At 32.8% G+C, this 144,179-nt stretch overlaps 1 protein-coding gene across 4 annotated transcripts; it reads right to left on the minus strand.

Moving 5' to 3' along the window:
- Positions 1-4,615: 4,615 nt before the first annotated feature.
- On the minus strand, positions 4,616-108,742 carry LOC106710058 (putative polypeptide N-acetylgalactosaminyltransferase 9). Of its 4 annotated transcripts, XM_045680538.1 has the most exons (12): positions 108,502-108,741; positions 21,469-21,496; positions 10,940-11,571; positions 10,148-10,195; positions 9,255-9,447; positions 8,917-9,086; positions 8,543-8,707; positions 7,968-8,431; positions 7,711-7,893; positions 7,314-7,421; positions 5,293-5,421; positions 4,616-4,941 (listed from the first exon to the last, which is right to left on the minus strand). In XM_045680538.1, exons 3-12 carry the CDS (start codon positions 11,172-11,174, stop codon positions 4,780-4,782), a joined length of 1,857 nt encoding a protein of 618 aa, XP_045536494.1. In that variant the 5' UTR covers positions 11,175-11,571; positions 21,469-21,496; positions 108,502-108,741; the 3' UTR covers positions 4,616-4,779. The 4 variants fall into 4 exon arrangements, with proteins under 4 accessions (XP_045536494.1, XP_014357657.2, XP_014357652.2 ...); XM_014502171.2 differs by lacking the exons at positions 7,314-7,421; positions 21,469-21,496 and adding an exon at positions 6,663-6,767 and having other exon boundaries at positions 108,502-108,742; XM_014502166.2 differs by lacking the exon at positions 21,469-21,496.
- Between the last annotated feature and the right edge of the window lie 35,437 nt (positions 108,743-144,179).

Below are 144,179 nucleotides of genomic sequence, written 5' to 3' on the forward strand. Positions count from 1 at the left end.
AAATAGTGTTTAATTGTTTTTGGGGTAATACAGTTTATTTTTCGAAGATAGGAGAAACAGTGGCATGGATTATTAAATTAAAAATATTAAAATATTTAATTTTTAAAGATACGGACGGATAAATAAAAGTGTTTTGCTATAAAAGATGTGTAAGGAAAATCTCTTGAATAAAGTATACGCTTGTTCCAACTAAGACAGTATGATTTATTTGAGAAAACTCTAAGTAACATTGTGAGCGTCTAAAGCTGCTAGAAATTCTACTTGCTTTAGGATCCTTAATGCTTGTTGTTTTATATCGAAACATAAAAACTCTTTAGTAGAAATAAAACCATAAAATAAAAAATAAACCTAGAAGAAAAATAGCCGGGATAGATGGCTAATTATTTTGTCATTTAGAAATAAAAAATAAAGCTTTATTTAACAAATTTAATATTAAATTTTATAAAGTAAATTTACAAAACCTGATAATTTTCAAGATGGCGGGGCAAATATGTTGATTTGACATGTATAGTATATATGTAATATTAACGAATAGATAACTCGCGTCGTCGATTCAATGATGTTGTGTGTACGGAGCACGCAACGCGACACTCCTGACGCAAGGCTACAAAATAAGTCTGGAAAATTTACGTTGTCTTGTGTACTAAGAGGCTATTTTAAAAAATAAAATTAAAGAAAAACGAACAATTTCATGAGACAAAATGAAAAACTAAAAATATTACAGTTAGGTTTATTGTTTTTTGTTTGTTACAACATTAGATTAACAGATTCAAAGACTTTTAGAAGACACAAACTTTACCTAAACTCCGCGTGACTTCCAAATTTTGTTGAATGTATAAGTAAATTTGTTTATTCTAGCGGAAGGCGTACCTGGGACTGTAGGAAACTGTAGGCGACTTTAGGTGCTTCCTTGACAAACTTGTGCACCGTAATTACTTTAGCCGTAATGTATTCAGGCGGGCAGACGAGTTTAGAGTTTACTAGTATCGAATTTCGTGATAGTTTTGTCTACGGTGCATTTATATTCAAGATAAGATCTTAACTAAGACATGAATTGCATTAGAATTGTTTTTGAATCACATTTTATATTAGTTTAAGACGAAACAAGAACGTACAAAGGGTGATAAAACGCGCGCTTTTATCAAATCCGATGGTAAAAGAATAGAGATTATGGTAAAATAATTATTACATCATGTCATACATATTATACGGACCCAGTGAAACATTTGTAAGTAGAAGAAACTATCTTTAAGAAGAACTTAATTTTGTGGCTTATTAACTCACAATTCGCCTCATTAAAATCCGTAAGGCCTATTCTATAAATAAGTGTAAAAAAAAATATCATGATGGATTAAATAATTTGCATACAAATAGAGATAGATATTGTTAATACAAATTATAGAGGATTACGTAAGTTGTTTTATATTATCAGTAACTCTCGGCCGTTGGAAATGGTAATTAATCTGAGCAAGGATAAATTACAGTGACCGACGCTTCCGACGAACATTAATGTATCTTCACATTGTATCGTATAAATTACGCTCACTGAATGATATCGTTATGGTATAAATATATATGACTACAGAATACTAGTGTGATTTGTTTATGCTTCAGCAGTTCATAATTGACCCAGTCCTGGACTTGGACCTCCCTTAGGTTTTTATTCATCTCGTTTATCCAACGATATTTGAGACTGGCCGCAGGATTTAGAAAAGGATTCCCTTTTTACAATCTTATTGAGGCCCACTTCGGGTCATTAGGATACTCTAGTAAGTTCAGAATTGAAGTTCATGTCGACCAGTACCATTCGCCTCTACGTCGCGATGTCTGTGACTTCGTGTGCGCTAATCTTAGAAATGGCTAAACCGATTGCGGTTCAGTTTAAACTAATACTTTGCCATCAGTATCACATAACTGTTGTTATAATTTTTATACCATAAGGTGTTAAAATGTGAACTAGAAATTATAGACTGTACATCGAGGATCGAAAAAATATTGAAGCATTCACGAGCATTTTTATTTTAAACAAGTTTATTTGGTGCAAAACACATTTGTATGTACTTGATCTAATTTCGAACAAGGAATATCTTCGGAGCTATTTCATGTTACAATATTGGATTGCAGTATCGTATGCAGTAGCCGTAACTTCTGATATAATTTGATTACTCGTCTTTTCCCGGCGAAAGCTAATATTATATTGATTCATAAAATGTAGAACAAAATTGCATCCGTATACAGACAGTATGAATGTCATATTACGCTTTATACATAACATACTTTAAATTTTTGTTCATTTAATGATTAACGAAATTTTAATTTAATGAACCGGTGAACTGGAACTCGGAATTAATGTATATTATAAATTAATACTGTATCATGATAATAGCGAATAACTATAACTCAATATGTCGTAATGTTTCTTAAAAAAATGCTTAGTTATATCCAATAGAATTAAATCTTTAATTTTATGATACATTTTGTAATAGCGCCTCTATTGGGCGGTTAGTACATCTAGTATTCAGTATTAATAAATACTTTAATCAGATTAATAAAGTTTATTATAAGGCGAGGCGTTCAGGTTCAGGCGTTCTTCAATCTTTTAACAAACATCCATCCATCCATACATACGTCCAAACATTAGAATTTATAACAGTAATATTTTCCAGTCGCGTTGTTGTTGTCGTGTCGTTTACAGTGTGAAAAGAAAATGCCAAAGAGATATATACAATAAAACAAATCATTACAAATCAAACATAATGCTTTATTTTACAAAGACTATTGTATCGCCATCTAGTTATTATTTCTAACTATAATATTATACACTAGAGACATTGCATTATATACAGATATTCAACATTCAAATATTACGTAAAGATATAAGGCACATTAAATTTTTTCATTTCCTATCTGAATACGAATTACAACTATATTTTTAATTTTCTTTAACGTTGATTCATTTTGAAAATAGAACGCAATCGGATCTCCATAATAACTTTAATAAGTTACCGAACACGTGAGTTTAAACATATTGTTTTTTTTCGAGAATAATAGGGTTGACAGTATTTTTTAATTTTCGATAGTAACAACTCTTAGTTAACTAGCTATTAATAAAGATATAACAAAAATTTCTATCACCGATTGCGTTTTATTTTTAATAACGCTAATATTAATAATATATAATATGAATAGGATGACATTGAATCTAAACAGAAATGGAATTCAAAATATATTTACAATCAGAAATAAATCAATAGCAACATTTTGTTGCAAGTTTATTGGAAAATCACAAAAATATTGTTGATTTCCAACATAGTTTGGAAATAAATATCTATTTAAATGTTATTTTAGGTACATATAATTACATACGAAAATTTATTCTAGTCAATTATATACGAAAATATATACAGATAATACAAAAAAATATGCATTCCTAAACCTCTGAATTAACACATTTTTTGAACGTCAATGACGATTTAAAAAAAAAAACATTTGATTGAAATGAAGTTATTAAGAAAATACTAGATGGGAAGACTAAATGGCAGTATATGGTAGTTAATAAAAAAATATAAATACTGGCACTTCTGCAACTTGTCAAATAGACATCTATAGAAAAAAAAATCTACCTAAGAAATTAAAACACTAAAGAAATAAAATTTACACGTATAATTTTTGCCTTTCCAATTATTTTTTTTTTCATAATCCAAGTGATAACATGTCTTTGAACTTTATATAAGCATTCAGTCAATAAAAAATATAAATAGATTCGTTACGCCGAGAGCTATACAAAAATACTCATTTCGAAGTTTTCACAGCATCAAAACAAAAATGAATACAGATTACGCTGACATTGATTTTTAAATAACAATCCGTAACATCGAAATACATCCCATGTCAACCTAACCTAACTACATAAATATTTAGCTATCCTCCACTAAGACATAAGTTACGACTATCATTTATTACATGATAAAAATCACAATAACATTTACATTACAAAGAAGCCAAGTCATCAGAAAATCAGAAATTTTCTGGTAAAAGTTATTTTCTATATATTTCAATACATTACAATTATGCGATATTTTAATATGTTTAAAGATATGTACACAGTAAAGAGAAGACTAATTCCTATTAGATAAATTTAATACTCGAAGAAGAATACCAAAGAATACTATATTTAGCGCCATCTTTTTTTGAATAGCACACTTTTTCTGCCATCAATGTAAACGTAGAATTCTCCAGTGACACTTGTATTAACACATATTGTTATCTTTGTTTTTTATAGGAGAATGTGATATAAGAGAGATATAAGAGAATGAGATGTAAATATGTATCAATATGAGTGTTGCTATTGGAAATAAAACAGAATTAATAAATAATCGGAGAGAATATTTTTTTACTCAATTAGTGAATAGAAAAATATTGATAATAAATATTATGAAGTTAACGCAGTCATTAAAAGGTTAACGACTCAATTAACATATTTTCCAATAGTTTTTAATGTACAATTTACAGTGACACCAAATATAAAACAAGAAAATTTAATTTTAAATAGAATTATTCAGAAATAAAAAAGGACAATGACTTTACGAACAATTTCGTAATATCAATAGCGTTCTAAAATACAAATTATAACACACTTTAAAATATGGTAGTTAACCTCCAAATCAAATGAAATCACTTACATAAAGTACAATGCATTCAACAACAAGTGAATTCTGAGCACAAAAGTCTAAACAATTTCTCAGTCATTTATATGAAAAGCACGTCATAAGATGACAGCTAATCGGCTGTCAGTTCTGGACTTAGTCGATCTGCGTTGAAGTTCTCCATTACCCACATCTGTCTTGGTTCCGCGTCACTACACGGCTCCATGACAATCTTGTCTTTGTTGCGCGATATCGTCATGCATTTCTCACTTGAACCGTGCTTTAATAACTTCGTCTGTAATACGTTTTAAATGATTAACTTTGTACATTGCTAACTGCCTCAGTCAAATCTTTTAATGGTCAATAAAGCGCCCCTTAATGTATATTCTGTATAAGAAATATGCTAGAGAACTCTGCGTATGGTGTTTTTTTTTTTGGGATTACTATACGAGACTAGAGAAGTCAGTATCAATATTTAAATATAATTTAAATATAGAATCGAAAATTTACTTTTCTGTTTCATGAAACGTAGCAAAGAAAAAAGCTCCAATCTTCCAGCCAGTAGTAGTAAAAACATAATTACTTATATTATTTTAATGACCTTTTACTTTATGTACAAAGCTTAAATAACAACGAATACACTTACGCTCGGATCATACAGCCAAAGTTGGTTACCCTTGGCGCCGTGGCAAGGGTACAGAACGACATCGTGACCCGAGTAATCGAGGCAAGTCTCATCACGACGGATCTCACCGTTTTTGGAATACATCCAGTACTGAAATCGTATGATATAAAATTATTACAAGATCCATGTATTAAAATACCTCTACTTAACCACTGAAGGGAGAGGTATTTAAATATTTAAGGGTATCGCTCATTACACGTATTTAATAAAATTTCACTTGTTCGCTCAATCAATAGCCGGATGTTTATCTATCGTCGGTGGACCTGTCAAATAGGTGTAATGAGCGATAACCTTTAAACTCATGCCTATATCAATGAGCTACAGGCATGAGTTTATTTCAATGTCCACCACCTTCAAATGTGATTTAAAAAGTTTATTGAATATTTTATGCATTGATCGATTACATTTGTAATTTAATACTTGAAACTTTTAATTTGGATTTTAAAAATGGAATCATCATTAATCCTGTTTCCCAGTCATGCTATTTTCCTATTCCCAAGGATGGAAAAAAGCGAAGCTTAAGAAACTTTAAAAGAAGAATTAAAGAAAACCTATTAATTTTACAAGTATAATCGAAGTATTCATATAATTAATTATATAATCAAATTATAATAAACATTATACATTATGTAGTAACTAGAAACACTAATAACCAAAACCCAATTTAAATATAATTTAAATAAAAATCAATCTACATAATATATACTTATCTCTACGTAAATAATACTCATTTTGTAAAATATTCACAAAATAATATTATTAGTAAATAAAATACATAGGTGTTATGTAAATTAATAGTTAACTACACTTAGCTAATTATTTAAACCTAGCGGCAGTACCAATGTTGAAGAACTGAAAGGTCGTTCGTGTAATGTCACGTAAAATTTATACATGTATTTATTATTCAATAATTTGGAAAATAAATTGAATAAACTAATCCTGCAAAATGACTGTAAAGTGTTAGTATGTACATATAAGAGACCATTCATTATTTACTTAAAGATCTTATTCAACCAACATATCCCCAATTTATGAATACATATGAACTATACAATGAGTTTTACCCTCTCCCTCATAAGGGCATGTAGAGAATTGTTGACCTTCTCTCTCCTTCGATAGTTTCACGTACTTAATGAATGGCCCTATGACAATTAAAATGTATACACAGAAATAAGTTAAGTGCTTAAGTGTAATAAAAAGTAGCTTAGTGGACAATATTAGTATTCTATCAGCACACTCAACTAAATTACCCAGATAAACCAACCAACAACCAACTACAATGCAGCAAAGCACTAAATAAATGCTAAACATGATGGCCGCCTCGGACAAACCTGATTGCCGTACTCCCCGTGGCAAGGCCAGATGTTGACTGGCTTCTTCATTTCCTCAGGCCCGGCACCAGAGTCGATGCACATTTCCGTAGAAGGATTCGCGATCTAATGCCATCGATAAGTTTAAAAAGGCGTGCCAAAGCAAGCGTTCTTGTAACCTCATCACTTCGGGTCGAGTGATGAAATTACAGTGCAAATGGATGATAAACTAAATAAACTACCTGCTTATTCTTTATATTCGAATAAGTTGAATATAGCATGACATAGTATCCCGATTAATATCAAACTAAACTCCAAAACAACTAAAACAAGACCCGGCCATTGTACTGTGATACCTGATTACCACCGTTGTGATGGCATTTGTGGATCATTAGCGGTCCGGTCGCGCCCTCGGTCTCCTCTAAAGTTTCACCGTCGAGACAGAAATCACTATCGAACGCTCGGTTGCGTATCTAGCATGCAGCGTTACAAAAAATATCAACAAAATAAATCATTCCGTGCTGTAAGTGTAATACGCCAACGTGTCCAGAAATGTGCTCAGGATGGGAGAGTGCAATAGCGAAAAAATAGAATGAGACGAAACGATGTCCCGCTAACACTTCTAAAACGATGGTACTGCCGCAGTTTTGCGAATTTTGAACGACTAAAGACCTGATTTCCTCCCTGCCGGTGACACGGGTATAGTCCGACGGGCTTATGGTGGTCGGACTTGCGCGTTGGAGAATCCAAACAAGTCTTTTGGAAGGCGACATTTCTGATCTGCGTAAGCAACAATTCGGAAGTACACGTATTATTTTTTGGACTCGATATGAACTCAATATGCGTTATTATGTTGTGTAACATTCTATTATAATATTTTTTTTTGATCCACAATAATTTTTACAATTTCTTAGGATTCTGGATTCACATTATTAGCATTTCTTCTGACGAATTCAAAATCGAATCAAATTTTGAATATTACTAGAATTTCTTTTACTGAATCAAAACAAATTATTTTGCTGCGTCATTTGATAAAAAAAGTTAAATAAATAACTACTAGTGTACATACCTCGCCGTGTGCGACGGATTCTCCAGGAATAAATAGTTCAGGGTAAATGTTCTTTAAGTACCATTCAAAGGATTTGCAACCGAGATTGTCTCTAAGTTGCTTTCTGCTTGTAATATCTCCATAATCACCTTTATCATTACCAACTCTTTGGTAATAGTATTTAGCGTAGTCATCCAACCACACCTGAAATATTTCAATAGTCACAGTCAACATAAAATATTTTATTTAAAAAATACTCTTAGCGCAACTAACAGTACCTCTGCTAAACGAACTGAATTCTTCTTCAGTACATTGACACCAGTTCGCCATTTGTACGGTGACCGTTTCCTAAATATGTGACCGACGTGAGAACACGGAACGATTTCTAACGTTCCACCGCACATCCAAGTTTTGAATGACAGTTCCAAATTCTCTCCGCCCCAGATATCGAAGCCGCTGTCGTAAGTTCCAAGTCTTTCGAAAAATTCTTTATCGATAGCAAAAAGTCCACCAGCCATGGTAGGCGAATACACTGGCTCTGCAGTATGTTGGTGGCGTGCTCTTTCCCTTGCCGGCACGGGATGCCAATTGAACTGGAGATTCCAGTCGAAACCGCCAACATTGACTGAAGATGAATCCCTGTAGTGATACTCCAAAGTGTTATCATCAATGACATCGATAACGGGACAGACTACTGTCGTTTTGTTTCTTGCGATCCTATCTAGTAATGGTTCCAACCATCCTGAAAAAAAAATATGATTTATATTTTAGCTATCAGAAAATCACCAGAAAAACAGCAGGCTAAACTACAAATGTCCTTCTTGATTTAAAACTTAGCCTTTTCCTTGTTTACCTTCTGTACACTCGCAGTGGCTGTCCAGGTAAGTAAGGACGGGAGCGGTGACATATCGAGCACCGAGCAGTCTCGCTCTGATGAGTCCCTCGCGCCGCGTCGCTCGAACTATCCTAACTTTAGGCAGCGAAGACATGTAGTCGTCCAACTGTTGCATCAAATGTGCTGTAAGAGAAATACAAGGTGTTGAAGAATCCTAAATTATAGAACTAAGCTGCTTTCTTTTAATCTTTTATTATAATAATTTTAAATTATCCCACTTTCCATGCGATTGCAATACTAAAATGCTACAGTTAAAGTACTTGCTAATCGTATTATGATCACTGCAATGATTTCTATATTATGAAATAACATGGCGCTGATTAATAACTTACGCATATCTGAGAAATCATCGACGAGCACAATCTCCTTTATTAAATGAGGAGGTGATCTATCTATCACTGAATGTACTGTTCGAAGAAGCACCGACCACGCCTCATTGTGGAAACATATGACCACCGAAGTTTGTGGCAAATCTTCTAAATAGCGGCCGGGTTTTTTACACCTGTAAATAAAATAAGAGTTCTATTGTACACAAATAAAACTTATTTATTTCCATTGGTATTGCATTCATTAAAAATACAGTCGAATTGATAACCGCCTTCTTTTTGAAGTCGGCTAAAAAAATAAGCTACATAATACACTAAAGTTAAATAAGTTATAAAATTCTCACCATTCATCTCTAGGATCAGGTAATTTCCTTCTTATTGATATGAGATCGCTAACATATTGATTGAAGGCATTCTTCTTCCATCCTTCTGATACAGCTAATTTGGCTTCTTCGCTCATATTCTTAGGCAATACAACTGGCTGGCCAAGTTCACCTGGCGCATTGTCCGAACCCGGAGCTGCAATCACTCCTAAACCTATAGGATGTGATCGATTAACAACTCGTAAAGACCAATGTAACTTGACACATCATGTTAACGTTACCTGCTTCTAGTTATAGCTTAGTAAAAGTTCTAAATACTTCATTTCATCTTAACAATATTATTAGTGAATTAAAAAAAATAAGCAGACATGTTTAAATATTGTTCCTTGTGCAAGCTGACCTATCCATAAGCAAGTCAACGTATGGTTATTAACCTTTTAACTCCCAAAATACTAAGAAATATACAATGATACTTTTCTACAAATCATTCTTTATTAATGTCATCTTTATACTACATACCGTTAATACTAAAATATATTAAATTATTGTAAATATGCTATAACGTTTTATTGAGTCGACTAATTATTAATTATTATTGGAACTAAAATTCTTTTTTTCCTCCCTATTCTCTTATTGTACTTTTTGTACTTAAATGAAGTTCTATTTGCTATAAAATGAAAAAAAATTATTCAATAACAGTATTAACAAAAATGACTTTTTTGGTTTTTAATGTTTAAACTTTAACAAGTAATTTTTTTCACCTACTATTACTACATAAAGCACTAAATATGCGAAGCCGAAAATGAAAATAAACAAGTCATGCGACGAAAGGAGTTACATACAGAGATCCCATAAGATACGTGACTCTTTTCGTCACAGGATTCGAAAATGATTTTAAATGAAGCAGTTATTACCTTCAGGGACGCCAGCGATCCGACCAAGCCAATCGATCCGCGTCCGCACTGTTATAAATAAATGCTTAATATCATGCAAATTGTTAAAACGATATAAACAGCTGTGCCTTAACAAGCGAGCATGCAACATATCCTAAGTCACAAGGATAACGCGTATGAGAAACAGAGAAACATTGTTCTAAAGAAAAAAGAGATCTTCATTCGGTATTCATTCAAGTATACTTAACGTTTACCCTCATTATCATTTCTATTGCCTTGCTATTCGAAAGACAATCGTCTTCTATAGGAATGTAGATAATGCTGGGTAAGGGGAGCTTGTGATTTATTAAGCATAAAAGAATCGCGTGACGATACAAAAGTGGATAACAAAAGGCAAATTATTTTTCTTACGACAAATGATGGATATACTAAAACAAATGATAGAAAAGAAAAGATATTATTAAAATAGGCAAAAATAAAAAAGATATTCAAAAAAAAAATAAAAACTTCTCATACTCAAAGAATTTAAGTTTTCTTAAACTACTAGTTAATTTAGTAATTCATCAATTATTCAAACATCATTTCAAATACCTTAACCGTTTCTAAGTAGAAAAGAAAAAAATAGAGAAGTACGACTTAGGTATCAAGAATCAATATATCTGAAAATAATTAAAGCAATTCTGTCTGCCATAATACAACCTTTTTCCGTGTATAACTAAAGTGCATTAAATTTTAAAGTATGTAACTAAAAATAATTTAAAAATTACACTCCTACACCAGAAAGCCATGCTTCTTCTTAATACAAAAGCTTACCATCTGACAAATTATTTCCATAGGATTCGCTTTTCTTCTTTCCAGACGTTGGTTTCGCCATCTTTAGTGGTTTCGCTTCGGCGTCTTCGTATTCTATCGGCGGTGCGACAATTGAATTCCTAGATCCGCCATTTGTCGTCAGCAAAGCGACCATGAACCACAGAGCTGTCAGTATCAACACCGCTTTCAATATTAACGTCCGCCTCCGCAGGAAAAACATGCTATAGTACTTCATCTTTATAGATATTTGATATGTATCTAACAAATTTTGTATTACTAAAGTTATACGTCGATATGCATCTATTTTTTTCTAATATTACTTCTATATCTACAGGAGTTATTTTAATAGATTTTTGAGCAATAGCGTTTTAAACTACAATCACAAACGGTGACTAGTATTTATATAGATATGTTTTAGATTTTCTTTCACAACTTTGCTGAGATATGCTTTCTCGATATGACAGTATAATCCCTTCCGCTGTCCTCTTCACATTACACGGACTCGTGAGCGGGTAGGCTATAAATTCGCCAGATCGCGCCAGAAGTTGACAGTTTTCTTTCTAGTTCTTTGATTCATCTCTGATATTTCCAGGCACGCGTGAAGGGAACATCCATGTTCTTGATAAAGGAACCTGTAAGAGAAAAACGGCAAAAATAAGTCAAGCAATTTTAAAAACCTACATAAAATGCATAAAAAAAGACGTTGATTTTCCACCGATTTGATTATGTTATAGAAGAAAATAAAAAGGAACCAATATGAAAGGTTTAAACATTTAAACATTGTACTAACATTATTATATTTTTTAAAACCTAATTGGGGCAATTTCAATGGTATTTTTTGGTCTTCATTTCAGTCGACTAAAACTTGGCTACTTTGACCGCTCTAAAAACATCGAGTAGCGAAATCTTTCAGGTACTAATGGCAGAACTTGTTCGCAAGGAGCCTTTTGTAAGGGGTGAGAGGGCTTCCGGCGCGCGACTGATGGATTGCTCCGCTTCCAACATTATCGGAGTCGGCTGTCGCTGCCATTTCTCAAGAACCTCGCGATTTGTACGCAAAAGGCATTTGTTAACGAAACTAAAAGAGTACTACGAAATAGCGCCACTTAACATTGTAGGATTTTATTTTATAAGACAGATTTATTTAGTAAGGATAGTTTAAATTCTACTACTATTACTTTCTTTATGTGCTTGAAAATAGTTTTTTTATAATTTTAACTTTATCATCATTTGTATCTATTTTTCCTATAGTTATAATAAGTCACAAGGGCTGATATTTTTAATCTAACCAACATTACGTAACCTACTTTCGTTGAAAAATTAAATTAACATAGTGGTCAGCAAGCTGCCACTTTTTTATTCCATTTAAAGTCATTAGGGCTGCGGTTTTACTTAAATAAGTAATGGATACAAAAAACAACAAATGCTTGTAGGTTTCAGTAAAAAAAAAAAAAAATATGTAATCGATTTGGTATTTAAGGAAGGAGATCGTAAGGAATTCGTCTAAGCATTTACTAGGATATTTCATTGTAAAAAAAAAATAACAATAGGTTTATTTTGGCGGTGTAAAGAGATATTATATTCATTCGACACACATTAAGAAACAATAGTTAACAACACTATGTAGCTCGTAAATAACGTAGAGCAGCGAAGGTTGTTCGCTACCGTAAATAGATCACTAATTTTCCTGAATTAAACTGCAAAAAATTGAGTGCACAACGACCGTCGGGGAAATAATTAAGGGAATATAAAAATCCTTAGCGCCGTAAAAAGGAAGTAGGCGATAATGGAAAATAGAAAATAAAAACACGTAATTGCGGAGGCGGCCACGGTGCAATGTATAGAGTTAATACCTCGCAAATGTCATTAGTGGAACTCTCGAGAGGGGGCGCTGCGAGCGCGGGTCGATGACTCCCGGTTAGAACACGTTATATGTCCTGGACCGCATATAGTCCGACTATTATTCTAGCTAACCCTTTGACATTATCAATATTTTTAAGAACTAGCTGTTACCTAGTCAACTATTCGACTGATCAAGCAACGCAACAACCAAGTATTTATTTTTAGGCGATGAATTTTCAAATCCTTTCTTAAACATTAATTCTACATAATTAGGTGTAGTGATTTTCGAAGTGCATTGGTAAGTCAGTTTGGTTATCAGATATTAGAACAGTAAAATAAAATATTAAAAAAAAAACTGAAATTATTTATTTTTAAGGGAATTTTTATTAAACTTTGTAAAATACATAGTCGGAAGTGAAATGTACGTACATGTTACAAAGGTAATTAACCAAATGTTTCAATTAAAAATGCTAATGAAAACAAAAAAATAAAATTATTTCACATTTAAATAGCCGCTTTGTTTCTGCGGATGAATGTGACAGATCACTTCCGCGCTACATAAAAAAAGAAAGTTAAAATTTAGATACATTTTTACATCATTTATGGCATAAAACGGATTTACATTTCTTTAGCCACCGCCTTCGAGTTCAAAGGCCTCGTCCACGGCTATAAGTAGAGAAGTCAAACATGTTTTCTTTGACCTTTCCATCCAGTTGTATAGTAAAGTCCATAACACGGGATAGAAATGGTCTTGGTATCATCAATTTATGGAAATTAAAAGAAAAAAAGATAGAATTCTTTATTGCCAATATTTTTTATTGACCGGTTTTAAACTTGTGTCCTAGAAATGAGAGAACATTTATAACACAGAAAATAATATTTTTATATCGTTCGGAACCTGAGTTTATCAGACGTCGTGGCCATAATTACTTTCCCATGGTAATAGAGTATTTTTATAAGAAACAATATTTATTGTGTAAAAATATTCTATGGTATAAAAAGTATTAAAAATATAAAAAAGTATTGTGTAAACAAGAGGATTATGTGTTAACTAAAGTAAATCTCATTGAACTCTATATAGAACAAGACTTGTGGTAGAACTTAATATTCTAAGAAAACGGTTTTTATTATTAAAGTTCTACAGTTTGAATATTTAGCTTTATAAAATTATGTACAATATTTATTTAGTTAATACAATAAAGGCAGACAAAATATTGACCAAAATTAAACTTTAACTTTAAATGTAATTACCTCTTAAAATTAATATTTTAATATTCGAATAAATGTATAATACTGGAAATTAATATTGAAGCGCCAATAGCCTAATGGTCAAGGGTACGGATTTATAATCAATTGATGGGGGCTTCAAATCCCGCTATTTGACTTATTATTACGAGAGTAAACCATATCCTATCTTAATTTTTGAAATATTTCTCCCAAGTAGGGTTGGCGACAGGCAGGCGGCCGGCCGTAAAAACATAAGCTAAAACTTTAAGGTTTATAAAACCTGATGATGGAAATGATGAGTAAACCATATCCTAAAACAAAAAAAAACTATATTAAATAAAATAAATAATCCAATAATAAAGTTAACTAAATAAGAACGGCTACACTCTCATACACCTCATCCGGTGTGGGCACCGACTAGCTGGGTAAAAAATGAACCGTGACCCCGAAATAATACCAGTCCCATTCACCGTAAAAGAGAGTCCCCGATAGTCTCAAAACTAGTCGGTGCCGACACCAGACGAAGTGTACGTGAATGTAGCCGTTTTTATTAAATAAATAATGGTTCTCCAAAATTTAAACATTTTAATTATAGATTTATATGTCATTTTGCATATATCATCTTTATTTGCTATGCATTGAACATGTAATTACAAAAGAACACATACAAAAATGTCATAAAGAACTAAAATAAGATCTTAATTTTCGCCTAGGCACTGTTATTTCTGAACGAAACAGTCACAACAGGTTTCTCAGTAACCAATAAGCAAAAACTAACATACTCAATACACACATGTTTAGAAGACATTCCATGCGAGGGCGCAATCTCGGCCTCATAGCTAATATATTCTCAATTAAGGTATTAGCTTGGCAACCAGCTGCTTGTGACATGACTTAAATTGCTTTCTTTCCAGCTCTTTTCATTTACGCCCCGTCATACTGCACGGATATGCATACAACAAAAAGCGCGCTCTAGCGGGAGAGTATAGCTTAATTCGTTTTTTACGAGCGTTATGTTTTGTTTCGCAAATGAGTTTCGTACGTGGCTCAGGCGCTGATGTTGCTTTGATTGAAATGTTTCTGACATTAAATCTAGATAACGTATACGGATATTATCTTCGTTTTGAATTGAAACGTCATATATATTAAATTATCTACGAGTATAATGGAATATTATGGCATTGAACCTAACCTAATACAGACTTATACGGGAAATGTATTCCAAAATTCAAAACAAATTTTTAAACAATATTTAGTAGACAAAAATATAGATATTTTATTTCGATTGCATGCATTAATTTATTTTGCAAGAGAATTACTAATACCTACAAACAAAAAATAAAAATCCAATACGTAAATACCCAAACGGCAAGTAATCGGTTATACCATGAACAATTCCCTTTTACTATAAAGGCCATTTTAATTAAATTTTATGCAACAAAAAAGCATCACCACACTAGCGGGTATACGTGCAATAAAGGCCAGGGGACGGCGAGGCGCGAACGAACGCCCTTGACATAAACGACGAGTTAGCTGTGCTAAAAGAATTTGCACTGCAACGTATTTACGTATTATCAGCGACGATGCTGCAATGTTTGTTGCAACTTCGATCTTTGACATTTGCATTTGTGTGTGAAAACAAAAAAAAACAAAACAATGTGATGATTCACAATTTACAGTTATAATAATTTGCTATCCGTTTTTTTATTACTTCTGAATAATCTCCACAAATGACATCAACATTTATATTTGGCTTTTAATGTAGATTCGAATGTGAAATAAATTTTAGAACAAAATCATATTCTATTGTAATTGGCAAAAGTTCGCTTTTTATTAAAACAATGTACCCATTATTTCGGCCAGATAAATGTAAATAACAAAAAAAAAGATATCCTCGGAATAGCATTCAAAATTCAGTCGCAATTTGGTCGGCGGTGGGTACGGACGTTTAGCGAGAACCGCAACGTCGCCTCGACGGATCGCTGTCGCTCCGAGCGGTCGGCTAATTGAGCCGCTCCCAACCGCCAACAGTAAACACTCGGGACAAAGCAAACAACTCCGGGACTTAGCTAAATATCACATGCCCAAGCTCTTCACATTTAGCACTAATACAAATAATATATAGTGTAATTCAACGACGCATGAATTTATTTAATACATTATTCTTAACAGATGTGGAAATTTCTATAGTAGTTTAAACTATTTATCACTATGTCTTAATCTAACAACGTTGGCGTGAAGTACTGCAGAAAATAATTTTCAATGGAAATCTAAATTGCCTTATCTGCTACATAGTGACGCTAACAAACTAATTAGTAATTTTATAAAGCGGAGTTAAGCATTCAAGAAATACATCATCACTAATAGTAATAATTAATACGAATAATGTACAAATGATAACCGAAACGCAAAATCAACATAAGAGCTGTTAGCGTTATTAATTACTTCCCACGACACTGCTGTTCAGTAAACAGACAGTGAGACAATAATAATTATGCTCATTCTTATTCATTTACTCTACATTTCAGCATTAAACAATAAAAGGCATCAGATAAAACAAAATCTTACGATCATGCTTCCTTTTCTCAAAGGAATATCAATAATAATTTCATTTATCTTATGGCAGCTCCTACTTTGGTTTGTGTTGACCCGATGTATAATAGAGTTTGCATGGTGTTTTGGTCTACAACCTTAACATCAATGTCTTCTGGTCAGACTGGGTGGTCACAGATAATCGACCATCAGAGCATGTCTACGACATGAATCTTTACCTACGGTTAAGTTCAGTAAATACGCTACTGTCTTTTAATTTGAAAACACTTTCTCGGTGCAGCGTGAAATATTAAACGTTGCGTATAAATTGTTGAGCCAACGTCGTAAATTCTATTCACGATGCGGACCCACCTTTATCCATTTTATTTCACGACGTACGGCCGTTTCATGAATTTGATCTTGTATTCTGAAAGGGCAGCTATAAAACCCCCGTTAAATTTATTGCGTCAATTCATATTACATGAACAGTTTAACATTGCGATAAATTTTGGGTTCTCCTATGCTGATTGGATTGTTTTTTTTTTCTATAATTCGTTTTTTTAATTAGCTGCTCATGTATATATGATGATTCTATACGCTACAGCCACATGTCACCAACTTTTTTTTTTTACTTTTTATGTAACAACATAAAAATGTCACAGTGTTGAAAAACAGCATCTCTGATCAGATAGAAGCATAATTTTTCTCTAGAGAGTTCTAAAGCACGATATAGTCGCAATTCTAAGTAAATACGAAATGAGCAGTGTCTGATTTATGTTTTTAAATTTTGCTTCATAGCGATAATAAATCACATCGAAAACTGAGTATATCTGAACTGATTTCTTCCAATATTTTAACAATTGTATAGTTTGTTATAAATTGATGTGGTTGGTTAACTGTTCTAAAACTTTTACTATGAACGATATCGATAGAAAAAGTTTGTTAAAAGCTCATAAGATACATGTATGTACCTTAGAGTAAACCCCTAAACTACGAATGTTGTCGCCCTAATTTCTGGAGTATCAAAAATGTTTGGGCATTGCAGAATAACCAATGAATACGGTTGCTTTATTGACCTTGTTTACATAAACAGATGTTAGAATGGATGTCACACACTTAGATTTTTGATATGTATAGTGACAACACCACTCTTGCAGATGGTTATGTTGCGATATTAAATTATAGTCCGGTATACTATATTGTATAGATTAAAGTCAAATTATTACTACTAGTCACTAGTTACAGTAAATATACGAGTGTGAACAATAATGCTACAAGAATGAGTAGTAACAAATTACTTCTCCTCTACACATCTTAACTATCTCTTTTGCAATTCTATAACGTACAGTAACTTGGTAAATGCATACAACCATTATGCTTGACGTATTATATAGAATTCACCGTCTTTAGTTTCAAATACTTGCTACAAATGATCAAATCACTTTCACTCAGGTGCAACCTGCGATCTAAACGTATTTATAAGTCGACCTTCGTTCAGTTCATGGTGACTAAATGGAGGTCAGTTTCTAGTGGTCACGGCAAACGTATTCTTTAGATATTGTTCTTTTTTTTCTAGAATATACTGTAGTTTTTTTCAGATATTCTACTAAATGTAACTGTAGATTAGAGATCGGTTAGTTAAGTAGAGTTTAAACGGTTTTTTGTCTAATAGAAAATTGTTTGACTTAACCTAGTTAAAAATGGATTATAATTTAAAATAAAATTAAAACAGTTTCGTGGAAAACTACTCTGATGATTCGTGATGCACCTTTACATAATTAAAAAGTCAAGGTTCAATGTCTATGCGATAAATATCAAGGCTCTATAAATGTAACAAAATAAATTTGACAACATTTTAATTTATAGGTGCAATATACTCATATATCTTTATTAATTTTTCAAGGTACTAAAAGTTGTGATGAAATATTTTTAGTTTAAAGTTTCAATACCTAATTTCGAGTTAACATCTGACTAAATATTTTATGCTAGGCGTTGGCAAAGAATATTGCTTTATGATGATCCTAGCACATCTCTCTCTAAAATTGCGTACTCAAGACCAAAACGTCTGTCTGTCTGTCTGCAAATCTGTGTTTGTTCCGGGTAATCTCTGAAACGACTGGATAGATTTTGACGTTACTTTTACTGGAAGGTAGCTGATGAGTGCGGGTGTAACTTAGTATATTCGTCTCAACAAAGTCCCTACTATAGGAAAAACCTTAATAACTTGTTTCACTTGACTTGAAAAAATTAATAAAATCACGTTTTCACAATAATTACATGCCGTCATCTCTAAATCGTGCTTACTTATAAAAAGCCTGACCATCAGAGATAATCGTGATGGGTTCCGGTTACACTGGTATCGTGTGGGTATAAGACCTCCCTTTCACAAAACATCGACTATTATCTTTTATATCATTAATAAATACAATACGCTGCATTTGAGTTGGCACGTCGAGCAGAAGAGTAAAACACCAAAGATCGGCTGGATTCGGTTTTGTAGAGCTCTCTCTCTCTGTCACATGGTGTAAGAATGAATTTTAACTGTCAAAACACATGTGCATCAGGTCATCTCTCTCTTTACCTCTGTTAATCAAAGAAAATGAGAAGGATAGCCATATTTTTCTAATATTGGTCTTACGACAGTGGAGAAGATTTAGTACTGTTAAAAAAGATTGTGTGACTTTAATGTCAGATACGGTCCCCATGCAAAAAGAAGTGATTTTAATAACTTTAAGTCTATCTAAAATGTCTACGCTCTCAGTCGATTGAGATGCACATTACGTTATAGCGATAGACATTGACTTTGTCGCTTTACGAAACTGAATTCTCGCTCTTTTCCCCAACGTGCCAACTCAAATGTCGCGAACTGATAACGATTACAAACTTGATATGCAAGATACGTTCCAGTAAAAGCAATTATTGATCCCCTATCAAATAATTCAAAGCTTCTGTTTCTCGTATAATGATCAATTTACTATCATTGTTTTATGATACTGAAAAAAGTTAAATTACGACGGTGACCAAGTTTTAGGGAAAATTAAGAAAGAGGTCAGGAACACCGAGTTTATTATAGACTTGCAACAATTTTACATGAATAAAAGACGTGTCAGGAAAAAACTCATCCTTTTGTAATCCAATCCTTTGTAATAGAATGAGTGAGCATGACTTCGCAGTAAATTTCAAATTGTACGGAATTTGTTTTACAACCCTTTATAAAATTCTTCTTATAATCATTTTGTATACTTGTGATGTGTCAAGAACTATTCTATTTTTATAAATTTATTTAGAAATGGTACCTTTAACCGTGTCTAACACAGCCTATAATTATTTGCAATAATTAAAAAAAAAATGTCCACCGTGCGAAACCGGGATGGACTTCTGCTTGCTTATAAAAATGCAACACATTATAGTAAAACAAGATGCTAGCAAACCAGACCAGTAGACCAGTGTAACCACAACGGTGCCGTGGCCATCGTCAACTAACCTGTCACATTGAGTGCAACCACATTATGCTTTCCTAGTAACGACAATAACAGCTTTTTTACTTCTTTTATGATGATACAGTTGACTTGCAAAAAATCTGTTGGACAAAATGCGAACTATAGAATATACAACACTATAGGGATAGCAGAAAATCTTCATTATACAGTTTTTGTATTAAAATAGAAAGCTTAATGAAACCTTGACGTCTAGCAGACAAAGGTATTTCAACTTCAACTCTCACCAGGTTAAACAGTAAATATTTGTTTCTATGGTCAACCAAATATAGAAGTACAAAGATAGCCAGAATAGATAATACAGTTTAATATCTTTTAAATGACTAGTGGCCATCCGCGGCCACCGTCAGGGCAAAACTAAAAAAGTAGCCTATAATATTGACAATATGCACACATTAGTTACCATCCAGTGATGGTCCCGTCGATCTAGCCGTTTCGGAGATTACCCGGAACAAACGGCTTACGGACAAACGACACGAATAAAAAAAAGTTTTTGGATATCACCAAATCTATCGCCTATTCGACATTTGATTTTTCTTTTTAGTATATACATACTGACACTCCATAAAAAATAAAAACTGTATTAGATCACGTCTAAAGCGAGACATATCTTTTGTGACAAAAGTTAACAGTCACTTCATACGGTTACCAAAAATAACCATTGGTCTGATTGGTGTATAAAAAATTTGATTAAATAAAGCGATATGTTTCAACGAGGTAACCGCTATCTTCCTGTTACAATGTGGGTCGGCGACCTTGTGCTGCAAGAGGACATTTCGTACAATTCGTTTTCAGCATCGCTTACGCAATCGACAAGGGTTTGGCGATACATTAATACGTTTCATTTACCTTTGAGAATACTCAAGGTCCCCCCTAATCTCCTATTTATGGGTATTAAATTCTCCCATAAAATATTTACAGTTCGATTAAAATTGAGATGTACCCATTTCTTTCCTACAGACTTGTTTTCCAACATAAAATATGTATAATATGTTCCAAACGTCATTTAATTTGGTAGCAACTGACTATATTTTGTCATAAAAAGTATCTACTCCTAGCAGTTACTTCGAGTTACGATATTAAAATAATCATAAACGAATAATCCCTTTAAATCAATCTGCGTACATCGAACGGGTTTTCCATTAGACACAATACGTTCGGTAATGATGTTAGTCGTAACAAATGATTCGGCTCCGGAGTTCGAACCCTCACTTTTCAAGCGGAGCCACGGTCCGGGTCAATTGATTGAATCCGCGTCCGATCGGCCCGTGTCACTCACGATAGCTGAATTAATAGCCAAAAGAAATGACACAGACCGCCCTTTATTGAAAATGTTTAATGGTTTTTTCTTCCCTCGCGTTTCGCTTTTGCCGCTTTCCATTAGTACGGTAACATATTTCCTTGTCTGTTTGTGAGAGCTATAAAGCTTACCTCTTGTTTAATTTGCTCCGCTGCGTAACTGTCGACAAAATTATTTATCAATCAATCGAAATATAATTATTCAGTGTAAACATTATTGAAGGGGACTGTTTGAGTGGTAAAATTACTAGAAATTTCGTTTCACAAATAAAAGCGTTAAAAAACATTTTACTTATTAACAATTCTATTTAATTTTTTAATAGTTTTTTAAGTTGCTAAATAAAATTAAACTTACATAAAATCTCAACGAAAATTTGCGTTTGTGAAAATGAAGCATTAATATTAATGAGTTTCAACAATATTTATCCAAGCCTATTAGATTTCAAAGCGTAGATCGAAGAATGCTTAAGGTTGGCAGCCCTGAATCGGTGCGATCTCTAGGGCTCTCGAGACCCCTCGTTACGGGGCCCATTAGGCCGCGGGCGACCGCGCACCGATTTTAGTTTCCGACCCGACGCGCCCCTGAGCACTTATATCCGCATGTATCCGCTATATCCGCCTTTAATAAGGGACTCGACGCCTAATTGACTTAACATTGGATTAATAAAGGTTTACGAGTAAAATATGGTTAGTAATGAAGCCATCACTTTATTTTATTTCATAGCTTTTTATGGAACATATTGTAAATATGTTCCATAAAAAGATCTTCTTTCTTTCTATCTTTCTAAATATATTAACTACATCTATGACTTTATGTGACTATATTTTGAGAAAAATTCTAATAAAGGTTTCCACCACTAATAATGATATTTGTTGTTCCGACAGGTATCTCCACATTATTAAATAAAAAAACTCTTGACAAATATACCCAATTCAAGGAATTTTATTTCGCGTCGCAATATGTTCTCGTACACACATTACTATAATTTCTAATGCGAATAAACCTAATTAAAGCAATTGGGTATTACGTACTGTATTAATTACCTTTGAAACAAAACACCGGGTTAGATAATTTAAATATATTTTTATTAAAATGAAAATACTCGTTAACATGCTTCTCCAATCATCTACAACTTTGCGAATCTTTCAAATATATATATATGTCACAACTTCTTTCATATTTTTTTTATTAATATATTAATAAGATTTACTAGTCCGACGGGGATATATTATGTAGAAAAAGGTTTGTACTAATACATGACCGTTTTTATAATTCCATGTTCGGTAAAATATGATAACATTCTGACCCAAGGACATACTCGGAAAATTTAATTATATTCGGTAAAAGGAAATAATGGAAGTACCGTTAACATTTTTAATATAAAGAAGCTTTTTTTCGTTTAAGACCACCGACTAAAGCACTGCGAATTCACTGTACTAAGTAAAAATCGAAGTGACATAAAAGGTGTTTAATGAAAACAATAAAAATTAAACAGATCCTACAAAAATATTTAAAGATAACTAAAAATTTCAATTGAAGAGTCAAGGGAATTCCTATTTGAATCCGTATAATTCTTATCTCAGAAGCATTGATTGCAAATTTTAATAAAGCCAAGAGTTAAAATTAATTCTAGACAAAAGTCCTCATAAGTTGATGCGGATGCCAAGTTTTAATTGATCGTCAGGTATTGAATGGGCCGAGAACTTTGCTGAAAGGCTTCCGAGTGTCACCTGAACTACGAACAGTCGTTAACTTGCACGCCATTACTTTTGTTGGCAAGGCAAGGGATGCCAACTATCGCGATGCTCTTCCGAGCTCGTTAAACTTTATTTTGTTCTTAATTTTCTTCCTAATTGATATAGTTACCGGCTGTGGTTGCAATTACATAGTTTCATTAGCTGGGAAGAGATTTTCTTTTCGATGTTGATTTTTATTTTACTGCTAGCGGTCGACAGCGACTTCGTCAACGTAAAATAAAAAAATAAAAAACTTATAATATGCCCGCATGCATCAGCTACCTTCACGATATAGTACCGTCAAATTCGGTCCATCCGTTCTGCAGATTACATGGAGCAAACGTGGCCTTGCGAACAGACGTACAGACAGCAAAATACATCACGTTTACGAAATACGTTTACGATACTTAATCCATTAAGATTCACATATAAGCTGAACTATCTGGTAACGATCAACAAAGGAGTGTTAGGGATATTTAGACAGGAGAGTATATAACAAAATTGTACAATTTTAAACAAGAACTAATAAAGTCAAAAACATTTTAAAGGATATTCAACCATTAAAACGTGTTTCCTTGCAAGAGCATTAAATTTCTAGTTATTGTATTAAAGTCATACAATGTATTAATATTACACAGAACATTTTGAAGCATCCAGAGGCAAGAGAGCTTAATGTATCAAACAGCTCCCCGGTCTAAGCCCACCTTTCCATTCAGCCTCCTAATATCCTCTCCAAGGATCATCAATTAAAACTTTCTGCTTTCACTGGAATAATTCCAAGTTATCTTAGCAACGCTTAGCGCTCCAACTTGCTCCCTCCACTCACCTGGATACAATTTATGTTACCTTTATTTATTGGATTTCTTATCTATGCAATTAATAGAATCCGAGTATCTTTATGTAATATCGAAAAAAAAACAATTTCATGTATTGTAACACATGATTTACTTCGGTTACTTTTAATGGCGGCTACATATTACCACCGCGAAGCTCCGTAAACGGTGGATAGTTTTCGGGGGGTTCGCGTGTGTTCGCGCTCGTTCACGCATTGTTCTCCAATCAGAGATCGTAACGCAACACCAATTTTTAATCCAATATTTGTCTATTGTGTGTCTGTCCGCAAACCCACGTTCATTTCGGATAATCTTCGAAATTGCTGGACCTATTTTGATGAGACTTTTATTTGAAGATAGCTTATATAAGCTAAGTAACTAAGGCTAATTTTTTACATCCGCGCTGACGAAGTCAAGGACAGCCGTTAGAATAGTAATCAGATACAGTTTATAGAATTGTGTGTCTATATGTTATATGGAAAAAAATATATTTACGCGTTACTTATAACGAAAAATATTTTTTTGTGTCTGTCAGAGGTAACTGAATGGTTCCTAACACGATTAGAACATGTAGATATAGTGACTGTGAAAGGTCAGTACAAATTTGCTATAACGTACAAAGCACGGACACTATTCGCACATACTGTATTGTAGCACTTTCATTTCGTATCATTTTTTTCTATTTACGCTTCACGCCTCATTACGATAAAAGCTTCCATACATTAGCCAGTCTTACCAACGCCGTGTCATCTCATCGGAAAAACATTTACCTTCTAATCCTTGAGCACGATGCCGTCATTCGCTCGTTTTTTTCATCACAAACTGATTATGGAGAGAACGCTAGAGTCACGAGTTCCTCATTATTTTGCTTCCGTATGATGCAGGAATTGAGATTGCTTATTTACCTAAACCTGAACCCTATAGTCGATCTCAAACCATTACTGCTTATCTAAGATTATTGCTTATTTACATTTCTGATCCATTTACATAAAATTAAACCAAATTAAGAATCGCAATAGCAAACGAAGAACTTTTAAACGATCGAACCGATATTATATAGTTAATCAAACTTTAAAAGTTTAATTTTCTATATTAGTTAGTTAATTACTTATAACTAAGGTTTATAAACTAAATGATAAAGCTTTTTAAACAAAAAATATTTATGTTAGAATTGTTTTAGAAGAAATCGGTTAGCATTGTATAGCACTTACGTCAGAAAAAAACATAGCATAAAAAGTATTACATTAGCATTACTGGAGCACGTTAGCATATTTCATATCGTACACTTATAAGTACATTATGTAAATGGAAGCAATGACGTAGCGATATATCAAGATGTTACACGTGACGTTTTTCTTTTTGAATCTCGCCTTTCTCATTAAACGTTCGGGCTCCGAGGGTTAGCGCTCTCATATCGTCACACCTTTACATTTCCACCTAGGATATTGGAGCTTAACTTGATGCTACGAAGAAATTACTTCTCAGCTAGTCTTGTATTTGAAATCTCATGTTTTAAAAGAGTAGACAGTTATTAATTTAGTTTTTTAGGCAAGAGAATAAGGCCAAAATATTCTTACTATCAACAGTCAAACTTATTTTAGAATTAAGATTTATAATCAACAATTGGACTTATCAAATGGCCAGTATTTAACTTAAATACGGACAATTTACTAAACGCAATAGTAATGTACTAAAGCTGAGAAAGTAATTATTTAAACTGTAGGTAAACAGTTAAACGTTGCTCCACTCGGTACTTAATTACCCTTCTTCTTCGACATTAGGTATATTTAGAGCATGGCTCATTAAACTACTAAATTAGACTAACGACAGCGAAGGGTCCGACGCATAAACAGAAGCCATGACAGTTTAAGTGCAAGCCCAAGAGATTACCTAAATGTCGACTATTACAAATGGTAGTTATTTGAAACCTTAGCAATAATTCGCACACGCATCGCGTTAAAACGCGTTCAAATAGAACAAATGCATTTCCTAACAGTATCTGCTCATATGGCAACTCTTTAAGACTGCACGATAAAGAACGGGACGCTTTTTTATCGTTTAACGACGTGTTTTAACCCGGCGTAAAAAAGCGCCTGTACGAATGTTGGCTTACCCTTGTTTGGATCAATGTAATTTTAAAATAGTTTTGCATGACATTCATAGGATGTTTATTAAAAACTTCAACCATTCCAAGTACTGTACCTTTATTCATAGTAAGAAAGTCTGGCTATATAACAAACTAGGTATCGCCCGCAACTCCATCCGCGCGGGATTAAAAAAATCTTTAAAATTAGCCTGTGTGTTCTTCCAGACTATGTTCTACATCTGTGCCAAATGTTATCAAGATCCATTGAGCCGTTCCGAATATACCTTCAAACAAACATCCATCCATCTAAACATACGCATTTATAATATTAGTAAGAAGTAAGATTTATGTATTCAACATTCATCGCTTGTTATCATCACGAGGCGAATGTGACATCTTTTTAAAATCTAATTCCGATTCCAACGCTTACCTTTCATTTGCTGCGACAAGGCGGGTAATATGTAAGTCGGTATGAAGCTCACGTACGACCAAATGCAATTTTTAAAATGAAACAGGAAAAGTGGGAAATTCTCATTTGCGCCACAATTACCGCAAATATTCCCGCAGGATAAGTTAAAATACGTTTCAAAGTTACAATAGCTGTAAAGTTAAATACTAGGAAAACGTAGCTATAATATTCCAAATATATTTATTCGAAATAATACAATTTCAAATGAAACGTGATTTTTATCAGCGTTATCCCTTTATTACATTTAATTTGCGATAAGATATTAAAGATTATAAAAACCATTTCTTGAAATTGAAAACATTATAATCTGAGAAGTCTTTAGTCATAGAAATATTTATACTCTGTATTACGACGAACGATAACAACTGAAACTCAGATATTTCAAAAATGGGTTATCTAAATATTTTATTCATTAATTTTATCTTTTTCCTTATTAGATGAATACGAAATTATCAAAAAGTTTATTAAAACTTTTAACATGTTTTCATCGTTAAAATCTATCTAATTTTGATAAAAATAGGAATTCTAGTTCCACAATGAACTTAATATCCAACAATCATTGTTTGTAAAATGTAATAAAAACAGCGCTGAACAAAGAAAAATAATACTCTTGTAGACAGTAAGTAGTTCCTTTCAATTTTCATAAAGCGAAATTGTTAAAGCAAAAGATTCCGAAGCAGTTCGAGCCAGCGAAAAGGGGGAGCCAATAAATCAAGACGACGCCGAGTAAGCGCTTTCATCTTTTGACCGGGCTGCGCGATTTTAACTTCCAACCGAGAGCTGTACACGTCAAGCCTTAATAGATATTACTTTAAGATCAATAGTTATTGCATTTAAACTTCCAACACTCACAGGAAATTGTATAAATTGTAACTCTTCTTAATTTAATCATTAAATACACTTGTAAAGTATTGTCAAATAAATAAATGAATAACTAAAATTATTTCATATATGAATATAATTTACACTTCATACAAAATTTAAATTTTAAGCAAATTGACGTGGATTTTTGAGCATAAAATCCCCGTTAAAACATTATCTCTGTTTTGTCAAAGACAGGAATGACTATATGTTTTATACAGATATATTGGTCTCAGAAACCAACGGTTAGTTATGTATGGGTAAATTGAAAGAAGAAAGAAAGAAAAAAGTATAAGAAGGAATAGCTACACCATTTAAAATAGGAAAAGGATCAGAGCCATGATAATAATTTTATATTATTATTTAAAAAATATATAAATAAACTAGCTGTCGCCCGCGACTCCGTCCGCGCGCAGTTAAAAAAAATAACACTAAACTTGAGATTTAAACTATCCTATCTCTCAAGTTGGATCGAACTGCACATGGTGTGCGAATTTTATTATAATCGGTTAAGTGGTTTAGGAGTCCATTGAGGACAAACATTGTGACACGAGATTTATATATATTAAGATTAACAATTTCATTTCGCCCAAGTGAATGAAAGAAAGAGCTCAAACTACAAATTTTATTCGACTTTTATCCTTTAGAAGGAGCACCGCAGAAAACTTTCTTTGCTGATACAACAAGTATCTTGTACACGAAAGCAAATTGGAATTCTGTTACTTGGTTGTTAGATAAAGATTTCTACAAACAAACGTCGGAACTTCAAGTAGATAAATTAGTTTTGCAATCATGTCTTTGCAATTCGATAATTGATAACATTCTTTTCTTAAAATAGAAACTTTATATCGTTAAAAGTAAAAAGCTTTCGACTTTTTAACAAGTAAAAGATTTATGAGAGCGACTGAAAAATATTGAAACCGAAAAGCAATCCACTCAACAGCACATGTCAAATTTCGTCACACTCCAAAAAGACTAGAACCGCTCCGCATGCTTGCCTCGAATTCGAATCAAGATTTATCGGACAAACCAATAGTGTTCTATTAAAAATTCGATTTCGATCCGGATCGACGATTTACGTACACCCCCGACACCGCCGTTTACCTGATGCCGGATTGAAAACTGCAATGTATTGAATCCGAACTGGGCATTTCTCTAGCACGTGTGACATTCCAGAAAATTGCATTCGCGACTTGAATACTTTACGCTCCTGACGTAGAAATATACATTTTCGTAAACAAATACGAATTCAATAATAACATTCCTTGTGTATTATATTCCAAAAGTTTTAAACTCAAACTTTGTTTGCATTAGATTACATGTTCTTAGTTAGTTATTTGTTTTAATAAAAAATAACTACGTACAAGTATAAATCTTACTAATATTATAAATGCGAATATTTGGATACGTGCATGGATGTGTGTTAGAAGGTAACTCCAGAACAGCTGCATGGTTCTCGCTGAAATTTGTCGTAAATGTAGAATATAGTCTGGAAGAACTACTTGTTAAGTGTTTTAAATTCCGCGCAAACGGAGTCGCGATCTAGTACAAGATGATAAAATATAAGTATATGGAAAAAAAACCGAAATACGTAGAAAAGATTAAAAATATGAGACAATCATCAGAATACTTTAATCCGTAAGCTAATAATAATATAAAAGAGTTTCGGTAATGACATCAAAAACACAAAAACGATTCTGTTTATTCCATTAGTATAAGTATTAAAGGCTTATTGTGCTGAGTAAATAGGGTAATGGAATCCGAATGAGTGGAATACAATAAAAGTAGTTTGGAGGAATCTCACAAAAAGGCAGACAGCGATATAATGCCCATGTAAAAACCCTCATGTCAAGAAATATAAATCATAAAAGCGTTTAGAAAAGTGACATTAGATTCTCGTATAATCGTGTATTGTATGTTAAAACCATTTATATTTACTGTTACTTAAGATGGCTTAAAAATATTTAGAAAACATCTTCCTAAGGAAATACTGCTTGAACAAAGACAAATATTATACAAATATATTGTAACATATAAACTGGTATGTACTTATATAAACATATAAGTACATACCAGTGTGTTGTATACTTCATTTTAATTATTTAACGATAGCTTTGAGGAAACCTTTTTCATTAAGATGTAGGAACGATCTAGAACTTTTACAGTAATGAAAACGAAATAACTACTTGAGTAAAAGCTTCTTAGGAACCCCTCAAGTTGTTACTTTTCAAAAGTTCAGACTTAGCGTCTTCTACGAACAGTCGCTTAAAGTATTTTAATCTTACAGTGACATCTCTGTACAAACGAAAAATTTTAGCAGTTGGTAATTTGGATTACTGACTTATTCGTCCATCAAAAACAAAGTTTTCATGTCTATACGAGATGTTTTATACATCATAGATACAGAGTATATTGTAAAGGGAACAGACACATCAAAATGTTAGTGTGGACAGTAACGGGCCCACTCGCCGAGCGATCGGCCATAAGGTGGGGGCGAGAGCATGGCAAAATGAAAATACTACGGTTACGGTTACATACGACGGTTACTACAGTTTCATGTTTTGTTAAAGCTTGTTTGCGTTTAAACGTCCATATTTTGGATACACACCGTGTTGGGTCCGTAATGGACTAATATCGTAACTTTCAACGATCGCATTTGTTACCGCACTGTACCATCGAACACATTTTTGTTCGTTTTTAATATTTCAACTTTTTTACGGGAGTTTACCTTATGATAAGCGACCCATAGAAAGTAAAGATACGTTCATAACAGTCTTTAAATAGGAGCTTTTCTAGCTTAGTTTGTAGCAGTTTTTGGTTTTCTATAAATGTAATAGTCCATTTAAATTAGTAAAAAGAAATAAAGTCCCTTTCCTGCGATCAGTTGTTAAATTACCATGTTCAAAATGAACATTGCATAAGTATGATAACACAACACGATGATTGAATGAATTCCGCTTTACATTGTTGTGTATTTTAGTAACTAATAAAACAAAAGTGTACCCACGATTCCATTAGCCGTGAGACTACGCGGACATCGCAGTTCACAAGGTGGAACAAGCGCGGTCTAAGCGAACTAAGATTGAAATGTGGAGCGCAAAGCGACTAAATCTATGATTACGTTGGCATCGCAAGTTATATAACATTTACTCATCTTCTTATCTTTATGTATTCCTATTTTTATTCTGAATTTAGTAGAATAACGCTTTCGAATCCACTAGCTAAAATGTTGCAGCTATTTGTTGCATAATTCAAAGATTTTCAAATAACAAAATTTTGATTGACAATTGTAAACATCAGTACCGCAACTGTGTATATTTCACGTAAATCCCATCCTATTCTAGAATTATATGTATTAAATTCTTAGTCACCATCCGACATAAAGGCAGACAAGCGAATAAAAACGAGAAATATCGCGTGACGGCATAAATCATCGTTGAGCATATCCCACTCGACGACGGGCGCAGTTCAGATATGTTTCATTGTTGGCTTTGCGATTACGGAAGCCGAGAAAAAAGAACGACTTTTAGTGTCCGCGTTACACAAATGTGTTGTGCTTACACGAAGCTTTGTTGTGCTTAATCAAAGCTCACGCGAAGCTTTTCAACTCGCGCAAGAAAAATATGACACCGATGCTTTCTAAAAGGTCTAATTTAAAGTCTCTTTAAACACTTAGTGTTTAAAAAAATCTTATAATGATTTTAAGTTACTAATAAATTGATAGAAAATATAATTAATCATCATCAGCTCACTATACGTCCCCACTGAGGTGCTCGGAGCCTACCCTAAGTTAGGGGTGTCTAGGCTTTAGCAAATCACGGCGGCCCAATACGGTCGACTTTTTCTGAGAATTTCTTCGCAGATATGTGTAGGTTGCATCACGATTTTTACCTTCACCGTAAGAATGTTGAGTAAATGTATATATGTAAATCGAAAAACACATTGGTACATGGTGGGATTCGAAGCCAGAACCTGCACATTACAAGTCAAGTGCTTAACCCCTGAGACACCGACGCTCCCTAGACGACGAAAAGATAAGACTAATTAACAATACATAGATAAATTCACATATATCGCATTATTTTATTATGGAGAGGAAGCAGTAATAGTTTTGGTTTGAAATTTCGTTGCTTTAATACACTAATCAAAATTTCTATTTTCAGTCTTCCTTCACTTATTCACAAAATTCCTCATCATCTTGTACACTGTTATATTTGTACAGCTAAATGCTATTAGCAGATTTAATAATGCGTTAGTCAAAGCGCTGTACGATGTAGGTCAAGGCTGGCAGTCTGCTTATTACTTCAGACAAAGTGCCGGCTCCTAGGCAATAAAAGGCTGTAATGAAAGTGGATAAAAGCTGACGGACATCGTGTTATCTTACAATAGCTATTAGCTGGGAACATATTGACATTTATAAAAGGTCACTTATATATCATCGAATAGGCAAAGTATTCTCATCAAAGTTATTCGTATAATAAGTTTTCGATTTAAATAAAAATCAATATGAGTTATCGTGGGTTTCCGAGACCAAAATCTCCATTTAAAAAATTCTATTATCTCTGTTTTGTCAAATATAATGATAGACAATATGATTCATGTAGAGAATTTGGTCTCAGAAATAAACTTTTAATATTTTGAGTCAAATAGTGAATTAATAACAGAATAATTAATCATATTATGATAATACATTAGTAATTACATTGTATAAAAATTGCCTAGTCTAGAGAATATGACAATCAATACTCCTTTGTGCGAGACTCCTTTGTTATCACAACATGGAGTCTTAGTTATACTCATATCGTTCAATTAAATGTTGGTTCATACTTAACGTTTTTATTTAAAATGTAATTTCTAAAGACACAATGAATGTTGCATTTATCATTAAAATAATAACCCATTATAGTAGCTTTTATTATTATACGGTTATGAATCATTTTCTTATTAGCAAAACCTGTGACACCGCATTCGTCTGCAATGGCGATAGTCCTTGGAACGTTTACTTTGCCATGACGTCACATTCACATCGCACGTCGCACGTTACACGTCGCACCACATCATATCAGAACCGCCGACGGAGTAATACACTCAAAGAAGTGTCGACTCAAAGAGAAATATTGAAGTCGCGGCCCGCAACTACTCCCGTCACGTTTACGCTAATTTCACTCGAAGCCAGTTAAGCAGAATAGTAAACATTGTAGCACATAAGCTGTCAAAACAGTATCGAGCCCGTAGACAATCTCACATTGAGTTGATCGAAAAGGCAAAAAATTATAGAAGTTACAATAACTCTCTATATAAGTTACATACTTGTCAGATGTTTATTCCAAACAGTTTGACATACTTTGACGTTTTTACTAGCTATGAAAATATAATCGAATGTTCGTCTATCCACGAGAGTTGTTCTGTCTAGACGTTGTGCGTTTAAAAGTAGTACTGAACTGTTCACTACTCTGCATTTCTGTTTTACCCTCGTGTGAAACCAGTATTACAGTCGTCTAAAAGTTTTTTTTTTTTAGCTCGAATCGCGTTTGACTCGTTGCTGTATGAGAAACCTCTTTGTACATTCACTTGTCTCATTAGTCTTTATTACGCGGAGTTAAAAAAAAGTTGAAATAGTTTTCATTTTTACACTAAAAGCTTATTAGAAATGAAAGATTAGTTTGTGTTCTGTAGATTGTTTGATGTCAATTAAAAAAAATGCGGGAATTTGTTGTAAATGTGTATTATTTTATTTGTTTTAATTATTCTACTTCCTACTTAGGAATGAAGTAATTTCATTTCATTTAGAACCACAAGCACGCATTTCTGTTACAGCGTAAGGATAGATAAAAGGAGAAACAAAACAAAATACAAATAAGAATATACTGCGGTTTATATTGCCGTGGGGACAAAGGGAACTGCTTTAGCCGAGACACACCTGGCTCTTGAAGAGCTCATAAATAAAGGGAAACGGTGAAACTTGCGGAAACGTCGCGGGAGGATCTTGAACACGCCTTTTCAAAGGCAGCGTCGCGCACAAGAAAACGTGACAGCGATTTGTTAGTATTATGTTGGAACCGCCCCACAAATATGATCTTATAATACTACAAACTTATTTGACCCGTTGAACAAAAATTAATATAACGAGCAATAAGTCATTGACGCCCATTATCAATGTCAACTAATGCCACAAAATCCTTGTCCTGTCTCCTCTCGTTATTGGTATCATTTTATGCCTAAGTAGGTTTTTCATTTCTTTTGTCAGAATTAACCGTGAAAACAGTGCCACTCATATCGGGTCAAATAAGAGTGACTCACTATACTAACCATCAGACAGTTGGTATTCGTCATTTTTATACATTGGATAAGAACCTATAGGTTCTTAACGCCTCTTATTTGGCACCTACAGAAGAAGGTTAAATTATAAAGTTAATTTTACTGTTAGCATAAACTATAACAAAGCCTTGTAGTACACAGTATTCACTGAATTGTAACCCCTGAGTAATTTTATAAACTTCAACGTTCATTTCTTACCGGAATTCACGGTAAAGGTGAGATAAGGTTATACAACTATATTATGTAACTAGAGATTATCTGGCGTGTTTTCAGTCGTCTAAAGAATAAACTTAGACCTAGATGTAGTCAGAGTGCGCTCGAGTAATAAATACTGGCTATCACGAGCACGCATCCTCGTCTGCGGCTACATACTTATATCTAAATAATCTTCGCGCCAACTAATAAATCAAGCTCCCACATGCTTTGCTACACTTTAAGTTTCATAAAATATATGTTTATGAAATGTCTTAAAACAAGACAAAGATACGTAAGCAATAGATTATTAAAACCTGTGGGTAACGTAGATGTATTAAATATAGACACATTGGGATGTAAATCTTTGAAATATGAATGTATGTTTGATGCCTCCATGGTTCCAATCATGGAGGCATCAAAGGGTTAACTCCTGTCATCTAACGAAGGAAGGAGTTAACCCATGTTTTAACTCATTTTCATAATTTGATAAAATTAATTTAAAAATGTTGTCATCTTCCATTACTACGTACAAAGTCTCTGCTTAAATAAAACCCGTTGTTTCTCAAAACCCTTCCTAATTTTATTCTATTATACAAAGTACTAATTCTGTCACCCCCAAATCTCTTAGGAGCTATTGTTTAAGAAAAGCCCAAATTACTTCTATTTTAGAACAAAATTCATGCATACAAATTATTCAATAGCATCCCCGAGATGCGAAACTAAAGTAAAATACGGCGACTTTTTCTCGTGGTAAAAAATACATTTTCCATCGCCGGCTCTCGTGCGAGTGTCGTCGGAGTGTCGTTTAAATGCCGCGATGGAACTTAATCTCTTCTGCCCGATCGCTTCTTTCACAGTTAATGGTGCGAGAGCGTACCCAGTGCGAACAGATATTGCTGAAACCACTCACGTTCACACCAACGCCCCCATGCGGCTCGTCCTCGTAATGTAACTAGTTTTGTGTGTTTATTAATTTTAAAATAAAACATTTATAGTTTGTCTACCACATTTGATTTACGAGATATAAACATACCTAGAGATGTACTCGAAAGCCTACAGATATTCTAAGTGTATGGTGCGTGCGTGTGCGTAAATATTGACCAAAATATATAAAAGTAAAAAAAAAATGTCATAGAAGAACGGTTAAGTCACTTCCACTGCTAAATGACAAACAGCAATATCTTATTCGCCGTCTCTGACAAAAGGTTTCCCGACAAAATTTCAAGCGGAAACAATTAATTGCAACACGGCAACGACGGTATCTCAAACTAACAAAGTTGTTTATGAACGTCTTTGTAACGTGGCTTCTGGAAAATCAAGCAACTCCGTAGCAAGAACAAAGAACAAAAAATAAGATAGATGGTTCAGTTAAGGATGTTATATTCCCGCAACAAGAAGCCGGGACGCTGCAAGCCGCAAGCGACAAATTAAATAAATTACATTTAAGAACAAAGTTATAGTGTTCTAATAAAAAAGTTAACTCCTTAAGCTTAGGAAGTAAATTGTCACTAGTTCTTGGTAGGACGGAACACCGTAGAATTTGCTACTGTAAAATATTTTAAGTGTACTTTACATATATGTATAAGTACATTACAGTTTAAAATAAAAAGATTAAAATCATACTTGATAATAACTTTTATTGGTAATAATGTATTTTTGAACAATAAAAAAAAATATCTATGCGACTTACCAATTTAAACCATAAAAGTTTGTTAAGCATTAAGATGTTTCTTTTTAACCCTATTTAAATATAAAAAAGCTTCTATTTGTATTAGGTAGAAGCTTGGTAACATTAAATGTAAGCCGTTTCCCTGCAATAGACATGCTCCGATGCGCCTCTGGTCGAGATTTCATCAAGACGTAAACTTCTCAGCTTTACGAGAAAACTTTTACAACAATCTCTACTGTGCTTTATGTTGCTACATTTATAATGTATTTAACGCTGCAGGGGATAGCATAAACTTTTCAACGAATTTTAATTAATGAAAAAGAATAGACTTTAATTACTATGTAAAACTGGAGATTACAAGTTTAATACATTGAAGAAATTCTACGAATCCAAGGTCAAAATTAACACTGGAGATTTTGAAAATGTAATTTTTTAATATTTAATAGTTATCTACCAAGATTGATTATTTTTATTAACTAATGTTTTTTTTCTAGAGCCAAAGGGTGGTATGTTGATGGTAAACGCAAATAGAAATTATGTTGCTCTAAATTGTGGAATCCGCCAAATTAGAACATTAATTCCACCGATCATCAATTTACGTTAATTAGGATACGAAATAGGTCGAAATAATACGTAATATTGTGAGCCCAACACTAACTACCTCTTTCAACTGAAATAAATCAATCGGAAGCTATTTATAGCCTTCTACCAGCGGTCTCTGATTCAAAAGGTCATAGGGACTTGAAAGGAGCACCAATTGAAACGGAAGCTATATACCTCGACACTGACTTCATTATGTCCTTCTTACCTTTCCAACTTATACAAATATAATTATTTGCTCATTAGAATTCTATACAGGAAAAAGAAGAAAAATATAATTGAATACTCAGAAAAAGTCGTTTTAGGATCAAATGAACTGTTCTATTAACAACTTCGAACCACAACAAAATATTGACAAATTCCATAAGATTCATGTTACTAATCGTTGGTTTCCGAGACAAAAATCTCTGTATAAAACATATCGTCATTGACAAAACAGAGATAACAATATATTTTAAACCGAGATTTTGGTCTCAGAAACCAGAAGAAATTAGTAAGTATAACTAATAGTAAGTCAGCAAAACGTCACTTACTTTTGAGAAAAACATTCGTTAAACTTTAGAATATGAAACAAAGTCTTTATTTTTACAAAAAAAAAACATTAGCTTTAACAATTACAAAACGCTATACACAATAAAAAAAGTTAAATCAGTTTCAACTTCAAGGCAAAAGCTGCTCGAGTACACTGCCAAAACAATCAGGAACAAACCGATAGAATCGATATTTGCACAATTGAAAAAGTTAAACAGTTCCAAACGAAAGGGGGAACAAATTAATTTCTCAAAATTATAATACAGATACCTAAGCAATAGAGCCCGTATTTCCATATCGTTCAATTAAGCAATTGAAGCTTTGAACTGAGCAGTAATTCATCTCCGTTTTGAATTTTACACAAACATGATCAAATTCGAAAATTGTGTAATGTTTATACAAAACCATTTAATTTATTACGAGTCTCTAGTTATTCTTTCAGTATAATTTTGGTACATTTTAGCGACCTGTTAGTAATAAACTGACAGTGATTTGACATAGCTTCCAAAAATCGGTGTAACACGCTCATTAAACAATGTTGTCAATATATGCAATACCAGTGCGTGTGCGTGCCGGAAGCCTAATTTTAGTCCCCTGTTTCTTCCCACCCTTTTCTTACAAGGAAAGGATGTGAAGGGGAAGTGGATTTGACAGAAGGCGACGCATATGAATGGAAAATACCATCTTTACGTGAGTCCCCTCCTCCGACGATCAAATTCTTCAATTGAGGACGTGTATGAGCAGCGGTCGCTTCGTTATTTCGGCGAATTCAGGTGACCGCTTGCTGGTTTGCCACCTTATGATATTAAAAAAAAGAAATTTTGAAAACCGAGTTTTCCTGGGTAACTGGGGTAATTACATTTTTCGCATACGCTGGTATACGTTAAATTGCCACCGAGCTCCATCGGCAAACAATTCGACCGTGTAGCGCGAGTTGCCGATATACGGTCGGGAAATAAAAAAAAAACCAGTAGCGCCAGACAACGAAGCGGTTCCCACTTTAGGGCCGAAATAAATTTTCGGTGCACGTGTGACATTAACGATCGAAGAATGTATCATTTATTTTATTACTTTTTTGACGGATTCTTCTAACGGTTTTATATCTCAATTGTGGTCATTAATTTATTCATTAATGGAAATCGAAAGTTTTATATAAATCATTTCTTTTAGCAAATAAAAACTGACTAAACTTGACTAAATATAGTAATAAAGTATGAGCTAAGATATAGAAAGTAATAGATTAGTTAATCAAATAGCGATTTCAAACCTTTCAATAAAGATTAGTGTAAACAAAACCTTTTTTCCAAACAAATGTTATCAACATAAACAAATTTTACACCTTGAAATAAAATGAAAGAGTCAAATATGAAAGATACGGTTTTATGTTTTAAAGTACAAATAGCGTAGGAGGAAGTCAAGTCTTATTTTGAGATAAAAATGATAAAGCTAAAGGCTGCGAGAAGACGAGAGCTTCCAACGAAATAAACGTAGATCACTCAGAATTAACAACCAAGCAGAAAATGTAATCCTTTGTAGTAAAGTAACATTATAAATATACAGGACACGCGGAGATTTTGTTCAATAGATCTGGTTTCTTAAGTAGCAAAGTATTTTTTTTAAAAAGAAAGTAAAAAAAAAAATCCGCTAAAAACGTTGAACGATGACATGAAAGAAACGCTTTTCCTTAAGAAAATCTGATTTATCAAACAACAGAATCAACGCCTATAGCACAGCGAAAGAGGACAGCAACCGAAGCTATCCCACTCCATTTAGTATTTATACGTAACTCTGCGTTTAATTTTCGCTTCGTTTTTATGTTTTTAGCGTCATAGGTACATATTTCACTCCTTGAAAACAATCTAATCATATTACTGGCTGCTTAATAGACTCGAGAGCGTCCTTTGACATTTTGCGGTTTCTCAAGAACGTGAGTCTTCCATTAACTATTAACGCTTCAATGAACCGAGTTATGTTTCATTACAACAATGTACCTGCGACCTTACTGAGTTATATTCGATTCCACCAATCGAATGTATGTCTCTCATATTTAGAATTGTAATTTCATTAATCTACGATAAATTAATTAACAGTGTGTCGTATCCCGCTAAACAATACAAGAATGAAACCGGTTACATAACCAATTTAATTGGATCAATGAGTAAATTTTAATTAATACTTCAATATATTTACTACGATTCGTAGTACACGGAAATGTCATCAGAAATACAGATCAAGTACATTAGAAACTAAAGCTTATTTTTGTTTTCAAAAACATTCGTAACAGACGAATCCTTACAAAAAAAAAAACAAAGCGATATACCTGCTATCACGTTTTTTTTACACAATTACATTTGTAATCTAATAAAATCCGATGATTAACTTACTTTCTTACTATCCAATAAAAGAGCTTAAATCACATTAAAGACGTATCTACCATCTAATAAAGACGTAAACTATTTCACTTAGATAAGATTAACCAATTTTAAAAGTGACCTCTTTGATCCTCACGAATTCGCCAACCCAACTAAACTCTGGTTTAACTTCTGGGCGCAGATTTTCATCCAAAATACTCGTACTATCGTAAGCTTATATAATCGAATATCTGTTGCGAGAGATCTTCTACGAAACTCATTTCCTTTAGTGTGTAAACAAAATGCACTGAGCAATGCTGTGTTATGGAAGACGTAATAATAGAAGTAAACAGAGCTTTAATAAAAATATGACTTTTTAAAATATAAAAAATAATTAATATAATTTAATCTAAAATGTTTCTATTACACAACAATTATTAGACTAGACAATGCATATTATATTATATATCATAGCTTGTTAAAATTAGCAAAACCTGATAATATCTTGCTATTTATTTTCCATTACTCATTTATATAGTTTCCTATGTGAGCTGTTTCGTTGTTCTCAATGAAGTCTGTTTCTTGGATGAGCGCGTTTGCTCCTCAGAAATTAATATTCCCTCGTATGCATGCTAGAGCATTGGTATTCGAAACTTAATATTATATCATTACGAAATTTCCTACATTAAAGCAAACCAAACTGCCTCGAAACATTACTTGGTACATTAACAACTCGTTGCAAACATCAGATAGCACTTATAAAGGAAGTTGGGTGTAGAAATATTACCACTAAAACGGGGATAAATCCAGTAGATTCTTCCTTGTTTAACCGATTAAGACACACACAAATAAATCTATATGTATATAAAAGAAAGTCGTGTTAGTTACACTATAACTTAAGAACGGCTGAATCGATTTGACTTAAAATTGGTGGGCAGGTAGCTTAGAACCAGGAAACGGACATAGGATAATTTTTACCCCGTTTTCTATTTTTTATTCCGCGCGGACGGAGTCGCGGGTAAAAGCTAGTCAATAATAAAGAGTATATTATTCGAAAGATGTCTTTGCAAACCGTAGAGCCGTGTCAAACTAGACTTGATCAAGTACTAAAAAAATATATTTCATTACAGATCGGTTCGTGTTGTCCCGTCTGTTTATATATAGAATGTAGAATGTCTTTGACAAATAATATTAAACGGATAACTTTAGATATTGCAATAGCGACAAGACTAACTGTGGGTTTTTGGGACCAAAATCTTTTTAAAACATATTATCTATGTTTTGTCAAAGATGACAGGGAAGACGATATGTTTTATATAGAAATTTTGGTCCCAGAAACTAACGGTAAGTACCCTTAAAAAGTAATAAAATTTTCTTAATTAATTATAAAATATAATTTAATTTAAATTGGACTAATGTAAATCCATTTTGATTAAATTGTTAGAACTGAAGCCGAAAGTGTACCCTTGGGAGATGTTGGGAGCAATTTCGCTTCGATGTTATTTAAATACTCAAGTAATTTATTTATTTAAATCGAGCATATTTCTTATTATTTGATATTTTTCTAGGGATTTCTCGAACAATCTTTAAACTTTAAATGATCGTTGTATTGAAAGAACACATCCGCCTTGTGTACTGTCTTATAAGGCGTAAAAAAAAAATGTATTGACTCATCAACAGATATACGAGTAGTTTTACTTTTTTTTTATATCATAAGGTGGCAAAAGAGCTAGCGGTGACCTGAGTCCGCCTAAAAATAGCGAAGCGACCGCTGCCCATAGACATCTGCAATTGCAGATGCGGTCTCTACCTTTAATCGACAGAGGAAGAGATGCATAGAAAGAGAATATATCTTCTTCCTAAGCATCTCCTCCTCTGTCAAATCCACTTCCCCTTCCCATCCTTTCATTATAAGAAAAGGGTGGGTTGGGAACATGGACTTTATTCGGGTAGCTGCGTCCGCATCCCTATACGCTCAGTGTGTATAGGGCCTTATATTAAGCATGCTCAAGTACATGTAAGAAACGTGACATTATAACTATGTAACGTGACCTCTGCGTCACGTAGTATATAAGATACCTTCTACATAACTTAAAAGTAGTGTTGGTTTCAAATAACACTCGGTTAGCCGCTAACAATCTTAAAAATAACAAGTCTACTTCATTTAAAATACGTCTTACGTAATGTTATAGTGGCATTCAACGTGTTAAATCAAACTTAAATATACATCGCTAAACGAAAACATTCTCAACAAAAATTCTTAAAAAGAATGAAGTTGTGAAAATCTACTATTCTAGGTTTTATAAAAAGGAAACTAGGTCAAAACGCCTACATTTAATAAATTTAGACGTAATATCCCTTTCTTTCCCTCTAACTTACTGTTGCCGTTTTTAATATTAAATTCATGCTATGCTATATTTTTCTTTGAAAAAACTGTAATTTACATTTGCGCCGATAAGTACGCTTGAATGAAAGCGAACGAATAATTAATTAAGAAGAAATTTCTACGTAAATCGTTACTACTAGATCGCTCGCTAAAAATGATATAAACCTATAAGTGTGTCTTCTATATATTAATAAAAAATCTTATGTAATGTCACAAAAATTATATGTGTATGTACAAAGTTTAAATAAATAAAATAAAAAAAATCAAAAGCTGTCAAAACTTGAGGAATGCAGCGCTATTAGTCTAATGGTTAAAGACACTGAATTCGGCAACAGGTAAAAAAAGAAAAAAGAGTAAAAAAAAAAACTATTAAGCTTATCTTTAAAAAAATTAAAGAAAGGAAAAGTTAATCATATACTTGTTTATTTATTTAGAGAAAGGTGTTGTAGATATTCTTCATCTTAGGCGGTAAAAAAGCGTATTTTACAACAAATTTTATCATACCAACACGAAAAAAAGACGGAAATTTTTGAAGGCAAAATGGCTCGTTTTGTTCTTTTCTCGATACTTTATTATTAAATTAGGTAAATGTATATTGAACTATGAATATTTCATGTTAATATCGATTCTTTCAATATTATCAGTAAAAGTTTTAACGTAGAGTTTACATTTGTGAATAAGAAATGATTACGGATAATATTATAAAATAATATTTTTATTATAAGCTTTCGGTAGAGAAAAGCGAATTCGTTAATTTAATCTATTAAAAAAACAAGAACAACAATATGTTTCTTAAAGGTGTGAAAAACAGTGACGATGGATTATCAAAAACAAACAAATATTAGAAAAGGCGACAACTATTAAAGGCGTTGTCTTTTAAAATCCTACTAATATTATAAATGCGAATGTTTGGATGGATGGCTGGACGTTTGTTTAAAAGCAGAACAGCACAACGGATCGTGGTGAAATTTGGCACATTTGTAGAACATAGTCTGGAAGAACACAGGCTACTTGTAAAGTTTTCAGCTAGTAAACCATAAGATATAAAAAATAAGTAATACAATTAAATCATCATACAATTAAATATAGAGATAAATAAATTCCATTCGTAATCAGTAAATAAAAGTCCAACATTCGACTTGACCCTTCCACGCAGTCTCTAAATGAATAAAATTACAACGAGCCGCCGGTCAAAGCTCGTACGGAAATCATGTTTCCGTTTATTGGTTCAAATAAAATTCATTGATCTTTTTGTTTTTACTGATGCGACCAACATGATATATACACGCTTGAATAATTTAAAAATATGAATATATTCATTTCAAAACGCACCGTAATTGGTCAATAAATAAACTGTAAATTGACTACGTAGAGACCAGATAAGTTCGAGCAAATTAATTTGAACTAGCCCTGTTATACGTGTTAATATTGACATATAATTTCTGTTGTGTATACTTACGATAACTGCAAGCGTCATCGTAACTTCGATTATTACCTGTAAAAAGAGACAATGTCGCCATATAAAAACTGAATACCATATTTTTTAAATACGTTCCAAAATAGACTTCAAAACGCCAAAGTCAACAAAAATACTGTTGACCATATCGATGAATTCAATATCATTTATGTAGTCATCTGTATTACCTACATAATCATGCTACCAAATAAATTAAAAGGCAAAAAAACATATTAAGTGCCGCATAAATTAGAGCACGGCATCGTCAAATTCCACGCCTGCTGACTTGCTCTTTTTGATTTCAATTATTTTTTAATTCGTATTTTGTTTTTTCAATTTCTATGAAACTCTTTTGTGAAAATATCTGTATCGGGGCATTACTTGTGTAAACAAATTATTTTGACATCGTCTTAAGATCTATTTTGATTATCTTTGCCCTTCTCCCAACCGAGGGTTGGCACATTGTGTACTTCTCTTCCATACATCTGTATCATCTGTCATATTCATTCTATTATTATGTATATCATCTTTCACAAAATCAAGAAAATAGACCTTCGCACGTTGTACTTTTTTTGCATTTCATATAAGTTTACCCTTAAAATATATAACTCGCTTTCAAATCTTCTGATCTTAACAGACACACACACAATCAAAATAAAATAATAAAGTATTGTATTACATAGATTGACTGAATTAATCGAATGACAATGAGTTGAGTCATTCATGACTAAACCTATCTCAACAGATTCCGAACTATACATAGGTACAACCTAAAGCCAAAACCATACGACCAACACAATTGTTAATAATAATTATGGCATAATGTTATCATTATTTCTCAAAGTAAATAAAAAGCAGAGGATAATTCAATTACTTTAATATTAAATGTGAGGTGATTGTTTTATCAGATATGACAAAACTTCGGCATAACCAGGTGTAATCCTAGTTTCACAGGACGAAGCAGAACAAAAGAAAGCACCATCTGCCTCATTGTTTTGCCCTTGTGTGAAACTAGCATTACGTTGTTGTTTATCAGAAAGGACAAAACTTAGGAGTTTCCATGTGTTGCGAGCCCTGCGTTTTATAGCCGGGGCATGTGTCAAAGTTTCGCACAGAATATCTACAGAGAGCCACGCAGACAATACGCGGCGCCAACGGTGGAAAATTTGCCAATTTCGCGCAAAATTAGTTACCCTCCCTTCGTTATTTATTACAGGGATATAGTAATTTTGTCGACACTTGACGAGACTACAACCAATTTGTGGAACGAATACACAAATATTAGGTCCTTATATATGAAATTGGCGTTTTGTATGGGAGGAACAAAAAGTCGAATATTTTTTTAATATAATATATTTAACTAGCTTTTACCCGCGACTCCGTCCGCGCGGAATAAAAAATAGAAAACGGAGTAAAAATTATCCTATGTCCTTTTCCTGGTTCTAAGCTACCTGCCCACCAATTTTCACTCAAATCGATTCAGCCGTTCTTGAGTTATAAATAGTGTAACTAACACGACTTTCTTTTATATATATAGATTAATCAAAGTATGAACCATTATTTTCTATGCACTTTTGCCATCTCATAGGTAGTTCATTGATCCCTTTACTAAAAAAACCAGTCGGACGGGAATCAATAAAATCTTTGAAGGCGATTTGGACTGCCCCATCGGAGTTGAATTTTTTCCCTTGCAAGAAGTTATCCAAATTTCGAAAAAAATGGTAATCTGTTGGAGCAAGGTCTGGGGAGTACGGAGGATGTCTTAGACTTTCCAATTGAAGCTCTTCTAATTTAGTAGCCGTCTGTTGCGCAGTGTGTGGTCTAGCGTTGTCGTGAAGCAGCAGTGGCGTGGAGCGATTGACCAGCCTAGGTTGTTTAGCCGCTAGCTTTTCCATCATGGTTTGCAATTGCTGACAATAGACATCAGCCGTAATAGTCTGGCCAGATTTGAGAAAACTGTAATGAACAATACCGGCACTAGTCCACCAAACGCTTACAAGTAACTTTTTTGGGGTTAATTTTCGCTTGGGGCAGGATTTGGCTGGCTGGCCAGGATCCAACCATTGCGCTGAGCGCTTCCGATTATCGTAAAGAACCCATTTTTCATCACAGGTAATGATTCGGTTTAAAATACCTTCATTATTGTGCCGGTTTAGTAATGTAACGTAACAGTCGACGCGCGTTTGCCGGTTTGCTTCAGTCAATTCGTGAGGTACCCACCTTTCAAGCTTTTTAATCTTCCCAATTTGCTTCAAATGAATTAAAACAGTTTTATCACTAACATCGCAGCCTGCAGCTAACTCGGACGTGGTTTGCGATGGATCCGCTTCCACAATAGCCTTCAACTCTTCATTATCAACTTGAGTCTCAGGCCGTCCACGGGGCTTGTTCTGCAGATCGAAATTTCCAGAACGAAAACGTTGGAACCAAAAACGAACTGTGTTTTCTTTTGCAACACGACCGCCATACACATCATTCACCCTTCGAGTCGTTTCCGCAGCACTAGTGCCACGGCGGAACTCGTACTCGTAAATAATGCGATATTTTAAGTTTTCCATTTTGTAAAAAGAGTGACGCAAACAGAAAAAAACAGAAGAAAAAAACAAATGAATGACGGTCATCGAACCACAAATACATGAGTCTATAGCTGTACAAATTTGAATTTGGAATTCCTGACCAAAGAGGAGAAATTCGTGATTAAAGTGGCCAGTACGAAAAACGCCAATTTCATATGTAAGGACCTAATATATTCAACGAGAAAAAAACATCAAGTAATAAAGAAAGCTTTTAACTTAATGAAGTTTAACGTTGGTCAAGCATTTTATTGTTCATCACAGATGAGGCCCTGTAATGTAATTACGGATGCTGCTCAGTTTTCAATTGTAAAATATTACAGTTTCGTATATTTAAGAGGTGAATAAACAACGTATATAATATTTGATTACGTCTACTTAACTACGTCAAAACGTTCCTTCTCAAATACTAAAACTATACAACAGACCAGCAAACATACTGCGGTAGTAACAATATCACCAGACGTATGAACCAGCACGTCCGACAAATAAAAAGAAATTATCCAGAGACCATCTGTTGTATACAGATGGCCCAAGATCCCTTCAAATTAAGTTAAAGAACGTGGCCTCTAGAGACGTCTGTAAATTTTACCTTGTTGATATACGTCTATATGCATCAGTGATCAGTGTCATGTTTCTACGAGGTAATATAACAACGTATCAACTAAGGTGCAAAATATCTAATATCAAAGTCTGTCAATTCACTGGACTACGCTCGGAGGGATAAAGAGTTTTGTGCATGTGAATTTAAAAATGTGCATAAACCCACGCCATAATGTGTCGTCGCAACTCTCAAATCGAATCCTATGTGTTTTGTGGAAATAGAATTAATAAAAAAATTAACATAACTCTTTGTACATTTATAAATAAGGTTTCGAGTGTGTTACATTTCTTCAATAAATAATTTAGACGCGTCAAATATATGGAAAAGGGCAAGTAACTCGTTAAAAAGGGATTACAAGTTCTGTGAAGTTCTCGATCGATTCAGACGCGTGACGGATACGAGGCCTCCAAGATATAACTTTATATAACTGCGGTTAAGTACGTACCTATATAACAAATATCTACAACTACATTTGAAATAATTTACTATATTTATATGTACCTACTTTAGACTTTTTATATACATATATATTTGCTCTAATGCTACCTATAACTATGTGTGATTTTGATCATAAAAATTAAACATCTTAGTAAACGATAATTTGATAGAAATATAAAGTTACCCCAAATTTTATGGTACGTATGAGGAAGAATTTTGTAAAATTGAAGGAAATCTATCTTACCAATATTATAAAAGCGAATATTTAGATGGATGGATGGATGGATGGATGTTTGAAGGTATCTCTGGAACGGATTCGATGAAATTTGGCACAGATGTAGAACATAATCTGGAAGAAAACATAGGCTACTATTGAGATTTTTTTTTAATTTCACGCGGACGGAGTTGAGGACGAAAGCTAGGTATTTTAAAAGATTACATTGTGTTGTAAATCCATCCCTTTTATAAGATGGTCTTTGATCTTGGTGAGGCGGTCGCTTGGCAACAATCCAAACTGCTTTGTACAATAAGGAAGGGTAGTGGTGTTTTTAAGCTGCATTATTTATATTATTTAGAGCTGGAAACTTAAGAAAAGAAGTTTTTACACACAAAAACGTAACTTGACTCATCTTACTAACGTTAGTGTTAGTCATAATTAAGCATTATAAAAAACAAAAACTTTACCAACATAATTCCCAAAAGAAATGTATTGAATGGGGCGACAGAGTATTCACAATATAGTATTAAAAATATTAAAGCGTCTGGCGATCACAGTAGCTTGCTAGTTATGGCGATAGATAATTTTAAGTATAATATACCAACATAATAATGACTAGTAATCTTTACCAAATAAATACCGTAAATTTTGTTTATTTTCTCACATTAATTTCCACGAAACTAGCAGTTCCTGGCAACTTCATTCACGCGGAATTAAAAAAAAATCTAGTAGTCAATATAGGCTGTCATTCCGGGGATAGTATAGCTTCCTGACAGTGATAGAATATTTCAAATCACTTCAATAGATTCATAGCCTATTCGATGCAAACAAAAAAGCAATCAAAGATTTCCTATTTATATTGTATATGAAACTTATATCTTAACAGTTAACTTTCGTCCTTGATACATATGAATTTGTTCCTAATCTACTTACTGAAACTTCGGGAAGTCGACTACTAAACAGTGTTGCCGAAAGTTCGATCAAGTGCGTCTAATTTAGAGCTAAGATTTTCTCCACCAATTAGTTCATCGTATAGAGTTTCCCACCGACAACTTTCAAACTAAACCTGCACCAAACAACTTCAATTTATTTGGCATTAAAGTTTGTTCGGAACACACCGCACGAATTGTGCTGCATTTACGCTTACCCTAACAAGAACCCAACTTGAATTAGATTATAATGTTTAGAACTCGATTATAATGCTCTATTTTATAATAAATTGAAACTGCACTTTATAAAGCTTTATTGAAACCATAAAAAATATTTTATTAAAATAAACCAAAAATAAACCTTTTATATCCATTGTAGATTAGGATTATAAAAACCTCTATAATAAAAATACATAATGTGCATTCTACGTTACATAGCTCTTCTTTAACTTTCAATAAGATTATCTTAATTCTAAAACTGCTATATACAATATTTTCTTTTCCAATATTAATTTTTAACGCTATCTTACATTATACATAGATGGATTTATATGAAAATTTAAACAGAGACTAACAGAATCAGAACTTTCAATCTTTACGAGAAAACTTTTCAATTTCTTACCAAAGCTTTTTATGACGCCAGAAAAATGATTAAATTAACGCCCAGTCGGGTGTTAGCGAAGTTTTAATAGTTTGAATACGTATTCCGGAATAGTTGGGCGATAGAGCGAATTAATTATTCTTCAGAATAAGAACTTTGAAATTTTGATTTCACATTTTAATTTAAAAAATTAGTTTGAAATAATTGGTTAAAATAATTAACTTAATTTCAAAGTTTAACTCATCCTACTTAACATCTATCGTATTGTATAAACAAGTGAAAAATACGGAAAATTTTAAAACGACAAAAAAGGCAACGCTCCACACAGGCCATAATGAGCCAACTCATTCACTGGCCACAAAAACGCCATAAATTAATATAAGTATAATACGGCAGTATTTTCATGAACCAAGATATATTATGTATAATACCATTAATTGATTAATTCAATCGTATCGTGTACCGACCGATGTTCATATCTGATTAATCAATTACCTGACATTTATATCCATTCCCCCTTACCTCCTCCGCGCGTGTGAGCGGCCCCTAATCAAAGGTTGCGGCGGCACGGAAAGAATATCAGGCCTTTGTCTCTTTGATCGGAAACAACTTGTATTATTACTGAAATAATACATACAACTATGATATAATACAGTATTGAAAAAAACTTGTGTACTTTAAAATTTACACAGAAAAAAAAGACGAACAACTCATTTTAAGCAGTAAAAAGAATCAATTACTGTAGAGTTACTATGAGAAATCTGCATTAAGTGTTTCTGTGCTAATATTAACTTACGTTGGTTTCTGAGACCAAAATCTCTGTATAAAACATATCCTCATCCCTGAAAACAGAGATTAACGGTATGTTTTCAAATGAGATTTTCGACTCAGAAACCGACGGTGAAAAAAAGAAATGACTGATAATTCTTCTTAAAAAATTCTTTCCTCACATATTACAATCATACCATAGTTCTCCAGCACTTATTTTCATAAGTACATATTTTTGATTTAAAGTGAATAAATACGTATCAGCAGTATATTATAACGCATAGCAAATCGAAAAATAGACAGGGTCAGTAAAATATAATAGCTGGTATTGGACATACCTTAGAATAGCAATGAAATCGAAAGAGCATAGATATCAAAAAGTATAGCATATTATATGCATCCGTTAACAAGTTCAAATAAAATACCCAAGCTTCACGAGACACGGATGCGACCGCTATATACGACCGGCAATTTTCTATATCGGCATACTCGGCTATATAAGCCATATAAAAATGCAATAAAGCTATTAATATAGCATCAATAGAGGAGAAAATCTTTTTTCAATAAATATTGCAAACTGGCTACCTTTTCGCATTGCCAGGGTCGTTTCATGATTACGGAGAAAGTTATCGATTCATCTAATATATAATTTATAAAATTGGCATGTCTGTATGTAATAACGAAAAATCTATTTTTAAAATTATGTATGTCTGTTTGTCAAGGCCGCATTTCTTCTAGATAATCTCCGGAACGGCTTTAGCGATTTTGACGGGAAGGTAGCTGATGCACGCGGGAATATTATAGGTTACTTTTTTTTAATTCACCGCTGTCGATGTCGTCGACGATTAATTTAGTATTAATTTAATAACAAAATTAAAAGACAAGGACTATTACTGTAGTTAGCTTAAATACCTACAAAAATGTTTAAGAATTAACCCGTCTGCTCTGTATTCATACGTGTATATTACTACGTGAAGATCTGTTTAGCGACATGTGAATGGCTGTGAATTATTTCATATTGAACCTCAAACTCATTTACGTTTCGTTACACTCTTGATCTATGTCACTGCTTTCAGACTCCAGTGTTGGATAGAAAAAAAAAATGGCAAAAGCTATCGATTCTCGATTCGTAGGTGTTACGTCCTCGTATCTATCGTGCATCACTGCATTGCGACAGACACGTTTATCTTTAACTTGTACGCGTAGGTTTTTATTGATAACATACATTTCCTATCTCATTGTTTCTCATAAATTGTCTTAAATCCAAAGCTAAACAAATAAAGGTGTTTTATATTTTTGATTTTATTTTCTATTGTAAAATAACATTCTTAAGACATCATGTTTATTTCTTAAAATAGCGAAATGAAAGGAAACATACCTGATGTTGCATATTCAATTTATGTAGTTGTAATAGTCGATTTTTTGTTTCAAATAAATTTTCCTGAGTTGACAATAATAATAAAATATATTACCTGAAACAAAAAAAAAAAATCTTTAATAATAATTCAATCACACATTGAGGAAGGCTTATAATTTTAGAATTAAAAAAAACGTATTCTTTATACCTTATCATTCTAGATTCTAGATATCTTCATAACTTTCTTGAGAATACTAAATTATAAAAGACAACAGAACTGCTGAGAAAGACAAGTGCTATCAAGGAAGTATAATTTGAGTCCTTCCAACAAAATGGCTGACTTAGCTTGCTCGGTAAAATCTTTGCTAAACTTTAATTTACTGAAGCGAAAGCGAAATATCCTTTGACTTTATACTATTTGAGACAAAACTTGCGCTCATTCATCTTACAGCTTTCTTCATTGACTTCTTTATCAATTCAAGCAGATTTAAAATAAAATAATTTATACACAGAATAGAATAAATCCTACAAAAATCTAGTAGTAGTAGGGATAAAGCCTACGCATATTCGACTCTATGTGGCGAATAGTCGGTTTATGTCGTTCTTGCACCGGCTAAAACCCCACGTTGGTCTTCAACGGCGCTAACAAGAGGAGGCGGAATCACTGAAGGCTGAAGGCCTAGCACTGAAACTTTCAAGAAAATGTTCGTAGCGTCATCGACAAAATTGGTTTTAGATTTGTACAGCGACAAATCTTGTACAAATTTTGGCAAATTTTATCGATGACGTTACGAATACTTTCTCGCAAATTTTCATGCTAGGTGATCTAATCACTAGACGAAGTAACTGACGCTCGTATCTCTAAGAATACAGTATAAATAATACTACTACTTTAGTAGAAAAATATTTTTTTAATACTGTTAAAATAAATCGGCTAGAATGGAAAATATTTCACATGCCAGCGAACATATCGCGGGTCGTTTTAATGTTACGACTGCAATTTGTAAATAGGTCGAAGAGGGTCTAAACACCAAGACTTTATCACAAGGTGTTAAAGATCAAATTTGCTTGCTACAGGTTCGTTGGCGTACGTCACGCTTCGCTATAAATTACACATACTCATCGCGGAACGATCTAAAATGTAAACTGCATAAACAAAAGTAATCAATATATGTACAAAAATAACGTATATATAATTGTAGTATATACAGTCGAACCTGAATTAAGGAGAGTCGAAGGGACCGCAATATTTTTGTCGCTTATCGACGTAGAGGTTTTTGTTCTAACCCGAGTTTCTCGCTTTTGAAAGGAATTCTTCGGGTCTGGACAGAGACTCGCTAATAATGTTTCCTAGCTTATCCAGGTAGGACTTATGTACAAGATTAACAATGCTTTGAATAAGTATCTCTGAGTTTCCACTGCAGCAACACTTATGTTATCACATACTCGTATTGCAGCCTTAGTTTTTTTCTAAAAGAATGAAAGCCATAACAATATGTGATACAATTTTTTTTTGTCTACGGAACTAATGGGAAGCGGAGTTTTTTACGGAACCTAGAGTTTATTTATTCTAGGCACTAGACCTAAAATAATCAAACCCCGATGTATTTGTCTCTTTACCTGCCTTCTCTTGTATCTAGGAACACCCCCCCCCCCCGGAAGGCTTTGCGGAGCTACTAGCTACTTTGAGATCCGCTGACCTCGAGTATACTATTAAATAATAAGAAAAATAAGAGAGATAAAACCGATTCCCTAAAAACATTAAATGCAACTGACAACATCTAAATGCCTACATTTAGTCAATCGAATATAGTTCAACCGTTAACCTGCTTTGATTATTCTTTACTAAATTAAGGAATCATTCCATCATTTACACGTTGACAAATGACCCGTCTATTTAATATTATTAATGCTACAACGACAATATTTACTTAAATTACACTAATGCTCAAATAATCTAAAAATAGAAAAGAATAAGATGTTACTTATTTTCAACTAGCTGTCACCCGCGACTCTGTCTGAGATAGACAGATAGATAGATAGATCTAGTAAACATCCATCTAGTAGGTCTAGTAGGTAGGCGTTTACGTATCTGTACTTTTGTTCAAATAAATCCTTTTAATTATTTAAAAAAAAAAATGGGACCCATCTGCAAGCACTTCCTTTCGATTGAATTTTTTTTTTATCAAATTCGGACCACCAGAAACGGAGATTCGCAGTAACACACATAAAAAAATACAGTCGAATTGATAACCTCCTTCTTTTTGAAGTCGGCTAAAAAGTAGATAAGTTTGGAGTTAGATACAGCCAGTACTGAAACTATTTTATACCTTAAACTCGATACTAACTAGACGATAGTAAGAGTTCTTCGGTTTCTAGGAAATCTCATTTTCTTGAGTACGCTCACGGAAACAGAATATTGTGTTAAGTAAAGTGGAAGCGACGTAAATCAAACAGGCGCATGTTACGAGGAGAATTACTTATGAATGGATACATTAGTGTGTAATGTTCAACGTAAAATGAGAATGCATTTAGCTTACGACAAGGAAATTATCGCACATACGAGTACTAACAGAATTTATGTAAATAGATTTAACCCTCATTCGCACCGGCGCTTTTTAATCGAGCGTTAAAAAAAGCGTTCCAATAAAACAAATGCATTTCCATGGAACCAGTAATACGGTAGCGCGTTTTAAACGCGACGCTTTTTTATCGCGCAGTGTTGCTTTTTTATTGCGAACGGAAAAACAGAACGGAAAAGCACCCATGTGAACGAGGGCTTACTCGTAGGTCATGGGGATTTACAAATCAATCATTTACCGTGCATTTCTTAGACTAAAATCTCTGTATATAGAATATTGTCATTCCTGTCATTCTTCTGAAAAAATAGAGAAAACAATACGTTTTAAACGGGGATTTTGGTCTCAGAGACGCACGATTAGATTCAAAATTCAAATTCAAAATTCACTAAACAAAAGGATGACTTTTATTTACTATCTAATTTTTTTAACTACAAAATAATAACTCATGTTCCTAAAAAAGAAAATTAGGAAAGAAGAAATTTAGAAAAACTAAATTTCATTTTAATTTAAAATCTTGTGTGGAAAGGAACAAAAGCAATTTAGAAATGAAGCATAATTTCAATAGATTGAATAGAACATTATATTTATGAAGCCAGCGCAATAATGCAATGAATAGAAAATTATACGAGGAAAACAAAGACTATACTATGAAAAGATATAAAATTTCCACACGAATAAGTTTGAATATGTGTAATTAAAATAAATTCAAATGGCGTACGATTAAATTAGCAGGAAACCCTGCGAAATCTTACCCCGAGGGGATTTACTGAGCTAATCTCGTTTTGAGATTATAGACATACGCAAGAAAATTATGTACGTAACACAAACCGCAAATTAAATTAGGAGTGGGACAACATATTCGTATGGTTCAATGCATTTATTATTATTTTTTGACTAAATAGATTCACTATCACTTCGATTTTATCAATCTGATAATGTGAACAACTTGACCAAACTAACCTAACCAAACCTTATAACTCCTACGAAATAAAATGAGGCAGATATCTTACTAATATTACAAATGTGAAAGTTTAGATTAACGGATGGATAGATGTTTGTTAGAAGGTATCTCCAGAACGGCTTTACGGATCTCGATGATATTTGGCATAGGTGACATAGACGTCTGGAACAACAAATAGGTTACTCGTTAAGTTTTCTTTTAAATTCCGCGCGGACGGAATAGCTGAAAAAGGCTAGTCAATATATAACGAATCAATTGAAGTTTGAATTTATTGAACAGTCACAAAAATACACGCAAATTAATGTAACATATTTTGACAATACATAAATTTTTAATGTTATAATCGACTAGATAAAGTAAATTAATCTTCCTTCAAAGCTCGTATTAGAACTACAAGTTACTTGAGCGTCAAATTGAACGCCTATCCCGTTTTCTTTTCTTGACAAATAAAATACACTACGTATTAAGTGACTGTAACGAAAATGTTATTTTACCCCAACATGAGTACAATACATTGATACTTCGCTACAAATAGAAAGAACGTTTGATAAGAATAACAAACAGTATTTGGGTTTGACACATACAAGACAGCTACAGAACGACAAGGATCTTATGACACTTTTTTCCATTAACAGAGTGGCGCTAGTGGACTACCAAAATTTATTTTGAATTATACCCACCGGGTAAGATAACATTGACGGTCTATAAACTAAAAAGTGCGAAGCCGTGACAGTTATTGACACATATTGCTGTCTATGTTCTTCCAAAGAGAATATGTGGGATGACCCTATGATTTCGTATAAGTACTTTTTCAGTCTAAAAACTCAATAATAGTTATTTGATTGTATTGGCCATGTAAAAACAATGGAACTTGTTAAATGTTAGAGGAAAGAAAATGTCACCAAATAGAACGTGGAAAAATATTGCCCATACACTCGTGTTAGCAAAAATATTTGAGGGACATCTAAAATGTCAGTGTTATGTTTATCGTGGCAGAATTAAATCATACTGTTTCTGTTGCGTCTTTAATATTTTAAAATTAATAAAATTACAGTATCTGTGTGTATCGAAAAAAAAAATACATTTCGTATTTGCTTAGCTGATATCATAAAACCATTTTTTTTTATTTTAGTTTGTCTGTCTGTATGCTTGTTTACAAGACCACGTTTGTTCCGGATAATTTCCGGAACGGCTCGACCGATTTTAACTGGACTTTAACGGGAAGGTATTTGGTACACGTGGGCATATTATAGGCTACTTTCTTTTCTGCACTGACGAAGTGGCTGGCTACCGCAGGTATGAAATAATTGAGTTCCTCAAATCTCCTGCACTTTCCTAAATCGTATTAATTTAACGTATTCTCTCATTACCATTATTCGATAAGACATTCATGATCCCGTCATAAAGAATCTCATTTTTGATCAAAGATGTCCAAAGCGATAATACTTTCAGATCTATTTCAAAAATCTCATGACAAAACTTTATATATTTGTTAGGAACATTGGAAAGAAATTAATAATACTTAGAGTAAATTCACTATAGAAGTACGTAAACTTTTTAAGCACAATACTTTTAATGTTATGAGCAACAAGTGAAATAAAAATGGACATTTACAGAATCCATTCATACAGAAATATAAAAATTTATAGTCATCCATTACAGGTGCGTTACCATATGAATACCCATTAAACTTCTAATGGCTAAGGACTCTAACACACTCCGCCGAAAGCGTAGCAGAACCAAAGCGAATTCAAATTTGCTACGAGTCTGTTTTTTAGTAAGCCATTTAACATACATTTAACATTAATGGAGTAAACTCCGAGTTACATTTCGTCGTGTAGCGAGCGTAAGTTTTACATCGCTTCCGTTTCGCTTTGGAGTCTGTGGGCTGCAAGGCTATATATTACGGTGATCCGATGGAATTCGATGCGTCTCATAAAATAAAATAGGAACAAGTGAGTTCATATCGTAAGGGAAGTTTGAACGACGCTATCAAAAGAATTTTACGGGAAACCTTATTATGATTATGGGCTATTGGAAAAGTAACCTGTTCGATGGAGTTTCCGTTTAAATTGACGTTGGCTTTCTCAATGGTAATTTTATTCTTTTTTCTTTTCGTCTAAGTATGTAAATAAATAGTAACGATTTTATTTTAGATCCTTGACGCAAAGAAAAGGGAAATGTAAAACTGATAAGCGATACAAATTGATAAATGACTTAGCATTGATTCTCAATTTAGCATTAAACTAAGAGGACAAATTCATTGAAATTAACAACTTTTTTCGGTTGTATTGAATTTTTATACCATTTTTAGTAAATTCTTAGTTTTATCGCACTAATATTATAAATGCGAATGTTTAGATGAATGGATGGATGGATAAGTTTTTTTTTTAATACGTGCAATGGAGTCGCGGGCGACAGCTAGTACATTTGTAAACCTTAACACATACTATTTGCATCTTTATTTGATAATAATAGAGCAAATCGTACTAATGTTATCCTAATATTATAAATGCGTATGTTTGGATGTATGGATGGATGGATAGAAGTTTGTTAGAAGGTATCTGAAGAACGGTTCAATGGATCTCGTTATAATTTAGCAAAGATGTAGGATATAGTCTGGAAGAACACATAGACTAGTAATCAAGTTTATTTTTAATTCCGCGCAGACGGAGTAACGGGTGACAGCTAGTTATAATCTAAAATATGAACTATTGAAATATTAATGTCATGGCCGGGTGGAATCGCAAAGCCTACAAAATGTAGTCCCTTATGAAACAGATCCCCCGCAAAATCATTCTTTGAATACAAATATTCACAGACGACTGGGACAACGGGTTTAATCCCTTTGGAGTAACCGTAATGCGTACCTCAGTTCGTATTAATGCTCTGACATTCCATTACAACTGAATGAAGACCTCTACAAATGTTGTAAATATGAAGATGTATATAAACATTATACTATATGCATAGTTCTAATAAAAATGTTCACACGTTTATAATTAGACGCACCGTGTACTGTATGCGTTTTTAATTAAATTTATATTCAAACAATCAAAACATATTATATTTTTAATGTTAAAATATCAATACACCAATAATTTTTATTGTTGGTTTATTTTAAGAAGTAATTTTGAATTATTTAGTTTATATTACATTTATTTTTAAGATATTCTTCCCAAGTAGGGTTGATGACAGGCAGACGGCCGGCCGTAAAAAAATAATCTAAAACTTTAAGGTTTATAAAACCTTGTATGTCGGCCCCACGTTAGTGGAGAAGGCAAGGAAGATAATGAATATGTTAAGATATCTACAAATATATCCTAAAAATCAAACATTTAAAAAGAAAGCCCAACTAGATTAACAATCAAATTCGAAATAAGCTAGCGATATTAAATAGCTACGTTTCAAAAAACGTAACAGGGTTTCGCAAGATCGATAAATAACAAATAAGACGGGCTCCGTAACCTAACTTGAAACGGACGAATAAAAATCGTATCGTGGTCCAATACTGTCGAATCCATTATGCTAAACAGATAACAGGGTGGTATATAGGTGTCGGATATACCGGATAAAATCGGTTAGAACCGGCTAAAACCAGCTACGGCTGGTTACGACCGGCTCCAGTCAGCCACTCGGAGATGACACCGGCTTTACGACCGCTCGTTCACAATCTAACTAGATTCTGGCCACATATGCAGCTTTTGAGGGTTATCGATGTTGTTTTATAGTAGACTGTTTATGTGTTCACGACTGAGGCTGATGTAGTAGAAAGTTTCCATTCGAATTATATGAAACGAAATTAGCAAATAACATTTATATTTAAAAACACCCCTTTATCTCCTTACTCTTTGACTTTCCTCATAAACGAAATTCGGAAACCGAATATAAATGATACAAAAGTAGTAGACCTAATCCGATCGAAATTTTCGTAGACAAAATAAAAGTACAGTAAACGCAGTCACGTAATTTCGTCGACGCGTATCTACTCTAAAATTCCAATTGCACATTTCCAGGTAGAGGTCGCAATTCGGTTAGGGAGCGACGCTCGTGTCCACTCCATACAGCCGTGGCCGCGGCTGACCGGTACCTAATCCTATATTTGAACTCTATTTGAAGTCGGAATATAGCTCAGTGCGCTTTTTCTATAGTAACACGATTTTGCATGGATCACGTCAGTCGATTTTAGTTCGACATGGAGTGATACAAACGTTTGCAATATTTATACAGGACTAGTTGCTTCCCGTGACTACGTTCGTTGTTATTTCGTTGCGGAGTTTATGTAAAAAACTAAAACAAATCCATCCCATGGACACACATGTATTCGTTGTTCCAGACTACTATTAATGTCTATTTCAAATTTCATTAAACTACGTTCAGTCATTCCAAAGATATTGACAACAAGCATACAAACTCTCGCAATTATATGTAAGAAATAAGATAATGCGAAAATTTGAAACACGTGGCCAGTATGTATTCATCCAAAAATTTAACGTTAGATCTTTGAAGAGAAGAGTATATTAGATAATGCTAAACATAATAAGGTACTTAACATCGGTGCTAAAGACATTCGCGTCGTGCGAAAATATTTTTTTTTTCGACATAATTATGTAAATAGCAATACATTAAGCACTTAGGACGAATTGAAGTGATTGTAAGTATACGGTAATGTTATACTCGAAACTATTGGTTGATCTATTGACAGTGCATCGGACGCTTTGGTATTTAACCTCTTTATCCATGACTGTGATATTAAATTGTACGTAAAAAAATAACATTTGGTTCATGATTTAAAAAAAGGAAATTGTTACGCACACTCATCGAATAAAAAATATTATTATTGAAAAGTATTGAATAAAAATGTCTATAGCTTTGTCATTACATAACAAAAGCGATACTCTCAAAAGTAAAAAAAAAAAACAAATTGAAACATATTTATAAGAAAGGCCCCATAGGCGTCGCAGAACCAATATTGGAAATTGTTTATATTGTACATCGTTCTATTTACGAAATGCCTTCGAATAACGAATACAGTCTCCAACGCTCACGTAATGTAAACGTATAGATGAAGTTATTCGCTCCCGGAATGTTTTAAGTCACGTCCCATCGAATAGGGCGACACATACGAATTTTCCGCCTTCAATGTTTTGATCGTCAAGACGTCTTTTTTAAATAGGCGAATATATCCATCCATGGGTACATTAGGTGAATATATCCATCGGTATGAATGTAAATGGACATTAACGTGACGTTTTAGCCGCACGCGATCCGTTCGTACGTATTTACTCATTCATAATGTTTAATATACAATGTTATAACGTCGAGTGTGATAGCACACGTCATGTGACGTGTCCTTAACTAGGTTAAAGTGTTAGATAAATTAGTATTTACTATTGATTGCTGGTAAACGTACAACAATATAAACATAAACATAAAAACTTGAGAGGTGTCAAGGGACACCCGGATGGAACGAAGTTCCTTTCGATTAATTAGTGAAGAAACCAATGTTTGTCCAACCAAATTGTCACGTCGTTGCCATGGTGAAGTAGCGAAAAGTGTCGTGACAACTTTTCGTAAGAATTTTTTCCGTCTAGCCCCCTTTCACAACGCGCGATAAGGAACTTCGTTCCAATATGGCAAAATCAAAACAAGTATATTTGTTATAAATTTATATCATAACAAAATTATCATCCAAAAGTTTATATACGTAAGTAACCAAGTTACCAAGTAAAGATCACACAAGCATTTAATTAGCGTTACAAACTACGGGCACAGTCAATGTACGACGAAACATCTTCGCTGACATATATTATTATTCAAAACTAATAAGTTTACTGTTTGAGGTCGAACCAACATCGAATACGCTTCGGCTTTGACTTAATGTTGTTCCAAAGTTACACGAACAACACTTAAGGAGATATCGCAAGTTTACTACGTACATTATGTATACATAACGAATGTGATTACTGTAATTATTATCCTGAAAGTTATAGTAAACATATTTGTACACTGGATGTCATAAAGGTTATATGAACAAAAAATAGCGTGTCTTATCAATAATTTGAAAGTAGAATCAAATGCAAACACAAACTTCTAAAGAAATTCTGCTAATTCCCTCAAACTGATACAAAGTTTAAATAATTATATTCACGAGTCATTCGTATCCATTATACCAATATATTCAAAAGAGCTAAGAGCTAATTGATAGATTAATATCTTCTTCCTTGTATAACACCACTCAAAGTTTATGGTGGTTCAGAATATTATACGAAAGGCAACACAGAACACAATATTAGGTATCGACGGGAGATAAGGAATTCAGTGATCACACATCCGTACGCGCTTCCTCAATCCGCAACGGGTCCACCTGTTACCCTAGCCTAGTGACATGTCTAGGTTAATCACGAGCCATCATAAAGTTTGAATCTTATAATACCATTAAAAATTTAATATGATAACGTTGGCATTATAAGAAAAGGATTGTATATTTGAAAATAAATATATTTTAGATAAATTTTAAGTAATGTGTTGGTCTCGAATAAAAAACTACTTAACATAAATGCCAATTATTAAATTTAAATGCCGACTAATTCATTTATCGTAAATTAATCATTATATTAATTATTTACAAATATTTTATCGAATGACGTCTTCAAAGATTTTAATATATTTGATGTTTTAAAACAAAATTTGCATTTTAATTAGTTAGAAACATTATGTTTTTATCCAGTTTTGTAAGACTGTATATTTTCCTTGACACACTAAAACTAACGGTAAATCTTACCAAAGTTAATTAAGTATCCGTAACTTATGACTTTGTATATCGAATTATTCAAGAAACCCAAACAAACGTCACGTTTACGATGACACAAACGTACAGTCAGCTTCATAAATATAGTGGCAGTCAAGATATCCAAATATATAGGAACACCTAAAGTGATCAATTATATAAGTACAACCAAAGTCATCAAATTAATTGAAGCATCCACTCTGCTCAAAAAGATCGAAGCGTTCACATCGTCATATATATGAGTACATTCAAAGTGCCCATAATTATAGTAACAGACATAGCGTCAATAGTAACGAAGCATCGAAAGTATGCAAAAATACCGTAACATTAGACAAAATTGAACTCTGTCTCTATTCACTTAAGATACAATTTGAAATATACTACTTCTGTTAAATTCATTTGACATTTTATAATCAAAACATTTTTTTGCTATTTACTACAAGTTTACGTCCCGCATGACAGATACTAGATAGATAAGCAATATCAAATTTTAATTTGTCACCATATATGCCAGTTTGGCCTTACGGCTTAACTGTTCGCTGTTATTACAGCGAACAGTTAAGCCGCAGCGCAGTTTTGGCGATTCGAATCCCAAACTTTTTTTTAAATTTTTTAAGGTTTTCAATTTTATTATCAAAGCGTTATATAAAATTGAACTTTATCGCAACAATTATTGGTTACAATAGTAGTCGAACGACTCATACACATCGAACACGACATCTTTAAAAATTAAGGAACCACAATATTTCTTGTCCCTTTTTTTAACCGAGTCTTCGTCCGAGAATGTTTTTTTATTGTTCACGTTTGTTATTGTAAGTTTCGTCATTTAATTCCGCGCGGACTATGTCACTGGCGACATCGAATACGTGTAATAAATCTATGCTTGGAAAATTCTACTGCAACCGGACTGAAGATACCTAATAGTAAGAGAAAAATATTTTGATACAAATTGTCAATTAATTTAACAGAATTTGTATACTTTCAAAGTGTATTTCAAGAATATGGATATACGAGTAGAATTCAATTTCAATGACCGCAATGACAAGTGAAAACACTCTCCGCCCACTCGCTTTATTCCGAGATGGCCGAACCGAATCGTTATTAATTTTATATAAATATTTAATACCCCAAAAACAAAAATTTAAAATTGTTTTTGTTAAGTAAAAAACATATTCTAAGTACATTACCTGATTTTTCCTTTTCATTAAAAAAAACAAGCTCTATATGTGATTGATAATATTGAAAAATAAAAACCTTGTAAGCCTGGGATTCGAACCATTAAACTTACGTACTGCGGCGAAAATAGTAAAACACTGAAACTAGCACATATTGTGACAGAGTAAAATTTGATATTACTTACTAGCTTTTACCCGCGACTTCGTCCGCGCGGAATAAAAAAAATGCTCACAAGATAAAAAGTTCCTATGTCCGTCTCCTAGTTCTAAGCTATGTCCCCATCAATTTTCAGCTAAATCAGTTTGACCGATCTTGAGTTATAAACAGTGTAACTAACACGACTTTCTTTTGTATATATATAGATTAGGTATCTGTCATGTATCGTCAATTTATAAATTTTAAACTTTATAATAATAAGAAGAAAAATGTTGGGTTGTCCGATAAGTTCGTGCCCATTTTTAAGGGAAGTTTTAAAGGCCCTTAAGTTTTGGAATACGTCTTTTAAATTATATTTGTTCGATTTTATTGCAAAACGTCTTATGTATTTCGGCAAAAATTAAGTGAATCAGTTTTTATAAAACTGATAGAAAAGAACGAATCGTGTCCTACCATTTGTCAAAATATGGCTGAAGTTACCCTTTTTTAGTATGTACTAGCTCGATCCAGCCGTTCTTGAGTTATAAATAGTGTAACTAACACGACTTTCTTTTATATACATAGATGTGTTATCTAAACATGTCATATGTTTTCAATAATTGTAATATATTCGGGTCTATTCTAAGCTACCTATTAAAAATCGGAACGAACTTATTAGACAACCTATTATGTTGATACAAAGCGTCAAATGAATTTAACAGAAGTAGTATATTTCAAAGTGTATCTTAAGTGAATAGAGATAGAGTTCAATTTTGTCTAATGTTACGATATTTTTGCATACTTTCGATGCTTCGTTACTATTGACGCTCTGTCTGTTACTATAATTATGGGCACTTTGAATGTACTCATATATATGACGATGTGAACGCTTCGATCTTTTTGAGCAGAGTGGATGCTTCAATTAATTTGATGACTTTGGTTGTTCTTATATAATTGATCACTTTAGGTGTTCCTATATATTTGGATATCTTGACTGCCACTATATTTATGAAGCTGACTGTACACAAGTATCTTTACTAATGTTTCGAAAAGATTCATTTATTTCGAATAAAAAGCACCGATTTGTAGTATTTTACAATTTCCATCAACGAGTAGTCTAGGCTACAATCATACTAATGTCATAAATTTAAATGTTTAGATAGATGGATGTTTGAAGGTATCTCGCGAACGGCTCAACGGATCTCAATCAAAGGCATACATATAGAACATGTCTGGAAGCACGCAAAGGCTTCTTAATAAGTTTTTTTTTAATTCCGCACGGACGGAGTCGCAGGTGACAGCTAATATTTTATAACTATGAATTGTGACCTGTTTTGCTGGCTCGCATTATCTTATTTATCCGAAATGATAGTTACAATAACAGTGTCGTCGTAATTTTCGAACATTGCAATCTTTAGAAGGTATAGTCAAACAAGGATATCTGGCCCGATAAAAGGCATTGCTTTAACTTGTGGGGGCGCTAGGGGGTTATCATGATTTAGTTTAACTTATTCCCAACGAGACAGTTATCCTTGTCGGTCTATTTACAAATTGAAATAAAAATTATCAAACTGATGTTAACATAAGAAAAAATTTTCCACATGACCAGCTGCCATATTAGATAATAATATTAAAATATGTAAGACATCTCTGCAGTAATTGGGTTCGTTTGCGACATTTGGGTTAAAGATTAACACAGAACTAAAAAAACTACGAACACGTATAATGAATTATTACATAAGGCGTTACAATACGTCGTCGTGGGAGAATGCTCGCGCGAAACATTGCTTATTATTTTCTATGCCCACCGTTTATCATATACCTACCTACCGTAATTATATTCATATCATCTCTTACAAGATTACTTTATGTTGTCACATGTTAAATTGATTTCAAAACTGGTTATTCCTAGTAACCAATCCTAGATCGGTCGTAAATCAGGAAAAAATTACACTTCACTATTTGAATTAACTGCTACACTCAAGAATCGATTGACGGTCGATCAAGCAGTCTCTCAGCGAAGATTTCTCTCTAACTCTAACCATTTATTATCATTTAAAGTGTTTAGGAGTCAGTCAGACGAAAAGCGCATTAGACATGGCAAAGTTGACTGACTGACAATGAGGTAAAAATCTTTGATAATAAATTAACATTTTAAACAATCTCATTAAAACGTAACAAACGTTCGGTATCGGTTGAATGGTGATTAGGATCGCAGAGCAGGCGTTAATGGGCACATATTGATTGCACCGACCGTGCATTCCTTGCCCAACGACATTATTATGGCATGTGCTCTCGACAGGCGCGTTATTGGTCGCTCGCCAAAACGCCTCGGGGAAACGTTACAGCCGTTTCAAACAAAATTTATATACATGTAATTGCTTTTACTACAATTGTTAAAGTTAAAATAAGTGAACATTTCATCGTAAATGGATTTTAAAATCAAATATATTTTTTATTTGCCGATATAAAATACCATTTGAATTAAGCAAAATGCAATTTCTTACACCAAAATCCCTGTTTAAAACATTTTGTTACCTCATTTTTGTCAAAGATAATGATAGGGATGACGATATCTTTTATACAGATAATTTGGTCTCTGAAACCAACGGTCAGATAAGAATTAAACACTTAAATTGCCAACAATCCATTAAAAAAAACTCAGTTAAAACAAAGATCCTCAATTTTTTTACTTGAATGAAGGATTTAAAACTGTATAAAAAGAAAGGAAAAAAGAGGTGGCATATTAAAATAGATTGGTGACACATACATTGAAGAAAAGTGGCATTAACTTCAAACAAAACAAATCAAGAAAGTAATCGTAAATGAATGTAAGACAACCAAATGTATTAAGCCTAGATTATAATGCATACTAACTATACTCCAAGGCGTGAGTAATTATCTTCAATAGATGAATAGTTGCAACTGTTTGTAATTTCAATAGCTTTAGTGGCTACAAATTAATATCAGGATTACATAAAGCAATGTAATATTACACACCTAATTCACACAGCTTCAGATCAGAATCAGAGCGTAGAAACGCATTCAGTCTACAAAGCTTTGAGGTAGAAACAATAGGTAAATTAGCAAATTTCTTAGATGATATCTTTGACTATATAGAAACGGACTAAGCAAAGAACCGCCGTTGTACTAAATAAATTCTACCACGTCTTCGGTAGGGGTTAGATGAGATAAAGGTGACAATGACACTGAAGATAAAAGTTTTGATTAAAATTTTTATGAACGCATACGGACTAAAACATTTACTCAAACAAAACGATAACCGAATCATTTGTAATACTTATTGTTCATCTTAATTTAACAGAGGATAATGCGCCATCTTGTCAGGTCCTCTCATTAAAAGTCAAAGGAAAATATTATAGTGCTGAGATTAATTTTTGAATCTAAAAGATAACTGCACAAAGGTGCCGCATACGGGTCGACTTAATTTTGGAATCTATCCAAATCTCCTCGTAATTTCGGAGGCTGGTAATTTATGTCTGTATTCATATTACTAACTCGGCTCCGCCTCTCTACTGTGAGTAAGAATTTCATTATTGGCCCCTTCCTATTTTACGTTGCAAATTTTCATCATTTGAATATCTTTTTCCGGCATTACCTGAAAAAGAAACGATTGCACTATTAGTCTTTGTCTGAATTGAAATTTAAACACTTTAACTAAAAAGAAAAGAAATTATAACTCATTGTTGATAGACCGGGTTGACCATGAACATGTGTCTGCTATATAAGTTTTTTTTTTCAGTATCATTATCACTATAAAAAAATAAAATTAAAAACTTATCCATGCATTTAATTTACACTTGTTCACAAAAAATTAGGACTACTCCTAAGTAGTACAGTTAAAAGCTCAAAGTCTTATTGCATTGATAGAGCAAGTATTTCTTCAAAGAATATTAACGAAGTGTAAACCGAAAAGAACTTCTTACACAATAACAATAGATGAAAAACTATTGTTTACAAACTAGACTTAGAATTAAATACAAATAGGAAGATCACAATCGAAGCGTTGGAAAAAAACATTTTGTTAAACAAACCGTGCACGGGATGTGTTTATCTCTTCACGCCCACTAGCTGTGATAATGTGCCGCTTGAATTAGAATTGCCACAACACTACATTAAAGTGATCGCAACAAACGCCGTCATCCTTATTAAAACCAAATACAGTCACCCACATAAATGTCACGTTCGCTTTCGTGATTATATCATTGAGTGCCAAACAAAATAACACGTAAATACATTCGAGCAGAAAATTGACAACAGTCATATTATGAACTAACGTTGTTTTGTAACTCACATAATACTTTATGTTTTCGAGACAATAGTATCTGGGAGAGCATTTTTTTTTTGTTTTTATTAAAGAAATTTGAGGCAATTGAAACTTCGGTAGGACAATTTAGACTATTGTCCTTTCGGGTTTTTTTATATATAAAAGGGTGGCAAACGAGCAAACGGGCACCTGAATTCGCCGAAATAGCGAGGCCACCGTTCACCATAGAAATCCGCAAATACCTGTATACAAATATATGTAATAGGCGTTGCCTACCTTTAATCAACGGAGAAGGGGACACACCGAAAGAAGATATTTCCTATTCCTATGCGTCCCCTCTTCCGCCAAATCTTATTCCCCTTGCCATCCTTTCCTAATAAGAAAAGGGTGGGAAGGGAAATAGGACTCAAATTAGGCCTCCGGCACCACACTCATGAGACGAAACGCGGAATTGCTTCCACTTCACGTCTGTCTTCTGCGTGGTCGTGGTAGTGCTCCGATCGACCCAGCCCATTCGTGCACCCGACAAATATTACTTATCTTAAATGATTTTAAAATCACCAAAATATCCATTAATGGATCCAAAAAAGCATTTAAATAAAAAAAAAATATCTGGAATTAAAACATTTTCATCGTTATAATCTTCATACTATTTTGAAATATAATAAAGGTAGATTCGACTATCTGGTTAAAGAAGTTCCGTGGTCCGTGACTAGATTTTGATGAAACTAATCCAATAAATATGATCAATCCATAGATCACAGGAGTGATGTGGAATGGAATGAGCTAAGACTTACGTCTAATTCACCAAACAATCAATCACTAGACGAGCACCCTAATCTCGTGTCTAAGGTATAATATAGGATAGTGCGGGTGCATAGGTCTCGAGCTATCCGACTAATCCAATGCACAATTAACTATTACGTAATTGGATATCAATGTTATCGATGATATGTATTGTTATTTCTTAATTAAAGACAAAAGAAAGTTTAATAAAGACAATGAAAAATATTGACAACTAGTCTTTACCCGCGACTCCGTCCGCGCGGAATAAAAAAATAATAATAGAAAACGGGGTAAAAATTATCCTATGTCCTATTCCTGGTTCTAAGCTACCTGCCCACCAATTTTCAGTCAAATCGATTCAGCCGTTCTTGAGTTATAAATGGTGTAACTAACACTACTTTCTTTTATATATATAGATAGATTAAAACCTTAATTTTACCAAACGGACTTATGTTCATCAGTGTACCAACCAATATTTAGTTTATCTTTTCAGTACATCATTCAATATTGAAGGAATTGAAAGATTCTTATCTTATCACATACCAGAATATACCAATATGAGTCATTTACACTTTCGCTGTTTAAAATATATTGAGCACAACACCATTGTCAAGCAGTACACTGCATATAATAACATAAATCCCATTGTCACAAACGGCTATGGATATTCAATACAAGATTCTCCATTGTTGAGCTGGCATACATACACCGTTCATAATACTAGAATTGATAACGTAGTATTCAGTTATGATTTAAAATAAAATAAAGTCAGTTCATACGCGACCAAGTCTACCCTATAAAACACACTAATAACACACATTAAATAATTACTGTGAACGAACCTGAACCTATAGATAACAAGTTCAACACTTAACCACTGCGCCGATGAACAGTAATCTATATGCGCCGTGTATTGCTTAAATTATAACAACTATGAGCCAACTTGTACGGGCAAATGTGTGTACCATGAATATTAATAACGAGCCGACTGGTGACACCGGTGCAGTCGTAAGATGTTCCATGAATTAGTAGAAATTACGTTAATTACGTCACATGCAAGTTTTACACGTCTTCGGGTACAACTTGCTTTGTACAGTCGAAGAGGTTAATTTACTACCCATTTATTTTGTGGAAAACTTATTATAACAACATACACAACATACATACAACATACATATATGCACTAAATTATACCTCCTACTACATTGCGGTATACGACGCTACAAAAGCGAATTTTTACTTTCACAGTATTAGTTTCTTTCTAGTTAGAATAATTGTATAACGTATCACATCATTACAATAACGAGAATACGACAAATAAAATCATATTTCCTCGACATTTTAACGCATGTAAATCCGTGACTATAAAATATTGTCGATATCAAAAATTCCGCAAATGTGACAAGGCAGGTCGCTGACAAAACAAATTTACATAAATCCCGAGGAATCCGTAAAAATGAGGCGCGATGGCGACGGGCGAGCCGATAAGCTTCGGATATCATTAGCCGGGGACACGCCGGAGTGATCGCTCACTTGCGCGACCTCCGAGGGACCGTTCGGGAAAAAATCAGAAATATCAATCTTCCCTTCCCTATTCTCCTTACGATCAATTCTAAATTGAAACGCCCGAGAGACGTATTATTGATACGGAAGTGACATTTTGCCCGAAAACTGCCATCCCCATAGATAAGGAAAAAATAAATTCAATTAAACGTATATGAGATTAATTTTAGACTTTAGTGAAGATATTACGGAATATACAGTAATAAGTATTTTGTTTAATATTGTCTTAGAATCTTCTATTCAGTGAAACAGTTATTTTTTTATGTATTTCTTGCATGGAATAATAAACAAAGATGATGTGCGGAAACTAAACAATAGACGCATTTCATATCCGCATGAGCGCATAGTCAACATCCGATTTTACTTTCACATAATCGATGACTGTATCAACAAGTTTATCATAAAAATTATTTAAAACGACCTTTAAAAATAACTCAATAACAAACATGAAAAAAAAACAAACACATATTAAATCAATACAAAAAAAATCTTAGTATACATTGATCTAAGCCTCAAAAATTACAAAAAAAATATCTTTGGCAAGCAAACGAAAGAATATCGTTATAATACTCTATGTCATTCTTTTCAATGGACTTCAAAATACACATTTACCGTGGGTTTATGACACCAAAATCTCTATATAAAACATATCGTCATAGCTGTCATTATTTTTGACAAAACAGAGATAACCTGGACCGATGTTGGCTTCAGAAACCAACGGTAAAAACATTAATTTAATTAACTCAACAGTTATTTTAATATTTTTTAATTTAGTAGACAAGTAAAAAAACCTAAGAGAAATCAACTGGCGATACACAACTGACGTATTAAAAAAATCTTTTGTCGAGCTATTTTGTTTCATTTACTGCTTAAAAAATTGTTACGGATGTATCTCTAATTTCATAAAAATCCATTATAATCATGTACAATCATAAGCACAAGACGATAAGGCTCATAAATTTTATTCAGTGAAAGCAAAAACTTTCAAGTCTTTGGTTTTTTTATTAGACGCAAATGTTACGTTCATATTCCAACTACAAAATGTGAATTATTCTTAAAGGTCAAATGAATAGTGATGGGTAGTCGTCGCCGGCGAATCTCAAATTTGAAAGTATAATAGGCATTCGAAGGCAATATTATGATGTAAGATTTATGAGTAATAGGAATTTAGTACTCTTACGCCGATTTACAACGAATATTTATTTAAATATATCACATCAAGGTAAATTAAAGTTGTTAAAACCATGTTACATTACGTTACAAACAAAAAAAATTTGATCCGTCACGGGACGCCTGGCAGATGTGAAACATCGTGTGTGTACAAGTAATATGCATAAAAGGTAATATTATTAAAATAATGTTTATTCTATGAATAAAAACTTAAATCTTCACAAGAAGTACATTTATTTTCTACAAATTTTCGTTATCTCTTGTCACGTCGTTGCTATGGTGAAGTCGCGCTCATTCGTCGTTAACATACTCCCCCCCTTGAAACTTGTGGTTTCAAGAAGCTAATAGGAATCCTTTGTAGGCAGATAGCAGACCCTGTTCAGGGCTCTCTTGATGACGCCCTTGGATGTTGTTACATCAACGACTCGGCATATTCCGTCTGGTCCATTGTGCAGTGCGTGAATACGTCCCAGTATCCACTTCATCGGTGGTTGCTCGTCCTTCACCATCACCATGTCGCCAATCTTTATATCTGTTCTACTGTATTGTTTCCATTTGACCCTCTGCTGAAGCTCGGATAAGAATTCTCTGTACCACCTTGACCAGAAATGTTGTCTCAAGCGCTCCAGCTGCTGGTACCGATTAATAGACATCTTGGTTGTTATTGGAGATGGTAAAGATGACAAAGGACGTCCGATAAGGAAGTGGCCAGGTGTTAGAGCAGTAAAATCGTTAGGATCCGCAGACAGAGGTGTCAGCGGTCTTGAGTTTAATATGGCCTCAATTTGAGAGAAAAGGGTACTCAACTCTTCAAAAGTTAAGCTAATCCCTGGTCCTAACGTACGTTTTAAATGAAATTTTGCCGACTTTACGCCAGCCTCTCAGATACCGCCAAAGTGAGGTGCATACGCGGGACTGAATTTAAACTCTATGCCCTCACCGGCACCGAAGTCAGTGACAGACCCGTTAGCGGCTTTAAGCATTCGACCTAGCTCGTTATTCGCTCCTACAAAATTCGTGCCGTTGTCACAGTGTATCGTTCGTGGTTTTCCGCGTCTAGATATGAATCGGCGTAAACATAGAATGAATGAATTTGTACTCAATTCACTCACAACCTTGGCAAGCAATCGCGCACCTAATAGAGCACCCTTTAACTCCAGCCTAGGTATAGTCAATTCAGGTTTTAATGTGGCTACCTTTGTTTTGGCGCAAAACAGATGGACTGCAGTCCTGCCTAATCTGTCAGTGGACTTGAGGTACAAACACACTGCGTAAGCCATTTGCGAAGCATCCGTGAAGCAATGTAATTCCATAAAATTTGGAGCCTGACAAGCGACGTGCCTAGGAACATCAAAGGTGGATAAAGCGTGTAAATTCCTAAAAAAATCCTGCCATTCTTTCGCGATTTTATTTGGAATAGGATCGTCCTAGCCGTTTTTTAGCTGACAACAACCAAGAGGATCAAATAGTTTTGACGATGTTGAAAGAATATTACGTTTAGTAAAAATTGGATCAACGTCGCTCGTAGTTAAAAGAACATATATTACATTACATATTTAAGACCTAGAACCGTAGACTCTTTACAGAAATCCTGACCGTCATTGGTTGTAGGGATATCATTGAAAATATCAGGTACATTCGTACGGAACTTCCGCAATGGCAAACAAGCTTCTGATAGTTTATTAATTACTTGTTTGACGTTACGTTGTAATTCTTTATTAATTACGAAAGGGAAGTCTCGATATTGCGTGTAAAATGACAAGCCTTATTAAGGGGTCCAAAACCTACACCGGTTGGTCCAGATATCAACCACCCCAACTCGGATTCCTGAAGAGTGGGCTTGTTTCGCCCGAGTCTTATTTGTTGATCGCGTACGATCTCCCAAAACACGTCCGCTCCCAGTAGCACATCGATGTCGGAGGGACTAAAGAAGCTCGGGTCAGCTAGCTCAATGTTCGCTGGTAAGTTGAACGTCGATATATCATTTCTACACATGGTAGTCTTGTAGTTATTTGCGGTATAATATGACAAGCTACGTTTACATGGAAATTATTAATACGAGCTTTAATTTGTAATGTATATTGCTGAGAAACAGTACTTATATTATTATTAATGCCAGATATTTTAATCGGATAGTTGGTTTCAGAGATGGATAAATTTATTTTCCTTTGCAGATTTTGTGAAATAAACGACGACTGGCTGCAATTATCTAAAAGCGCCTTAACAGAAAAATATTTATTCGAGATTGGGTCTAAAACGTCGACTTGCGCAGTACATAATAACACTGGGCCGGGCATCACGGCGGACAACGAAACTTCGGTATTATTATCGTCGCCGTGAACGCTGCCGGGTGAGTGAGGTAGTTCATTGTCTTTGCCTGGAGAATGAGATAGAACATTATCTTTAATTAATTTAGTATTACCTACCTCTTCCATATGCAACAACGTATTGTGTTTTATGTTACATAGACGACAGCATTGACGAAAACATCGAGAGGGACGATGGCCCGGTCGCAGACAGTTGGCGCAAAGATTAAGTCTGGCAACTTCACTCAACCGAGTTTCCACTCTCATGTTTCTAAACTGATCGCAATTATGTAATAAATGATTCCCTTTGCAAACAACACAAGATTTATTATTTATTGTTATTACAACGTTTATTGGTTATTACAAAGGATCTTGTTACTTTTGGATCATATCTATGAGAACCTTTTTCGTATTTAAAATTATCAGATTTGTTAAATTGTAGTGTTTCTAAAATATCAGCTCGATTACGAAGAAATATATAAAAATCGTCCAGGCAGGGAGAGTCCGGTAAAGAACTTCTATATTCCTCCCATTTACAACTAGTGACGCCATCTAGTTTGGTCATCATCATAAATATAATTAATGTATCCCAAGAATCGGTCGGTTCATTTAAAACATTAAGTGATCGTAAATTTTTGGTAAAATAATCAATCATATAACGTAATGATTGGTGAGATTCCTTAGTAAGAGGTTGAAAGGAAAATAATGATTTCAAGTGATTATTCACTAACAGCCTAGTATTATCGTACCTATTACAAAGCATCTCCCATGCTAATTTATAATTTCCAGCCGTAAAAGCAATTGAGTTTATGACGACAATAGCGCCATCTCTTAGCGAGGAACGTAAATAGTGAAACTTATTAATCTCCGGAATTTGGTCATTTTCATTTACTAATGAATTAAACGTATCGCGAAATTCTAACCTTTTTAATGAATTTCCATCAAAGTGAGGCAAATCTTTAGTCGGCAATTTGATATTAAATGATTTGGAGTGTTTGGATGAATGTGAATTAACTACCAAATCATTTTCGCCATTATTGTGAAAGTTATGAAACCCTTCAATATATTTTTTCACTTGACAGATTAATGAACCAAAATTATCTTCCATAACATGCCTTTCATTTATCTGTTCTTCAGAATCAGAAGACAACATTTCGATCTTTCCTTGAATTTCATCAAATTGCGACATTAATGATTGGAACCGATCTCGTTTAAATTGAAGTTCATCAATTTGTATTTCAGTAATAGTTTTATAGTCATTCGTTTTGACATTATTAAAATGTTTGGTGAATATAGTAATTCTCGATTTTATGGTACTACGAGCACGGACCAGTGCCTTTAAGTCTTCGGCCATTGTTAAAATCAAGATAAATTAAAAATACGTACGAGCGAATAACGTGTTAAGTAAAGCGAAATAAACAAAGCCAAACCGCGCAGACTATTGCTAAAAGAGCAAAACGGCCAGTCAGCTGATCCCGATGCGGACACCGCGGTGGCGCGGTGATCGGTGACAGCGAGGCTCGGCGCACTCGGCTGACCGGCAGAACTACGGACAGCAGCACGCAGGATCTGGAGGCTGGTGCAGCGGCGGCAGCTGGAGTAGTCGGCATACACCGATATACTAACTGCGATTTACAAAGTATAATGTAGCTATGATTTCTTTAATAAGAACGCCACATACTTATTTTTTGGATGTATAGGCGTACATAAGTGTGCGAAATCAATTTTTATTTCGATTCTAAACGAAATTAAGCAAATGGAGGCAAATTAAACTGGAAAAAGTCAAATTAGAATTTACGTTTTTAACTAAAATTGTTACTTCCTTCGTCGTTTGTCAAAGTCCAATGCAGCAATCCTTTATCGTAATAACTGTTCTTAATGATTTGTTCTTGACGTCCATCCACGTCGAAGCCTGGCGTAGGGAAACGGTCTACTTCCACAACGGGAGTCGTCGGGTACGAGTAAACCACGTTGTCCCCTCAGCCTTTATTCTCCAACGTTCCCAGGTAGCGTCGGTTCGTTGCCGTGATGTATATTCTTCGACGATTATTTTAATAAATAATCGGACCTTTACATCACGTCGGCAGGGTCACCAATGTTTATTCTATGAATAAAAACTTAAATCTTCACAAGAAGTACATTTATTTTCTACAAATTTTCGTTATCTCTTGTCACGTCGTTGCTATGGTGAAGTCGCGCTCATTCGTCGTTAGCAATATATATATTGATGTTTCACATCAATTTGATTTAAGTTCTAAAACACGATATTGAAGTTTTTCTAGTAGCTTAATATATATGCAAAGCAACGATTTAAAATGTTCGAGGTTCCGATCAGTTCAATTATCGGGATTACATGCTGAACCTTTATGGTTCCTTCATCCTGTGGAAAGTCCCCGGAGACAGGACGGAAAGCATCATATTATGGTGGATTCAGGCCGGGTTCGGTATGTATGTATACTTTTGTATAGCTTGGCGACCCGTCGCCACGGCAAGCGTCGCCAACTCAACGATTCGGTTTACAAGTGATCCTATAGATGTTTCACATCAAAATTACAGACTTAATATATCTTACGACTTCTTATGACTGTCGATTTTGCAACTTAACATAAAATCTTATGACATTTAACGCATTTTGTAAATATATTATTACAGATAATAAAAGCAGATTTTTGATGTTACCATATTTGTAATAATGCAAACAAACTTTAAAGAAGTCTAAAAAGTGAGAAAACATTAAATTTGTTCACGACACGACAGAGCGACATTGATTTATAAATTAATCTAAACATTTTTAGATAAAAAACGATTAAATCACACAGAGCTCTTATCAAATAACTATAGTATCAAGGAACAAAATAAACAAAAAAATAGTTATGAAAATTAATTCCGTGAAAAGGAATGTTCTGGAAAATTATTGGATTAAAACCGTATATAAATACATTGCGTTATAAAACATTAAACTGGTTTCATTGAAAACGAGTCACTCGATGCACTTCATTACATATTCAAGAAGCACGGCTATGATACGGTTATGTGTAGATCCCGATTTACCGCTTTTATTCGGTGGCGTGAGTTCCTTTTGTACTGCGCATCGCTATTTGTTGTTCGAGAACATTCCTATTGTTGTACCTACGTTCGAGGTTATCCTGGAAAAAAAAATTATTTCCTTTTTGAATGTTTATATTTTTCATGTTCTTTTTCTCTTTCGTATACATAGTACATATTTTTTTTAATTGAACCACATATGTGAGTCCTTAATAAGTTTCTTTTTTTTTCTTTTTCGATCTTATTTGAAAGGGAATCATTGCTATTTAGTATGATTTAAGTAGCAGGCGTATATTTAATATTTGTACTAGAATAACATCATGACCTCTGTTTAAAACTACATCTTGCAACACGAAAAACTTTGTTTCTAAACAAACATTAAAACTTTTTTAATACTCGAACAATGTTGTTGCTATTTTGACCGAATTTCTGTTATTCTAGGAACAAGACTTAACCGAGCATAAGAGTTTCTCTTCACAAAAATAAAATTTTATGAAAGTTTGCGCTTTACAAAAATTATTTATGAAATTCTACGGAAAATTTTGTTATCAAAATATGTGAATAGGATACAATATTTACAACAGAAAATATTCATGGATCGTTCACTTTTTCTTTATATCTGATAATAGCTCCATCATCGCGGAATTAAAAAAAAAAAACTTAGCTACGCCTATGTGTTCTTCCAAACTATGTTCTACTTCTGTACCAAATTTCATCAAGATCCGTCGAGCCGTACTGTTCTAACAAACATCCATCGATCCATCCACACTTTCGCATTTATAACATTAACAAGATATAGTGTATTGTTTTAAGAGTTTCTCGGGAATTCTTACAATTTATACAAAATTATGACCATAACCAACTTAAAGATTCTTATACTTGATGTCATTTTAAAAAAAAATTGCAATGATCAAATTCTTTACCTAGCAACTTTTCAGTTACTTCTTTCTTTTGCATGTGCGAAATCGAATCTGCTACGTAATCGCCTATCAATTGCCTACCATCTATTGTCGAATTAAATGGAAAGAACAAATTTAAGCAAACCTACCTAAACAATTTTACCTTTATAAGGCTGTAATCACAGACTTATTCAAAACAGATCGTCAATTTAAGCACTGAAACATTCCATAATAAATTCATAGACAACGACATTGTTAGCCAGTGAAATGTGTATAATATAATTTGTCATTTCCAATGTATTCGATTAAACATATAAATAGTACGTTTAGAAATAATAAAAAAATTACACCTTACTCAATCGCCAACGACCTTCCTAATACGTTTTATTGTGATGTTCCTACAGACGGATGCACCGTTACGACCTCGTACATGAGTTATTTTTTGCCAATTACATCTATTGTTTTCTTTAAATACCAGGCGCACACGTCCGCTATGATTCACTAATTTACTATAATTCCGGAATCAATCTATTCGACATAATCTACTTTATTATAAAAATTAATATGTTAAGTGATATAAAACTTCGATTTGATGAACAGATATCTTGAAAGTAAACTATAAGTTTTCATCGTTCATTCCGGAGAAACTAAAATTACAAGGCAGATTATAAAAATACTTACAATAGAAAACACATATTATATTTCATCAGCAAATAAAGTGGTTCATTATTTTTTGATTTATTTTTCCAACTGTCAAAACCAACAAAGCTGATAATCGAACGAATCCGAAGCGATCTGTTAGATTTAAGTAGAAAGATTTGTATTCAAATAAAACATTTGGTCAATGATTCCAACGTTGAGGACAAAATATATACATCAAGTCTGCATATATCGGCCATGAATTTTACTGTTGTGAATGCAACTAAAGATAGAATACGTTGAGATGAAGCAAAATTATTTGAATATGGCTAAAGGTCATCGCATTTGTATCTCACAGAGATGGCATACTAGCGCTGAGCGACCTTTCCCCTTCTAGAACCCCGGTTTCCAATGAGGTCGCATTACGGATTCTTGCTGACGATACTTATGTTGCAATCAACAGCGCCGATTTTGTTACCTATTCATTATACCATAATTCTATTAAAATTTTAAATGTCTCTACATCACACGGCTAACATTAGATGTTTTTTATAAAATTACAAGATGACCAAAATGACTTCTTCCGCGTGGAATTATTGTGAAAACTAAGTGAGTCTATATGGTATTCTAATCTTTGTCCCAATTATATATATAATAAAGTTACGTGGTTACAAACTTTGCCTTTATAATTATAATAAATTGAAGCTAGAATTGACTTAACTGAACTTTGAAAAATGCATTTTATCAAAAAATAAAAACCAATAATTAATTCAAGTTGTAATTGATAAGTCGAGCAAAACGAATATTACCTGAATTTACTTCGCTAGCCATCTTTACATCAATTAGTTTGAATTATAAATAACTTGATTTAAAATCGTAGAAACCTTAAAGTATAACTCTATTGGAATTACACTTGTAATAATACATATGGTCGTTGCATTAATTTTCTTTAAGAAAGCGGAGACAAATACTACAATTTTCACGGCAGTGGAATCCTATGGTTATTAACATTAAAAGCTAAATCAAAAACTTTTAAGAGCTACAACATTTACAAATAATTCGTGTGTGTCAATGAATAATGGCAACCTTGTGGGCTAAGACTTCGGAAGCACGAACCAATCTCTCGTAGCTTCGAGACTTGGATAACTCGTTACGAATAGTTTAAGCATAAAAATAATGTTTAACCTTTGCACAATAGCTTTAGTATCAATGAAATTTAAACTGTATAATGTACTCGATAAAATTCTATTTTATTTGTTTAATGAGGCCCTGTTCTCATCAATATTGCGTTGTAGCGTAAAGTACACACAACACGGAACAAATTATAAACAATACTAGCTTATGCCCGCGACTCCGTCCGAAGAATTTAGATCACCCTTCGTTTCTTCTTCCTCTATACAGGTGTCGCTTAATATTGGTATTATTTTGTCTGTCTTTAGTCTGATCTGATATTAACATTATTCTGACCAGAGGTAAACTTATTAATAGTGGCTTTCTGAGACCAAAATCCCTGTATAAAATATAACATCATCCATCTCATTATATTTGACAAAACTGAGATGTACAATGGGTTTTATAAAGGAATTTCGGTCTCAGTAACCGACGATGAATCCAAAAAACTTAATTCACATAAATAACATCAACATACTAGTAGATAGTACTATAGTAGAAGGGGTATAATGTCGGCAATGCAGCCAGAATGTAAGGTCAACACGATCGCAAGTTCAAGTTAAACAACATGGCGCGGAATGAAATTTGCAACGACAAATGAGTCAAGAGCAAGTTAAGTGCTGCCATCCATTTATAATAAAGAATTCACGTTTTAATGAGACTGTATTCTTTAACGTTGACAAATATTTCGCAATGCAAATTGAAATTCGATTGCTCGAATTTAAACTGACTAAACAACGATAAAATTAAATGCTTGAAAACATCAAAAAAAATATTAAAATTAAAAACAAACAGAAAGAATAAATTAAATATTCTAAATTTACAATCATGGCAACAATAAAGATCTAGTTTAAGGCAATTAATATTAAAAAGATCTAAAGGTATACTCATTAAGTTTTCTCGATCTCCTTATCTTCAATATGGTAAAACAATATAATGCGAGCAAAGTAAACGGTTTGTTTAGAAAGTGTCCTCACACATGCGTTAAGATGAGCCAACACGTCATCGGTTCAAACGGTCGACTCTAGTCTTACACAAGCCGTTGCATAAAACCTTTCACTACGAGATTAGTCTTCAAATAAATCCAGACAAGTATTAGAAATAAATTGTATATACCGGAATTTATTTTATTGACACATTGAAAGGTCTTTATTTTGTTTATCATCAAGTTAACGTACAGGTTCACGTAAAAAATAAATCCTGTAAAAAGATTACCAAAAGAACCTGAATTAGGCTTATAGCTGACGAAACTCGAAACGCTGTATGTCGCGCCTGTTTTCATAAGATTGTAATATTTCATAGGTGAAACCGACCCACGCTGTAACACATATGGACTCTGCCAAACAAAACGCTGTCACCAAAAAAACATGAAAATTAAAAAAATTAAAAGATTTCAGTGCAATACGTCATTCATTCATTATACATCGTCTTTACAGAATCTCATTTCAACAAGAGTACGTCTAAAATTCCTATAAAGTCAAAACAGTGGCAATAAACTCGGTTTAATTAGATTTCTCCCATACGATCGTGTCGTACGAAATTTAATTAGAATTAGAATTTAATACATATACTTATTTATAAATTAGATTCAAGTTGAAACAATAATCTTCTTTCTTTAAAAAAAACGTATACAGACGTATTGAGAACCTCCTTCTCTTTGAAGTCAGTTAAACATATTAAACAGAATAAAGACATACATGTATGATACAAATATTTATTCTAAATAAAGAAAATGTACAGATTTATTTCATTAGCGTTGGTAAAGGGACGATTGAATTCCGTTTGATGTGATGTTTTATGGGACGTTATAAAGAGCATCGTATAAAACCTCACTTTACTTGAGTGATATTGATATAATAATAAAAACGGATCTCCTAGACTTTAACCGTCGCCTTGGAGACGTAAAATGTTACATTATCCAGTTGAGCGTCTTGTTTCTTTTAATGCCAATAAGATTCGGAATTCATATAAAGAGTAAGACGCTCGTTCTTTTAGTGCGAATAAAATTGTACCGAAGAAAGTCGTTTCGCTTCGTTTCGGGTTATAGCATTTGGTGATTATAATTCTATCTACGAAATGCAGCTAAATTAACGTACTAAAAATTTGAACACTGATCATTTATTTTGTATATTTGAATATGAAATGTTGTTTTCGTTGATAAGGGTTTTGATATCTTCCCCTTGATTTTTTATACCACGTCCAATCAAATAGAATATTGGTTACATGATCTAATGCTGCGTTATTGTGCATAAAATTAAAGGAAATAGTACCATTTATCTTAGATCCTATGGTCTAGAATTACTAGTAAACACTTCGTACAACCAACAGATTACTCTAGCAATGTACCAGATTATTCGAAGTTCTCGAAGAGATATCTGAATGGATTCAGACAAAACAATCAGTCTGAGTAAAGACATTTACAGAAATGACATCATCGTGGTAATTTGTAATGGCTAGAGCTTAATGACCGTTATAACGATGTCTGTTCGAAGTACGGGATTCATTTTGAAATTGAGTTTCGAACAAGATCTCGCAGACGAGTTTTAGCAAACAGAGAATTCTGAGTAGGGACATTTATCAAAATCACTTTTCCTTTTAATAGAAATAATAACGACTAATAGTCGTACGTAAGAAAAGAAAGAGTCTTTACTATGTATCCAAGACAAAAAGAAAAACTTATTTCATATTACCACGTTTCAAAAACTGTCTTTATTTATACAGACTGAATGAAAAATAACATAACACACATGTTATGAGATAGAATTCTGTGGATTGTTTTTAAAACTACCGTGTACAGTAAATAGGGGAAAGGATAGAATAGAATACGTGTAAAAGAAACAATGAATGAATGAAGACAGATATAATTAATAACACGGACGTAAATTTATCATAACATTATTGTGGGTTTCCACTGCAGAAACAACTGTAGATAAACATATTGTTGTTTCTTTCTTTCAAGGAGAAAGATCAGGATGACATTTGTTTTATCCCCGTAAAATTATCCCTTTCAAAAAAAATCTGCAACGTTTAATTAAAGCATTAATTCGATTTAAAATCAGAACTATACCAGATAACATCCGAGAATAATATATCAAGAGATATGCTAATTAATAATTTTAAACGATCCCGATATTCGGTAATCCTGTTTATGAAACAACGGTCGAGTCGCGTTATCAATTTCGCTACGACAAAACTATTTAGTGCTTATAAACTAATTGGTTGCAAGATACAGTATAGCTACAAATTTCCAATTGCAGCGACGATGTAGTTATTATTTGGCATTATTAATTTAAAGAAACATTTCCCTTTTTCTAGCTGTCTAGTTGTACATTGCTCTATGTTGTACATTGCGGTATCCACTCCTGCTGAATCCATCATCATAAAGCAAACATTCATTCCAATCTGCTGAAGACTGTTTAATTTTGATTGCATACAAAAAAACAAAGTTAAATTACCTTTGAAATATTGAATAAAAGCCTCGTAAATATTACCTGAAACAAAAAACATTATTATTAAGATTTTCAAATATATCAATAGAAAAGAAAAACGCTTTATTCAAAACTATATAAACAATAGACACAACAATAAATGTGCGAATATTGCACAAAAATCTATGCTACATGCTAACAATACTTCACTGGTACTCTGACACTCGACCGAGTTAAAACATGTCACACGCAATATTTACTTCGTACCCAAGATCGGTAAACAAATGTAAGATACAAATGTGCGCAACTTACACAAAATATATTCCATGTCATTGTCATACTCCAACTATCAAGAGAATAGTATCAAGATTGCTTTCCACGAAACTCATCAAAAATATTTACACTACTGTGACAAAACAAAAGAACAACAGAAAAAAAGAAATATTTTCGAAGCGTATTATGTAGGTCAAGTGTAGGTTAGGCGTCAAAAACTATTGATACAGCAAATAGCGCCGTATTCCGCTGTGTCAGGCACGTTAACCCTAATATTACGCTCGTTTAGGTCCAATATGTAAATACGTAACAGGTTTAGGCTTTTGTGTACTGAAAGTTGTGAGTTTCTTTTATACGCCACACGTAAAATACCAATACTTATGACCAAAAAGGTAAGGCTTATCTTACTTGTAACCTTGAAATTCTCAATAGTTTTTAAGTCCTAGTAATTTGATACTAAAGAACAATACCCGATTTTATTTGATATAACTTTGTTGGACATTTCCCCAAAATTGCAACACTTCAATTACAAACTCAACCTTATTCGACGATGATCACAATTGCCAAAAGAGTATTAACTGGATTGGATTAAAAAGAATCAAATTGATTCCATCTTTACAAAGTCAAAGCACTCAATAATTTTTTGTCCATACAATTGGAACATAACAGACGAGATACAAAAGACGAAGACAGCTTTCGTCTAGGGTATTGTCAATATAAAGCGGCGTCATCATGACCTATTGACGTCGGTCACTGTAGTCAAAGGTCATAGAAAGCGTCGATATAATGCCGCGATGGCCCACTAAGTTTCCCTACTCTTAATACACAGGTATTCACTGATACCACTCATTATAATACCCATAAATTTATACCATTAACATTTTCTAAATTTTGACACTCATAAAAAGGGGTTTTTATCTTTAATTTAAATTTAATCTGTCTTGCATTTATAGACCATGATAAAGCGTCTTTTAAAAGAAATAAGAAAGTGAATACAGAATAGTATTTCGGAAATAAATAACGTCAAATCTGTCAACTACTTTAAAGCCAAAAATAGTCAATGACTGCTATTTAGAGGTAGATCTGATGACAAATTTTTCGATGGAAATAAAAAATAGTGTAACGGCTGCTATGTATGTTGTTTGACGTTTCTCTGTTTACAAGATTTAAGCTTTGATTTGGAATAGGACATACGTATACATATCGTCTTCAACAATTTACTTAACACTCGGAATTTTAAGAAAGCTGCTGTTGTATTACAAAATCATAATATTATCTTATATGAGAGACTTATTCTAAATTGTAATATTCGTCACCTCAAAGGTAAAGAAGTTGCCTGTTGAATAAAGCGCTCGCTTTGTTCAATTGTGGATTTCTCCAAAGGAAAAATTCACCGCCGTGAATGACGTATTCATATAAGAAAGAGGTGGAAAAATTTGTACTCTTTATTTGCAGTAGACATGAATTATTCTGTTTTGATCTTGGTACGTTAAACAACAAATTTAAATAAAAGAAATGAAAATGAATGTGTTTTTTATCAAGAAACTAACTGATTATTATCTTTCTTATTAATCATGTTTAAAACATATTTATTCCCAATTTAAAAAAGTAGTAAAAGTTAAAAAAGATTAATATTGCTTGTTGCTTATTATGTTTTTACCTTTTAAAACATAATTAACATAAATGAAGGATGTAATTAATTTATTTAGTTTATAATTTAAAACTTCTTTCACGATACGTCCGTTTACATTTTCATTTTAAATTTTGTTAATAAACATGCTACTTTACAATTCACGCTGTATTCTTTTAGACAATATTAAGTTGGTGCCGTCAACGGACGATTACACGTGAGTTAAGCCGTTCTTAATTAATTAATTATTACGTAAGTTTAAATAATTTAATATTAAGTTTGACAATCAAAGATATTTGTATTCGTAAATCAAATAAATGTAAATACTGGCAACATTTGTAATAATAATAAACATAATTCTAATTTTATTTCACTGTATTCGACATTGAATTGACTTTTCATAAATTTGTTAACACGAATTAAATATATTGGATTACCAATCAGATTAAAATTTGACCGCTACTGCTTTCAAATAATTATATCGTATAAATGAGTTCAATTCAGTGAAGCAAAAGTTGTATCAACACATACCCAGGGGGAACAATAGAACGTGTTACGTAACATCGCCAATCATTTTACCGAACAAAAGATCCAATGTAACACAATGAATGTATTTATCGTAAATTCATAATTCAACCACTTTGATCATAGAGAAATGGACTAGTAGAGAGCTTGTTTTACTAAATAAATTTAGCCACATTTCATAGGAAATAAGATAAAGATGACAATCACATGTGCAATATTATGCTGAGACTTGCGTATTCATGAACGCACACTATGTCAAAAATTTGCACAAACAAACAATCAAGTGACACGAGTCCCTACTGTTCGTTTTTACTTGATAGGTCCTGTCATTAATAGTCGAAGTTCAACCACAATCAGAGCATCCCGACTATTCGTTGTTCGATTACTCAATTGTACCTATATTGCAAAAATGTATGTCCGTACAGAAACATACGTATTATCGTAATATTTTCCTTACTTAAAGTAAAACATCTTATCTATAAGAATTAATATTTGTATATTTGCATTCCATGTATTGATTAGAGTGTGATGAAACTTTGTATTATGAAATTTTCCTGTAGAAACAAGTGTGAAACTCTTTGCTTACACTGTGCTTGGAAATTATTTCAATTGATTTTACTTTATACGACAATGAACTAATAACACCACACTGCAAGTAATTCAGCTAATCTTACTAATATTATAAGTTCGAAAGTTTAAATGGATGGATGGATTCTAGTTTGAAGTTATCTCCAGAACGACTCAACAGATCTTGCTGAAATGATATATAACATAGTTTGGAAGAACACATAGACTACTAATTAAGTTTTTTACTAATTACACGCCTTCGGAGTCGCAGGCGACATCTAGTGTGAAATAAAATAATTAAACAAATTACATATAATAAATGCATGGTCATTTCAACTGTATAAGAAGATATTATCTCTGTATTTATCAAAGATAATGAAAGGAACAGCAATATTATAATACAGATTTTACGACAGTGGAAACGCGACATAACAAAGTTTTCTATCACAAAAAAAAAACATCGATACGTCCAGTCATTGACCGTAAATACTAATTCAATAAAAGCAACATCATAGTCGCCATCTGAACGGTAACGGTACAAACATTTGACAGGTTTCCTAATGCGGCAGGTTGCGGCGCGTGTTAAAAGAAACGATTCTTTATCCATTAGCTAACGTTATTTAGAATTCAATTGTACACTTTCTTTAACATAAAATTAATACAGTTGGTATTTTTTAAATGATCTGCAGAAATCTAATCAGTTCTTTCTCTAATAAAGTTCAAGCACAAACAAGTGTAACATTAGCACTTATATTTTGAAATAAACAAAAATATCTGTTTGACGTCTTACACACCATAGAACAAAAACAGTTTTGGATATGTACACCAAGTAGAGTACCGTCCAAACGCTCGAATTAACTATTGTTAGGTTACCTTTCTACTTGTGTATATTTTGGCTGTGCAATATTACTATAGTAATTTAGTCACTAAATATGTCTGCCAGCCTTCAACATAGTATAGAAAATTAACGATATAATATCTAGGCCATCCATCGAAGATGTATATCAACAAAATGTAACAAAAACCCAAACTTTGCAATTCGTACTGCGCTTATAAATAAGTAGGTACGCACTATGAATAACAATTAATTTCCACTAAAAATGAGTTAATAAAAAGCACTAATTTGACATTCACGAGACCGCGTGTACCGGTTCCGTTGAGACTACACTTGTGTCGAATACTCTTATGAACGTAACTTTTGAGTTAAACAAAAATGATCTTTAAGTTTTTAACATAGGGTTGTTTTTTATATAAACCAAACTGAAGCATAACTTCATACCAAATTAACTTAAGCGTTTTTATAACTTTTCAAAAGTAATTATTCACTTTTAATTTTTTTTTTTTAATTATTAGTAGAACGTAAAAGTATGTGAAGTATGCGAGGCAGTAATTAATAAATGTTATGTTATTTACTAGTTGCTGCTACTCCGTCCGCGCGGAATTAAAAAAAAAGAAAAAACATAACTATTGGCCTATGTGTTTTTCCAGAATATGTTCTATATACATGCCAAATTTCATCCAGATCCATTGAGGCGTTGTGGAGATACCTTCAAACAAACATCCATCTATCCATCTATCTAAATATTCGCATTTGTAACATTAGTAAGAAAATGGTTTATTTGTGCAAAAAGAAAAAAAATACGATAAAAACACGCTTAGGTGTACAGAAATCGTTACTGGTGTTAGTAATTTCTTTGTTTTTTTAGAAACAAAAGTTAAACAGTAAAAAGTAATAATTAACATTATTATCCTAATTCTACAAACTATATCAAGTTAACTATCAATAAAAGGTCTCGTTAAAATGAAATAAAACATCATACCCACTAAACGATGGAGTAATAAATTGTTATAAACGAAATTATAACTAGACTAGTTTATTAGCGTCGCGGTCGACAGCGCGACCTTGTGTACGTAGCCTAAGGCATTGGATTACTTTGTGTATTGATGCCATTCATAATACAAGTAACAATACACGATTAATTCCACTCAGCGGCGTTACACTGTTTCTTATACTCACGGTAAATAATATCAAATATCACACCAGAGCATCTAATCGTGACTGCAATCTACTACTAGTTTAAAATTTAATAATAATAATTAACACGCACATAAATATAGTTACTTTAAAGCGTCGGTGGCTCAGGGCTTAAGCACTTGACTTGCAATCTGCAGGTCCTGAGTTGTGTACCAATGTTTAATTTTCGATTTACATATGTACCTTTATTCGACGTTCGTACGATGAAGGAAAACATCGTGATGCAACCCGCACATATGTGTGAATTCCCGGGAGAAAAAGACGGCGAAGCGGCTCGCCACACGTCACGTTCCGTCTCTAGAAATGGCGAAAAGTGGATTGTGGAGGTTCATTTGACCACACCAAATGGAGGTCCGTGATCTCTGTCTACCCCACTGGGTTACAGGCGTGAGTATTGTTTATAATGTAAAACACTTGAAATGACTATGTCGAATAATAACGTACTTAAATTATATTTAGGGGAAAAACTGGTATATTCAAGTTCTAGCCGACAGATAAGAGCTCCTAATATCTAAATTTAAATGAATGAAAATGTACGCAACGAATACATATTTATTTTTTACAAAACGCGAGACTCTTTCATTGTACTATCCATAACAATGTAGCGCTACTGAGAATTTTAAATTACCATATCCGGCGCACGGCGCATCACCGCGTTTGCGCCATTCACCTTGAGTCGTAAGATGGTACACTTTATTGAACTAATCTTATTACAAGACTAAATTAATATTTATACCTTGTAGATGAAAATGTATTTTACCCGACTGAGATAGAGGTTATTGTTTTTCGAGCGTACGTAATTTTGTTTTTATGTGTGTGAGTTTGTATGTATGTAAATTCCGTTGTGACGGCCTAAAGCCTAAACGACTGAACACTATTTCGTCGAGTAAGGTTTCATTCGATTCGCCAATTTCCCCAGAGTGTCATACAGCACAAAACACATTTAGTGAACATAAGAAGAAAAATTCTCACTCGCCCTGTTATAGCTAAACCTAAATTTTATTTAGTTTAAATTGAACGTTTTAGAATAATTGAATATTTGTTTTAAAAAGCACACAATAAATGGAGCTATCTCATCCATTAGAGCCGCAGTCTGTCGGGCTTTTGGTTTTTTAAAATCAACATTTTTTAAAATTAATTTTCATTTGGATTGTTCACCACAAACCAAACAATTTCTTCATATTGTAACAAATTAAATAACTACTTTACTAAAATGAATTTTCAACTTGTATAAATAAAATTTGTTTGAAAACTGTATTAGTCTCTGTTTTACAAAATTTTCTTGAGCGGAAACAAACATCAATTAATACGCGATATTATATTTCTCAAAAGGTTAAGTATATAGTTATATTTTCTGCAAAACTTCACAGAACAGACGTTTACATTCAAACGTTCCTCGAATCAACAATAAGTCGACACAATATATCGAATCGAGAATAATTTTATGTTGTTATGTTACAAAGAATAAAGTAAATTTTAACACAAACAAGTAGTATAAATATTCATATCGATAAAAAAATTATAGATACAAACATAACTAGTAATTTATCTTTTTGTTATAAAAGGAAATGTCTAAATTTCCGTTCCCTTCAAGATAACGTATTGAGTGTTGAAAAAAAAACTGAATGATAAAACAATTGAATATCGTTTAAAATTACAGAACTAATGATGCATATTAGGAGATGTGAGGAAAGGCAACAACCCTGGAAACGTTTTCCTTCATAAACAATGGGCCCAACTGATGTCCATATACGCAAAATAACCTGCAGTTAGTCCACATGCATCCGTAAAATTTGAATCTTGTAATATTTCTATACAAGATCAAAGGGGCGTTTCTAATTCTGGCGTCGCACGTGTCAGGAACAATACGGCACGAGCGGTTACAACGGTACCTGCCTCGGTCAAACCAAAGATTCTACATATTCCGAGGCCGTAACGGTTCATATAGTTTTTTTATTCGTAAAGCAACACTCACACCTCAACCAGTTTTAATCAATAATTAAATTTTAATGAAAATGTAAGACAGTTTCAGTTTACGAAATTAATGACAACATAAAAATAAACTCTTCAAGTGGATCGATGCCATTATCAAAAAGATATGCCATATAATATTATAGATAGTGTTGATAACACACCAGATTTTTAAAAACGATATCGTTCAAAACATGTAAATTAAGTAATGATAAGGAAAAGGAATCGATAATATGAATATCGATATCAAAGAGTAAGTGAAACTTATTAGGTTTCATTAAACCAACTTTTTAGTTAGATAGTCCCAGATAACATTCGACTTGTAGTTGCGCTGCTTAAGCAATGAATTGAAAAACATTCCCAAGTCATTACTTTCAAATAATCGCCTCTCAATCGTACAAAATGTAGAGACACAATCGGGTCAAAGTGGGGATGCGAGAGCATTTGCGATCCATTTATCAATTGTAGACATCAATGTAACACAATACGAAATACCTACGTGACTTGTGAGATTGACCCGCTTGCGTAGGCACTGGCGACGAATAGTAAAGACGAATTCATGAATAGGTGCTCAAATGAGATGCCATCAGAACAATCGCCAAGCAAATTAAAGCAAACGACATAATATTACGAACAAACAGAGATAAAACAATTAGAACAGAAGATAGGACATTGGGTAAATTTATTGCGTGCATCAATTCAATAATGGAACATGAAAATTAATGAGGTCGACTACAATGAATGAATATCAGCGATGAATAGAAGTGACTCATTATTTCCAAACAATCTTTTGACAACACGCACGAGGACAATGGCTGCGGATCGATGAGACGAACGAAAACAATAAACAACAGCCGGTCCTTTAGACAAGAGAATCTGTTCAGATGTTCAACAAACTTCACCTATGAACTTATCAGAGACGTTTTGTTTTCTGAAATATTTAGAAGTTTAGCAATCAACCATAAATTCACATTTCTTTAAATATCACATCTACCAATTAAAAATTTTAGAATCCAATTACATACAAAATATCCTTGAAATATGAATTGGCATCACATAAATGCATCATAAAGGTAATCAATTAAACGCGCACTGAATCAAACGATTAGATATGAAATTGTTACAAATAGTGCATACCTTAATATAGAGTAACGAACATACAAACTAACTTGTTATTATAATATAATTGTCGTGAACAGGAATAACATTGCACACGTGTTCTAATGTCGACAACACTGCTACACTTGTTATCGTAATGGCGTCAATAATTTCAACAGATAATTAAGCGCGTTAAACGCTTGTAGAGATAACGGTCGCAGTAAAATTATATGCAGGCATAGTAACAATTGTATTAATGTTTCTATTGCTTACCGTCTCTTGGTAAAAATGACTCTTTTGCACATTAGAAGCGGCCTACTTCCATATTCTTATATTTAGTGCTAATGTTTCCACGTTTGCGGTTATTATTCACAATTCCGACAAACTATACAAAAGACAATTATAATATGAAATGACACATTCATTTTAGGAGACGCTTAAAGTTAACGACTTTAAAATTTCTGCAAACGAAAAGCGTTTTGGTTCTATATGTGTCATGCATGCATGTTTTCTGTTAGCAGGAACATACAGAAAGATAGCAGCAGTTTATATAAAGCCTTAAAACGTTTATAAGTTACTTAATAAGGTATAAGATCACTATCATGACAACATAGGTCTGTAAAGAACTATATAGAGAAATTAGAAACATCACGTTAATTTTAAAGTCTATGATAACCGACTAGCAGAATGAACTGACAGCTTCTTCGTAAGTTCTGCAATTTGCAACAACTCTCATAATCTCAAAACTATATCCGTGACTGTCCTAAAGATGGCTTATCGACGTTAGATATGGGGCACTAATAGCCTCTCAGGGTCGATATTTTAATGAAGGACCCGGCTCTGGGCTGCAAACGTTACGACTTCAATTATTGGTCCCAGAACGACGTGCTCCGAGACATCTGTGATATTTGCCGTACCAAATTATGACATTGCCTAATTTGAAAATCGATTGGGAGTACATTTAAATAAATTGTCGGAAATAATCATCAATTCTGATTCCAACCTTATTGAATGTTATATCTCTAGCGTTTAATCTTACTATGTAATATTATAAATGCGAATGTTTAGATGGATGGGTGGCTGAACGTTTGTTTCTTTGAAAGTATTTCCAAAACGGCTGAAAGGTTCTTGATGATATTTGGCGCAGATGTAGAACATAGTCAGGAAGAACACATAGGCTACTTATTAAGTTTTTTTCTAATTCCGCGCGGACGGAGTCGCGGGCAAAAGCTAGTACTTTATAACATTAAAAAAGCATAAATTATAAAATCTTTGAAATTTTAATCTTATAAAGCACCCGTAGTAGATATAAAATACTAACCGACTACCTGAATATTATTTTTAACGACTAAGTATGACAGTAGCCATCATCACTAAAAATCTCAATGGACAAATTAAAAAGTTTTATCCCAAACATCATAACACGTGTTTACTTGTTAGTCCTAATGTATTCGCGCAAATAAATATCTCTCTAAGTAGTTACTTATGTTTACATTAACGTATTAAATGAGAGTTTTCAAGTTTGCTGTCTCATTACGTCACCTCAGCTTCGCTCGAATCTCTCGTGATTTCCCGAGCCACTAACAGCAACCATATCTCACCTAGTGCCGCATTATAGCCCGTAAGCTGCACGGGAATAAGATCATTAAGGCATTAGCGTTAAGTTTTATTTCTCAAAAGCAATGACTCCGCTATTAAAGCAGATTCTAATTATTTCTTCTCTGTTCAAGTTTGCTGGTGCATTCAAATTACAACAGTTTATATCATTTGCATTTCAGTTAATGCAGAATTAACATTAAGAGTTTAATTTTGAATTGTAATTCTTTAAACAAGATGCCAGTGTCAACTGTTCGTCGAATTATGTGCCGACCGAATACTTAATATCACAATTATTTAGTCAAATGATTACGACATAATTCTAATAAACCAGAGTACGTGCTGTCTTTGAAGTAATTCATGTCATGAAAATCTTATTAATATGAATACTAGAAATATAAAATCCATCCATTCATTTGACATACGTTAATATTAGTGCAATGTGTCGTACAGATATTCCTTTGGAAATTATATGAAACTTATTAAGCAATTTATTACTAGTTAAATCAATTTGTTACTAGATTAGAATCAAATATGGCGTCGTTATTCGCAGTTGTTTTGTATTAGTCTAAATGTTTGTTAAACAATTCGTTGTCAATGATGTACAGTGACTTTAAAATAGATAGTTATAACTTCATCGTAAAATATTATAAACACAATTTAAGTCTGTAATATGAAACTTGACTTCATGAAAAAAATATTTCGATACATGAGTATTTTTGTTTTCATGAGTAAACAAAAATCCTTCATATAAAATCAATAGTCATAAAAATTCAAATTTAATTTAATTCCATTTATTTTATTTTACAAATTAAGTACATAAATATAAAATCAAGATTATTATTGGTTGAAAAACATTATATACAACTCGACATGTATCAAAATGTATATAATACTAGTTTAGTTATTACAATATGCGTTATATCTTTTTGCTTATCGATGTAATTACATTTCGTTCCGATTGTGCAGATTTTATTGCACAGCCAAAGAAAATACACTATCAATATAGGCGAACATTTTCACAGCCTAGTTTTAACGCAATGGGACAAAGCGTGTGAACTGTTGTTAGGAACAGCCACACTTCGGTATCAATATGTATGTACATTGGGACGCATAAGTTTATTTAGGTCAATGATTTGTCATTTTTGCAGTTCTGTTTAATCATAAATGTGCTTACTAATAGACAGGAAACATATAAATAAAAGCCGAACATGCAAAGACACAAGAACACAAAAAAACATACTACATATAAATATATTAAACAAAATCGTAGTAGTACATAATATACTATTTTAATATAGTATAGCATATAATATACTTGTTTTATGTTACTAATTTTATAAATGCAAATGTTTAGAATTTAGATGATTGGATGTTTGTTTGAATGTACCTCTAAAACGGCTCAACGGATCTCGATGAAATTTGGCATAAATGTAGAGCATAGTCTAGAAGAACACATAGGCTACTAAAACTTCTTTTTAATACCACGCCGACAGAGTCGCAGGCGATAACTAGTATATTATTATTAGAATATAGGAAGAATGAATAGTTAACATCATGTCTCATCTGTTTAAGGCGGATCTTGTCTGTGTAAAGACTATATAATCTTATAATTGTTTCAAATTTTTTTCGTAATATGTACGTCTGATACACTAAGTAAAGTGCATTGTGGCTTGGTCTGAATATATACCGTGGAAATAACAGAAAAAAACCTGATAAAACAAAATTAAATAGATCTTTTAATCTTCTAATGTAAGTAGTAAAGGCAAGGAAAGTTCTGACTAAATCTCTATGAGAAACCTTTAAAAGGCCGGCGTCCAGTTTGCGTCAATTCGCAGAGAACGCAGTGTAATGGTGGCCGGCGTTGATAAGCACGTTATTGTTGCCACAATCCGGCTTGCGATAACCCACCCGTATACAACCGCTAAACTAAACGTTTACAACTTGTTTTGAAATTGATTTTCCTTTTTATTATTACATTTTTAAATTTGTTACGCAAAACGAAGTATAAAATCTTTAGATAGGCCGAATGTTTACTTTGATTGGAAATTGTTCCTAGAATTCCAGTCGACGTACGATATATAAAACTAAAAAAATCTGTACAGAAAATATGTTTTTTATGTAAATGCTTAAAAACCATATTACCTTTAGAAAGTAGAAATAGACATTGGCAGAAATAGCAGTTAAATTAAAATAAATAGTACAGAAATACACAGAAGGTTCAGGCCAATGGAAAACCGTAAAATAAAAAAGGCTTTTTTCCAAACATGTCACCTCACATTTGCTAATAAAGTTAAAGGTATTCATAGAAAATTTACATAGCTGGAATTATCTCGGCGTGAAAGTAACACGCAGATGGGCGAGCGAAGGTCAATAAACTTTTAATAATCACCAATTTTAAGACGGTCGACTAACAGTTTAGAAAAAATGTATGATCTTAGACCATCTCTTTTATTTTAGATGTTTAATAAGTTAAGTCAACATATAATTGACAACGGCCTTAAGTTTACAATTTAATTATAAATATAGGTATATATCGGTATATTTATATATTATAAATGCGAATGTTTAGATGGATGGATGGACGGATGTTTGTTTGAAGTAACGTAGTCTGGAAGAACTCATAGGCTACTTATTGAGTTCTTTTTTTAAATAGTTTAATATAAAATAGTTTATAATTTAAGTTTAATAATTTAAAATAGTTTAATATAAATAACAGAAAAATCCATATAGTTATCTTCTAGACAACTAAGAAAAAACATCAAAATAAAAGTCACAGTAACAAGAAATGCATCATATATCATTAGTAACAACAACAGTCAATCTCTCTCACGGCAATCGAGACCGCCATCACCGACAGCAGTTAGTAGCGCAAACTTATGTGGTTAAACAGGTACACTTGACCGACGAATGGCCTCTAGTGACACCGCATCGGTCCCACATCACTACGCACCCATTACCATGACGCGAGATCATGTTCGCTACTGTATAAGATCCGTAAAACAATTTTTATAACAAAAACAAATCAAAATTTCATTTAAATTTCATTCAATCAGTTTAAAAACTCTTAACTGATACACACAAGTTATTAGTAAATAAAACTTCGCACCGTATTTTTTTTTGTTTGTTTTAAAACGATAAGCTTAACACCAGCCACTTTACATTTTACATCAAGGGACACAGTTACTCTTATCGTGTGTATGACACGATTGTTTTAATTTTGTAGAAGTTAGAGCAGCAAACTTGTCATACTTGTGTCAGAAAAACTGTTTTCGTGTATGCTGTACACATAAGTGCCTCCTATTAATGTTAAAATCTATTTTTAGCCCAACAAAACTGGTACCAGACACTGTTAATAATAAATAGGACATGCCGCAATTTATCCACCATAATTAACAGAGCCGAATACAATGATCATAAATTTTATTAAAATTTAATACGAACTCTTAATTTAAAATTCTGTGCACATATTGATTACACACGATATGAAACATTTTAACAGAAGGTACAATTATATGAACATCAAACAATTTACCAATATGTGAACGACACAAAGATAATGGAAATAAACATCACAAAAATAGATATTATCATTGATATAGAGGTAAAATACAAGGACGTTGATAAAAATCTAAAACCAAAACGTAAACGATACATTAAAATCAATTAGTACTTTGAAATCAAACAAAATGTTGATATAAAAACTTCAGAGCTCACGCAAACGATCATTTTAAAATATCCAGAAATATCTGGATAAACGCAGATGTATAAAATAAAAAGAAATTATAAAATAAAATAGTCAGCGGTCGATAGCCTTCATAGTAGCGGGCGAGAAAACCTGTTGGAAGTGCAAGTCTTGGCAAAGCGCTCATTTCTTGTCCGACGGCGAATGCTTTGTCGATTATAATCTTGCTCTCTAATGAATACTCGCGCATCCTCCAAGAAAAATATAAAGCTCTGGAAAATGAAACAAATTACTAGCCTTTCTTTGGCTTGTGGAAGGACATCAGGAATAGCATGTTTAGTTTCAAATGCAGAAACTGCTTTGTACTAAGAGTCCAATGTTGTCCAAATGTCCAATCTAACTCTTACTATTATTTTAAAGGCGAAACTTTGGATGGATGGATGGATGTGATCACGTTACTTTAGAACGGCAAAACGGATTTGGATTAAATTCGAAATAAAAATAGATTACAGACTGGAAAGACTTTACTTTTTTTATTCCTCACGGACGAAATTACAAAAAGACCTAACAAAGTTATAAATAATCAACACATAAATAAAGACTCATATATCGTAGACGAGCACTTTAAACATCGATTTTAATGGAAAATGTCAAGTTCATAGTTAAAAGCCATTAGAAAGGGCCGTGTCCATAAACGTCGTACAGCTTAGTTAATAACAGCATTGATGAGCATAGATGAGCAGATAAAATGAACATGTAACTTCAAACACCTGTATTAACAGGTGTTACTGATGAAAACATAATTAGAAAGAAAATAGTTGACTAGTCTTTGTATTTCTCGCTATTTTTTGAAATCGTAGTAAAGGTTATCTGTACAAAAAAATCATGCATTTTGATTGCAAATTCCTTAAGTTATACCTGATTTTTAAGTTGCTGCAAATATCAATTGAAGCTGGTCGTCGATTCTTGGAATAGCTTCAGTCCCACTTTTAACATTAACGGTCAATCTCGACCGGAGACGAACAGGAATCGAAGTCTATGAATTATTCCGATCGCTGAGTGTACATGGTGAGATCGGGCACGGTCGATCCAAATACGCTACTATAATACATACAAGACTACCAATCGTCAGCGCTGTTTCTAAAATTAATTTATTTTCAAGTTTATTTCTTGAAAAACGCATTTATAACGCATGTTTACCACGTAACATATCATTAAGAAGTTAAAAATATGTTCTAATAAAACTTGCATCACGAAAATCTATGAAGGATAATCTTTATGAAAATAAATATTTTGATAAAATAGATACAATATCTCTTATGCGTTTTGATTCAAAATTGAAATAAACAAGCGTCGACGTTCGCTTCACTTCAAGACGGAGAACTAAAACAATCTTGGGAATTTAAGACATACGTGACCAGCTTGTAACGAGCATGAACAAAGCCAAGCTTTTATTTAAACTGGCTGAAAATATAAGATAGATCCTGTTTTACTTACTTATGTCCTTTATTAAATTGTATATTCAACTTTTTGTTTACTCCGTGGGTATGAAAAATTTAAGTTTTTACAATTTACGCTCAATTAAAAATTAAAAACATCGATTGATTATTAAATAAGTATATCTAAGTACAATTACTTTTGATAACGAATTGTCCTAGAATTTTTTATTCAAGAAGTAAAAATAAACGTTTTAAAACAAGCAATATGCACTTTAGTTTTCATCACAAACTAAAGTGCATATTGTTTGCACAGTCATGACAAATATCTCTTTGTCTCAATTCTATCAATATTCAATTATTGAATTGATTAAACAAAATAACCTATACTAAAGCAACATAGTTAACATCAGTAACGAAACAGTGCACTGCGTTCATCTCATCAACATTCATTGATGAAATCTTTGTTGCAACATTTTCTGTATTTCCATTCGCTTACAAATTTCCTTTACATATAAATAGCTTCGCCGTTACCGTTTTCGCGTTTACTCTCACAACTTCAAATACACAACAAAGTTTTCAATTTTTATTTCGAAATTGCCTCAGAGGTCCATACGGGATTATAACGGGTCTGTGCTTTGATGAAAGTGTGCAGGGAACTTTGACCTGACTTTCTTAGATAATTGTAAAAGAGCAAATAATAACAATTCGTAAGTCTACTTTTAATTTCAATTATCTTAGTATTTCCTTTAATGTGCAATATGAAAGATACAAAAATAACAAAAAGTAGTTTTAGGATAGAATAAATTCGAAGATGTCTTAACAAATATCGTAAGTAAAAACCTCATGTAACCAAATATTTATGCCCTTAGGGTAAATTGCACAATTTATTGCACATCACAATTATCATAAATATGAAAGATTATTTTACGCAATAATAATGAAGATTTAAACAAATTAGTAAAATTTACTTATTTATCAAAAAAAGACATCGATTGATGACAATACATTATATAATATTAAAATGGCCAAAAAATGCCTAAAAATTAACAAAAAAACTCTTTAGAGTCGGTAACGAAATACTATTGCATGATATCAGTCAAGCATTATTTTTTACCATCATTACTTGTTATGTAAATTGTATAGAAAGAACATATTATTTTTAAGTGTTGTTATTTACTTAATATAAATGTACTTAATACTATCAATATTATACAATACATACTGAAGACTGAGTATTATTTTACTACGAATAAGATTTAGATAAGATCAAATTTAATTAAAAGATTTACATAATAAGCTATATACATATGTATTTATTATTAGGTCCTTACATATGAAATTGGCGTTTTTTGTACTGGCCACTTTAATCACGAATTTCTCCTCTTTGGTAAGGAATTCCAAATTCAAATTTGTACAGCTATAGACTCATGTATTTGTGGTTCGATGACCGTCATTCATTTGTTTTTTTTCTTCTGTTTTTTTCTGTTTGCGTCACTCATTTTACAAAATGGAAAACTTAAAATATCGCATTATTTACGAGTACGAGTTCCGCCGTGGCACTAGTGCTGCGGAAACGACTCGAAGGGTGAATGATGTGTATGGCGGTCGTGTTGCAAAAGAAAACACAGTTCGTTTTTGGTTCCAACGTTTTCGTTCTGGAAATTTCGATCTGCAGAACAAGCCCCATGGATGGCCTGAGACTCAAGTTGATAATGAAGAGATGAAGGCTATTGTGGAAGCGGATCCATCGCAAACCACGTCCGAGTTAGCTGCAGGCTGCGATGTTAGTGATAAAACTGTTTTAATTCACTTGAAGCAAATTGGGAAGATTAAAAAACTTGAAAGGTGGGTACCTCACGAATTGACTGAAGCAAACCGGCAAACGCGCGTCGACTGTTGCGTTACATTACTAAACCGGCACAATAATGAAGGTATTTTAAACCGAATCATTACCTGTGATGAAAAATGGGTTCTTTACGATAATCGGAAGCGCTCAGCGCAATGGTTGGATCCTGGCCAGCCAGCCAAATCCTGCCCCAAGCGAAAATTAACCCCAAAAAAGTTACTTGTAAGCGTTTGGTGGACTAGTGCCGGTATTGTTCATTACAGTTTTCTCAAATCTGGCCAGACTATTACGGCTGATGTCTATTGTCAGCAATTGCAAACCATGATGGAAAAGCTAGCGGCTAAGCAACCTAGGCTGGTCAATCGCTCCACGCCACTGCTGCTTCACGACAACGCTAGACCACACACTGCGCAACAGACGGCTACTAAATTAGAAGAGCTTCAATTGGAAAGTTTAAGACATCCTCCGTACTCCCCGGACCTTGCTCCAACAGATTACCATTTTTTTCGAAATTTGGATAACTTCTTGCAAGGGAAAAAATTCAACTCCGATGGGGCAGTCCAAATCGTCTTCAAAGATTTTATTGATTCCCGTCCGACTGGTTTTTTTAGTACAGGGATCAATGAACTACCTATGAGATGGCAAAAGTGCATAGAAAATAATGGTTCATATTTTGATTAATTAAATATATTACATTAAAAAATATTCGACTTTTCGTTCCTCCCATACAAAACGCCAATTTCATATGTAAGGACCTAATATATAATCTTCATTTAATTTCTATGTTAAATGATTAGCTTAATAGCTTTAGTGTAACAAAATTCATTTAAATATTTAAATTGTCAACGTATAGTTATTGACTAACTTTCACTATGATTATATAGAAAATGATATGAAATATAATATATACAAGTGGAACATAATACGAGGGCAATTTCCCTTTCGCAACACCCTCATGTTAATCGACTTGCACATTGGTAGCGTTCGCTTGTATTCGCAATTACATCCGAGGTACAACAATAGAGGGACTACAACTGGTGCATTTACCCCACGTTAGCTCTTCCGCTGCGCGATGTGATTCCACGAAATACAAAGGAAGGTATGACCTTTGTTTATTCGCATTCATATTTGTTTGCTATTTAAAAAAATACTTCATTGCTTTTAATATGATTTTAGAATAGCATAAGTGCATTACCAAATAACTGGTTTTAATTAATTCCTATTTAAAAACAAAAAAACCCGCAATTTTCATCCAGTTCGTTGAAAATACACCTATTGAATGAAAACCCACAATTATTATCTATTAAAAACAGCATACCATAGGCTTTTAATATTTTCACATATATATATATTTTTTTATTAAAACAAACTTGACGATAATAACCACTATTTGTAATGATAAACTAAATTATAGGAATATAAGGAAAAAAGGAATAAAACCAGTTCTATTTCCGCTTCTACACCGATTATAAGCGATATATTTAAATAGATTACTTAATTTATAGTTAAAAACCTAAACGTAAAACTTGACAGCCGTGAACAAATTGTCTTTGTTTTTTCAAAGACAATATATGTGATTACAATATGTAATAATAAAAGTTGTCTCTTCAGTCGGAACACACAGTTAACAACACAATTAAACGGTTAATTTATTCGTAGTATCAAATAACGAGGTAATTGCGTAAGGTTTTTAATATTCAAATTCGAAATACTTGATTAGAAGAAGTAGCGCTTCGTTCATGCGTAACAATGCCGTGCCTAATCCGTCGATAAATATTGTTACATCGACAACTGTGAGGTAAAAATGCCTACATACTAATGTCACCTAATGACTGTAAGCTTTGTCATTTTATAACCTCACTAGGGTTATTATAAACTAATATAAAAAGTTGTGAAATCGTGAATATATGAAAATTATTCAAAGTTTTAGAAGTAGGTACAGTTTTTTTTGTTCAATCCAAGAATTATAACCTTAATAAATTTGACTATCGTAGCAAAACTAAAATTACAATTTGACGATTTTATTTCGACAATTTCTAAAATGCCTATAAATTAAATCTGTAATAGTGAAAAGCAGTAATTATTTTAGTTCATAACTATTTCTTGCAATAATTTGTCTAGTTAAATTCTAAACTGAAATTCACAAACTGTGGGTAACAAATGTAAAGTGAACATTACCAGTCCGCATTGAAGGCAAAAGCTATTAATCAGCCATTACGCGATACCAATTGTACACGTGTCACTAGATTCACCAAACTACGTTATAGGAACATATCAACATATTTCTTTGAATCAATTTTCTGTATTTTACTTTAAATATTGACTGTTTTGCAACATAATAACATTTATGTTACGGAAACCAGCTGTCGCTCGCGAACCCGTACACGCGGAATTAAAAAAAAAACTTTATTAGCCTATGCGTTCCTCTAGAATACGTTCTACGTCTATGCCAAAATTCATCAAGATCCATTGAGCCATTCTGAAGATACCTTCTAACAAACATATATACATACATTCAAACATTCGCATTTATAATATTAGTAAGATAAACATCATTTTTCTAATATTTCACGATTAGAGACTGAATACGGTTTGAAAAATAATAATAATTTCTCCTACACGTATGTGACGTATTAAGGCGCATTGTAAAAAACTGAACCATTCGTATATTAAATAGGCGACGCGTGAACTAATTTATAATACTATCGGTTTCATACTCATTTATATTCTTAAGGAATTATTGCAATTTGAAATTTCACGCTTCTAGCACTCAGTCCCTTAGTTTAAAACTATATAACAATAAAAATTCATTTTAACAAGTCTATTTAGCAACAAAATACGTTCAACTGTGAGAATTTACGCTCGTATGTAATACAATGACGTCATCTTATCAATTATCTCATAAACCTTCTGAAATTTATCTACAAGCTATTGCTGGCGACTTAGACAGGGTGAAATTAAAAAAAAAAGACTATGCTAACCCCGGATAAAGTCCGGTCCAGCCGTTTCAGACATTACTCAGAACATACGGGAACAGACAGACAGGCATAAAATAAAAAACAAAGTGATCTTATAAGGGTTCCGTTTTTTCCTTTCGAGGTACGGAACCCTAAAAATGGGTTTTTGCAACTCAAATACATCATGATCACGAAATATGACTTTTTCATATTACAGACACACTCCAATTTTATTAATTGTATAGATAAATAACATAATTATTTCTCTAATTATTTTATGTAGAGTTCTTATCCTCTGCACAGTAATGATCAAACCAATACTCCTGAGTCAATTAAAGATTCTAAGCACACTTATACCAGCTAGCCAAGTCAAGGCTTCCTTTCTCGGGAGTTATTCTACGGATGAAAAGACTGAGCAAATTAAGTACCTACTCCAATTCCTCGACAACCTACCAAAGATCAAATTTATAACACAGTACTCATAAATAAATTGTCAACTTCAATGCTGACAATTATGCCTGAATGTGTTATAACCTTACAGGAAGTTAGTATGAAATGGGTTAGCAGGAGCGAGACCATGGCGCATACAACTGCGATGAAATATAAAGAGTGCAAAAATATCAACCGTTGCAAGCTTCTAACATACTTTGTTATAAAAAAACTTATAAGATTGTGCTTTGTTCTCAGCTTCTGGAAAAGTGTGTAAAACACATTACTATAGAAACTTGTGTAAATTGTACAATCACAAATTTTACCGCTCATTTAACAGTCAATGATTATGAATTTAACACACAACAATAAATACGCCAAAATAATTAGTACGGAAACTAGGAAATTTGTTGAAACGCGAGTTAATGGCTCTGCCAGCGACCGCAGAGCGCAAATCGAATCACGTTCACGCGGCCGCTCTCAGCACCGACTACTGTTTTATTAAAAAACAAAAAAAAAAAAACTAAGTATTCCCAGATGTTCCCACGATCCTTGTTCCGGTTAGAATGTAAGCAGTGCTGCAGACAATCAGTTACGAGCACGAATTAACTACGATGTTATGTTTTTTTGTCAATGTTATAGAAACGATGGTATTTTTTCGTTCTCTGTTGTAATGAATATCGTTTGTTAAATATTATTCCAATAGTTTTATCATAATTTCAAATAAACATAGAATAAACTGTATTACAAATAATACAAATACCATGAAAACATTGATAAGACATTTGCTTTTGTAAATACGTTATTAAATTCACTTTCCGCTTTACTAAACTTCACAATTAATATTTAAACAAGTTTACACTAACTTTAAGCGTTGGTGGCTCAGCGGTAGCACTTGACTAATCTGCAGGTCCTGAGATCGATCTTGCCATGTACAAACGTGTTTTTTCGATTCACTTTATTCGACATTCTTACGTTGAAGGAAAACATCGTGATGCAACCAGCACATATCGGTGAACATTCAAAGATATGTGTGAAGTCAACCAACCCTCACTGAGTCAGCGTGATTGACTAAGGCCTATTCACCCTCTAACTTGAGGTAGGCTCCGAGCCCCTCATTAGGTACGTACGTATACGTAGTTGGTGATGATAGTTAAATTATTGATTTATAATTTTACATAAAATTTTAATCCTACCACATGTAAAATGTGTGTTAAAAAAATTAATTAAATTTTGTTATTCCTACTAATATATAGAATTGCAAAATATGTACATATTTGTAGAAGAGAACGGTCTTAATCTGGATCAAAATGTTTCCATTAAGACCGCAGACTACGAGCTTTGGTTCCCAGCGCGAATATAATTGCTTTCGCTTCACGACAACTTGCGTCACAACGAAACTCGGATTCGCGTAACTTTAAAACAATATGTCACTCATTACATTGTTAAATTCAAGATGTTACATGGAGATTTTACTCCGTATAATAAAATTAACAAAAATAATAGAACAAATTACAAATGAATTTCATAAACCACAGCTTCTTTTATTAGACATACGATTTGCGTCTTCCAAATCTCCACTCTTTCCACTACTTCCACTACTTTCTTAAACATATCACCTAAGAAGACGTAGATTGCATGATCCATTTAACCCATCTAAGGCCTTACTGTCCAATGATACAAGAGATATTTAATTTATAGGTTATAATCTTTAACATAATCTTACTAATGTTTATTTATTTCTACTATTATATATGCGAAAGTATAGATGAATGGATGGATGTTTGGTTTGCAGAACGGTTCCACGGATCTCGCTGAAAGGTATAGATGTAGAAGGCTACTAAATATTTTTTAATTCCGAATGGACGAAGTTGCGGGCGTTAGCGAAAGCACCAGTATACTTTTCTATATGATGCTAATCACCCTGTTAACAGTTATCAAGCAACATGCATCACAATAAAAAGTGTTTATGACAAACCGTCATTCGAATAACATGCATAAAATTGAGATAAGTGGCGTACGTGCTTTCCTGTGTGACAGATTGCAAGTCGTTACGGTTAAACGTAGAGAAGTTACGATTATTGCTTTTTACCGTTCAAATATAGATATGACAACTTTTAAGAATCGCCAATCTCATATAATATACAGTTAAAAACTAAAATTATGTTAAAATTTCAAGTTCGAATGACATGATTTAATCCTGCTATCTTCATCCTAAAATTAGGTTTCAAGAAAAAAAAGATAATTTGATGAAGACTTTAAACAAATTAGGAAAGTAACGTATTAATTATTATAAACCTTTCTTTTCTAAGCAACTACGACGTTATAAGATTAAAACTTATTAAACATATTTTTTACGAAACACTCGAATAATTTATGAGTGTACATGAATAAAATCACAGTGTACGTGAGGTTTCACTTTGCCGAATAGATATTACCCTGAATACGTACGAACGAGAACTTTAAGACGCATCGCTTTGTATAATTAAACACCTCGACGGGCGGCTTTTGGTGAATTTACGAGGATTGTTTAAGACTGAGCCAACGTTTGTAACTCCCCTCCCCTTTTACTATCCTGGATAACGCGCAGCTGCCCATCTCGCCGGCTAAATCCTGTCTGAGACATCTAACAAATATTAAAACGCTTAACTCCATTTATAACTGGTGATCAAAAATTAAATGGGTAATTAATTAATTAAGAAACGGCTTAACTCACGTTTGATCGTCCGGTGACGGCACCGACTAGTTTCGGACCGAGTAGTTTCAGGGCGAGTGTTGGACTGAAGATGGACCCCCGATGGGTTCGAAACTAGTCGGTGCCGTCACCGGACGATCAAACGTGAGTTAAGCCGTTTCTTAATTAATTAATTATGATGTCTCACGAAAGTTTAAACAATTTAATTAAATGGGTACTTTAGTATGTTGTGGAAAATTTTAAAAGGAGACCATCCTGTATAACTTAAACTTAGTATCTGTATTCAAATGGTCATCTACACTTATACGCTGTCTGTTCATCTCATTACTTTAATCTCAAATATGAACATTAGGGAAATCGCAAAGGGAAACCATTCCACCAATATAAAAATAACTAGCTGTCGCCCGCGACACCGTCCGCGCGGAATTAAAAATACTTCATTAGTAACCTATGTGTTCTTTCAGACTATGTTCTATATCTATGCTCAATTTCATCAAGATCATTTGAGTCGTTCTGCAGATACCTTTCTAACAAACCTCCATCAATCCATCCATCTATGTAAACTGTGGAAGATATAATGTTAGTAAGATAGGAAAGATAGAAAGGCGGTAACTGTTATTTTTTCATGTCTACATTGCAATATTCTCTCAAGTGACTTTACAAACGACATGCCAATACATTAACCGATTACAAAATCAAGTATCTTCTTCGAAATTTCACCGCACAAAAGTAAATGACGTCGGTGTAAGCGAAAGTTCAGATGTCATTAAAATGACTGGCCGTAAAATTTTATATTACGTTTACGCAATGAATAAAAATATACAGCCAGGGGTAACCAATCAATCGATGATTGAGGATAAGGTTATTTAAATTATCAATTTTCACTGAAATTCCCCAAGGAATTAACCTATGGAAACTAAACTAGAAATACGTAAAATTAATTTTTATTTTTTCACTCATAAATATACGTACTACGAAAATAAAATTCTGTTGACAACTTTTGGAGAGAAAAAACAAACTTATTTTAAACGATAGTAAAAACATACAGTTCAATACCCCTGGAAAAAGGCAACGGAATTGATATTCGTTTACAAATCGAAGTTCGTCTTCCGAACACCGAAAGCATTTTCTCATATCTTTGTGGCAAACAACCGTTTAGTAAAAACAAAAGCTTTTAAATAGTTTTTGGGCCACTGCAGCGCGGCGCACGTGTGCCGCGTACGTAATGAGCTACTGTGGTTTTTTCCCCAGCGCAGCGCTCACATGCACTTCCACAATTCAACAAAAGCGTCTGCGATATACTAAAACCCTATTTCCACTAATCGCCAAGTTGCCCGACTTCGGAAGCGCGCGACTATCTACTTAATATTATAAATTACTTATAATTATTATAAATGCGAATGATTAGATGGATGGATGGATGGATGGATGTTTGTTTGAAGGTATCTCCAGAACAGCTCAACGGATCTTAATAAAATTTGGCAAAGATATAGAACATAATCTGGAAGAACACATAGACTACTTAGTAAGTTTTTTTTTTTAATTCCGCGCGGACGGAGTTTCGGGCCACAGCTGGTAACTAAATAAAAATACTTGATTTTATTTTCAAAATTTCATCGAAAATTTTTAAGATATATTCTAGCTTTACGTATTCAAATTTTCTTTGTAAAATAAACCCATTACCGTAACAATTGTATTATAAAACCTAAACTTTCCTCTCAGATTTATGATTGGATAAGCGAGCGAAGCTACACGGAGGAAAACTTGTAGATTTATTCAGACAGTTATCATTTATGTATACACGAATACATTCCCGGGAAAATTGCATATTTATATAATGTATATATATCTAAATACAAATTTAGTTTACCGATTTACGGATAAAGTTTAATATAATAAAAGTTTTAATAATAAAATATCGAGAAAACTTACATTAATATATACAAAACTAGTTGTCGCTCGCGACTCCGTCCGCGCGGAAACGAAAAAAACCTAATTAGCCTATGTATACTTCCACAATATGTACTACATCTATGTCAAATTTCAGCGAGATTCAAGCAGTCGTTCGGAAGATACCTTCAAACAAACATTCATCCATCCATCCAAACATTCGCATTTATAATATTATTAAGATTATTAAATATTAGTTTTATTTATCACTGACAAACAATATCAATATAAGAAAAAACAGTGACTAAAATTACCAGATGACATTTCTATTGAGTCACCATAAATTATTACGAGTATTAAAAATAAAATAATATATATAACAAATATAAAAATAACACAAATAAAAGAAAACAGTACATCATTCATCGAGCAATGGAATAACGCTGTACTTGATAACTTAATAACTTAATTATAAACCTGTCGAAAATATTGTTAAACAAAACGGAAAAAAACTTTCCGGGTGTACGTTAGAAACAGTGGTAAAATAAAAAAAAAAACCTTATAAAAACAGCACATTGAAAAATTACTCAAAAGAAAATCTACTACAAAAACCTTATAAATGCTCAGGTTTATTACACTTGTTTCCGATACGTATATTTCGAATAATCGTTTTACCGCAAAACGGTATCCAATTTTCGTAAGAAAAAAAAAACCTTCAATGCGCAACGGAAATAGACGTATGTCCGTAAATTCATTGTGTGTAAATATCGTAATGATAGAGAGATACGTTCTCCTTGACATGTCGTCGACCTCGATGAAGCCTCGGTTTAAGCCTAGTCATTACAAAATATCATTAGACAGACACATCTAACACATATCTTACTAATATTATAAATGCGAACGTTCGGATGGATGGATGGATGTTTGTTTGAAGGTATCTCTTTGAAATTTGGCATAGATGTTGATCATAGTCTGGAAGAACACATGTTATTACGTTTTTTTTTTAATTGCGGGCGAACGGAGTCGCGGGCAACAGCTAGTTTGAAAAAAATTAGAAATATAATGTCTATTATTTTCACGTATAATACAAACTACAAGTATAGTCAAAGAGTTAACTTTGCCTTTTCTAGCTAATGTACTTCGCGAGTGTATAAACTATAGTGGGTTCTTGTTGACTTGACCAATAAAATACAGTACTCGTACTTTAAGTAGGTCTTTGAAATTCCATATATATGATGTACTTTTTTAACGAAAGATGGCATGACATTGTATTGTCTACGTGTTTGGTGAATTAAATTAGCACCTTACTACATCCTATATATCATAAGAACTACCGTTACGTCCTTCTTTGTTCATTCATTCTTAACATTTGACCACTCCAACGTATTATTGAAAAGAGCTCATAATTTACTGTTTAAGAATGGAATAAAAATAACAAATAGTTTTCCATTTTAAAACTGTCCAGTTATTTTAATTAAGACTGACATTTTATGACGGTTTGGTATTTCAGTTTCAATTAAAAACTTTACAACACCGAACCTATTTAGTGTTTAATTAGCAAATCAGAAAATAGCAAAACCAAATAACATTTATATTATTTTCTTTCACTAATTACTTTTTAATGACATAATTAATGCATTTTTATGATGACAGAATTGTTGCTAATACATTTACGAATAAATTAATATGTTGCAAGAATTATTTTATAACATGAATAATTAGCATTTTATTTATTATCGAATTATTCATGAAGTCTATCGAAATTGAAGAAATACGTGAATCGCGTTTTCACAATCATTTTAAGGTTGATAAGTCAGTATCAGTGACGGTCTAAATCTTTCTGATAACAACATCAAACAATGTTTACAGGTAATTTTAATTGTAAACTATGAAATGTCGCAGTGTAATTTAATTAATTACATTTCAGTTTGAAATTAAGAAAACTTAAAAGTAGAGACTGTTAAACAAAAAAATAAAAATCTTTAAAAAATCTAAGATGAAAAATAGGTAAATGTCTTTCTTGTTAAGTGCCAGTGATGGATACATACAATAAATTAAATCATTTATTTTACCGTAGAGGAGATTTTTAAATACCACAAAGAATCAACGCAGCTATAAAACAAAGTTTAAAATACAACATACAAACATCGATCGATCATCGACTAACTGATTGGAAAATACGTTATTGATGATTTTAATGCGACTGAGGTTGTAATTTACCTTTACTTTTAAGTGACGTAAAGAATTAGTGATGAGGATATCTGATATCTACATTGACTGCCGCATTGTATAGATGATGAATTCAAATATATAAATAAAAAGGACAAATTTTAAAACCAAAAAAAATACAAAAGTTTAAATAAGTTTTGAAAACAATAATCGAGCGCAGAAACACATCCTACGCAACGCACCGGTCGAAAAACATACAGAGAAATAACATTCAAGTGCCAAGTTCGAGATGTCAATGAACCGCTGGACAGGAGAGAGCATAGAAATAAATCACACCGCTAACAAAACAATCCTTAACTGACCGATCATCATAAGGACCGGACAAGTGACATTCCGAATGCATCCGATCACATCACTATTCGCAAAGTATAAAGCGCACCGACCTTGAATACTGGCTGGAAACTTCGCAAGACGAGCAGGTGATCGGCGCCAATCCAGTGTGCCACTCAAATACTAATTCAACAGCACATGTCACTAACAATCCACAGGTAAAAATTCGAAAGCTCGCGAGTTGTATGCGCAGATCGAGCGCACGTCCGACCGTCGCGAGGCGCTGAGTACGACTGAGGAGGACAGAGGCATCGGGGTCCTCTTGGTCGGAGGTCGGAGGCGATTGGAGGACGGAACGAAACGGGATGCGGCAGCGGCAGCAGCAGCGAGATGCGCGCATCGCATTCGCCTTCCGCTCTAACGTTTTTGATAACATTCTGCGCTGAAAAACTTAAGATACTAACTTCGGCCCTCACGTCATGAGACAAATCTTGTAAATTAATATACCAATTACTAATTAAATTAAGAAATATCTGAGAAATTTTGAAAAGGAGAAAGTACTAATTTTAGACAACTTTATAATGTATGTATTTATCCCATGATGTAATATGATTAATAAGGAATACTCAAGAAGGGCGCTATTAAGGGAACCCAAAACTGACGTACATATATTCGTATGAATGTAGAAGAAGCAAGAGGTGTGCCAGCACTGCGCCAAATGGATCAAAATCTCAATCTCCGAGTTATCGTCGTGAATTATGTTGTTGTATATTGTTTGTTGTAAAAAAGAGAACAAAGTAGAGGAATTATTTATTAATCGTTCGAGTCTGAGCCCAAAATCTCTGTATAAAAAATTTCGTCATCCGTCATTATCTTTGACAAGACAGAGGTAACAATGTAAAATACATTACAAACAAACAAGTATTTTCATCTCAGAAACCCATGATAAAATTGAGAGTTGATAAAAAGAATATGGAAAAGAATATGGTATTCAGCAAAGATGGTAGATTGCAGATAGTCCTCCAATCATGGATTAAAAACTTCAAAAAGCTGAAAATAATTATACATATGTAAAAAAATGACTAACTGCATTTGAACTTTCTCTTCATCTTATGTACAATCTTGCATCCGGTACGCAACCGTGTCACGAATGTCTGTTGCCTTGACGACTATTGTGGTATAAGACAGATATCATGGTACGAAAATAACGTCATTTGGTATAACCAGTCGATATCAACGCGCTCAAAATCGATCGTTAATAAAATAAATTAAATATACGATAACAGTAACTGATAACATATCCTTCGTTATCTTACTAATCTTATTTATTTATTTATTAACTCTTATTGCTAATACAAATTATACAGAAAAATTACTAAATACTAATTTACATCGCAAGGGCGGCCTTATCGCTATAAGCGATCTCTTCCAGCCAACCCTGTGGGACAGGAGAGACTAACATAGATAGCGGGGTGTATCATAAATATAAAAAAAATTACTTATCTTACTAATATCATAAATGCGAATGTTTGGATGGATGGATGTTTGTTTGAAGGTATCTTCTAAACGGCTGAATGGATCTTGATGAAATTTGGTACAGATGTAGACTGATCTTGAAGAACACATAGGCTACTTATTGTTATTATTTTAATTCCGCGCAGACAGAGTCGCGGACAAAGGCTAGTATTTATATAAAAAGAATTATTGACAAGTAATGGATCATAATGGAATTATTAAAGTAATTCCCAGACGTGATGGAAGGCTATTTTAAAAATTTATTCAATTGTAATAATATTATCTGCGATTGTATAAATTATCTAAAAAAAAAATTGTAAAAAAAAATTATAAAAAAAACATATGGCAATGAAAAATAGACGAAAAAGCTACAATGACGAAAATATTTTTGGAAACAAATTAATCTTATAATCGGTTATATGTTTAGCTAAACCTATTTATCATTCCTTCATAATGTCTAAACTTACCGTGGGTTTCTGAGACCAAAATATCTGTATAAAAGAAAATATATCATCACTGTCATTATCTTTGACAAAACAGAGATAAACAGATATTTAACAGTGGTAGATCCCGCAACAACAATATTCCTCGTTTCGTCTGATGATTGTGGTGCCGGAGGCCTAATTTTAGTCCTCTCTCCTTTCCCACCCTTTTCTTATTAGGAAAAGATGGGAAGGGGAAGTGGACTTGGCGGAGTAGGGGACGCATAGGAAGGAGAAATATCCTCTTTATGTGCGTCCCCTTCTCCGATGATTAAAGGTAGGCAACGCATCTGCATTTGCGGATGTCTATGGGCAACGGTCGCCTCGCTATTTCGGCGAATCCAGATGGCCGCTTGCTCGTTTGCCACCTTTTGATATAAAAAAAAACATAACAATATGTTTTGGTCTCAGAAACCCACGGCTACTTTGACATTGGTTCTAATACGGTAATTGGCTTGTAATGGCTTTAGTTTGGACAATTTACTATCCATTATAATATATAGAATAACCATTAATGGCTGTTTGATAATCTGTAATCATTTAAATTCCGCTTAATCCTATCAGGTCGTGAGGTTCCACTGTTAATACACTCTCACAAGTATATGAAAAAACATATAGAAGAATATATGTTCATGTATGGCAATAGAAACCTACGTTTCCAATCTACAAAGAAATCTGACAAAGCGTTGAACGTAATCAAACTGTTGCAATATGTTCCTTTTTAAAAAATGAATTGTAAAAAAAATTACAAACTGCGACATTAACGATGTCGTTACAAAATCTTTAACGAGGTGATAACAATTTGTTCAAGCAGTGATAATAACTATTTAAAGTAGGTATGTCGCGTCGTCATTAATATTTTATTGCGAAAGTAACATTTTAAATGTGACATTACTTTAATTTTATCGCATTATTATATTAATTTGTTAATAACAAAACTAGCTATCGCCTCTTTTAACAGTGGTAGATGCCAGCAACAACAACATCTGTTACATGAATGGATCGGTTCGTCCGGTATAACACCATGACCACACAGAAGACAGGCGTGAAGTGGAAGTTATCCCGCGTTTCATCTGATGAATGTTTCTTTCAGGGGACTAATTGTAGTCCTTTTTCCTTTCCTACTCATTTCTTATAAAGAAAGGATGGGAAGGGGGTTTGATGGATGGAATGCATAGGAAGGGGAAATATTTTCTTTCTGTACGTCTCCTCCTCCGCCGATTAAAGGTAGGCAATGCATATGCAATTGCAGATGTCTGTGAATGTTTTTAATATCTAAAAGTTCAAATTTCGTGTATATTTTCCTTTAATTATAACTATAATTCAATTTTCAAAACTTTTGCCTGTCTGTCAGTCTTCAAGGCCGCATTTGGCCCTGATAATCTATGGAAAGATGCTAATGCACGCAGAAATATAATAGGCTACTTCTTTAATTCTGCGCTGACGAAGTCGCGGACGACCGCTAGTTGAATCTAATCTAATATTTATCTTACAAATGGCAGTACATAAATAAACATGAAGATATATGAACCATGTGATTCATTACAATAGACGTTTATTTATATTGTTAAGTACATAACAGTAATAAAGTTTGTTATGATTTAATCTGTATTTTATATACGCAAGGACTGCAAACAAGAAAACTGTATAATGGGAACAGATGCATATTTGTAATCCCATCTCATAGAACAGTCACCATAAATTGCTTGGAAAAACATCTCTGACTTATTCAACGTTCACTCATCTTCGTATATTTATAGAACATCGATTTTAAAAATAATAATAATATTACACTAGTAATTGAGGCCAGACAACCCAAAATAACAAGTACCTGTGTTACAAACTTCAAATTAAAAAAAAAAACTTCGCTTACCATGACTTAAAAACACATTCCAAACATATCTGTACGTACAGAAATATTTCTTTATCTGTGAAAGCAAATAAAAAAAAGCTAAAACAAACAGCCAGTAAAACATCCTTGTGATAAAATCGTGATGGGCCACGAAATGACATGAGCAAACCAATATTTCTTTTATTATAAAAAAAACATTAGGTCATAAGATAAACAGCATGTAAACAGCGCCTTTTAAATTGATCCATAAGTAATACTTGGACATAACTGCTTGGTGTTAGAAATAGGCGCCTACAAGACAAATTTCAAGTATTATGATATGCTTGTGACTTCGTAATTAAAAAGTAAATTGAATAAGAAGCCTATGCGTTATAACAGACTGTAACCGATAGCTATTTCAAATTACATTCAAATCTTTTCAGCCATTCTGGAATTCCAGAGTAACAAATTTTCATCCATTCATCCACACTTTCGCGATAACAATATTAGTCCAAGTAATTATTTTTTAAGAATACATACCAATTTATACAAACTTTAACAGGGTAATATTTATATTCCATTTAATATGGATCAGATGAAAAATCTGATGAATAAATTATAACGAATAATTAATGAATAAACGTATTATTTTTTATTACCACTAATTTAACGCTTGGTTTCAAGTAAAATGTTAGAACTATAATTCAAACTTAAAGTTTTATTGCAGACTGGAAAATTACGTTTTAGGTGTCTCGCCCTGTTAGGTAAATTCTTAAAGTTTAATCAAAACTTGTTTGGGTAAAGCAAAACTTTATTCTTGTTAAAATAAAACTCACATTTGGACATTCACATAACGTAGAAAGAAAAATGTAATTATATTTTTTATTTTGTTTGTAATAATAAATAATATATACTTTAAAAAAAAAAATACTACTTCAAGAAAAAAAAATCGTATTTTTTAGCTTCCAGAAAACATTGTTTACGTTTTTTGTAATAATGTCTCCTTAATAACACGAAATTTCTTTGAATAGGTTCGACTTGAAAGCGAGAACAATTTTCAAACAATCTTTGATTCAGTGGGGAAGGCGAAATCAATCAAAGATTTATTTTCTTTAGCATCAAAAATCGTAACATCAGTTAATGGCATTGTACTTTGAGTTCGCATGACTTTCGTCTTTTTTTTTTTACAAATCAAAAGATACACATACAATCACACTTTCCTATATATAATAAGGAATCTTTAAAAGACCTCATTAAAAAAAAACCTTTAACAATATTTACAAATCATTAAAAATCTCATGCATGTTTTGTCATCATACTTAAGTTATTCTTTACACAACTTTAATAAAAAATAATGATATAAATTAATTGACAAAATGCACTTATATCTAATTAGTTCACGACCTCATTCAGTACTATTCCTATTCGGGTCATTAGACAACCTTGTTAGTTTTATGCGTCGAATTTATTTCGAATCATTTTAAATTATATACTCCAGCTGTTTTGCGCTGATAGTGTTGACCACAATGGGCACTTCCGATTGCATCTGCTGCACTGGAGATACGTTATCGCAGGGTCAACGCATACTGGGTTCATTATCACATCTTGTTTACACACGTTCCGTACGAACTTCAGGTCGATGAACGATATACAATTTTTATTCGATAGTTTACTTAAGTGTTTTCGTCTACCTGGTGTTTAGATGCTGATTTGTTTTGTATCTTACGTAGTACAACTGTTACCGTATATAAAAACTTTATCTTAATTTTTGGTAAATACATTATTTTTTTATATTTGTATACCGTGAAATTAAGCCTCCGTAATACTTGATTCAAAACATTGTAATCTACGCAGAGTAACATAAAATAACAATTTTTTTAAAAGTGTTTTGACAATACAAACTCACAGAGAAGTCGCCACGCCTTGGTGTCGTAATTTTGGTAGCTGGTAATATTCCCAGCAACTAAACAAATTGAAATAAAAAAAAAATATTCTACAAATAATTTGTGAACAAAAAAAACTTGTTAAACAATAAATGCACTTTTATTCTACAACGAAAAAGTTGAAACATAAAATAAACTTTTCGGTAGAGTTCAGACTTTTTTGGCATAGGAACCCTTCCCTTCGAGTAATGAGTGAAATGGATAAATTATTCAGAGCACAAACGCACTATATACAAGTCGGTTATGAAATTTTACGGCGGTATCCGTGAACTTCATTTTCGCTCCGTTAGTTTATGGATTTTGTTCAAGAGAAGGAGTAATTAATTTTTTACGATAGCATATAATTTACACGAACGCCATATACCAGATTTGATTTACATTTTTTTTTAATACTACAAGTCATTGTCATGATATTTGCTATGCACCGAATTACCTACGTACGCTTTCGTAAACTTTCTTAAAACATATGTAAAGTACTAAAATGTGTTAACATCTCTTTTAATTTTTGTGAAGACTATCATCAACATCATCATCATCTTTCTGTCCTTCTCACTCTCGATTAGACTTAGAAGTTAATCAGAGTATAAACTAACAAGAAACATAACATAGTCATCGTTTACCTTTAAATAGAATTCAAGATGTGACAGTAAAATAGTAAGCAAATAACACTTTCATTAGTATCCAATAATAAAAAATAAGAACAAAGCTATACAATACAGAATTAAAATTAGAAGCGATAGCAAAAGGTAAAACGCAAAATTTCAAATATATAACCAATCATATTTTTATTAATTATATTTAAACTTGTACTAAGAGATGGGACACAAAGGATTCGAACCGACGATTTAGTCCAAGTACTATAACAGACTATGTTCTATATGTATTCAAAAATTCATCCAGATCAGTGTAGCCGTTCTGAAATGATATAGAAATAAACATCAATTTATCTGATCTTTCACTTTCATAATATTAGGAAGTAAATTAAATCAATTAAATATCTTTTGAAGCGAGTCGTTGAAAATTAACACAATCAAAGATTCGGATCTGTTAAATAAAGTTGTCCAACAATGATAACACTTTGTCTCTTCTATGACTTAAAATCATGACAACCATAACATTGATGGCCGTCAGTCTGAACCTACAATGAATGTATATCTAAAGTGGTCCCTGTCATTCTCTTAAAAAAGAGATATAAGAGATATAAATATTCTTACAAGCATTTTTGTAGTGTAAAGCCACAGAAAAGTTTAATGTCTTGTCAACATTATGTTAAAGATTATCTAAGAAAGGGACGAATTTAAAGGTTACATCTGTTTCTTTTCCAACTATTATCGTTGTAAATAAAAATACAAGGTTTAGTCGAATCTGTAACAGATAAAGTGGAAGCGACCTTCGAGATAAAGCTACTTCCTACTTTTAACAAAAAGGACGTACGGTTAATTAGGGAAAAGAAATCGTTCTATTTTATTAAACTTATTTGGTACGTTAAAAGTGTTTTTATATTTTATTTTATTAAAAAAATACGAAAATATGTTTTCACGTTCGTGTCATAAAATTGATGAAGACATTTTTTACCCTTTACTTTTCTTTATTCGTCATTTTCTAGATTATCTGATCGACCTATCGATCAAACGTCCCAATGGGATTTTTGCCCGTCGGGCCCATTGATTATACGCATTCGATCGGCCCAACGGGAAACAATTTCTGAACACTGTACATTTCAATAGAAACTCTATAAGACAAAACCGTCTTGATATTGTGAAAAAAAAACTGTAAACATTATTTTTAATCATCTCGAAAGATACTGATAGGAATCATGTATCTTGATTTAACCTGGCCTTAGATATGTAAATACGGTTGTTGTGTTAATGGTAGAATATATGCCGTCAGGGTTGACCTTAAAGTAAAGTAAGGTAAGGTTTTTTTCGATATTCTGCCGTTAACATTAGGCTAGGCGCTCAGCGTTTATCGTTTTTCAAACCTGTGGCAAAAAATCGCATATTGTCATAGCGACCACTGCAATAGCTTATTGGATGTGATAAGTTTGATTGTCTGTAATACATTGTACAAAAAAAATTATTATGATGTAGAATATTACGATTTTTATATTTGCTTTCTATCGCTGCGCGACGAAAAATCCCTGGTGGACGCCAAGCCTAAGTGACCTTTAAATAAAACGGCAATTATCTAATTTCCAGGTCTATTTTCGTTTTCGTATCGATTAAATATTGATGTTTATGAAACTCACATAGAGAGAATACATAAATCACATGGCATTAATATTTTTTTACGTTGGAAGAAGTCCAATGCAATAAACATAAAATTAATCTTTTTAATTCTTAGTCACATAGTAAATATGACTTGATGAAATTGTATATCACAAAACGTTCTAAAAATAACACAATTCCACAAGTTATCTAAAATGCCTTAATTTAAAATAGAAAAATTATAAATAAAGACAAAATTCACTGTCGTTTCTGACAAAATGAACTAAAGAAAAAACCCTAAAACGGTAAACCATTCGCAAATACGCGCGGCGCTTTGACATTGCGACCTGAAACTTAGGGCCGATAAAAAACGACCACCACAAACGTTTCAAGTGCGCAAACAACGCTTATTCAAAGAGAGTCAAATAAAATACTCATAGAGCGGACATTCGAAACATTGCAAATACTTTTATGATAATCATCAGTTGAGCAAACATCAATAGCAAACCAATGTCACTTCTCAATTCTCAAGCGCGTCTACGTCTGTAAAAATAGATTTGTTACCAAGTGTTTAAAAGTCATGGATTACAATTGGGTTCGTGTTGTCCTGTCTACTGTTACATATTTTTTATTATTCATAACAAATAAAACATATAGAAGAAATTAAATTGATATAGTAGCATAGTGATGTTATATTATGTCAAATGTCTTTATGCCTGCTTAAGTAAGCAAATAAAGAAGTCTATGTACATCTCTTATCTGACAAACAATTGCTTAACAACACTATTCACTCCCCAGCCTAGAATGATGCCGACTAAATAAATATTTACCGACACTTCAAGGTTCTTTGCCACGCATTTTTTTTAATTAATTTTATTATTTCTATTATTTTTATTCTACACTTCTGAATCTTCACTTAAAATATGAGTCCTTAAAATTTATTATCTATCTTTCTTCTTTATTGCTTTGAAAAAAAAAAACTCTTTAATAATTACAATTCCTAACTTATTGTCGTAATTTATGGTCTAATGATAACTTGAAGATTACAATTTTCTCAAATTATTACTATAACATAGTGTTATAGCACAATGTATGTTTGTTTATAACAAGAAAAAGGCTTACAATTCAGTTTAAGCGTGTCTCAAAGTCTCACAAACGTCAAATATAAAGATTTTCAGCAACTAGCGCTTTATAACAACCGCACAAAATCCGACAGCTTTACTGCAGATTGCACAATTGTGAATCCAGCTAAACCTGACTGTCACAGTACTTTAATGCTGTGTTCATTTGAAATTTCAAAAGACAAAATAAAATAATAAAATTTTACACAGAATATTGCACACATTTTATTGAAATAAATTAGCTTTTACGCTTATAACCTAGAGATGATAACATAAATTTATATACTAGACTCTTTTACTTCTCCTATATCCAAAAAACTGAGCATACATCTGCTAGAAATAGGCCTAATCCAGTGCCTTCCACAGTATTCGGTCAACCACATCCAAAAATGTTATTCCCATCGTAATGAATTAAATAACATAGTTATTTTCTTACTCTAATAATATAATCAGCAAACATTATATATGTTTAAAGGTTAAATAAACGGGCAAAATAAACAAATTAACTCGTCACAAACAGTGGCCTGTAAGTTCATAAAAGTGTAATTTATTGTGTTTGTACTTTCACCGGAGTCGAAACCGAATAGCATCCCTCAGGGATCAGAGTTTTACGTATTATATAAGCACTTTACCACTTTTTTATGAGCCTTTCAGGTTATTTACCTGACACTGAAAATAATATTAATAAAATATCAATAATTTCAACAAAATCCTTTACCTTTACCTTTACCTTAAACCTAATTTTATACTTAGAACTCATTGAATTAATTAACATGTGACTGGCCACTAAGAATTCCGTATGAATAAACAAATCAGGCGAGTAGGTGGCAAAAAAAATCAAGCTGCCAGTAATTCCCAAAGTGCTCCAGGTTCTCTGGAGCCCAAGGTAGATCCAACGGGAATTTACGAATGTGGGAAATAATGTTAAATGTTCACAAATTGTTAAAGAAATACAGCAACAGTCACCCTGTGGCAAAAGTTTGGGAATATCTGGTCTAAGCTTATACAAATTAATTTGGAAAGGTTACAAACAGTCCCCTTTAAATCTAAACGAGGTCTTTGTCACCGTCAACAATTTAATTTGTCCCGTAAACTTTGTCGACAAACAAATTATTTACTTCAAAGGCTGGACTGATTAACCTTAAACGAGAAATTCGGAATAAAAATAAAACTAATAAATCTTACATTGAAAAAAAAAATCAAATCGGTTCAGTAGTTTAGGAGCCTATTCAATGCAAATATACAAACAATCGAATCTGTCCTCTTTACGATATTAGTACATAATTACACGTTTGGAAATAAGTAAAAAAACCTTCTATTCACTTTAACGTGTTACTTCCAGGACTGAAGATTTGCAATCGAATTAATCGGAAGGCATTCATTATTTTCGAATTACGTAAATTATCTAAAAAACTATCTTTTGCACGCAAATCCGTCAGCGCGGAATAAAAAAAAATGTAATAAGTAGAGTATGTGTTCTTCCAGACTATGATCTACATATGTGCCAAATTTAATTGAGATCCATTGAACCGTTCTGGAGATACCTTCAAACAAATACTTGGTTACTTTATTTTGGCAAAAAAAAGTTACTGATTTGGTAATTAATTACAGTAGGTAGACACTGCCGCTACATAAATTCACGCGTCAGATACAGTATTGGATTACGCTATTAACAAACAATACCCTTCATCATATTAATTAATATACTTTGTCAATAACACCACTGTTCTTCTACCGAGTGCGTATCGACCGCGTTGTGTTATTAAAATACGTAAATAATGAACAAAGTTACACTAAAAAATATATATATATACAAATAAAAAGTCAACGTTTCTACGTTTGTCGCCTATGTGTACCTAAACCACTGGACAGATTTTTTTTAGGTAGATATTTTGAAGACGCCAGAGAAAGTTTATGCCTTTAAAAAGTTGATCCCGTTTTATTATTTTGATTATGAAGATTATGCAACGCTTTCCGTGTTCAGCTAATTCCAAAAAACCTTTAGTAAAAACTCATATTAATCTAAAAACCATGTTATGACAAAATCTCATATTAAAAATACCTCAAGGAGCTTTTAAAGGAAAATTTATTGTGTTTTATGTGTACTTTGACTGGCGTAGACCAAGGTTTAAAGGAGATTAAGGCTTTACGCATAATGTAAGGCACTCAGGGAGCAGTAAATATGTATGAGCCTTTTAAGTTATTTAAGATAATACGCGTCTGTAAAAGACAAATCTAACTTTAATGTAACTATATAAAATTGGTCTAGTAAGAACCCGTTAAATCCATTACGGCCAACCTCAATAATCAATCATTTAAACTGATCCGAAGATTAATTAACAGAAATTATTTATGTAATAAATTACATTTTGTGATAATCTTTCGAATGTTACTTCATATTTATTACGTTTAAATAAAAATTACAATGTCCATATATTTATATCTATACCAATAATTATAAAGAGGAAAGATTTCATTGTTTGTTTGCATAAAATAGGCTACGAAACTAACGAACCGATTTGGAAAAACTCTTTCACTGTTGGGAAGCTACTCTGTACCTGGGTGACATAGACTATATTTGTTACTAGATTTTTCAATTACGCGCGAACGAATTCACGGACAACTGCTAGATAAAAATATTTTAATATAATATAAAGATAAAAGATAGCGTTGTGTATTAAATAAATCAACGCCGCCTACAAAAGGCGAACAACAAATTATAATATCTTGGTAGGAAGCGTGGAACGTCTTTTGTGGAGCCTAAAATACGTCCGCCTTATTACAAAGCGGCGCAAGTGTTCCTAATCCAATGTTTAAACACTAAAATTCCAGTTTAATACAACGCGATGAGGTAAACAGCATCTAAGAAAGCTCTACCATCCATCAAAAAAATGTTTTAATTTTGGTGGACTTAGTACAAATTTCATATAAGAAATGTGAGTGGAAATTTTGGTGGCGCAATTAACTTGTAATCTTAATGTCTTGGGTTCGATCATCTTTATGTATCAAAAGTTTTTAGAGTTTCAAATGGGCATTTCTCTGATATTCTTACGATAAAGGAAATCATCATGCAACCTGCACATATCTTAAGTAAGTCACAAATATATTAAATCCACCAATTTGCAATAAGCCAGCCTAGTCAACTTTGATCGTAGTCGATTTAAGTGAGGCAACCCAAACTTAGAGTAACGACGAATATCGTACTCCTAAAAGAACACGTTCCTTTGTTTTTCCAAAACAAAACATAAAAAGCGAAGCACCGACAGGCTGCGTTCGACACGAAGGAAGCCAGCTCCAAATTCACAGATAAATTGCGACCCGAGCTCTAACTAATGCCGCCCAAACCGTTTACATGACAGTATAATTAATTTACATCGCATGTATTTTTATTCAGGTTAGTTATTTAACGAAATAAGTGTTTAGTGATTTAACTTTCGGTGTACTGTGAAAATAAGTATAAACTAAAACAGTGTATACGATATACTTTTTAATATTTTAAATTAGAAAGATTGACATACACTGGATTCCAATCAAAACATTAAACCATAGTCAAACTACAAATTACGCTCAAACTCGTAAATTCCAAAGTCATTCTGGTAAAATACCTTTCCCATAAAACTGTATAACACTAGCTGTCGCCCGCGATCCGTCCGCGCGGCTTTAAAAAAAAGAGCCGTTCTGAAGATACCTTCTACCAAACATCTATCTATATATTTCGCATTTATAATATTAGTAAGATTAGCTAAAATTATTATTTTATAATAGAATACCACTTTATTTTACAAAACAACTAAAAAAGTAAATTATCAATATGGCCGCCGTGTAAGCAATTTGACTTACCCCTGTTTACTTAATTTAGGCTTTCAATTGAAACGAAGGATAGATAAAGCCTTTGTTCGTTGGCCTTGCTGCTTAATCGAAAGTCATCAACTACGCCTACAAACATCCGAAATCAAAGAGTAACTGTAACTACGCTGCCGGTTTTTAAAAGATTACTCTTCAAAGACAATACCAGTCTATTATCTAAACAAGTTTAATAAACAAAATAAAGAGGAATTAATTAAGCATTCATTAATCCACGTAGCGTTAAACTATCCACACAACATTTAGTATGCTAAAGACGTGGAAAGTAAGCAACGCTACCAACAATTTAGCAAACTGTCTCTACTCTAATGGATTCAGATTATGCAGATGAAGGTACACAAAGAGTATTACCGACGTTAGCGATTAGAACACTATGGATCACGTTAAATAGATTATAAGATAAACACCTATAGTTATTTTCTATCCACCAATTTATGTGAGATTATAAAAAAAAACACATATCAATACAATAAAATAAAAATATTTTATTATCTCAGTGGCTTCAAAAAGTATGACAGTATTCACAATGTGAGTGTTTAAGATCTTAAAACCTTGAGAGTAAATAAAAAAAACAACGATTTTCACGATGCTAACATTCATTAGCAAAATTTTGCTATTTTAAATTAAAAGGCGCTTGATATAAAACATGTTTTTTTTTTGTCAAATTGCAATAAAACAATATCAAAGAATGTAGTCTCAAAAACATGTGGTATTTTACTGAATTACAAACTTTTAATACGACATAAAAATCAGTTTAAGCCTTCATTAGTCTACTTTGCATGCACATTTATTTTCCGAACAACGTGACAAACATGCAACTAGAGTGTAATTGCAATGTCGTACAGAAAATTATAGACTATGCCACAGGTATAGCTGGAATTGGTAGAAGTGTTACGTGACGAAAAACGTGTTCTTGGAACACTATCAAATAATGATTTGACTACTTTTTGTTCTATTGAAGAAATTAAATAAATAGAAGCAGGATACTCGTGGTCAAAGGGTAGAAGCAAACAGATATGCAAATTGACGTTTTAATGAATTTTGACGCTATTTGTACCATCCTTTATACCAAAACCTTATATTATTTTGAAGTACAATCTGCAAAAGGAAACTAAATAATGGAAGTGTATAACGAAATTGAAATTTAAAATTGATAAAATTACGCTCGGACGATGCAGAGGGGGTCCGTTCGGTCACGCGCACGTAACGAGGTAGACAGGCACCCAACATTGCGGGTGCGAGCCCGTAAATTACGATAATTGTTTCCTACAACTTCGACCCAACAACCGAAACAGTAAAAAATGAAATATTTTGAAATGCCTAAAAGTGAAAATGGGAAATACCAAAACATTTGCTTAAATTACATTAGGGAAAACTTAAATCTTACCCTAAATATTATGGCAACACTATCGAAAGACAAACCCACCATTGTTAACAAAAACATAACAGACATGACATAACTAAAAGCTAGTCGGTGCCGACAAAGGTCTGACTAGACATTGTAACAACAATATAGTATTGGTAAGATACTCTCACATTACTAAACACTAGTCGGTGCCGACATCCGACTAAGTATTTTACGTGAGCTTAGCAATTTTTATTTATGTTACCTGGTTCCAATAGAAAAAACAGAATCTTTGGAAAACTTTTTACTTTCATGTGTCAAATACTCATCCTCATGCATAATTTGTTCTAAACACTTACCTACATTTTCAAATTTAATTCCTTATATTTAATGGTATATTTTAGTTTTTATATTATACAAGCTGTCGCCCGCGACACCGTCCGCGCGCAGTTAAAAAAAAAATTAAAAATATATGTTGGCCGATTCTCAGACCTACTGAATATGCTCACAAAATTTCATGAGAATCGGTCACGCCATTTCGGAGGAGTACGGGAACGAACATTGTGACACGAGAATTTTATATATAAGATTTTTAAGGTTTTTAGTTTTAGGTTATAGCGTAATTTATACTTGAGACTTCCAGACAATATTCTATAATACTATTGGCGTTAATTCCTTACACTAAAGTAATAAGAAGTTCAAATCGTACATTGAGGTACATTTTCAGTACTCAAACAAGAAACTTTTCTAACAGCGGTTCCGCAATGCAATGCTCAAAGTTTCTGCCTTTTAAATCTCAAGCACATGAAATCGAACAAGTTCTTAGGCTACATTGTAGTAAACAAAACTTTTACGAGTTCTACATCGAAGTTGAAATTTTGTTGGAAAGTACGCATTTCATCTTATTTCTTAACTTTTATGAAGTTTACGAATATACTCTTTTATAGTTTCAAAAGGGATTAAAAGTATCTCGTAAAATCTTAAAATCCAAATACATTGATTATAATTTACTATTAACAAGCAATTACTTAGTATTTAAATTGATTTTTTTGAACTTATTTCGTAGTTACATGCACATCATGCTAGTTGGAGATATTCCTACCGCGTTTTACTCCATTATAGTTTATTATTTCGGTGCAAAGTTTAATTATTTTCAATCTCACGGTATGATGTTAAATTTTCAAGAAAGTTTTGCGTAGAAATGATTTATAACTTTTTAGTGTATTCAATAATGATGAAGGGTCAATCACTATTTGACAGATTTTGAAAATCAAAGTAATTTTGATTTATTACTTATTTTTTAGAACTAAAAAATGGTAAAGCGATTTGATTACAGAATCTTAATATTACCACAATATTTAGTCTACCAACATCTACAGAGCTCGCAAACTCAATATCGACAGAATAAAGAACTTTAGGTATATCAAGTAATGTTCTTAAGAGTCGATCGTTCTCCTATCGCTAGCTCTTGAGTGAATATGTGAGGGCAGTGCGCTTCCCTACCGGCCAGTCGAGTTGAACGCAAAGAGACAGTTTAGGAGATAAGCTCTCTCATTGTAGTGCGGACAAAAGATATGATCCAATGTTTGCACTGAAATGTTGACTGGAATTCACTTAGAAAGTACTTGCAGTAGTCAACAAACAAATATGTATATTGAATTACATCCATTGATGTAATTCAATATACATATTTCCAGGTTTAGTATCGTAGTCTACCGACGATTGTCTGCTCTTTGTCAAAAAGTACGTAAAATATCTAGTTAATTCTTACTATTGTGAGGCTGACTTTTAAATATTAAAAATATCTAGCTTGACCTATTTTCTAGAAGCAAATATTAATTGATTACTGCCACCTGGTTTCAACCCTCTTTTTCCCACCTTTGTATTTTAGAAATCAATTTCATCGTTCCAAAGAATACAAGATAAAAGCCGATGACGCATGCTTTTTCATTTTTAATTTCTTGTTTTTTTGTTATTTAAAAAAAAACTTGTTTGTAATAACAAACAGAAATATTCTCTAGTATCTAAATAAGGTGTGTACTCTATCTGCTGATCTACGTTCGTGAAAATGCTTTGTTAAAGTATCTCAACGAGATTCACACAAGTTATGGACTTTAAATACTACATACATGTGTTAAAAAATGTATTTGAACTTGAATGTATGAATAAAAAGTAATTTATTAACCTAAGTAATTAAGTTGTTAAAACATTGAGTTGCCGAACATTTATCAATGGAAAAATTCACACTCAATGCTTTTTTGCGATGAAAATAAAATGGAAATGTGAATGTTAAAGCGAAATTAAGTGGAAAACGCAATTTAAATGTAAAAGCATCCAATGCGATGCCGAATGTATAAATATTGCCTTTAAAAAATAATAATGACATTTCCACTTTTCAATCAATTGATAAGTACAGAAAATTAAATCAGTCAATTAAGCGTTATTAAACGGAAAAGTTCGGTGTTAAATAATTCATTAATTTACACTAAATTACAATAGATTCCTTACAATATACACGGTTATTTTCTAAGTTCCGGATGAAAAACAAAACGTTACCTATTGCCGATTTTTTTTTTCTTTTTTTTTAAAAGGAGAAGGGGGCAAACGAACTACGGACCGCCTAAAGTTATTTGATCCGACGCTCATGGACATCCGCAACGCCAGAGGAATCGTAGATGCGTTGCCGGCTTTTAAGGAAGGTATATGCTCTTTTCTTGAAGGTCCCTAAGTCATTAATCATATTTAAGAAATAAATAATACGCAAATCAAAATCAAAAAATTATATCCAAAAATACCTAGCTATTGCCTATGTAAATGTATCTCTAGACCTTTCTAGTAGCCCACTTTTTGATATACTGGTGATAATATCAGAATGTTCAAACAGAATTAAATAAAACACACACATTAAACATACGTGCTTAATGACGAAGTCACCACTTTGTGAAGAGCTGCAACTCTTTTTGTTATTTTTCTATCACTATACCCGCATTCATTAACAACATATAGTAGTTAAAGTAAAAATTCATTACAGTATATAGGTCAAATTGCACGTTAGAACGAGTACAGATTCTTTCAAGTTCTTTCCCAGTATTCAGGTCACTTCCCATAAAAAGTGGACTTAAGCTTTAAACTAAAAACTCTTAACGCAACGTTTTCAAAACTGTTTCTTACTCGTTTTTATGAACACGACACATTCCTATTTCAAACCAACCAACATTTTACAACACGTTTCCCATTCGCATTATAAGAACTTATGTTCAAAACTAAGACAACATATTAAACTACGCTTTCGTAATTGTTTCTTTAAGAAAACTGAATTTTAAAAGTTGCTTCCATGCTCAAATTTCCTTCTAAAAACTTCAAAGTCCGTAAGACAAAGTAGCACCACAAGTTTAGGATAGTGGTCACATCCTATAAAACTTGTTGAACTTTGCCCGATATTTGATCCAATGTACGTGCCAAAACATCTTAAAGTATAGTTTCGACTTAAATGCAAACAGATTTCCACATGATGGCTGTCTTCTGCATGTTATTGCACTGGTCGAGCCGGCCTTAGGGGTAGCAGCTAAAACTGCTGCGGGCTCCAGATTCTTCGTTTTTCGTATATTTATTATTATACTTAGAATCGACTGATTCATAATTCCTCCTTTCAATAAGTATCCCTCACGGGATTAAGGAGTGAAATGTTACAACTTTTGCTACTATTATGAAATAATTTCACTGTAATATCCCAGCCTTTATTAAAGAAAAAATGCACTTAAAGGGATTCAAGCAACAAGTCTAGGGATTTAAAGGTAAAAAGGAAAAAAATAAAAGAAATATTTTTTGTATCCTTTGAAATTATTGCCAAAAATACATTTAACAGTTTTCAAAGATAAGTAATTTAGAACTGCAGCTAATCTTTTTAGTGTAACATATTTGTCTAAATTCGTTATAAAATTGTCATCATCAATTCTTTTTTACTTATGGTACTTATAACAAACCTTAGGTAGAGACAAAGACTGAAGTCAACCATTTATACAGTTCATTATATATTCGTGGTTTAGACCGACAGTGACAATGCTATGTAAACCATTAACGTGCACTAATTGCGTACACTGCTATGTTATTTGTACGCACATAAGGATTGCCTCGGGTATGTTTATGTAGGAAGGCGTAACTTTCAACCATGGATGATTCGTCTAGCTATAAAAATTAAGAATAAAATATTACTGGAAGCTACGGCTTGCTTACCTATCGTTGGATTACGTCAAAAAAAACTTACCAAACTGGTTATACCACTGCTAGATCTCAAAATAATCGCTATATTTTGCAAACATATAAACTAAAAGATCTATGATCATATAACAACTTTCGATTGAAAAAGAGTAAACTGAAACATGCTAAAATCAAACTTTACAAAGTTAAGTCTAACTTGACTATGTAACTGTTGGCCGAGATATGTTTGCATCGCAAACTGGTAACTCTGTTGTGGCCTGCGACACAGCGCCAGATAAAGTTCCTGACTTTTAAATCTGTTTGAATATATGAAAGCAAACATATTCAATACCGCAGTAAATAAAACTTAAAATAGTTTACAGGCACTTGATGGACCATCACACCTAGACAATGTTCATTAGCTTCAAAGCAATTCCATAACGAACTTCAAAAATGTATAGGACTAACAATAAATTTTTATAAGTCACGTGATTTTTACGTGTCTGTTCCATACGTTTTTAAATTCGTCATGGAATCGCTTAGGAGCGAATGCACTTTGTATAAGGGGGAAGGTCTATTACTTATATATCCACCCAATTTCCATCGCTCCCTAATCTATGAATTAGATATAAAAGCTGGTAAAACATCTTCAACATATTGGTGGCGTTTTACGGGTCTTGTCAACAACACTTGCCTTAAATATTTAGTTAGAAGTTTCATATCAACCACCATTTCATCTTTACATTATATGCTTGCACTAATATCGAACACGTAGTTGATAGCATCGTGTTGAAGAGCATTTGAGGAGCAGCTTAAGCCACATGTCCTCAAACTATTGGCTTAACTCGGCCGCTCATAGTTAGTGTACGTGAGTACATTGTAGCGCGGGCTGAATTGCTTCATTACATATGCGCGGCTCCCATCCACGCCGGCTCATGGCGACGGCTTTTACTGTCAACAGCCACAAATTGGGAACGATATTGACTGTGCACTTAGCAGTCAGGTTATAAGCGGACCTATTCCACTATACTGAGATATTCATATATAAATCAGCCAAAAATACTATTGAAAAATGGGCTCCTAAGTTAAGCATATACTTATACATTCGTATGAAATAATGACAATGAGTTAATCATCATTTAGACAAAAAACCCAAAATCGACTCTTCAAAATGCAAGTATGCGGGCATGGTAGCAAATAGCATTACAAAAACAAACAATACAAAAACAAAGACCCTACAAAGCAAGAACCCTCCATGTTATAATTCAGTATTCTCAGGTTGTTCAAGTCGACTTCTTAATAAACTTACCCAATGTTAAAAAAAATCAGTTACACAATTTTAAACAATTCAAATTAGAAATATCAATGATTGGTGATTTATAACAATAATGTCCTTAATGAAACAAATTGCACAGATTTTGTTCCCCGAAAGGTCTGCAATACTGACAACCAACAATTGTAATGAACAAATAAAGAAACGCCTGGAATATTTAATAAGGTCCTAAATAACGAGGGGCGACTGTTATCGTTTTTGAAATCTAGAGCGTCGTTAAGGTAAGCACTTTACGAAGGCAGCGAATTTGGACGTTTAATTAAATTTGAAGAAAATAATAGTAGTTCTTTTTTTAAGTAGTTCTTTTAAGTCCAATAAAAGAACGATCATCAAAACAGATTGAGTTATTTCATTTAAAGTACACTTTGCACTGAAACTTGTAAATTTTAAATAAATGTTACAGTTAATGGTTAATTGCTTAGTATTAGTAATGAATTAATTCCAGTACCAATTAATAATAGATTCAGGGCCTAGCATGGATATTCGTGAGAATTTTTTCGTAACGTTAACGACCAAATTTGTATTAAAATTTTTTCACCAACGAATGTCAAAAAAATTGTGACATATTTTGTCGATGACGTTACGAAGGCGCATATCGCAAATATTCGTGCTAGGGCTTCTGAAGTATTTTCATTTACAATAAAATATTAAAAGATCTTTGTGAAAAATATTTTTAAAGGAAACAAATTCAGAAAACACCAAAGTAATTCATAATTACACTCTTGCGTGAATATAAATGGACGTCAAATTAATAACAATTTACTAAGTGCAAAATGAAAAGAGGAGGAAAATTGTAGGCAGCGAAGCTGTGACATCTTGTTTAAACGGTAATAATTGGAGATGATGGCACAAAATATAATTCTGTACATTTTATTTTAATAAAAACGAAATGGTTTTTGTGATATTTATAAAATTCAATACACACAAAAATAAATCAATAGATATGTAATAGATGTACATAAGAGCAATAAACTCTACGTTGGGAACAGCATGAGACAAGCCGAGAACAGAATGTTGTGGAGGCAGCTTGTCGATACTTCAGTGAAGCCATTTCAAAATGCGCTCGGCCTTCAGTAATAAATACCACGAAGAAGAAGAATTTGATAAAAAGCAGGTAAAGGTTTTTAATGGAAAAGTCCAGACAGGAATTGATTCTGTTGTTGTTATACTAAATTCCAATACACCAGAGAATAGAAACATTGATAATTATGACTATATCTAATCTCATTTTGAATTCAACACAATATGAACGCGTAGAAGAAAATATAATCGACAATAGTTACGTAACGGAACAAGTTAATTCATAATTAATAAGTTTACCTCATTTAATATTACACTCAAGAACAAAGGGTATAAACAATGCTAATTCCGCAATAAAAGTGTAATATTACACAATAAATTTATTTAACCCACTATTCATGGCAGTTTGTAAAACTTTGCTAAGATAAGTTTAAATCTTGTTCAAAGTTGTTTGCTTGTGCTTGAATAAATAATTTGTTTTAGTATTGTTCTGTTACAAACTATGAGCAGCTTATTTCAGTTTAGTATGAATATATTTTGTTATATAAATTGTTATAAATTTATCAGAAAATGGTTACAACAGTAAAATTAAAGTTAGAATTTAATGGAAAGGCAATTTGACTTGATCAACGCCAAAATGAAAGAAGATAGATCGATTAAACCAAAATGCGCCCGCCCTATAAGTAAAAGAGTGGGATAATAACACAGAGATAATAATTTAAAGATAGTTAAACAAGGTACTGTGATATAAGCAATTTTCTTGTCGTATCTCTGGAATCTTCAAGGACTCAATCTTAAACGTCGACGCCATAATTGTTGGGAATGCAGTTTTTAATTGAAGTGTAATTTAACAAGGAGTAAATAATTGCTGATGAAGTCACAGTCTTATAACTATTAATTTTCATCGTAATTCAAAGGAATTCAACATTTAATACTTTGAAAAATTTTCTTGCGCTGATTAATTAAAGTAACTTTAACCTTATTTTTAAAGTAAGTAGCAAAGAATTTGAATCCGAATGATATAAACTATGAAAAACAACAAAGATTAAACCAGAAATGAACAGAATGGACAACTAATCTATGCTGAGAATAATTGAAAATAATATTTACGTTGGGTTAAGCGAATTCGATGTGCATAGTGACCGCAATATCTTACATTCCAGACAGGATGATTGAGGTAAATTCTAAAAACGCGCACATGTTATTACAAAGTACAAAATGCTAAAACACGAAATTTCAAAGACAAGAGATATTGACGTTTATGTAACATACAAAATTGCTAAACGAGATGCAACAAGTTTTGCAGTTGCATTTGCCATTGAAAATGCCAACTCAAACATCTTGTCGTTGAAAATATTTCACGATAAAACTTATTTCAGTATTCTAAAATGTGGGTAATATTTATTTGAAATTGTATATTTATTTTCAACTTTATGCCATTGTTGTTTCTACTTTCATTTATAAGTTTTGGATTGTTTTACAACATTTAGTAGAATTCATTAAAACATCAATATGTCACTTTACTTATGAAAGATAACAACAAAGTACAAAAAAAAAAAAACATTTCCATCAAAGTAACACCTTTTTCTCTAAGGTAAATATCGGATAACGCAATAAAATTTACCAATTTACCAGTTTAATCTTCCTTAATGAATAAAGAGCCAGCTACTCTCTTTAAATAATGAAAGCGTTTTAAGCTACTATAAGACAGCATTTTAGCTTAATGAAGTGCCATAATTCATTTTGACGCGCCTCCTAACTAGAGAAATGGGATGTCTTAGTGATGGCAACGGTGGTAATTAGATCTACGGCACTCTATTGATTTTGTGATAGCGACACGTTTTGATGCAGCTTTTATTTTATTATATTGGAAAATAACAAAGGCAAAGTAATGTTAAAATCTAAAAAATCACAATATTATGATAACGGAGTCTAGTAATACTACTTGTATTATTACTACTAGTACTACGCAGTAGTATTACCTCAATGGTTGAGAACACTTGGTGCAAGTTTATAATTCTAAACAATCCTAGTTTAGGACACTATTAATTATGACTAGGTCCCGAAACTTCAGTGCAAGTTATATTGTAAATTTCAAATTATCTGTAGTTGGGTGAATAAAGGACTATATTCAAATTCTATACCAATTGGTTATTAGTTTCTAGTGTAAGTTTAGGGAAGTACAGGAGCCAAGATGTTATGTAATATATCTATATATATAAAAGAAAGTTGTGTTAGTTACACTATTTATAACTCAAGAACGGCTGAATCGATTTGACTGAAAATTGGTGGGCAGGTAGCTTAGAACCAGGAAAAGGAAATAGGATAATTTTTACCCCGTTTTCTATTTTTTATTCCGCGCGGACGGAGTCGCGGGTAAAAGCTAGTTCTATTTAAAGCAGTGTCTGGCGTAGTAACACCGTTACACCGTTACCGGATTCATAACATTAAAATAAAAGAAATACATAAATAAAAAATTCGGCAAAAAAGAAACACTCTCATGTACACAGCACGTCCAATCAGTATAGAATACATACGACTTGATTAGCCATGGTAACATAAAATTGACCGAAATAAGGAAACAGATACGAATTCGTAATATTTTTTACTTAAATGTTACGCTTAATTTAAATAATCAGAAGTACAAAAAATATTATCTATATTTATATTGGTAGCCAATAAACTCAATCAATTCGGGAACGGGATTATTTTTATATAAACAATAACAAGAATTGTTATTCCATCCGTGCGGAATTAGAAAAAACTAATAAGTAGCCTTTTTGTTCTTCCAGACTATATACTACATCTGTGCCAATTTTCATCAAGAACCGTTGAGCCGTTCCGCAGATACCATCAAACAAACATCCATCCATCCTTCCATCCATCCATCTAAACATTAGTAAGAGGATTTGTATGTACGTAAGTTCCTTTGTGACTGCCTAGAACCTAAACGACTAAACAGATTTTGACTAGTGACATGTCATTAGACTCGTATTCTTCCAACGAGTGTCATAGAGTGTAAAGTTATTGAAATTGCTTCAAAATAGAGAACATACTAAAGATTAGCTGTCATAATTATGATACCTTAATCAATTATATGGATTCCATTAATGCTTTCCAAATCTGCGATTCAAGGTCGGGTGTCTTTCTGAACAATGGAACATTATTTAATCATAAAATTAAAGTTAACTAGTTCATAAAATATTACAAAGCACTCAGATGCTAACGATAAAATATTAACAAGCCTTTTAGTGGACCAAAAGTAAGGATTACGTGAAATATACATCGTGAATTTACTTTACAGAGTTAGAACTAATTCTTTAACTTATTTAACATAATCATACCAGGACCATTTGATACCATAACCCACCAGAACTAGATAATTTTAAATGTCATGTATATGAAAAAACACAGTTGCAATAATTTGTCCTATATTTCAGCGTATGTCGCACACATCACAGTGAGTGTGGTGGGTAAATTCACCTAATTGCTTCATTATACATTCGCAGGCGGCAAGCACAGGGATGCGGCGTTACTGCCAATGATCACTAATTGCGTGCCGCACTGACGACCAGTTTAGTCAAACATCCCCTTTATTTCGGTTACCCTAATGTCTCATACATTCAATAATGGAATGGAATCTTTGTTTGCAATATCTTAACAATCTGTTATAAATTATTTTCACCAATATATGATATTAATTTCACTAATAACGACCCTTACTTTATGAACATTTATGAATTGCTTTATTACTTTTGGGACGCTAATAAACTAGTAATACGTCCTGCTCAAGTAAAATTAAAAATAGGGGAACTTCTTTTTCCTAGCTTACTAGTTTTTAAAATTGGAGTGTCACATCGTACACATACATGTTGTAGTTGCATAGCTGGTAAAGAAAATTTTATTTTTTATATTTGTCTGTCTGTATGTCTATCCGCTAGGTTGCGTTTGTTCGAGGTTATACTATCTGGAACGGCTTGATTTTACGGGACTTTAACAGGAAGGTAACACAGGTAGCGGGCGATCGCTCGTCTTCCTATAAAATTATTATCTAAGTACCTATCATACCCGAATACGTAATTTCACATACATGAAATCTAAGCCATAAATTATTACATCTGACAGTATTGTCTCCAAAATGCAACATCTCTATTTATATTTCACGATAAAACTAAATTGAATAAACCCACACAAATGTATCTTTTAAGGCAAAGGAATATTTTATGAACTGTCTGCATTTTTTTTTCAGATTCTAAAAATATACGTCAATGCACTTTGCAGTTTTAAGTCGCAAATAATTCAGACGGACAGAGTTAATTATGTTCCCACCGTCTGGTTTATTTAAGGAATATCGGAAATTGTTTTTAAAATAAATCCTGGCAGCACTTGCTTAGTCAATAATGTGAGAAGATCTGATTGAAAGCTGAAACGTTTTAGTGAATAAAATAATAAAATATTTAAATATAATATTGGTATCACACTACGAGTTAGAATCGTGACGTAATAAGTTAAGCAGTCCCTTAGTGTTGTGATGATTTCTCATACTAAATCTACACTAATGGACTCCCTGAGTAACCTTTTAATTACAACGAGAGTCAACCTCAATTTAAAAACATTTTTTAATCTACATATTTCGTATGGACTTAACAGATACGATACGCCGTTTTTATTTCTTTCATATTTTTTATGTTACAAATAAGAAAATTTTAATCAAATCTATTACTTGTAGTAACAGAGCGTCTATTAATAATACTAGCAGTATTCAATAAGAAGGTCACGCAGGAATTATAATTGTGCAAAATATTGAGAACGACTAAACTCACGTAAGACGGCACCAACTAGTTTCGGACCCGTCGGGGGTCCAATCAGGGCGAGTGTTTATTTTGAGGACTTCGCGGTCGCGACGCGTCTCGCACTTTAGCTGTTCTTAATGAATTTATTATTATGTCTCACGAAAGTTCCAACAATTTAATGTGCAAAATATATTTATGTGTAAACAATAAAGAACATGAGAGGACAGATGTTGGGGTATATGATTCGACAAGATAATCTAATAATGACAGTAATTGAAGAAAAAATAGAAGGGAAGAGGACAAGACCAAGAGTAACGTATATAGAAGAAATTAAAGAGAAGATATTAACTTGTCAAGAGAATAGCGGACAAGAAGTCAAGGAGAACATTGGAAGTTACTCAATCGACAAGAACGTCTTTAAATTCAGGTCGTAATGACGATTTGAAAAATGATGATGCTTCAAACGAATCTTGTTTCAAACATGTTACTTTAGTTTTAAACGAGTTATCAATAGAACAGTGGCGTATGGACATCACTGTTTTAAAATCAATACACACAACAGTCGGATTCAATCCACGTTTACAATGGAATTAGGTGACAGCGCCGTGATCTAATTCTGCGGCGTGCTCGACGAATGCAAATCACGTCGGCATATCAAATAACCGCAGGTATCGAATGAATGTACCCATGGGAATTGATGCTAATTTCATTTGCTCATTTAGTTTGAAATGTTTATTTTGTGAACGAATCAAAATTGTAATTAACCTTGAACTGTATAAGTTTATTAAGATCTTTTATCGGTTAATTATTTATGAAATTAAAGCATTTTATTTATTTAAATCAGAAAAAAGAATAAAGCTTACATAAATCCACGCATATCAAAAAATATAACAAAAACCCCAGAATACTATATACAGTGTCTCCACAATCATTGATTTCTGCGACCAAAATTCTTTTTTTTGTCAATGATAATAAGAGGGATAACTATACGTTTTAAATAGAGATTTTGGCTCGGAAACCAACGACTAATTATCTAATTCTTCACAGAATGAAATAATGATATTTGTCAGCGAATTTTTTTTTACCAAACGTCTAACTTTGTAAATCGTTAAAAATAAGAGTAACAATGACTAAATTAATTTTGAATCACAAACAATTACTAATTTTCTAATGACTTAATACTATTAACACTTCTTTATGGTTCGTAGTCCTTTAATGGAAGGTAATAGGAGAAGGACGCATAATTTCTTCACGGCTAATTTACTTCGCGGCTGCGTTCTCTAAGTGGATTAACAGTCACGCGACGACTTTATCCAATTGTTTTTACCTCGATAATTGCTGTAAAAGCTTTCGCGTTGATATATTAAATTTATTTAATTTTGAATAATCTTGTATTATTAAACTTGAGAAGGGAAAATTTCAATTAGAACAAGACAATTACTTTGTATAAGCCTAAAACACTTTATAAAACTAGGAATAAAAAATAAACGATTGCTTTTAGAACAAAAACCTTATTAGTAGCCTACATATGTGTTCGTCCAGACTATATTCTACATCTACATATGCCAGATTACAACGTTATCCGTAAAGCCATTCTGGAAATCTGTATATATAAAAGAAAGTCGTGTTAGTTACACTATTTATAACTCAAGATCGGTCGAACTGATTTAGCTGAAAATTCATGGGGAGGTAGCTTAGAAGCAGGAGACGGACATAGGATAATTTTTACCCCGTTTTCTATTTTTTATTCCGCGCGGACGGAGTCGCGGGTAAAAACTAGTACGTAATAACAAACATCCATTCATGCGTCTAAACTTTCTCATTAATAATATTAGTAATATTAATGCAGATCACTATAGTTGTACTTCTATTCGCGGGAAATAGACATACAGCTTAACATCATTTTTCCGTGTTAATTAATATAAATACGATTATATTCTTAACATCTGATTCAAATGATTTGATACTTCTCCAGCGGTGACAAAAAGAACCAACGAAACTGTCACATTTTCGTTAAATGTAGGTTAGTAATTTTTTTTATTGAGTCAATGTAATTTGTGATATAACACCGTCTTAATACAAATTAGCTGGATACACGTCAGACTTAGATGTTGATAATGTCACATAATTCCGATACGAACGTGCACAGAATAATGTAACCGAGAGTGGTCCAACAATCCGATAGCTTTGCGGTAACTTATCGTTGATTAGTTTGTTCAAAATTTGCATTTTACCTATAATTACAACGGAAAACAATATACAAGTATCTTACAAATATTATAAATGTGAATTTTGTTGTATGGTTGGATGATCGTATCTTTTTTTTTTTTTTTTTAACATTTTTACATCTACAGACGCTTGGTCCGTACTCTTTTCTGCACAGGTTTTAGTTATCTTTTTTTTTTTTTTTATTAATATCCCTGTTTTTTTTTAACAATTTACTACACTAAACTTACTTGCTAAATTACTTATACTATAACTTGTTTTTTTTTTTTTTTTAATATTTAAACTGTGATATGATCGTATCTTAGAAGATATCTCCTGAATAGATCTCACTGTAATTTGGCATACATAGAGAATATGGTCTGCAAGAACATATACGCTACTAATTTAGTTTTTTTTTTCTTTTTAATTCCTGCTCGAACGGAGTCGCTGGTGACAGCTAGTCTTCTACATTAATACAACGTTCGTATGTCTTTCCTCCATGCATCACGACTTATTTGGATGAAATTTTTTAGCACGATAATCTGAGGACTCTATAGAAGGTTTATGCTTAAAAAAATTAAAATAATTTAATAGAAAACTGCTAAATGGAAGACTCTCTTCGCAACATCACCGATACATATTCAGTGGACGTGTATAACGTTTTAAATCTTAATTGCCATTTATGGAAAATTTCATTTCAATTTATATTCATATCGAGCATTCTATTTGAGCGCAGTGAGACATTACCTGAAATTTATTTTATTGATGAAAATTAATAATTACTTCCGACTGTACTGTCCCTGATATTTATTAATCCCGATGACCACAGTATATAAAGTACAGTCGATTAAATTAATACAATGCATCAATACGTCTTATGTTTGTATTATTACTTTTATTTTTATATGTCTGTATTTTTATATGTATGTATATATGTCTATTTCACCATGTTTACTTGCCAATGATTTAACTTATTCTGTTATATTTACAATAGACTAGTTATCGCCCGCGACTCACTTTTAATTGAAAAAACATAATAAGTAGCATATGTGTTCTTCCAGACTATGATCTATATTTATGCCAAATTCCATAGATATTCGTTGAGCCGTTCTGGAGATACCTTCAAACAAACATTCGCATTTATAATATTAGTAAGATATAAAACCACATTTATTTTTAAATATCGGTTTGATAAATTATGTTACATAGTGAAATTAAAACAATGTAACCCCCACTCTTCAATAAAGCTGCGAAGAGTTTTATATTACTTGAAATTCAAATAGTTACCAATTATTTCGTCTTGATGTGCGTCAATATTGAGAGCTCAGCAGTCACGTCGCTGAATACTTAACGAACCCAAATCACCTCAACGTAGGAAATACATAAATCTAGTTTTACATAATTCAGACAGCTTTATCTATATATATATATATATATATATATATATATATATATATATATATATATATATATATATATAAAAGAAAGTCGTGTTAGTTACACTACTTATAACTCAAGAACGGCTGAATCGATTTGACTGAAAATTGGTGGGCAGATAGCTTAGAACCAGGAAACGGACATAGGATAATTTTTACCCCGTTTTCTATTTTTTTTATTCCGCGCGGACGGAGTCGCGAGTAAAAGCTAGTATTTTATAAAAATTCTGACCTAAGGGCGCATCAATTAGTTTCTTTGTTACATCACTTTCTAATGTTCACAAAGAAATTCAGTCAGCATTGTGTCAGTATTAGAAATCCATGGTTACATTTTATGATCAGTCTGTAATTTTCGGTGTTTTTTTTTGTGTCGTTTAAATTTTTTTTACATTAACAAATGTATACTAAAATTATTTTAAAAGTTGTTTTAAGTCAGCACTTTACCAACTCGTTGGTATTTGTGTTATCACTCCCAACCACTTTATCCAATTTATTTATTTACAAAGGGCCTGTTTGAGTTGAATTACAAGGAAGATTTAATTTTCGCACCAAAAGCGACGTACGTACTTTTTGCGCTTATGTTAGTTTTTGCAGTACAAAATGCACCAACATTTCAACACAAAGTATATATTAATAGCTTTTACCTTTTACCAAAAAACAATGTACAGTCAAATTCAATGGAAATGCAAAATTATCTTAACACAATTCAGTGGCTGACATTTTCATTTATTGTCTGTGGGTTTGTTACGAAAAGTTTTCTTGGATATTAACGAAATGCCTGTTTTTATTAAATGCAATTCAAACCTTATAAAGGTAAAAATTTAGATAGTTTTATTCTAATTTCTTATTCGCCAACGATCGATCAACGAATCCAACTATAGTTGATACATTTATCCTACAATTCATTTATTTTATGGCTGTTACTTTTATTTATTTGGACTCATATAACACTATGTGAATATAAAACATTATTATCATACCTTGAACAGCTAGTTTATATGAAAACTAGTTTATACAGAGACTTTGGTCTCAGAAACCAATTGTATGTCATCAAGCTTATAAACATTCGAGAACTTTTCTTTAAATATTAGAAATTTCACATTTGTTAAAATATTTACGTTTGGTGTAATTTCCAACATTTATTGTTACACATCACACACAACTTTACTTCACTCACTGCGCGCAATAATGCGTTAATACAATGTAAATATTGATTCACATGTAAACCTTATAATAGAGTTTCAATTAGTCTGACGGCGACTCGTATGGATAGCATACGGCGAGCCATACATACTATAAGTTTCCACCGTCAATGATATTTTGGAACGAAGTTCCTTATCGCGCGTTGTGAAAGGGGGCTAGACGGAAAAAATTCTTACGAAAAGTTGTCACGACACTTTTTGCTATAGACGAATGAGCGCTACTTCACCATGGCAACGACGTGACAATAAATAACGAAAATTCATAGAAATAAAATGTACTTCTTGTGAAGACTTAAGTTTTTTATTCATAGAATAAACATTGGTTCCTTCACTAATTAATAGAAAGGAACTTCGTTCCATCCGGGTGTCCCTTGACACCTCTCAAATTTACCTTTTTCATTCCCTTTGACAAAACAGAGTCGACAATAAGTTTAACTACAAGTGGCACAACAGCAGAGTACAGTTAAATTAACATTCAGTTCCAACTTCATTCAATATATTTATTTACACGACTACCACAGAAATAAATTTCGAATTAATCTTGTGTTAAAATAAGGTATATTTTTTAATCATGAATAATTTAATGTTTTGTACCAGTATTTCAGCAGTGGAAACCAACAGTCAGATTAACGTCTCATCAAATTAGTTCGGGTCGGACGAAACAAATGTACGACTCCGTGGCCAGGCGAGGTCGTCAATAATTTGATTTGCTTTTGTTTATTCAGCTGTAGAACTTGTGTGCTTCGAGCATTGGGTTTTATAAGTATGTCGAAATAATTCACATCAAATAAGGAATTAAATATTTATATGTAAATCCCAAAAAGGAATTGCACACACAGAATTGTCTCTACTTCAAACCATTCGTTAGTAAAATCTACCAATAGAAAAGTTTGCATATTAGTGGCAATGGATCAAGCGATTGAGCTAGGGTTGTCAATGGTAGTATTTGTGAAAACTAAACTAAAAAGAAAAAAGTGCTAGGGTTGCCAATCAACTATTTTATAAAGTACGAATTATTCGATTTTCGTTTTACAGCATTTTAAATACATTTCAATAACTTATTAATAAACAATTATATTGTATATTATTTCCAATTGTATGTTCTGTCATATTTGTTAATTATATTTTATACTAGTTTTTGCTTCAAGATCGTGACTTCGTCTATGCATAATTTAAAAAAAAGGGTGAAAAATACCTCGTATGTTACTCGAGACTATATTCTATATCTGTACCAAATTTCAATAAGATGTGTTGAACCCTTGCGGAGTTATCAAGTAAATATTTAAATCAAACGTATTCCACAGGAACAGAACACATTTCCGGGATTAAGGTAGTCTATAAGTTGTTCCAGACTATGTTCTTCATCTATACCAAATTTCAACGAGATACATGCAGCCGTTCTGGAGATACATCCATCCATACATCCAAACATTGCATTTATAAGTAATACGAGCGTAATAGTAAAATAGTAATATTTATAAGTAAGATTAATGGAAGAAAATAGTAAAAAAGTATAGTGAGTGATTGCTTAGTTGAGTTGAGTATAGGTTTACTTATCATGGGTTTCTAAGACCAAAATACTTGTTTAAAACACATTGTTCTCTGTTTTGTCAGATATAGTGTGATAAATGACGATGTCTTCAACAAAGATGTTGGTCTCAGAAACCTACGGTTATAGAGGTTATGTGTTTAATTTTGGTACTGACTTATTTTCCACTTAATATATATTATTTTTCTAATTTCAATTTAATATACCAAATTTGTTATTTTAGGATTTCATGAAAAACCTAATAAAGGTAACGCAATTTAACAAAATTTCAACTTCCAAACCAAACATCCAAGTTATGAATCCAATCAAGTAAAATGTCATGGCGAATTATTTCAGGGCGGGCGACCGACAAATGTTTTCGTCCCAATAGCGACGGGGCAACCGGAAGTCGAGAATAATTTCATTCCACTCAATATTTATTTAACGTGAAAAAAAAGATTTTGTTTCAAAAATAAAGATGGCCATAATAATCTTGAGAGAATGAATACACGACAATACAAATCTAAGCTCGTTTTAACTGCTGATCATATAATAAAACGACAGTTGAAGTGATTGGCAGTTTCTGTTAGCAGTCCCAGAAAATCTTACATCAATACTATAGGAGTAGAGAGTATAATATTCCAGCTAGATATTCTTCAAGTTTCTATCACGTGACCACAGCTTTTTACTTTTTAAAAACCGTGGTAAAATACTTCGATATTATATTTTAAGAAGCATTTACGAATTTATTTTTCTAATCTTAAATTTACCACAAGTTTTCTCATTAAGTTAAAATTTTATACTAACTCTTACTAATATTATTAATGCGAAACTATAGATGGATAGATGAATGAATGCATGGATGGATGTTTGAAGGTATCTACGTAACGGTTAAACAGATCTTGATGAAATTTGGCACAGATGTAGAACATAGTCTGGAAGAACACATAGGCTACTTATTACGTCTTTTTTAATTCCGCGCAGACGGAGTCGCGAGCGACAGCTAGTTCCGTATAATTTTAAAATGCAAAATACAACACTTTATATTTTAATATTTTCATAAAGCAAAATTTCAATTTTATGTTTTTTTCTTATTATTACATTAAAAAGTGGTAAATGTTGTGCTTGTATAATTATAGCAAAAGTTTTATGTAAATTGTTACAATATGAAGCAAATAAGCCATTGTACTATAAAATGGTTTAGAATTGATTGTTTTGCACTTACCTTTATTTTCTTTGTAGATATTCAGCGATTGAATCTACTCCAAAATGAAATTTGCAAGCCGCGACCTTGATAATATACTGCATTAGAACCAAATAATGTCTCTAAGTCGATATATTTACAAGTTCACTTTCAAAGTAAAACATAAACAGAATATTTATAACCTCAAAAGTTCACAGTAAAATTATTTCACAGAAACTAATTTAGATTGTTTACATTAACACCAGAAGAATATTAAATTATATAATCCATATATTTTTGTAAAACCGATAACAATTTATTTTTAAATACAAATAACAAATCACAAAATGCACAAACAGAATGTTGTCACAGCTGTCATTTGTTCGACGCCACTAATGACGCGCATGCGTGGTCTAAAAAATTTTTAACGCGCATGTCAATTTTTCAAGTAGGTTTGTTTGAATTGAAAGTAATATAGTAGTACAAATTTATCTGGCCAGGTGAGAGTGCCACTTTTATCTCAGTAAGTTTTGTCATATGTAAAACATACTTGGTCACCGAAAATGATACACAGAACAAAATATTACAAATTATTTAATTGCGTAAACATTTGTTACATGAGTTGTATTGAGTTGATGTTTTTGTGAGGTTGTATTTTCTGCGCATTTTTTTAACCTATTTAGCACACTCGTTAATACTAAAGTGCGTTCTGTTAAAACACATATTGTTATTAATTGTAATATTTTTACATTTAATTCCCATAACTCAACCTTATAAAAAAACATTGGTATCTCAGTTTTTTCAAGGAGAATAAAAGAGATGACAGTATTTTTGTACGAGTGTTGAGGCAGTTGAAACTCAGGGATAGTAGAAAATATCGCGTGACTACAAATAACAGATGGAAATCGATACGATAAGCTCTATTCCAGTATATCTATTCCCGGTAAAAGTTTCGAAGTGAATTGCTTGTTCTCGTTCATAGAACTAAAATAAAAGTTTGCTAGATTTTTAATCTAAAATCTAAAATAGAATTGTACAATTATTTGATTTTATAAACTATTCGGTCCAGCCGTTTTGAAACCGGAACAAATTCGGCCCTACGGACAGACGTACAGACAGACAGACGATAATTTTAAAATTTCATTTATTGTTATAGGCAAATAAAGGAAATAATGTAAGCAGCAGACGGCGTTTTTGTATTTCATTTCCATGGCATTTCAACGTATTCGAGATGAAGGAAATGGACGAAACTGGCGGAGATAAAATTTCAATCACATTTATTTCCTGCACTCAGGTGAGATTGCTACAAATCTTATTGGGATGTAAATTACTATGTAGATGTGCATTTGTTTATTAAAGGACAATAATATCTATACTATCTTCTATATATACAAAAGAAAGTCGTGTTAGTTACACTATTTATAACTCAAGAACGGCCGAATCGATTTGACTGAAAATTGGTGGGCAGGTAGCTTAGAACCAGGAAACGTACATAGGATATTTTTTACCCTGCCCCGTTTGCAATTTTTGTTTCCGCGCGGACGGAGTCGCGGGTAAAAGCTAGTATTTAATATTTAATCTATTTAATACTGTTTCCAGTGACCTCGTCCGCGTGGAGTTTAATAATACAAATTGTTAAACATAAGAATTTATGTAGCGCCGCTCTCGCCCGTGATGATGCGGAGTCATAGCGAAATAAAACGGCCGCAATCAGTTTCACAATGGAATGTATTAATTAAATGTGCACATAACCAGGAAGGAAGAAAGAACGAATGATATAACTGAGCAAAAAATGCCATATGTGTGTTGGGGTTGCCAACACAACCCACCACCCTTTTTAGATCTATTCAAGTTAAATTTCAAAACACGTAGAGAATTATTTGTTTTGAAAATTGTTTATAAAAATTTTTAAGTAATTCTGCTATAGACAAAATATCTCTCAGTAACAGAAGTTCTATGCAAAATTTCATGCCCTTAATCTACATTTAGGTTTATTGAATTAAAATTTTAAGCAAAATGTTTCTTATCAAATTATTAATAAATTTGCTGCGTACTTGTTTAGACAATATAACTTAATGAAATTAGAAATTCGCTTGTGTATGTATGTATATAATGTAATAAACATTAAAAAATCATAAAGAATCTCTACTTCGTAGATAAAAGTTACAATTTATTACAACACAATTTATATCCGGACAAAGCGGCTTTGTTATAAATAAGACAGGTAAGGATGCGTCGAAAAATTTAAAGCTTTTCCCGGTTTTAATATTTTCACTTAATTTAACGTAAACATTGTAAAAAAAAACGTACAAGAGTTAAAAAAAATTACCACTTAAATATACAAAATAAATTAGAACTGTGTTATCTCAGTGATATATAAAAAGTTTTATTATGAAAATACATAAATGAAACGAAATATTAGGTCCTTACATATGAAATTGGCGTTTTGTATGGGAGGAACAAAAAGTCGAATATATTTTAATGTAATATATTTAATTAATCAAAATATGAACCATTATTTTCTATGCACTTTTGCCATCTCATAGGTAGTTTATTGATCCCTTTTCTAAAACAACCAGTCGGACG

This window comes from Papilio machaon, chromosome 13 (genome assembly GCF_912999745.1).
Source record: "Papilio machaon chromosome 13, ilPapMach1.1, whole genome shotgun sequence".
Classification (NCBI taxonomy): domain Eukaryota; kingdom Metazoa; phylum Arthropoda; class Insecta; order Lepidoptera; family Papilionidae; genus Papilio; species Papilio machaon.

What these genes read in the sequence shown, in the direction of transcription:
- LOC106710058 (XM_014502166.2), bottom strand. Translation starts at nt 11,174, where the DNA reads ATGAAGTACTATAGCATGTTTTTCCTGCGGAGGCGGACGTTAATATTG. An exon ending in ATTCAGTTCGTTTAGCAGAG is followed by an intron (nt 7,894 to 7,967) that starts GTACTGTTAGTT and finishes GAAATATTTCAG; the next exon opens with GTGTGGTTGGATGACTACGC. An exon ending in AATCCGTCGCACACGGCGAG is followed by an intron (nt 7,422 to 7,710) that starts GTATGTACACTA and finishes TTGCTTACGCAG; the next exon opens with ATCAGAAATGTCGCCTTCCA.